Source organism: Melanaphis sacchari, unplaced genomic scaffold (assembly GCF_002803265.2).
Source record: "Melanaphis sacchari strain LSU unplaced genomic scaffold, SCAv2.0 Contig2_pilon_pilon, whole genome shotgun sequence".
Lineage (NCBI taxonomy): Eukaryota > Metazoa > Arthropoda > Insecta > Hemiptera > Aphididae > Melanaphis > Melanaphis sacchari.
The window spans coordinates 8,403,252-8,547,430 of record NW_020271173.1 but is presented as its reverse complement, the minus strand read 5'-3'; the positions used below and the strand labels follow the sequence as shown (position 1 = coordinate 8,547,430).

Below are 144,179 nucleotides of genomic sequence, written 5' to 3'. Positions count from 1 at the left end.
AAAAAAATAAATATTATCACGCTGAGATTAAAAAATAATAATAATTACACAATTTGCATGAAACTGTTAGCAACCCATGGAATTCAAACGTTGAATAAATATTTGGGATATAAACAATTAGTTGACTGCTGTAATCGTATCGTATCGTACACACAATACGCACTTAAACATAATATGAAAATGGATCATACCCATAATCTAATCAAAACAATCTTTTTTCCTTATCGTTTCGTACGCTGTATATACTGCAAAAAGATTAAACTATTTAAGTCGGTGTACAAATGTAAGGACTGCACTAAAATTTGCCATAGAAAATGCTACAAGAAATTTTTCAAATCCGAACAAGCACAAACTTCTAAAGACCCAGAACCGATCGAACCAATTCTACAAATACTTCAAAATGAAATCGTTGCCGATGTTCCTACTGAGTCATTGTATATTTCTACTAGTGTAGTTGTAAAACCACCTTCACCAACACCGCCAACTTGTTCTTTGTCATCACAGCCGTACATTCCTAATTGTAAAATCTTACAGCGTGTTTCGGAAAGGTCTACGAGATTAGTTGGAAAATCGCTTATGCCAACGACACCAAAAGTATCCGATGCGCAATCAAGGCTGTACATGGCAAGGCGTAAGTTTTTACAACACGCTACCGAAAGGTCTACGAGATTGGTCGCGAAACCGCCTACACCAACGATCCCAACAGTAACGGATGTGCAATCAGGGATGTTCATGCCTAGGCGTAAGCTTACGGATACGTCTACGAGATTGATTGCGAAACCGCCTACACCAAAGACGCCAACTTTTGCTGATATGCCATCATGGGTGTTCATGCCCCAGCGTAAGCGTTTTCAGAGTGATGCTAATATTTCCACAAGTGAAGTTATAAAACCACCTTTACCAACGACGCCTATTGTTTCTGATATGCCATCATCTCCCTCCAAGTCTAGTCCATTACAAAGTGATACGAGAACCTCTTCTAGTTTAGTTGTGGAACCACTTTCGCCAACACCTCTCTTTGTTTCAGATGTGCCCAAATGTCCATTAAATTCTGAGCCTTAAAATTTTGTAATTTAAAACTTTATTTTCATTTATAAATATTGAAATATTAAACATTTATTTATTTAATTGAATACAGAGCGTATTTTATTTAAAATTTTTTGGTGCTATTAGACATGGACAATGTGATAAATTTAGCAGATGGTAGACAGTTGACACTGAGGGAAATAACTAGTAATAATTCCGTTGCGGGCTCTCAAAGATACCAGCGTTATCATTACAAGACTAGTTGTAATAATAATAAGCATTGTGCCTACCTTGGGGCTAAAAATGTATGTTATATTAAATGTCATGGGAGTAAAACTTGTAAAAATAAATAAAAATAAATAATGCATTTTTTCTATTTTAAAAAATACCTGGGTACCTACATAATTTTTTAAATTGTAGTATTTGAGATTCATGTGTATATCTGATTTATAACGTTAACAACCGGTGAATAACGTTGATTTCCATTTAACATAATTTACCGTAACATATATCTATACGTTACTGCAAGAATATATAAAATAAGCTTATTTTAAAACCGGTATTTAAGTTAACTAAATTTATATATTATTTACTCCAATTATTGGTTGTCTAAATATAGTATTAAAAATAATTAGATTTCGTTTATATATTACATTGCATCTTCAAAATTTCCATTTTATTACACACTTTTTAAATATAAACACAAACTAATTTAAATTTTATAATTTGTCGTAAATACACAAATTACTAAGTTAATTCATATAAAAACAATAAAAATAGTTAATTTTTTAATCTAAGAATAAAATAGAATTATAACATATAATGTTATAAAGATTGTAATAATCTCTGTAAATAAAATTGTAACATAACATTTATTACATTAACGAGATACTTTAATTTTATCTGAAAATATTTATGTCTATATTTCGCAAAATAAAAAACTATTTGTATTTGTAAAACTCTATAATCATAAAAGCAGTTTTAAACTTAGAAAATAATCTTATTGTTGTCCTAACTTAACGAACATTTAGTATTACTGCGTATATTATTATAATAAGTAAAATCATTTTCTATTAAAACACATAATATACATAACAAACAATGTTTATATTAGAGATAATAAATTAATTAATTTCAATTTATCAGAGAATGCACACCTTCTTTTTCACATTATGACAAACTTATCTTAAATAACATATAATAATTTATAATAACTTTTAGTTTTGTATACTTATAATTTATCATAACATAATTGGTGAACAATTATTGATGTACGAATGTTTTGATTCGCAACAACCACGATTTTTTCATAATATTTAGTCGAAATGAAATAACAATAATTATTATTTTTTTGTATGTTTAAAATTTTTTAAGCTTTTTACTTTTTGAATGACAACATATAGTTTTAATTTCAAATCAAAATATTCTTTAAAATGCTAATTGTTCACATTCTACTAACAAGAGAAAAGTGACAATAATACTGAAGATAGAAAAATCGTAAAGATTTAGATTAATCATGAATCGTGATGCATAAATGTATTAACACGAGATACTTCAAGGCTATTTAATTCGATATTTTAAATAGTATCAACTTTCAGATAACACTTTCTAAACTAACGATAACGGAAATGATCGATTTAGTAAATTAAAAATTGTAATATCACGAGAACTATAGCATAATATTGTAAAATTCAACTTCCATATCCAAGCGATCAGAAATACATATGTGAATCCGTAGGCTGTATATATTATGATATTTATTTAAATTTAACCAATATCAAATTTTGTTTTTTGAATTTTATAAAGAATTTAAACTTTTCTGTTGACGTATAGGATTTGAATAAGTCAACAAAAATACCAAAACTATAATTAATGATTGTTATTAATCATTAAAAAAAAAAAAACTATTTATATATTAAAATATATAGTTTTTCAAAATAATTCAAATATCTACATACGTTTGTAATAACACAAAAAAAGAGAAACAACGTATAAATATAAAAATATTAAATGGTGCGATGAAAGTTATAAGTATGATGCGGCCGTACCGACACAAGGGACACAAGCCTTGTATGTAAGTCCGTTATTAATAAATATTGAGTATACTTGTTCTCGTGTTATTATCTTCCTCCCGTTCTTTGGAGGGTTCTCGAGATCGTGATTCAAGAATGTGATCAAATACACCGTTATACGAATTAGATAATAATAGAAACCGTACTAACAATTAGTATATCAAACATGCGCCTTACCTAATTCGCCGCAGTGAATATTTGTAGTACGTTCCTCGGAGAAAGGTATAAGGTGACATAAGTAACGATACAATTTAAGGAAAACTTATGTTTAAAAAAGAAAAATAACACTGATTTAAATTAGAAAAAGAAAGAAGTCCAGTTGTCGCTCGCAGAGTCTTGTGTGTATGTCGTATGGTGGTTTTGGGATAAAGCTCCTGCTCGCTTGTTTGGTGCGCCTGCACTTGTTATTTTTGTCGGTGCTTATGAACTCGATGGTTTGGCTGGTGCTCATGCACTCGTGGCTTGGCTGGTGCTCGTGCACTGCCGGGAGAAGACGACCTGGTCGAGCCAGCCAGAGTCGCAGGCCATGCCATCATAAAAAGGACTCGGCGTTTTTTCGAAGAAATAGTCTTTCTTCTATACGACAGAGAGCTTCATTGTACCATGGCCCGCCTCCGCTAGCTAACAAAATTGGTTCAAACGCTTTTCGAGATATTGTCACAACTCATGTGTCAATTCCTTTGTGATCATATAATATAAGTCGTTTTCTTTCATTAGTGGCAAAAGGATGTTTGTAGGGTTTAATCTGCGTGCGACAACTTGACCATTAATTTATTTAATTGAATTTTATGTATATGTAATAAACAATGATATGTGAGCATATCATTACACGTTTAATAAATATATCATCTTCTTTTTAAAACAATTTACCATTTCAAAAGATTCAAATTTAATTAAATTTAACAATATATATGAGTTACGTATAGAGTTTTAAGTGTGTAAGAGCAAAAAAAAACACTAAAACTTTTTTATTGTAGCCTTGTTTTAAAAACATTTGATGTTTAAAAGAAATTATAATAAAAGTTATTTTAATTTATATTTTAGTCTATAAATCGAACTTTAAAAATATACCTCAGATTTGAAACTACCAATTCTTCGTCTTCATCATCTGATGATAATAACGAGATGATTCATGATGGTTCCTTTGGCGAATGTGGTTGATTTAATTAATACTTATTTTGTAAAAATACTTCAAAATGTACATTGCCCAATATACCTCGGACATTGTATACAATGCCCGGTCACTGTATACAATGCCCGGGCATTGTATACATTGTCCGAATTTTCCACTTTGACCGTAACATATATATATATATATATAAAATAATGTTTTTATAATTTCATAATATCACCACCATTACCAATAGGTCACTGATTGAAAAAATGCATTACTCAATTACAATGGACCTGTTTACTACACCAATTAAAATATACTAAACTAATGAAGTGTGTCGACACATCTAAGTATAAGACAAATTTTAATTTATTATTAAAATCAAAAAAAAAAAAAGAAGGCATTACATATTTATATGCTAATGATTATTTTACTATTTTTATTGTCTTCAAAAAAATCAAGAATAAATACACATTAATAATTATTTTCAAAAAATAAAAAGTACCTAAAAATGTATATATTTTAAAAACTAACAATTTATTTTGTAAAATATTAGCAATTCTTAAAGCATATATAAATAAGTTATATGCAGTCGTATATATGAAATAATAATAACCTTTTTTAAGGCTTTAAACATAGCAATAATGAATTCTTTCATTATAGAAGAATTTCTAATTTCAAATATAACTCCATTAGTTCGTATTTCAATCCCTTAAATTACTTGACCTGACCACCAAACACGTTCATGTCTATGGCTCGACTGAAGTTATTTTCTAATGTCACGGGTATTTTATTTTAATTTATCCAACTGTTGTGAATGCTATCAAAGCCAAACCATTTGACAAAAATTTGTTTTCAATAGTTCTTCGGAATAAAAGCAACCGGCAATCGGTTTACCGGTATAATCTTGCAATTGAAAAGTAATGGGTTACGTATAGTTTATTTTATCAATTTTAAATATTTCTGTAGACCGGCTCGGTAAATAGCCTTTTATAAACACGCCTTTTTATGTACTAATACGGACGTTATCAACAGCTTTAAATTTAATTTTTCTTTGTTTTATTACCACTGATGATGGATCGCATCAGCTTGCACCGGTGTCATACCTATTGTCCTATGTTTTGAATTATTAAATTATATTCGTTAATCAACGATGGTGAAATAGAAATCCATTCGTGCGAAACTCGTGCTGTAAACTCTCTATACATTTCTTTAAGTGTACGATTAAAACGTTCTGCTATACACGCTTTCATAGTGCTATACATTGAATGGTTTTGTATGCCGTATTTAGATGTTAACGCGTCAAATGTTGAATTGTAAAATTGTTTACCGTTGTAAGGGCCGGGAGCACATAATTGTTTTAATACCCGCGACCTGGTCACCAAATACTTCATACGCTTTATACGGTCACACAACGACCGACCTGTGCATAATTGTGCATATATATATAGCACTCAACAGGAAGTGGACAGGATCGCCGAACAAATCCTGTGAGTGCTAGTGCATGGGTGGTGTGTGTACATGTGTAAACATGTGAGTGTGTAACTTAAAGCTAGGGATAATTAGGTAATTCAATGAAAAAGAAATGGTAACTCTATGTTCCAGTAATAAAATATAATATAAGGTATAATAAAAAATAATAATAATAATAATGATTACGGCCCTTTTTGGCCGTTTAATAAAAATCTATAAAGCTATAAGAACGACCACATAAATATAATAATAATATAGGCTTTTTTCAGGCCCAATAATACAGATATAAAAAATAATAATACAAATGGCCCTTTTGGCCCAATTATACAGATAAAAAAAAATAATAATGTATAACCTAACCGGTGTACGACGCGTTCGTCACGTCCGTCCGGTACGTGTCGCCGACCGTCGGCTTCCACGTCAGCCACGCGTCCAGCAAGCCGCACCGGCTGCAGTTGTTCGCGGAGCACTTCACGGCCGTTGACCGCCGGAACAGCCACTCGGCGGCCGCGTCCGTCCCACCGTCGGCTATCCGGACGTCCGACCAGCGGACCACGTCGTGCACCGCCTTGCCGGTGACCGCTATCCACGCTACCAGCGTGGCCATCTCGTTGACGATGGCCACAGATCCTACGTACGCGACCGGCGTACTGCGACCCGGCTCATCTCGTCCACCGCGTCGGCCATCGCCCGCAGCACCGCTTCCCACCACAAACCACTTCCGGGTCTTGTTCCACGGTCGCGAGGGAGCTTCTCGGACGAGTAACAACTGCTCGCCAGGTTGTCTGCCTCGACAGCCGCCGAATGCGACTGATCCGCGCTCGGATCATCGATACATTCGAATCTCCGGCTTTTCGGCTCCACGGTTACTATAACGGAAACATATATAGAGATGGGCCAGCAACAGGATGTGCGGCTAGCGCACCACTCTTTTTCATATACTACGCGCAAAGCAATAGTCAAACATTGTCGACCTCGAGTTTAAAATCGTTCACGCGTGGATTCGCGGACGGTCGGTCGGTGGCCATGTCTAGCAGCCCGCTGTATACGACGCGTCCGTCGCGTCCGTATGATACGCAAAGGCGGATTTATCTTTTTAACGGCTTTAGGCATCAACAATTTACCGCCCTAATAATAGGTGAACGACTGAACAAGTTACCACAACCGTATACCATGTACGATATAGTAGAAAAATATAAAATAAATACGCACATTATTATTAATTATTTTTAATAAATATAAAGTAATGAATTTTTTTTTTTATATATATAATAAGTTTGATGTTTTTTAATAAAACACTATAAACTTTGCCACCCTAGGCAGCTGCCTACAGTCCCTAATGGGAAATCCACCTCTACAGTGATATATTTGTCACCGGCCATCGGCTTAAACGTCGGCCACGCGTCCAGTGTGCCGCACTGCCAGTTGTCCGCGGATCATTTCACGGCCGCTCAGCCGTAGCCCTAGCGTGTCTTAGTTTCTACAATGTAATCGATCAGAGTTATAAAATGCAAAATTTTTATTTTTATTTATTTTTTTTTTTTTGTTTGTTCTGTTTTAGAATATAAAAAAAAAATGTATCGAGTTAAAATCCCTCGAACGTCTCTCGTGTTAATTCGTCCCTGTACAATTATTATATACGTCTACAATCTAACCGTCGCCAAAATTATAGTCACTTTTCTCCAATATATTATATAGAGTGTTACTGAGATTGTAAATATTTAGGTAGTTAATAGTTTATTAAAGTAGAATGCAACTTATCCACTTATAAAACATACATGCGGTAAAATTAATATTCTTCCGAAAACATTGTTTCTTTTATTATAGAAATTGCATACTGATAAAAACTTAAGAAATATACTAGCAACCTCCGATGTTACAAAATTTTATTTTATTTTTTTATCCTAAAGCTATATTTTAATAAAATATATTAATATATTATTTTGTTCTTTTTTTAACAAATGCAACGTAAATACCGTAAATATCATATGTATCACAATCCCCCGCTTATCCATCCCCACTATTCTTGTTGTGGTGCCGTACAACTAATAATGTAAAAAATATTAATTATAATTATCCAAAAAATGATGCAATAAACAATCTATGTATATGATCTAAATGATACAATTCAATATAAGATCTGTGTAAAAGTCTAACGATTTTAACGTTATTACGATTTACGATTTACATTATACTATTATAGTTTGAATCGTTATACGTTATTTCCTAAATTATTTCTTCTTTCTGTTAGATTATTAAATACAGATACAGTATATTTAAAAAAAGGAAGTGCATAATACAATATTCTATTACTACTATATTAACAAAGTAAAAAGTAGAGTTCGCCCGTTGTCGACGGCGAGTAGTGGACGGTGCTGTGCCGGTCCCCGTACTCGACATTGACCACGTCCGACAGCCTCTGCTTCAGTCCGTCGAGCACAGCGCAGATGCTGTGACAGATCGAGTCGACGGCCGCGGCGATCAGGTGCCCGCGTCCGGTGCTGTCCCGGAAGCCGCACACCACCAGACGCGCGTCCGGCCGGCCATACGGCGCCGACAGCAGGTCGCCAAACGCCGATACCGCGTACGTCCCGTGATCATCGGGCGCGCCGCTCGCGGCGTAGGCGGACATGCAATCGTCCCACGGCTTGACCAGGACCATGTTCTTCAGCCAGCACACGGCCACGCTGGCCCTGGATGCGTGGCCATTGGCCCGTAAACGATTCTCGGACGCTTCCGGTCGGCCGTGTTCGGCTCGCAGTAATTGAATTACTAGATATAATTTATTACGCTACGTAGTTATATTTAAAAATTATAGTTTTGGGTTTAATACATTTTTATTGATTAATAACATGGTACGTATGTATAATTTAAACATAAAATCCTGTTGGATTATTTGATTAAAACTTAATATTACTTGAATACTTGCTATCTGTGTGTCATTAACTCAATATAGTCAATATAGGTTATCATAAAAAAAAAAAAAAATTTAAATATATTATAATATATATCCTAGAAGTATGATTGTAGACTGTAAAGTCTTAGTTACGGCAGGGAAGTAATATAGTGTATGTAATTATGATAAATATAAAACAATATGAATGTAGCATAAAGGGTTATGGAGGGGGGAGAGCCCTACGTTTATATTTCAATCACCTTTAAGCGTATACTCACTAAAAACATTACGACTACATCACTGGTATTATGACAATCGCTAAAGAAAATTTTGTGGTCTCAGTACATTCGCTTCATTACCCTGACCTAAATGTATGTTGACGCTAATACTGATATATATAGTTCTATATGATGAAGTGATAAACAACTTGTTTATATCCGCGTATGACTATAATACGCAAACAATAATCATACATAAACTCTAGTAAAATGCGTAACATAAACAAATAAAATATATTGTATTTTCAATAGTTTTATTGCGATCGACATCAATATAATACATGAATAAATGAAATACACAAACAGTTATAGAAAAGTCATATTTTCCTGGATGAAAGATATGAATCATACATATAGCTTAACAGCTAACAATGTCTATAAAGTATAAATGTGAAGTGATCACGGCGGTGTACAAATTTTTAATGTTTGTGTGCGTACAGCGATAATGTTTTTCTCATTATGATTATACTATTTGACCGGCGTACAGTTGCATGTGCATGTGTGTATTGGCGTTGTGTACGTTCGTCCGGCGTGTTGACGTATTTTTTTTACGTTTAATGATTATTGATATTTGATCATTCGTATAGTTTACAAGTTTAATTGACCAGATCTTGAGCGTATACTTACGCCGTACGTGCGTTTTTCGTTTATTTAATATCCGGCGCCTACCACATTTATTATCTACCTACAAATACTATTCTATTCGGGTGTATATTCTGCAGGATACTAGATAATAACATAACGATGTAACATTACGTCCACTGCTAAAGTTTCGTCATAATTATATGGTCTACATCTCCTTTGCACAAATCTTTTCCAACACCGATAATATTGAATACGTTGTCCGCATGAACTATGAACAGACGTAAAATCATATTGTTACTTTAAATGCATTTATGTTTTATAAACCATAATGTATAATGGTATAATGCGAGGGTTCTCAACCTGGTGTGCCTCAAATAAGTGTGAAAAATCTCAAGGGTGGGGATAAAATGTTGAAAAACACAATAACCAACATTAAAGTACGTTATGACTCTTGGAGTGCCAGGGGATCTGGTTTTGTACCCCCTGCGTACCCCCACCATGAATTTTTAATGTAATGAAGTTCAAATATTTTTACAATATAAACAAAATAGTTCTCATTAAAATGCATATTTTGAATGACTTTTATTTGCTTTCTATGTTTTGGCCCGCTACTAGTATAATATACCTAAACCTTAAACCCCCTAACCCATTCAAAAACTCTGGCTACGCTACTGTCATGACTTATGACATAAACATTATGATTATAAATATGCGAACATCAATCTTATAGTAATGAGTGAGTGGGTGGGACGAGAACTCATACAAGTTTAAAAGAGGGCGTGGAGTTTAAAAGGTTGAAAACCCTTGGTATAATGGATTATAAATTTGTAAATTGGTGACACAATTCAATTTCGCTTCAACGGATTCGTTTACACAATGAACGGTGTTGAATTAATTATAGATTATACACAAACAAAAACGAGTGAGTAATAATTTTATATAATAATGTCGTAAGACTATATTTCTTAAGACATGCTTACAATTGGCACTAAAATAAAAGAAAAGAAAATCGTACATACTTGAGTAAACATTTTGAAATTTACTATTTTATTTGTTGTCACTTGTAGTCTCAGATTTTCGGCGTTATTAATTTGCATGGCATTTAGTAGTAGAGTTTGATGCTGTAAATTGCTTTGCGTCCAATCACTACTATACAAAGCAAAATTTATCGAATCTTTCTAAAAAAAATGTAAACAACGACATAATATGGTTGTAATAAGTCGGTAGATCGATGAGGTACCTATATTATATAAATAAAATAGTTAAATATTAAATCATTTGAGATTTGAAGAACTGCCATCAGACAATATATTTATCCGACTATTTATGTGTAATGTGTAAATATATTAACACATATCGTATATAGGTATCTACATTACACGTTAACAAAAATTTAACTTTTCAATGCTAAAAAATTATATAAAAAGTTATTGATTCTTATAATATGTTATAGGTACATAATAATAATTATTATTATAATTTAGTTTTATTCAATCTTGTAACGTACTTGTAGGTTAACATCGTCAAATAAGTAGCAGATAACATAAACGTGGAATAAAAACGTCGATATCGCTGTAATTAGTCTTAAATTCTTCGCAGACATCAATGATATATTATTAAAATAGTTCTGAATAAAGAAAAAATATCACCCAGTAATTACCTGATTTCGCATATATTATATTTGTTTATAATAATAAGCTAAATAAAATTAATTTTACCATCATTACAACACAGGATGCTAGAATTATAATTAAAAATTCAAAAGCTAGTTGAATGAGTACCACAGGTCGAAATATTCGGTAAATATTTCTCATGTTTCTGAAATCAAATCATTAAATCATTTTTCAAATGATTGAATAGCAAATGTCAAATAGGTAAGTACTTTAATGAAATATTACTCCCCTTGATAATTTTGTAAATTATGTAGATAATGTGATATTCTAATATTCAAATTACATATTATTATTGTATGATTAAATATTCTGCAGAAGATACAAATTTTATTACAAATGATAATTTAACATTTTTATTTTTTTGTACTAAAAATAAATTAAGTTATTCAAAACCATAACTACATTGTAGTTAAATTAACGTAACTAGTATTAGTATTAGAATAATTATCAGAAGCTGCAGAGGTCAATAATGTTGCCAAAAAGCTTTTTCTTTTTGTGATAACACAGCATTTTAGATTGCGAAAACTATCTAGTATTAATATTGCAGAATATCAAACTTAACATCAATTTTCGATTATAGTATAAATTTATAATTTTAACCTTATTGTTCTCCAAATATAAAATTTCATATTGGCTATAAGCTATTGGTACTTGGTACCTATAAATTATTTTAGTCGCAATAATTGCGAAAAATAAGAATGAACACCGACTAGGTCTAACTATCATAGGACGATAATTTAATACGACTGTACTTACTAGATGAACACATGTAATAAATTTTAAATGAAAAAAATCACAATATAGGATAGGTATTAGATACCATAGGCGTACGCACAAACCAGTACACCGGTATGCCTATATAGGACAGTGATGTTTCACGGACCGAAGTAATTGCCAATTGCCCAATTAATATACCTTATTTATTAAAATAAATTTTAGATTATATTTTTTAAATTAATTTAAAAATTTAGGATAATTCTTTGTGTGCATTTTATTTTTAAACTCAGTATACAATTAAACGTGTAATGACTATTAGTTATTATTAAATATTGAAAATTTTTTTTGAGTTAATTGTAATTGTGTACTGATTAATCAATTGTTCAAAGTTTATTACTTGTAATTATCTATTTTTGATAACATTATTAGTTTATTTTTCCTCTTTAATTATATTTTAACTTTAATGTTAATCCGCCTCGATAACTCTTTCGGAAATAATATGTGATAGTGTACAACTTGTATTTTCCTGTTATATGTTAATTCAAAGAATATTAAGTTTTAAAGAGTCTAATCATTTTAATATTAGAACCAATCATATATGAGCATTGGGCGCTATCTATTTTTGGTGTATGCGAACGCTTATGGTGCCAGTATAGGTGCCTATACTAAACTTACTTAATGACACGCTGTTGATCGTAAATAATACTCTTGAAATTAAACATCGATTCTGATTCTTTTTGATGTTTAACAATTTTTGTGCAATCATCTTGATATAAAGGGAATAAAAAAAAAAAAAATGTAACCAACGCATAACTATACATCTTAAACATACTAAAACTAGTAAAACTATACATAATTTTATAACTTACTCTTAACGTCATTATGTGTAATGTTGAATGTACTAAAAGAATTTGCAATAGTTATTAATTGATACTTAAACGTAATATTTGTCGACAGTAATAGTATATCGAAATTCATTGTGCCATGGCCCCATAGTATCAGAACAATAAATTCTATACAGTAATAAATGATGAAATTGTCGTTGAAAAATTGATCGGAGTCAGGAAATATGAAATTTAATATGTTGAAGCGGAAACGGCTAATCTTGTTTTTGATTTTTATTTCCAAAAAAGCGTTTGTGATAAACAAAGGAGAAAATCCCCAAAATATTGTGAGATTTAACCACATAAACATAATTAGTAAAGTATACGATTTGGACTTCAATTGGCCATCTTTAAGTATACGTCTATTATGATACTTATAAGACAAGTCGTCAACAGATGTCATCTGTATACAGTTCCATATTGTATCTGAATTTACGACAGTACTATAAAGTTTTACAATCGAGAGTACACCGGATGGTATTAACATCGAAATCTGCATTATTGAATTGATGTCGCCCAAAAAAAATTTTATAATAGTTACGATAGCCGAAACCAACGATATTGACAGGATCGACATTTGAACTATGGATATGCATTTGAACACGTTGTGACCAAAGATTTTTGGACTCCGCGAATCCAATAAATAGTATAATCCAGTTATTTTCATTATTCGAGTATTGATCATTAAATTATCTTCGTTCTTCGGTATCATTTTTGTCTTGGTAACCATTTTAAATTAACCTAAAATTTAAACAGATTTTTAATCAACATAGTCAATCATCGTATTTGTTTTTAAACCGATTTCTAAGTACTTTTTGTAGGTACAGTTTTTAATATTGTAAATTTATATAAATCATACAATGAATAATTATGTTAAAATTGATTTTCAACAATGACGTATAAAAGTATATTAAGTATTCAATTGGATGTACTTTAAAAGTATATCATATTGTATTGTACGTAATTATTTACTATTATACATTTATATACCATCAGGTGTCATTATAGTATATTATGTCATGGCCCATGCGTAGACAAGGAATCAATTAACTCAAAAAGCTACTTTAATCATTCTTTAGAAACGTAAAGTTGTTTTTCAACTTACCAAAAATAGCCGAATATAAAAAAATTAAATATATATATCGACAAAGGTCTAATAGAAACTGATGAACTACCTCAACCATTCGCTAACTAAATAGTGTCTGTTTCTATATACCTTTAGGACATATATATAATTACATTAATTATACACGAATATCAATCAAATTATTATATATCCCATATCTTATTCACGATTTTTTATAAAACTATTATTTAATATTTATAACAGTGTCTATATGTATTTAATATACATTATTAAATAACTGTATACCACAAGGACTTCTACGGGGATGGCGGTTGGCCTTAAATGGTGACGAAAAAAATATTATACAAGGGAAAATAATACCCAGTGATTTATCTCGCTAACAACTATAATAATGTGACCTGCAAAAGGGATGGGTGACCAAAAATAAATATAATAATATAAATAAATTTGTTTTATACGCCGTCGTGCTACAATATTATATAATAGAAATATTGAGCTAATAGATTAATAATAATAATATGATAAATAGGTTGCCCAAATAATGTGACAAAAATTGGTATACAACAAAACAAATGATAATAAGAACAATAATAATATTTATGGATATCACCAATATCGACGACTCGGGTCTTGACCAACGTGATCGCGTGAAATCTCCGCTGCAGGAACACCGGTATGGATTATGCTGTAGGTACACTGTCAACTCACGAAATCCATGCCCAAATAATAACAGGTGGTTATATATATATATATTAATGTCTGTGCGGCAAGAACGGCACAGACGTTATAAAATAATAAGGGTGCAATGATAGGAACCCCAACGGCACACACGGTTAAGAGTCCACGGCACACACGGCCAAGAGTTTACGGCAACGTCTTGACGATGTCGTACGAGACCAGCGAACGAGTGTTTTCCCTTTTTACAGCGGTGGTCAAAGACGCCGATGCCATATATACAAGAGGGGAGGAGGGTGACGAAAAAAATCGACGAGCTTATCGCACGCAAACAATAATCATATAGTATATTTTGAACAACTTAATGCTAGGATAGATCGGTTGTACAACGATAAGGGAGGGTTAGTGTTATTAAACATTTTAAATAATAAATATTTTGCAATCGCGGAAGAATTGACGATCAATAGGACCGTTAAAAAAACCTACGTTGGCCTGGTATTTGGGTCCTCGTCACAGGATATAGGACTGCGATTAGTGATATAATAATGTAATATAGGTAGGTATAGCTACCTATTATTATTTATTATAATTATATAATGTTATTGTACATGTATTGAGGAATAAAAAATTTTCCGAACTATAATATATACTTCCATGTTATTATAGTTCTTGGCATGGATAATGATGATGTGCTGCTAGACATTTCTTCTAATCGTCTTTGTAAAAACGTTATGTTAATTTGGAATGAATCCTATTTTTAACATCCTGACCATATTAATAATTTAATATATATATATTTTTTTTTATTTAATAGTAAATTTTATTTCTAGTAGAATAAAAATTTCAGGTCTGGCACCGCATCAAAACGCACCACCCTACATCACATTTACCACAATTACGGATGGGTAGTAGACTAATGCCACCCCATTAAACATAACGTAATCCTTTCAGAATAGAAAATTAATACAAACATAAACGTTTTTCCAAAACATTAACAGTACAAGTATGTATGAGACAACAGTGTTATTTATGTGATGGCTATATTATAGTTCTAACGTTTATAACGCGTAATGTTTAAAAAATAAATTAACGAGTATTATATGTAGAAAAAGCTGGGTGTGATACGAATGAGGGATATTTTTGATAAAGATGTTTAAATATGTACAAGGGTTAGCAGTTAGAAATTAATTTTTATTGATAATATCATAATATTTTATTAAGATATCGGAAGAATATGAATTTACGAATCTCAACATTTGTGTAGTTAAATTGCCTATTCAAGACACCATATAATTGTAGACTTTTTTTTTTTGTAGAAAACAGAAACTTCTAGTAGAATATTAAACATACAATATAAATAATTTTAATAGTAGACATGGGTAAAATAGCTCTATCGATTGTAACATTTTTTAAAAATTACATTTAGTTATGGCTCTCGATTACTTTTTTAAAAAGATTTGGTATTAGTTTTTGCAAAATATAAGATGTGTTTGGAATCTTATTACTTATTGATTGTAAAAAATAATTATATTATTTTTAAATAACATAGTTTTTAAAGAAACACAAAAAATTCATTATTTATTTTACTTTAAAACTGATGTGTTTTTACTTTTAAAGTAATGACTTAAAATTGAATACAAATAATTTGAAAAATATTGTTCTACTTCTAATATTTTGGGTTCCAGAACCTTATATTATTTTATCAATGTGAACATGATTACAAAGAAACGGTATTAGTTAAATTCTGTTAAAGAATAATATTTATACTTCATAACAATTTTTAGAAAAATCAAATATAAGATACTTACCTGCAGTGAAGAATGATTTTTTTCATAGAAGTATTGATCAAAATTGTCTATTTTTTTAATTTACTAGAACCAGTTGCAGCATGACTGAGTGTCAAGTAAGTTGAGATTTTTTAAAATCATTTATTCTCAGTAAAATTGCATTTATATCTTAAGATAACTGGAATCTAATAATATAAGCATACCACCATTATAGGTAATAAATCAACATGTATAAGGAAGTAGATACTAGATACTTAATAATTAAACACAGACAGTGGTAAAAACACACTCTTTCCTGAAAATATTTAAAATGTATACTATACTAAGCTTGAATTCCACTTATTAAAATATATATTAACAAAGAAATATATGTTATATAAGTATCAAATTAGTTTTAGTTTGTAAATATATTATTAGTTTAGCTTTTATTTAATAATTATAATATATGTTTAAAAACAATAATAAAAACCTTTGAAGTAGCTTTAGTATATATAGTAGGTGTCAAATGTTCATTGTCATTAAGTTGATCACTGTAATGGATATTTGATGTGTTAAAATTTAATTCAATGAAAAATTAGTATACATGAAAGACGCTTCTAAGCAAAGACATATTGAGTCAACCTACATTTATATTACTAAAAGTAATTTATTACTCTATGATTGACATGGTAGGTTCAATCAATTCTCTCAAAGATAAATTATATACATAATGATAACTATAACATAATTTTATGTTAAAAACATAAGTATAGTCAATATTAATGTATAATAAGACAATTAAAATAAATTTAAGTTATAAATAGCCTAGAATTAATCTGAATATTTTAAATATTTCATAGTAATTTAAAGTCTCAACAAATAACATTTTTCAAATAAAAAATTACTAAAATCGTTATTTTTTGCTAGCTTGAAGTACATACAAAAATGTTATATGTTTAGGTTATTATAAGAAATTTAGTGTTATATTTTCAAGCATCAGTGTTATATTTTCAGCGACTGTTATAATTGAATATTTTAAAACATAAAATAATTTTCAAATTTTTACAAGCTTGTTGTTTTAATTTTGATAAGGGCAACGTTTCAAAAAATCTTGTATTATATTGCTAAAAAATTAATAATCAAAGAATTTTTTCTATCATACAATGAAAAAAAAATAATACACATATACATCGTAAAGTAAAATCAATCTATTCATCTTTTTCTTGATCCAAACTAAGTATAAAGATTAGCTATTCGAAATACATTTTTATTAATACAATTTTGTGGTGGATATTCAATAACATAAAATAAAAACGGTTGTTGTAATAAAATTGTTTTTATTTTTCAAATACGTTCAAATACAGTATAACTGTTAAACGTATGTTAGAGCTTACATTTAAATATATTAAAACTACAATATTATCAATAATGCACTTTGTGAGAACAGAGATAGACAAAATGACAACTTTATGTACATACTGGAGTTGCAATGTCGTTGAAGAATACTAATGACTTATGCAGCATTTTTCTTTTCTCGGGCTTTCTTACCTTCCAATAATCCTCGCCTTTCATCATCTAATAATCTTCTTTTAATTTCAGTAATTACTCCAGTTCCAACTGTAGCACCAGCCACACGTAATGTGAATCGTTGTCCCTTTTCTAGAACCATGGGTCTAATCATCTTCAATTCAACACTGGAAAAATACGTTTGTAATTATTCTACATAATAAAGCTTATCATGATATCACAAATACTATATCTTTCTTTTAAAAACAAACATAACATTAATAATCAATTCTATTTATTAGCATATATAAAAATGTAATCAGGCCTAAATCAAATGTTAATTAGGCATACTAAAATTCTCTTGATCATCATTATTATTTTTACTATTATTATAAATAAATAAAAATTGCGTATGCAGTACTATTAAAAAAAATAGGCAATAGCCAAATGTTCTTATCTCAAATATCTATTTGATTTCAATGTTCTCATTAATATATTTGTTAAATTCATAAAATAAACAATTTTAACAAATTTTTATTCATATTACAATAATTGTATAGCAATATTAATGATTATGCTAATTTAATTTATTGTAATAACTGGTTAATAGTCTTATAAAAATGTTTATACATACGAGCAATCTTCACCAGGCATAACCATATCTTTGCCAACAATGTTTAATTGGCAAGCACAATCCCAAGTCTTTGAATACATCTGCATTTGTTGGAAAGGTACAAGTGGTTTACCGTTTCCACCTTCTTCTTTATTTAACACATACACCTGAGTGGATACAAAGTCTTGCATTTTGACAGTTCCTGGTTTAGCCAACACCATTCCACGTCTCAAATCATCACGTTTTGTACCTTTAATTAAGGCTCCTAGCTGATCTCCTGCTTGAGCCTCTTCAAGGATTTTGTGAAACATTTCAATTCCTAAAAATATGTATTTGGTTATTAGATGATTATTTTACATTAATGGTAACATAAAATTTTATAAGTTCAAATTGCATTTAAACATTATTATTGTAATATATTAAGTTGCATACAGTTATATAACTTATGGATATAAATAAAAATAAAATCTGTTTTAAACAATGTAAAATCTAGTGTATTAATATTGTATATTATATAATAATCAAGTGATAGAATACTGATTAGTAACAGTATTGTACACAGCTAATAAAGTTATATATTAAATAAATTCAGTGCAGGTAAGAAAAGAAATAATTATTATGAAGTAATAATATTTTTAAGGCTCGTAGAGGAATAGTAATCAGTAACCAGCCACAATAGTCATTATAATTTATTATATTGAAAACAAATGTTTGACTAAATTATTATTTAATTTTAACCCATGACATTTATTTATTTGATATTAAAACAGATAATGCACAACAGTTTGAAGGCAATTCATCTTATTATATAAGCTATAATAAATAGGGCTATCTTGTTGTATGCGCTCTACTGGCGACATTACGACTGCAGTATGCGCTCTACCGTTTTTACCACTCTAATTGTAAGTAATAGAAGTAATTATTTTTATTATGTCATATATGCATACAGAGGTGATAGGTACAAGCATTAATTTTATATACAGATAAGTCGAACTATAGGAATATTTAGAAACCGTATTTTTAGATTTATTTTATTCCCACAAACATTGCAGTTTAGATAATTTTGAAGATAATAATATTATCTGGGCCGGCACAGATTACGATTACAATTTATAGATACATTTATCGCATAATATATTTTCTACATTTACTAAAAGATTTTTAAAAATTAAAAAATTAGTAGCTGATTCTTCAATTTGAATTATAGTATAAAATTCTTTTGCAAGCATATTGAAAAGTGAAAATTAAAACCGTGTAAACCCAAGAACTGTCAGCCAATGATTAAATACACGATTAAAAATTATATCATGCAGTAAAAGAGTGATAATCTTTATTAGCATTAAGTCACAATAGTAAAGATAAATTGGGTAATAGAGCGCATACGACAAGTGTGCCGTAATTGCAGGTAGACCACATACGACAAGATAGCCATAAATAGGTATGAGTAATGTACAACATCGATTATTACTTAAAAATTATGGATTGGATTATTAATGCATATTGAGATTAAAAAATAAATCATAAGTATTCATACATTTTTATTTATATTTAGAAAGTATTATTATGATTAAAACATGAAGTAAATAAATATATTACTATGTTCTTATACAGTAATAACCGATATTAATGAATTTTTGTACGTTAGTACCTATCAATCTCTTTTATATCAATGGTGGACTTAATTAATAAACACTAAATATAATTACCAGTAATTGTAGATTTTAAAACTTTGTTATAACCAACAAATTCACATTCATTTCCTTTTTTAATTACACCACGTTCCAATCTGCCAGTTACTACTGTACCACGTCCTGGAATAGAGTAAACATGTTCTACTGGCAACATGAAAGGTTTATCTAAATCTCGAATTGGTTGTGGAACATATTTATCTACTTCATTCAGTAGAGTTTCAATAGCTTTTGCTCCTACACATAAAATGATAAATTACATCTTTAGAAGAAATACAGAAATATAATGTTTTGATTTTATTACCAATTTCAGGTTCTTTTCCTTCAAGGGCACATAGTGCTGAACCTTTAATAATTGGTAAATTATCCCCATCAAAACCCATTTCAGTCAGTAGTTCTCTAATTTCCATTTCAACTAATTCAACCATTTCTGAATCAGCCGCATCTACTTTATTAATGAATACAATAATATGACCGATTCCTATTTGTTTAGCTAATAATAAATGTTCTCTGGTTTGTGGCATAGCACCATCAGTTGCAGCTACTACTAAAATAGCTCCATCCATTTGATTAGTTCCAGTGATCATGTTCTGGTTATAAAAAAATTGAAATAAATAAATTACTTGGTAAGTTAAATAAATATTTCATTGCTTATTTATTTTTGTTACCTTAATGTAATCAGCATGTCCTGGACAATCAGTGTGGCTATAATGTCTAGCTTCAGTTTCGTACTCAACATGAGCAACATTAATGGTGATTCCACGGGCTTTTTCTTCAGGCGCATTATCAATGTCAGCATATTGTTTCATCTTAGCCATTTTTTTTGATGACAAAACTAATAAATAAACGACTTAGTATAAATATTATAGGTACTATATTATATTAATTACTAACTTCCAAAATCAAATCAAAAATATTTCAGTGTTTATTATACCATATCATAAAACAGTATGACGATACTTTGGTACTTCACATATCAAAGGAAAAAATAATTTGCCGCAACATTATATTATAATATATTTTTTATGCTGGCATGTATTTGGCCACTTAATATACCTACACCATGTAAGTAGTTAACCACATAACCACATTCAAATGAGTTTTTTTCCTTATACATTATTTTTGTGTTAATAAAACTAATGATTAATGCTGTTTGAAGTTATATTGATGACAGTAAGCATAACAAGATTTTTATTTATCAATTATATGATGAATAAATTGTCTATTTTACATGTGATTTGCTAATAAATATGTAGTAGTTAAAATGTTAAGAAATTGACTTGAATACAAAAAAAAAAAAAATAATTAATGTACATTTATGTACTATTAATGGATTGAACCGCAATAATAGTTTATTTTAAACCGTCATTTTTATTAATCGTTAAAGTGACATCAAACTATTTGCGTCTATAGGAATCCTATTTTATCCCACATACATTTGAAAATATCATAAAAATAAAGTAGATATGAAAAAAATTTAAGTATTATTGTATTTCAAAATCGATTAAAAATATTTTCTCTAAATATGTTCCGGGATATAATCACTAATAAATATTAAATCTTGAATTCCATTGATAAAAATAGTGTTATAGGTACATTGAAACTTCAGATATGTTAAAATGAAACATTACTTTTGGTGATGGCGGCTGTGAGTGTGGTTTTGCCGTGATCTACATGTCCAATGGTGCCTATGTTGCAATGAGGTTTGACTCTTTGGAAAACTTTCTTTTCAGAAGGTGCCGCATACATTCGAGCACAACCCACAACCGGACCGACGGCATTCTGTCTTTTTAAGACGTCGTTTAAGCATCTCTGCAGGGGAACATTGTATTTCTGCACAAAACCCAATCGGCAATGATAAAAAAAAAAAAAATTTTCACACGGTAGCATATACTTACGTGTAATGTCTGAAAGTATCGGTTCAGATGTGCTGGCGATTTGTTCTTGGGCACTGAAAATAAAAAAGAGAGTAGATAGCTACATAGATACAATAGAAAAGTCATATTCGGGAATAGTGTTTAAAAAAAACTGTAAGACTTACAAGTGTAACAAATTAATTTACTGGTCTTCAACATTGTGGCCATGGTTTCACACGTTTAGTGATGAATAGCCAATTGGACTGAATGTGTCTGCGTATAGTTACGCTAATGGAATATTGTAAAATCGTTAAGTTTTGTCAAACCCTAAAAACGCGTGTGGTTGAGGATTGTAGTTCAGAATATTTTTTATATTATCAAATGTCGGTGTCGGCGAATGAATATATTATTATTATATCGTCTTATTCGCTGTGACTGTCTTGATAATATGGGCGAGCATGTGATTTCGGTATTCATGGAAGAAAGAACGAAAAACAAGAAATGGACGATCAGGATTCGATGACGGCATCGAAATTACGAATGAACAAATGGCGGCAAAACGTCGTTGCGTTTAAATTGTTTTATAATCGCAGTTGAGATTACAATCATAAATGTTTGAATAATAATATATAATAGTACAATACTATTATTATCGTTTTATATTATTAGATTGATTAATTTTATTAGTGTAATAATTAATCGACGACATTATATGCATACGCGGCAATTATTTATGTTCAACTATAATTTTCTAAAATTATTTCAGGCAGATAAAATAACGATTTAAAATACAGAAGAAAATGCTATAAAGACGTGTATATTAGCATAAATGGCTCTTAAACAACGAATGATTTGATGTACATAAATATAATTATTAAATTTGTTTTGATAACGTTTATTAATGTACCTATTATTTAAAACCACAGCTTTGCGGTTCATCTACACATTAACTTGACGTTGTTATTATTAATAATTTTTCAGAGATGCACTGAAAAAAATTCACGATGTTGAAGTCATCAATACTTAATTGTTATGTTGCTAAGTTTTTGAAAACCTGTCGACTTTACCTGCAGAATCGGCTGAATCGATTTTCAACATTGGTAACTGGTAAGTAAGCTGTAGTTTCATATATTAATTAACATAAAAATACATAGGTACATTTAATAAATAATAAAAAAGAATTTGGAAAAATATCATTTACCTACGGTGTTTTATTACACTTATAAAATGTAGTTTTGTGTTGAAGTTATATAGTAACGATCGATTAATCCCGAATTAACATTTTCTAATATTATTGATTATTAATCAGTATAAGATATCAACAAAACTAATCTTTAATTTGAAATAAAATCAAACAAAAATAATTGCACTGGAATATTATATTTTGTTGTATATTACAGTCTAAACATAATAATATTTAATAATAATAGAAGAAACTGTTTGTTGGTTGAAAATGTATTACACATATGAATACCTAAAATAAAGAAAACGAAAATAAACAATACGCGTAAAATAAGTGATATTGAAAATAATAGTAAATAAAAACAGACGTGGGCATTATCACAGAAAATATATAATGGTGTATTAGTTTTATATGATGTACCTACATTTTCAAAACAATAATAAATCATTGACTTCAAAAAACTATATTGAGCGCTACTTGGTTTTTTTTGTGTTTTTTCTTTATAAGAAGTTACAAAAAGTTATTCATAAACATGTTTATTGAATAATCTGTGAACTTGACTAAATATTTTGATTGCTATACTATATATTTTATGTATAGAATGTTCTCTAATGTTCATGGTTACATTGTAGGCATTCAAATGTCAATTAAAATAGGTAACCAATTTTATCGAAATTCGCAATTTATATTTAAAAAGAAATACAGAAAATAACTTTTAAGTTTTTTGAGTTATAGTCAGATGACATTATGGCAATTATGTGTTAGAATTAAATTTTGTAAAACATATTGTTAGTGTCTCCGGATCTCTGGAATAAAATTATATTGTTAAAAACTGAAGTGCACTTCTTATAGCAAGATAAATTATTCTTAAACTTAGGGTATACTATTCGTATGAAATAAATAGTGAATTTCCAAGGAACTAATTAATCTAAATAACCAATCAATAAACAATGGACTAAAACATTTGAAATTTAAATCATTCAGCATTTTTCTAACTTAAAATAGTGGTCATTAAAATCATCATCATCAAAAAAAAAAAAAAAAGCGGCCAAGTGGGTACCGCTCTGCTGTACATTAGGGCGTGGGGTGAACCTCGAACTAGGGTAGGTTAAATTTGAATGCAATGATAGTTATCATTGTATACGAAAAACGATTCTAAAGGAGATGATTTGTCAGTCTAGGATATATTATACTTAAATATTGTCATACATTCTATTTTGAAACAAATATTTTATTTTTCAATTAGGACGCATTTGCAAAAGTCATGGTTAATCAATTAATTATTAATTTTTATGAATTATACCTACAAAATAGTTTTCAAATATTCATGATTTTAACGAATTTTTGTCAATATTTGAACTTCAAATGCTAATAAAAAAAACTTGTGCCTATGTATTCTTAAAATTTTTTGATCGCTATAAGAATAACTTATGTGGAACTTTGGATAAAATTTTCAATTATTTTTATTGGGCCAAAAAAAATTTATCGACACTCCAAAAAAAAAATTGTCATAAAAATCGATAATATCAGTGGTATACAAATAACTCAAAAAGAAACGAAATTTTTTAAAAATTAAACTGGACAAAGATATCACTAACATAAACATTTGGTAAAAATTTCGAATATTTACAACCATATAAAAAAATCGATTTGGTCGAAAACTGGTTTTGCGTAAAAATTCTTGTTCTTCCGTCAACTGTCTACCATCTGCTAATTTTATCACATTGTCCATGTCTAATACTTAATAGCACACAATAATTTTAAATAAAATACGCTCTGTATTCAATTAAATATATAAATGTTTAATATTTCAATATTTATAAATGGAAATAAAGTTTTTAATTACAATATTTTAAGACTCAGACTTGAATGGACATTCGGGCACATCTGAAACAATGAGAGGTGTAGACGAAAGTGGTTCCACAACTAAACTAGAAGAGGTTTCCGTAACACTTGATAATGGACTAGACTTCACAGGAGACAATGGCACAATAGAAACAGTTTGTGGTGTTGGCGAAGGAGGTTTTACAATTGAACTAGCAGAAGTATCCACATCACATTCTGATGAACTAGACTTGGTGGGAGACGATGGTACAATAGAAACAGTTGGTGGTGTTGGCGAAGGAGGTTTTACATCTAAGCTTGAGGAGGTTTTCACAGTAATTGGTAATGGACTAGACTTGGAGGGAGATGATGGCATATTAGAAACAATAGGCGTCGTTGGTAAAGGTGGTTTTATAACTTCACTTGTGGAAATATTAGCATCACTCTGAAAACGCTTACGCTGGGGCATGAACACCCATGATGGCATATCAGCAAAAGTTGGCGTCTTTGGTGTAGGCGGTTTCGCAATCAATCTCGTAGACGTATCCGTAAGCTTACGCCTAGGTATGAACATTCCTGATTGTACATCCGTTACTGTTGGCGTCGTTGGTGTAGGCGGTTTCGCGACCAATCTCGTAGACCTTTCGGTAGCGTGTTGTAAAAACTTACGCCTAGCCATGTACAGCCTTGATTGGGCATCGGATACTTTTGGCGTCGTTGGCATAAGCGATTTTCCAACCAATCTCGTAGACCTTTCCGAAACATGCTGTAAGATTTTACGCTTAGGAATGTACGGCCGTGATGGATCAAAACGAGTTGGTGGTGTTGGTGAAGGCGGTTTTACAACTATATTAGAAGCGATTTCCACAACACATTGTGAAGGGCTTGACTTGACAGGATACGATGACACATTCAAAAGAGTTGATGTTGGTGAAGGGGGTTTTACAATTACACTAGTAGAAGAACACAATGACTCAGTAGGAACATCGGCAACGATTTCATTTTCATGTTTTTGTAGATTTGGTTCGATCAGTTCTGGGTTTTTAGATGTTTGTGCTTGCTCGGATTTAATAAATATCTTGTAGCATTTTCTATGGCAAATTTTAGTGCAGTCCTTACATTTGTACATCGGCTTAAATAGTTTTATCTTTTTGCAATATATACAGCGTACGAAACGATAAGGAAAAAAAATTGTTTTGATGAAATTATGGGTATGATCCATTTTCATATTATGTTTAAGTGCGAATTGTATGTACGATACGATACGATTACAGTAGTCAACTAATTGTTTATATCCCAAATATTTATTCGACGTTTGAATTCCATCGGTTGCTAACAGTTTCATGCAAATAGTGTAATTATTATTATTTTTTAATTTCAGCGTGATAATATTTTTTTTTGTTAAAATTATTATTTACAATAAATACCCTCGTTTTATTATAAGAGTAGATTAATGTTTAGCAATTTTAAAAATAGTTTTAGTTATTTTATAAGTATTGTCCAAACGTTATAAATGCTTAAATGCTTAGATGTAATATAATGCAGTATTATGTATAATAATAGCTTATGTGTATGTTAAATTTTAGAATTTTAATATAAGTTTTGTCGATAGTGTTAGAAAAATAGTCTCTCTTTATGACTTTCCAAATCATGATGGTTGAAAAAAATTATGTGTGATCGGATGTTGATTTATATAATTACACTTGAAACATAGGTTATAAGTTACCATTATCTTGTACTTTCAATACTGATTATACTTAATTAAACTGTATATAGATAACATTAACATAAACATTTGGTGAAAATTTCAAGTATTTACAGTAATTAGTTTTTGAATTACAACCATAAAAAAAAATCAATTTGGTCGAAAACTGGTTTTGCGTAAATATTCCCGTTTTTCCATCATTTTTTTTTTTGTTTTTCTCATATTTTTTGAAAACTGTTGGAAAATGTTTACTTTTTACCTGTATAATGGCCCAAGGATGCACCAAAGATATTCACTTTGCCATCGGAAACCACCCCCGAAGTTTGAAATTGAAGCATTATTTCGACTACTTATTCTGTACCCAGACACACAAAAAAAAAAAAAAAAACACACATCATTGTAAAATCAGTAAATTCATCACTTCGTTCAGAATCTAAAATATTTTCAAACCTCAATATACAAACATTTATTAAAATTTAATAGAATTTTATAATATTGACAACTGAATAAAATATATTGAAAAAAATACATACCTGAAACTGGAATTAAATTTCAGAAAAATTATAGTTTTGTCCTGATAAATTATATATAGGTACTAAACTAAATTAAATTACGTTGAATATTCAGTGGGAAAATTTAATGGTAGGAAACTGCAGTAAGCCACGTTTTACTGATCACATGTGTTATGCACTATTTGTTCATATTATATAAGAGGAATTAATGAAATGGTATAGAATTTAATAATTAAACGAAAATGGCATTTTCTACATTAATTTATGAATCTTAAGTTTAAGAATTTATATTACTTTATATTTGTGAGTATGTAGGGCATGATTGTCAATATCTCTCTATTTGTATAATTAAATTGATGTCACTTACTATTATGCCATTTAATATAAATTTGGAATAAATTATTTTTTAATTATAGTATTATATTTACTATAGATTTTTTCTTACGCTATGTTTCATGATAATTACAATTTAAGCTACAATTTTTGAAATTAAAATATTATTAATATTAATAATTAAAATTAATAATATAAATAATGATTGGAAAGTGAAATAATTTCAAACTTACGTATAGTTTAATTGATCGTACGTTTTAGAATTAAGATCATTTAAAATGTAACTTATTTTTATTTAGAATAATAATGTCTTTGACTACATAGAAGAACGCTTGTTTTAATAATTTAACTAATAAAAAAAAAATAAATAAATAAATAAAATATAACAACAATCTTAATGAATGATATAAGGAAATTGTGTATTAAAACAGAACTTATAATTTGTTAAAAACATTTTGCTACTTGTCTAAATTATTTTAATTTACAATAATATACTTTTTATACTAGTGAGAAATATATATTGAGTAATGAGGCGATGGTAATCATTGAATAACAATTTCTGCAAAAATTGCAGGTAAATTTGATTTTGACTTTCAATCATTACCACGGAACTATTTATTATTTTTAGTTAAATATCTAAACATTTTTTTTTGTTCTTTTTCGTCTGTTAATATTCAATATTGACCGTTGTTATTAATTCCATAATGTTTTTTATCAAAATATTTTTTTAAATGGCTGATATGCAAATTCTTAACCATTAAATCGATAGTTAATTTATTATTAATGTAATAATTTATGTATATAATTGAAGAAATATGAGATAATCTCAAAAAAATGTGGTATTTATCATTTTTTAGTACTTAGATCAATCATAATAAGTAAATATAAAATAATTGCTCAACTTTAAATCGGATTAGTATTTGATATTTATGCATCAACATTTTTAGAAAAAAATATTTCTTATATTTATTTTCATTAAAGATAAAATATGTAAAATTGGATTAAGTATATCATTAAGTTAAAATAATTCTAAAATTAAAATTTTTGAATTTAGTATAATTTTGTTTAAAAAAATAATATTATAAATATTTACATTATTTTAATAATATATTGAAAATCAATGTTTAGATATTAATGTATAGTATAATATTCTTTAGGGATTATTTAAATATTATTTTCTATATGTTATCATTTACTTTAAAAATATAAAGTTAATAAATAAGAAGTAAACAATTTATTCATTAATTAATAGTAAGTTGTATGTTTTGAAATAAATATATATCACCATATTTTAATACATTTCCTTCACAAATGGTTGTGTGGTAGAACATTTGATGTTTATTATGTAACGTTTTGTGAAAATTTTACAAATGTCATATAAGAAAAGAGAGGAGAATTGAAAATCACAAACATAAATAATTCTGTTATGACTTATGAATGCAAAATAATAGTTTGATAAGTACTCAACATTTGACAACAGTACTAGAAAATACTGGTCGGTTAATAAATGCAAATTGGACAGGCTGAAAAAGTGGTGTAAACATAATAACATGGTAAAAGCCATTATAATAACATGCCATAAGTGAAATATTTAATTTGATCTACATAAATTATGTAAATGTCATTATTTAAAAAAAAAAAAAAAATGTATTATTATTAATTTTAAATTTAAATTCTTTAATAAGAATTTTTTATATATTTTAATTTTGGTTGTGTATTAAGTATAGTATAGTAGATAATTGTAGGAAGAATGCTTAATAATATGATCACTTGTAATTTATAATGTTGTGTATAAAATATTTACATGTATTGTCTAATAGCATCATAAGATGATAATCTTTCATACATTTTAAGCGAGTAGTTATAAATTATTTTATATATATATATACGTTTTATATAATAAGATAATGTTTCCAGTGTATACTGTATATTATGTTAAATGAGTAATGTTAACATTACTCTGATAAGGTGTTTAATATTGTTAAAAATTTAAAATTGATGCGATAAAAAGAAAAAGATACATTATTTTATTATATAAATGATACCTACTATAATAATAATTAATAGTTAATAAAAATATGAAGTTAGTAAAAATATTTAGTCAATTCATTGTATATTAAGTGTTTAATATTATAGTTAAACTTTCATTAAACATTTTCTGTTTAATGGAAATATTTTTGAGAACCATAACCAAAATGTTATTAAATCTATGATTCTATTTAACAAATTTTTTTTGATACATTTTTTTTTTTTTTGCTTTTTGAGGCTTTGTAATCAAAAGTTTTACTTAGGTACCTACGTTAATTAATACACGATTGTATTTAATTATTAAAATAGATTTTTATTTTAAATAAGTACAGCATAAAATTAAAATTTTTCATCAATATTTATAAAATTATTTACTCATAATATTGTGTAATTTACCTTTTTTTCATATTTTTTTTTGAAATAATTTAATTTAATGATTATCATAACAATTATTGTTATCGTAAAATTAATGGGTTTTATGTATTTAATTATACAGTATCAATCAATGTACTTCATTTGCCCATGAAATAAAAATATCAGCAGATTGTGATTGTGCGATACAAGTTTTGCGTTCATTTGTTCAGCCATTGTAATGATTGTTACTATACTAAGGCTATTATTAGAACGACAACTACTCGTTATTTCAAAGTTAGACAATGATAAAGTTTATACTGTAATTATTAGTAACTCATGGTTTCCAGTGATCGTTCAACAACAGTTATGTGGTTACTATATTGTTCTTGTCATTACTATAAAATAGTTTCCATTCAGCTTGATATTTATGTCTCGATCAAATCTTACACATATAATGTAAAACGATTTTAAATCTAAAGCGGTGTGTGTAAGTACTGTAAAAATCGATTAATGGAGATCTCGAGGGACCAAGTGTATTGTTTATTTATCATTAGAAACATTATTTATGTATAGATATTATAGAATTATATTAAATTCTTTATTCGCTATCTCTTTGTGTTCTATTGTTACGTGGTCGGGGGAACGATTAGTTAAATAGGTATAATATATCTAGAGAGAGTCGTGGGACCCTGTGGATATAGTTACTGTAGTTAGAGGTTATAATATAGAAATAAAGGATCTAAAATATATTGAAATAACCATAACTCGGTACAGTTATTATTATTATATTGCATAATTGCTCACTAAATACTCATAACAATTAATACTTATAAGTATTTAACTTCAAATTCTTATTATAGTAGGTGCCAGGTGGCTGTATCGTAGTGTTACGGAGTTCGGTAGTCGGTGGTGTGTTGATGCCTAATGTCTAATGTCTTCAATGAACTGTCGTTTTCACACGGTGTGTACTGGCAAAATACTTAACGGCTAATTGTGTGTGAACATGTTCGATCAGAAGTTAGCTAGGTAGCGCCATGTTACATAACTGTTACGCTATTTTTTATTAAATTACTAATTAGTAATTACCTATCAGAATAATAATTATCATGTCCGAAAACTTTGTTTAAAATAAAATTATGAGTTTTTTGATTAATTTATTAGATGATGTTGTATTTGAAGTTAAAAAAAAAAATCTTTCGTTTTCTAATGAAATTTCTTGTCATAATATAATATCTTATTTTAATTTATGACAAATGAGAATAAAAAAACGCATAATATATTACACCTTAAATGTCACGAGTTAAATAAATATATGAATATATGATTATATATCTAACTCTAACACACCAAAGACTATTGGTTACAATGATTTGGTTTGTTATTTTGAAAAGTGTTGAGAATTTTTTTGTTTTTGACCACCAAATTTTCAATAAGATACAATTCGTCACCTCCAAAGTTTAAAATCAAATTATTCTTTTTGCCTAAAATGGCAATAGACAGAAAAAAGCACACACCTTTATAAAATCAATACATTCATTGCTCCGTTTAGAATCTAAAATTATATACTATTACTTGTTAAATACGATTGAACGAGTCATAAAATATCAAGCCATTTTACTTGCTAAACTTCTTATCATTTTTGTATTTTAAAGTGAAATCAATAAATAAATAAATAAATAAATAAATAAATAAATCAATAACACATGGTTAATAAAAAATAAACAATATTATTAATAAATCACAATTTATTATTATTTTTAATTTATACATAAGTAAGTATATATAATATATATTCATTTTTTTAACATATTAGGCGTAACAACCTTACTTTTATGTTAACGTACAGTCAACAAAAATAAATGGTTGATATATAGTAGTAGTACACGATGAAAGACTAAACGAGACTCGAGTATATAATATATATGTATATATATATATATAAAAAAACAAATAAACTAATGTAAATTTATTTTACCTAATTTTTTTTTTTGAGTATTTTTTTTTTTTACAAACAAAAATTATTGTTGATATATAAATTAATATCTCTAGTTAGAACCGCATGTCAACGCGTAACATTAATGGTCAAAGTATAATATTTTGTTAAGTTAGATTTATAATTGTTTAAATTGTTTAACAAAAAATTCTTATTCTAACATATTAATGTAATAATAATTAATATTATATTTATTTAGCATCCTTTGATAGAGTTTTTGTTTTCTTCGATCGAACCTTTGAGTTTCCTGTGGAACAAGAAAAAACCGCGATGTCATATTAACAGAATACATTCTACCGGTTTATTTAGTGGTTTGCTAAAATGTTCCGTATAAAAGTAGTTTACCTACTTAGAATTAAAAGTTCTGGCCGTTATCTTGCACTGGTACCTTCCTTTAGTGTCCTTTTGATCGACGATTTCTAGAATCATTACAAAACGTTATAAACATTTAAAATGAAAGTCAGTCGGTCAGTGACATAATAATGCATTCAAAAAACATTAGCTCTCACGTTTCGCCATTGATTCTGAAGACTTGTTACGGACTTTCATCGGTGCCTGCGTACAACTCGACACGTTTCCGTAATATGTCGGATGGACTTTGTGCTGTACGTTAGTTTTCGTTACGTTCTGTGCGCGACTTTGGATTCTGAAAAGAGAAGGAAAAATTCTTTAATAATAATATATATTTTTTTAAATAAAACCTCTTGTTTATTAATTTTATCAGTTATAGGCTTACAATACCGCATATACAGCGGCGTGGATTTTGTATTATTATACGGGCCTGAATGATAGCAATATAATCAGATATAACGATATCAAATTTACAGATATATTATTATCAAGGGTCAAGTTAACTTGTCAACGTAATAGATAATAGGGTTATAAATCATTAATTATTGTCGCTTGTAGGAGAGTGGCGAGTGTACTGTGTACGATAAATATATCGTAAAAAAGATTTATTCTATCTGTATTCTAATTATTAAATAGAGATACACACTCAGTGATTTTAATAAATATTCAAGATATATTTAAAAATATTACTTACATATTAAATAGATAAAATGATTTGAATAAAATATTAATAATTCGATAATTATTAGATAATTAAATTTAAGACGATTATACATTACACATAACTACATAAGATATGTTATCAATTTTACCACCTGTAATTTTATATATATCTTATAATAATTTAGATTAAATATTAAATTTAGTCTATTATTTTTTATTACTTAAAATATTAACTAGAAAACTATTTAAATGCAATATGACTAGAATATTTTGTAATGTTAAGGGTGAGGTCGGTGGCCTAGTCGAAAATATACTTTAACAAAACATAATATTACTTTTTCGTAAAACTTGCTGTGGTCTTAGTGGCGACACTATTGGTAGTGGACTGTGGCTGGGTCTTAGTTTTCCTTTGCATTTTTGGTTTTACTCTTTGAACTTCATCTGAAGCGTCCTCGTCCGACGAACTGACTTCGTCCAGGTGCAACAACGCTTCCCTGCTGTTGGCCCGCTGTAAAAGTCGAGCAGCTTTCTTTTTGTTTTTGAGTTTCGCCTCCGAGTGGTCGATATTCGTTTTCGGCTTATTATCACCAGCATCGTTCGGGAGTTGTACCTCGTCGTCGGTATATCCGTTGACGGCTTTAAGTATCTCGTCAGCGGCTCGGTTTAGTTCTTCCAATACCGAAACCTCCGAGTCTATCGTCTCCTTTCGGCTGACGCGAGACTTGTAAGTGGTAACCTTGGACTTGTTGAGTTTGGGGCCTAAGTCTTTGGGCATATTAAGCCAGCTGTCCCTGCCGGTGCTAAACAAGTCTTGTGCCTGTTTATTTGAGGTCGGCTTGTCTTTAACCCTAAGACTGTTGGCACGGTACCCGATGTTGCCGTATATCGACTCCTTCTTTTCGGCGGGTTTTTTTTTATTCTCGTTACACTGCACCGGTTTTGGCTGCACTGTCATAGGAACCTGAAACAAGCAACGATAATATCACATAATTAACATATTGTGTTGATGTATCTATAAAATAGATATACAAACATAAAAAACCGGCGTTACATATTATTACAATCAATAGGTATAGGTATGAACTTGGTATTATTCAGTAACAGTAAGTAAGGTATTTAAGATATTTTGCGTTGGTAAGTATTGAGCACTTCATTTTGAGTACATTTTTAAAGTATTGATTTCCAATATATAAATTAAATAAAGCATCATAGAAAATGATCTTAGCATTTATAATTAAAGACGAATCAAAGATTAGTTTTTTCTACATGATTAATGAGTAAGTTACTTACAACTATATATATTTTGAAAACACTCGTTATGCTTCTTTGTAGTATTCAGAATACTGTGAGAATAATATTACTATACAGTGTTCGGAAACATGTTCTCAATACTATTTTTTGTTAGGTAATAGAATTTTTTATTTAAATAATTTTGAAAGGTATTTTATTCCCTTTCGAACAAAATGCCATCATAACATACCAACGTATTTTCGTTTATTTAGCCGTACAATATGTTTACCTGTTTCAAAGAGACGGTGGCACACATTTTGGTAACGGGTGCTTCTGTTTTAGGCTTGCACTTGCGATTGTCTTGTACGATTTTTACCGGCACTCGTTTGCTGGGCTGTTTTTGGAGAGAGTCTTCAAACTGGTGTTTCACAACGTGTGTCACTTGCGAGGTGTGCACGCTCACTGGTTGGAACTGAGAGCGTTCTGGTTCCAACTGTTTCTCGTGATTCAACAAAACCGAAGTGACGTTCGGCACCACCAATGTCGACTCGTACGTTTTTACGTCCATTTTTTTTAGACGATTATCTGAAAAGTCACATCGTCACACGGTCAGTCGTGTTCACAACAATATATTGGGTCGTACCGAGTATATTTCCCTACTCACCCCCTCCCCCCAAACCCTCAATGTTTGTATATATATATATACACCGTCCCTATATAATTTGGTTAAGGCGATTGCACATTCTCTTCTACTCAACACGTGTATACCAGATATACCTATAAATATATATATATAATAAATACTGCATTTGCATTATATACTTTCACTGTAATATACTCCTATACTAACGTATATATAATAACATCGGTACCTTGAGAACATTGCGATTGAGTGATATTTTTTTTTACAGTAGATATGAGTTTTTTGAGATTTTTGCACTCGGGTAGCCGGTCGTCTTCGTTTATGCAGTCGGCGGCCATGTACGACCTCACCTCCTCGTCAGCCTTTAAACTCTCCTCGCTAGTCTCGTCCGTGCTCATGAGATCTTTGGCGTATTCCAGCCGGCCGTGGATTTCGTCGCACGGCTGTCGCACCTTAATCAGCGTCACGTGATGCCGGTCGGCGGAGCGGTCCACGATCTGCGCGTCGATGCTCTTGCTCAGGTCGTCCAAGGCGCCGATCACGTCCGGCATGCCGTTCGCCGCCCTGTCGCGCTTGATGTCCGCGCAGCTCTTCAGCGCGTTATGCTTCCTGGTGGCCGGCGTCGGGTAGGTCTTGTGGCCGTACCGCGGCCACGACGTGCTGACCGCCTTCTGGAACCGGCCCAGCACCTTGGTGTTCATCTCTTCCAGGTAAGTGCTGGGCTGTTCGGCGGTCGTCCGGAACTTGGTGTTCATCACCAGCGACGCGGACGACAGCGGTAGGTGATTGCCCGCCGTCTGGTCGCTGAAGCACCGGGAGAACGCGCACAGGTCGGCGGCGGCGGCAGGTGCGTTGGGTTTCCCGGTCGCGTTGCACACGCCGCCGCCGATTCGCACCAACAGTTTCTCGTGGCACTTCGCCGAAGTATCTGCAACGTGCGCCCGAGACCATTATTATCGTCGAAAGGATGTCGTACGCCGAGGGGGGCATTTGGACGGGCACAGTTTCTAAGAAGTAAGCAGTTTAACCAGAAACCGAAAAAACGTTACGATCCCCGCCAGGGACGTGCGACGTGTTTACGCGAACGCGTAGCGAAAAAATGAATTACTATTTATAGTGCTAACGTATAGTCGGCCCGTTATCTGGAATAATTGTGTGTGAAAACTGTTAAACGGATCTCGTTGAACAATACGATATACATACTATGTATAATATATATATACGAAGTAGAATAACCAAATGATTGTTTTAATTACCGCGGCGGAGCGAAAACTTTATTTCCGGTGTATCGTTTTTATTTTTCCGATGTTCAACTCGTTAAATGACAAATTGTTGACGATTAAAAGAAAAACAAACGAATATATGCGAATGATGGTATTACGATAGTGGTTTAAGAGTTGATTGTTATACACCGTTGATAAAGTTTCTTTAGATTTTAAGACAAAGATTTAATGATTATGCAAGGTGATCGGCCAAGCATGCTCAATCCCATTTTTTCTTTAATAATGCAGTAATTTGAAATAGAATTTTTGGCGTTTTAAAATATAGCCAAAGAGTGTCCTTTAGACATATAGACTTATAATTTTCAAATGACAATTCTATTCTTTTATATTGTAAATTATTTAGTGAATTATTTGGACATTTTTATGTAAAAAACTTTTGAGATATTTAACTCGGTGTACTAGGGATAATAGGTCTATTTTTTTTTTTTTAATATTAATTGAATGTGAATTTTATATTATTCGTACCTAATTTTATTGTACTTAGGTTATTACACAATTATGTATACCTATATATTGTTTTGTAAATGGAGTTTTTCTGTCAATAAAGATAATAATAATGGTAATGGGTTTGAATATTATGGAGGCTATAGTATTTAGAAAATTTTAGTTATTAATATTAAATATTTATAATTTATTAAAATAATTCAAGTATAATAAATAATAGATGCTATTTTTTATTTCCGTAAAACTATTTTAAAGGACCATTATCTTTTAGTATAAACATTTTAATGATTTTAAAAGTACTTACTCATTCAAATTTTGAATCAAGTACGTAAAATCTTTCAAAAAAATTATCGTCAGTAAAAAAAGGGGTTTTTCCTTTGAAAAACAGAAGTTTCTATCTTCATAATATGATACTCATTAAGTAAAACATCGAATCTTATGAATTCAAAAATACGACGTTTAGGAGTATTTAAAAATGTTAGAAATGAGAATTTGAATGATTTAATCATTAAAATGGAAAACGGGGTTGAGTATGCTTGTTGAACCACTATGTATACTAATTTTATTTATTTGTATATATATTGAGCGGTTTGCGTGCGTAGAGTCTTATACTATATAATATGGATCACGAATCATGCACGTACGACATCCTCTTATTTTCTTAAATCTTAATAACGCGATCAATTCTACAACAGCGCGTCACATGCTATTTCTGCAGCTACACACTACCATGCAGTAAAAAAAAAAAAAATTGTATACGTTTCTACTCGTCAACACTACGGCGGATGATAAAAATTCAATTGCCAAAAAGCTGTACAGCCGGCTCGAGGTCTGTATGTTTCAAAATGTCTTCATTTTTGTTTCGTGAAAAGATGCGAGTTTAACAAACCCCGTCAGCCGCACAAAACACATAATTTGTATAGCAAACTACAATACGCTGGCTAGCAGTTGCGTTTAAATATACCACTAATTCAAGCCGGCAAGAGCTAGCGTACAGGTATAACATAAATCAACATACAAAGCGCTAAAAAGTCCGTGATAGTTTTACCAAGTATTCATGCTGCTTTTCAATGTGTAGACCATTATTTTTTTTTTGGTACAATTAAAAACATTGTTTTTCTTAATAAAAATGAAATATAATACCGTAGAAGAAAATGTGCAATTTTCCATAAACGTTTTGACAATATACAATAAATACTATTTAAATATATATATTTATATACGTTATATGCTTTTATATAATAGTTGGAGGTGCCCATTGTAAAAACGTGTTGAAACGATTTAACATCGAATATGTTCAAATTACACGAATAATGTTAGATCGTGCTAGTATATTTTACTATTTTTATCTAAAAAAATAAGTTAACTAATCAAAAAAAAAAAAAAAAATAATAATAAAATAAATATTCAATTTAATATATGTTTATATTTTATAAGTATTATGGCTTGTGAGTTAATTTGGTTACATATTATAGTAAGTGCCGGTGAACAAATAGATTATCTGTGCATATATTATTTTATACTCAACAACTTATGTATTGGAAGTTGGAAGTTGGAATTGTAGAGATAATAAATTACGCTTAGAAATTAAAATAGGTTATACAGTTTTAATTAAAATAAATTAAGTATAAAAAATGAGATACATGTGTTGGGTGGATCACTAGGGTGAGTTCTTAACATTTAAAAGGAATAATAAATCGTTGAAATAAAAAAATAAAAATAAAAAAAGATTGTTAAGTGCACTCAGTTTACTCAAAACTCGAATTTTTTGTTTAGGATTTGTTAACAACTTGCTTATATATTTTCAATGTACTTTTTTTTATATTATGGACATTTTGAAAAAAAAAATACTCGTTTAAATAGGTATGTTATTATTTTAAACGTTATCTGTTGAATTTTCATTGTACATATAAATGTTTATGATTTTTTATAGTCGCAAAATTATATTTTTTGAAATAAAACCGAAATACTCTGAAATACTAATGGCACTACCATTCTGCTCATAAATTAAAATTTGTATAAATAGAAATATTTTAAACAAACATTTCTCTGGCACTCAAACTCACTCTATAATATTATTATTATAATTTTAAATTTTTTTTTCGCAACTCACCCGATTTATAATTTCTATAAATTAATGAAAATATTTATAAAAATTAACTATGATATATTATGTTAAACACATTTAAAGACATTATAATAATAATAAACTTTTAATATTTTTATTTATAAAAGACTTCGTATAAAATACCATTTTCTTTCGTTTCACAAAATAAATCGGTTTGATTACCGAAGTTCGTCAAAATGTATTTAAAATTTATTTTAAATATTATTTTATAATAGCGGGCCTACGTGAAAAGCGTGACGTGTTATATGAACAAGCGAAGCGTCTAAGTGCAAGCTTTATTTGGCTAACTCGACTTACACGACTCAGAGAATAGTGTAAGTCGTCCAAGCTGTGTGAAAATCAAACCATTCCCGGACAGATTTGCAAGTGCAGCTTGTTATAGTGTTTTATGAAGTTAGGTAACGTCGGGTATACCGTACCTGCGGTGACCGACGGATTGTTGCCATTGTTCTGGTACCAAACCGGCGAAGCCGATCCGTTGTACGAGTACCGCTGTTTCCTGGGATCGGCCGGGTCGAAGCCCACAGCTGTCGTCTCGCCCTCGGTGAAGTTTACTCGGGTCGAGAACCCTACGGCTTCTACCTGTTTCACCCTATCGGCCACGGACCAGGACGCTCGTCTACAGTCTACGGGCGTAGATTCCGTCGAGGAGATCCTCACTTCGATGCCGTTGTCAGATGCGACCCCACTGGAATTATCGGCTGCGTTCTGCTGTTGCTGTTGGTGCTGTGACTGTTGCTGATGCTGCGGCTGTTTCTGTTGCTGTAGCTGTTGTCGTTTCAGTATGCTTTTCGGCATACTGTTACTTGTGTCTGTAGTTTCGTCTTCCGTTGTCGGACACTCATTACCGCTGCTTCCGCCGTTTTGGTTTCCAGTTCCGTTGATCTGCAAGACGATATCATTGTGCACGTTGTGCACATCATCCCCGAAACGGTATTCAGGAAGCCCGTGACTGCTTTTTTCGGGTGGACGGTTATACCTAAATCGCAAATTCATGCGAAATATAAGTAATATAATGCAACTTAAATACTTTTAAGCTTTTAAATAATAATAATATTAGTAAAAACATCAATAATAATTAAATTGACCTAAAAGAATATTTAAGAAATTGTATTCGTACAAAGAACAAATTTATTTTATTACCATTTAAATTAATCGTGTTATTATATCGAAAAACATTGATTTACCTCTTTTTTGGTCGATACAGTTGAGCCGGGGCAGGTTTGTCTTCCATATCAACAATGTTTATCTTACCCGGAGTCGCATCAAAATGTACTTCGGTTCTACAAAACTCTACTTTCTTGTTGCCGTTTTTCTTGTCGACGCCGGTATCTCTGTCTGCCACTTCGCTTACTACGGCTATCGAATGACGTTTTGGTACTTCGTCTCTATTTTTATCCAACGTCATATCCATACCAACCGACAGTCGTCTCATGTACACCTGAAAAATACAGTAGCATAAACGACTGATAGATTGTTTTTTTAATACACAAGAATCAATAAATAATTTCAATTTTAACCTGTTCTTTTTCACTCTCTTCGTTTTCCGTGGACTCCGAAATGGTGTCGCTAGGTTTGACGACATCGAAATAAGCACTTGATTTGGACCTTAAGCTATTAATGGCTTCAAGAATCTTTCCTTTGGCGACTACAGTCGTGTTGTAGGCATGCGCCTGAGTGTTGTTGTTGATCTCTTTGTTTGAATACTTTTTGACTAGATCGGCGATAGATTCACGATCGACTGATGACTGCCTGCTTGAGTTTGATAGGCCGTTTTCAGTTGATCGGCAAATACCACTGTCTGTCGACGAATCCATTGCCGATGGATCTGTGGCATACTTTCCGCTGTGGTCCGACGTTACCTTCTCGAATCCGTATGATTTGCGTCTGTTGTACCATTCTTCGGTGCGAGTTAGTGCTGAACCCCTATAGTCTAAACTCTTTGAATCTCCTGCGGGTTTCACGTCTGTCTCTATTCCATCGTCGTCCTTATTCTTGTCTTCGTTTAAGTGTCGTAAATTGTTTTTTGTTTTCTTGAGGCTCTCCACCGTGATGAAAGTAGGTTTCTTCAATGGAGATGCAGGTTTTATCAATGAATACTCGTCCACAATATCCCCGTCCACTGCTTGCAATTTTTTACCTAGAACCTTTTTCAATACATTTTCTAATTCTCCAGCAACTTTGTGATTGGATTCTATATTTTTGGACTGCGCAAATTGTAACGACCTCCGGAATCTGGAAGTTCGGTCTAGTGGCTCATCGGATTCGTTGATGTCACTACGTATTTCATCGTTAGAACAACTTTTTAGCCGGTTTAAATTTGTTGAAACTGATTCTTCAACATTTTCGTTTAAGCTACTAGACGTTTCTATTGTGTCGCTAGAGTCGATACTCTCTAATTTGGGTAATTGCGATGTAACGGCTTGTGGTCTACGAGTAGGTGGTCGTCTAGTGCTAATTGACCCACTACGACCTACGGTTGCTTTACTTTTTTGTGAACTCACATCTAAAGGACTATGTTCCAACTGTAAAATATAATATATATAATTAAATAATTATCGTTATTGTTATTATTATTTTTTTATTTAATGAAATATTAATTAATTCTAATAGACAAAATATTCGATAACTACACATACGTAATATATTATTTTCATCGATTTGTTTCTTATATCGTCATAATTTTTTAATAAATGATTTAGTTAGTTGAAATATATATTACCAGGGGTGGCCAACATGAATAGGTTCGCGGGCTACATAGATAAATACAATGATAACAAGAACCAAAATGTTTATAGACATTTTCATATAATTTCATAATTTTTTACAAGTTAATACCTAAAATATTAAAATTCATGATAATATTAAGTAAATTTTGATTTTGTAAATAATAAGACTCGAGTCACATCTGACAATGACGAGAGCCCATATGTGATTCGCGACCCGCAAGTTGACTACTTATGATATATACAATCATAGCTCTAACTTTTTTTGATTAAAAAAAAAAAAAAAAATAGTAATTAATTAATTAAGTTTAGTAAACAACACGTGTAATTAGTGCGATCAATTCAAATCATAACAATTTATTGACGCAATAAGCCATGATAAAGCACCTACTTTTGAAATTTAAAAGTTTATTGAAGTTTTAAATATTTTAAACTGTAAAACTCATAAATAATAATATAATAATTGTAGGTTTTTCAATTAAAAATGGTAAAAAGTACTATTCGTACATTTTTTTTTTTATCAAATATTTTCTGAAACATTTTATAAGTACATGTTTCTTTTCAATAACGTACTCGTAATTGATCAAACTGATTGTCTTTTTTATCGAATATTGAAGACGGCCATTGGAATGTATTCGAACTAGCCTGTAAGGAAAAAAACGAGATAAATTTCACATAAGAATGCAGGCGAAAAAATAATATGTCGTCATGAGCAAGACGGTCAATAAACAACGAGACGGACACCGTGAGGCCGTAACGCCGAACACGGCGGCGGCCTAGTCGCAGAGTACGTATATTATAATGGCTTACACTAGAATTGTGCCACGAACTGGTGGTACTTGTTTGAGATCTGATTACTTGTACCGAGCATCCGGCAGTGTGAGCTTGAAACACTTCGAGCTGTTTGGTCTGTTGAGTCTCTTCTTTACTGCCGTCAGCGAGATTCCTAGCGCGTCTGTCTACCACCTATAAACGCCAACAATATTATAATAATACTGTACAGGTAAATGTGCGCATTCAAACTTTAATCATTACAACTACAGTTTTACCCTCGTCGATTTCCTTGAAATTGAAATCAAGACGAGAGCTACATTGGTTGTAATAAGCTGTCGATATGTTTTTTCGATTCAATTCAGTCAGTCCTGCGTTTTAATATTATTTTTCTAGTTTTTTTTTTTTTAATACTTTCGTTTATTGAAATAAGAACAACATAATATAATATGTTGTTAACAATTAAAATTTTGAACCAAAATCAAAATAGAATATTATGAGATGGCCATGTTATAAGACGGTTTTTAACTGTAATTCTTAAGATGAAAACAAAAAAAATGGTAAATAGGAATTTTATGTTAATTTTATTTTAATGTGTACGCTATGGTCGCGTATTTCGTTGCTAGAAAGTTTTTCTTTTACAAATGCTAGAGATTTTAAAAGTTCTTTACATCATATACGATTAATTCGCATTTAGTTCGTACATTTGTTGATATGACGTTCAGTACGACAAGCACACATACACACACATACATATATATATATATATTCGTAATATATAGGTGAAATTCGTCGTTAAAGAACGATTGACTCGAGGATCACGGCCGACCGAGTAATTATGTTTGTGTAAAAATAAAGACGGTTCGTGGTTAATAAACCGGAGCGTACGTCAAAATATACCACTAACGAGAATTTTTGACCTTAAAATCTGTGTTGTAGGTTAGGACTGTTTGAAACGTTTGTAGCGTAATATATTCCATTTGAAAGCGTTTGATGTCATTTTAATATAATTTTGTGTAGTCATATACCATAATATACGTACGTACGTATAACACGTGTGCATTTAGTTTATCGAGGTCAGTCGCAAAGTGGTCAGTATATAATACTATCCGCATTTGTTATTCTACATTTATTAGGGAATTTTGTATTTATGCAAAACTCAACGCATACCAATTAAAATACGTTGATAGGTAGGTAGGTATTTAATATTACGAGTATTACGTGTAAAGAACCGTCTCGAAGTGGTAGAATTGTTTTGTAACGTACATAAAATATTATATGTTCTATATACGCGTGTATAAATGTACATTTTGTCGATTAGAAAATACGAGGCATGATCTACAATATTAGGATGGCTACCATGAGTTATTTAAATGAAACTAGATTGATGATTAATTAGATGAAAAAAAACTGCCATATTTTGATCTCGTATGGAAAACTTATTAAAAATGCTAACGATAAAATATTATGTATCTGTTTCTATACGAATTTCCTTTTATGGAATCGACCGGTTAATAAAATCGAAACACCTTTAAACTTAAAACGATATAATGTTATATTATATCATATTATAATATTAATCAATCAAAATATACATTAAACATTATACAATATACATATATATGTAAACGTGTGTGTGTGGATATAATAAATATGCATCAAACGCACATTATATTATTTTTATTACCTTTCCATATTTGTGTTTAGTGTTGGCAGTGTGATTGGTCCATTGGTCCGCTTCGACTCTGGCGTGCTCTAAGATTCCGGTCAACCTATCGAGTCTCGACCATTCTTGGACGTGTCTTTTGATGCCGTTATCGCCTTTGGACGCATCTGAACCGGTGGCTGAACTCCTTATCAGAGGAATAACCTCCATTCTGTAGCGTCGTGGTCACAGTCGTGTGGCATCAATATACGTCAAAATGATGAAACGAGGTCTGAGAACAATATCGAAAACCATTGATTAATATTAAACATACAATTACATAAAATACAGACAGACGCTGATATGGAGTGTGGATTAACAGAAAAGTGGTTCTGCCGAATTAAATTCACGGTCGAGATTTTAAACTCTTGTGGTTGATCATGTTATATATATAAAAAAAAAAAAATTGGAAAAACATCTGTAAAATTGCGATACAACGAACGTAACACTCGAGTATATAAATATATTATTATTGGATAGTACCTATGCGAGTACTTATGATGCACGCAGCTCTAGTTACGGGTGTACGTATCATAACACACACATAATATAGAATAATAATACGAGTTTCAAATTATCGCCACCAATAAGTGTCTGTGCCCGCAATCTTGAAGTACCGTGGGAAGCAACGAATGTTTTATAATTTTAACCCCCTCCCCCAATAAAAGATTTCGTCTCCATACAATATTGCGCTTATTAGTTATTATGTTCACTGTGTCCTCGTTCTCCGCCGGACCGAGACCGTTATTGTTATATTATTATCGCCAGAATCCATCGCGCGCGTCGAATTATTTTCGCCCAAATGTTATTTATTGGTTTCCGTGCAGCGGTATACATAATGATAATATTATTGTTATTATTATTATTATTGGATTGTAATTATTATTGACGAGAGAATTTTCGTTCCATATACTATTCTCGACGAATAATACGCGTGCCTATTTATTTGTGTGCGGTGCATGTTCGTACAACACCACCGAAGCCGAACGTACAGCTGTCGCAGATCGTGCGCAAAACATAAAAAAATAAAAACGAAATGTGAAATGAACCGTTTTGATTGCGGCGGGCGAAAATGATAGTAAATAAAAACATTCCAAAAGCTCGGAGTCACCCACCTATAAGCCGGTCCGTGACTGGAATTGCAATGTGGTAGATTTATATAAATATAATAATAAGATACGTATGCATTGTATTTGTATATTATATACATATAGATTATATTATATATATGCACAGACGACGATTTATTGCCAATGAACATTATTGAAGAAAGAAAAATAAAAAAAAAAAGCTGTCTGTGCCACAGAAATGAACTGCGCGCGCATGCGGTCGACGTAATAAATTTAGATTTGCGTAGGCATATGAATGTACTCAGGATTTTCGCAATGATAACAAAGTACACAATAATATTATGTTTGCGGCGACGACGACGTTATTCTACTGCTGACATACCGGCTGTAGACGCAAAAAAAAAAAATATACGATCTTCTTTTTACCGCCGACTCATAAAATGATTGGTTTAGAAAAATATAAGAACTAAATGTTATAATCTGAAATATAGATACTTACTTACAATAACCAATTTTTTACTTATTGAGTCTTTGTAAAGAGATAAGAATTATAAGATATCCGAAAACCCGCTTTTGATTTCGTTAAAAAGCTAACACGCGTCATTTCTATTTTTGTTCAGTATCTTTAATAGTTGAACTCCTGAATTTGAAATTTCAACATATTTTAAGTACGTGTTATACCAACAAATTAAATACTAGTATGAAAATGTATAAAAGTTGTAGGCATGTAGATAAGACCAACATAGTGCTACTGACGCGATACCACTACCGTGAATTCCTATATAAATACATAATAAAAACCACCTTTCTACTGATTGTCACACACTACGCCATAGTACCTAGTAGCTGGTGTTATTATTTCGTGTATAATAATCTACATCAATATAAACACATGACATAGGTACTTATTGTCCATACTCTAAACCAGCTATTGTGCATCTGTGCCAGACCTAATTAATATAATGTGTTTAATAATGTATATTATTCGCAGTCGTCTATTGAACTGTTTTGTTATAACTGCTATTTTTATTTATTATTATTATTATATGGCTTGCGTGCAAATACTTGAACTGAAAGGCGTTTATCGAACAATGCAATATGATATTATGCGTACAAAAAACTAATAAAAAATAATTATGTGTGTTCTTTTTTTTTTTATCAACAATAATTTATCGAAGTCAAGTCGAATTAGTTGGACTATATCAGGGTCGAATTTACCAGACATAATGATATCAAATACACACGGCGATATAACTTAATTTAAAAATATGAAAATTGTCGAGTCGTTTATAAAAGAGCCGTTGTCGTATCGATTACCGTTTACACACACATACACGAACATAAACACATATATAAAACGACAATACCGAGTTGACGGTAAGAGAGGAATAGAGAGAGATGGGGCAGACGAAGAAGTCATTAAAATGTGTTATTAGGGTTTTTTTCTCTTTCTTCTGACGGGTTTCATCGCGAAATTTGGCTCGAACGACGACAAAGCACACAGGCGTATCCAATTACTCGGACCCAAGCGTGTTATTGTGATATTTGGTTTTTAAGGACTTCCAAATTACGCAACGAGTTCGCTTTTTATCTCGCGTTATTACACAGCCCCACGTCGTTTTTTTTTTTTTTTTTATAACGACTGGTTTACGCGCACCGCCTAGGCTTGCTGCAGCCCACGCGCTTATCGGAGTCCGGACTACTATTACTATAAGGAGGTAAACCATACACGAATATGTCATATTATTATTATTATTATTATTATTATCATATTATATTATACGCCACGAAACAGGACTTACAGTTTGTTAACATCAATGTCGTATGTGTGCGCGAGAGCGTGGTACAACCGAACCGACGTCGTTCCATCGTATTAATATTGTACATAAATTATAAATTATTGCACTTTATGATGTATGTTTTTGGATTGCGCGCGTTCAACTGCTTTGACTCGACTTCAGGTGTACCAAAGGACTCGCGAAAGGCTTGCTTGTTTAATATAATGTATTATGACGTATAATACAATGCTCACTTAGTTGATAAATGACGAGATGGCGTCCGTCTTGAAACCGAGTCCGTATTTATACGTATGGAATCGTTCGAAAACGTCATTAATTAAACGTTAGGCGGCAGTGAATGGTGACAATGATCAGAACACGCGTACATCGGGGCCAGCTACAAATTATTACACTCAAAGAGGCAATTTTGAAAGGCACGTCCAGCCGATAAATTAATAACATTATAATAATAATAGACTTTAGCCTATAATGGTATAACTTATATGTTACATGTTCCGCAAAATGTATTCGATAAGCCATGTACAATTCCAATAATATTATATATATATTATTCTTGCTTTTCGATCCGTGTCGAAAAATGTACATTCCTGACGTGAATAAATAAAATATAATATGCTGACCACGGTGTGTTTAAAATGTTTACATACAATATACAGGATTACCTTTTTAGTTTATACACTAATTTTATAGTTAAATTTGTATGACTAAAAAAAAAAAGAATTATTTTCTATCATAGTGATTTTTGAGGTGTATGACGACTTTTATTTTAAATTTTCTATATTCTAGATATTTTTCAGAACGTCTGTAATGTAAAATATAATTTAAGCAGAACAAAGAACATTAAACATCACTACGATAAAATGAAAAATAATATTTCAAATTGCTGAATCTAAAGTTATCCTAAACAAAAATACAATTATGAGTATCCAATGTATCCTTATGTAAATATGCATGTTATTATCATATAGGTACGGCCGTTGCGTAATATAAAATTTAATCGGACAGTATTGTTATCGATCGCACAATAATAATAATGAAAAAAACAAAAACCATGAGAAAAAAACGAAATCGAACGCTAATTTACAACGTATACAAATCGTTAAAGGACGAAATAATGTCGTAATGATTAGGTATACAAAAGTATAACGTGTTTTGTCGACCAGAACTCATTAATTACCACGAAAATTAATTCTATTTTGGTCTATTTTTAGAGCCGACAGATTTCATCTCATTTTAATTTTATTAAAATTAAAAATTTAACATATATGTTAGTTTTTTGCTTTTATAAAAATATTATTGATTATATATATTTATCTATGTCAGCCCCATCTTTCGTTCCCCATGAGATTATTTATCTCAATTTTTATTCTTTACATGTATTTATGAAATCTCTTAAGTCTTCTTAAATAGTCAATATTTATTATTTGTGGATGATTAAAAATTTATGTTCGTTTTTTCTCTATTGACGATTGTTATATTTTACAAAATTAATTCAATATTTAATTTATTTAATTAGTTTCGAAAATAGAGTATGAGTCTACATATTTATAAATGCTAGATACTCTATTAGGTATATGCATTTTTATAAGTCATGATTATCTACAAAATTCACATATTCTATAAATAATAATCAAACCGAATCAGTATCTTGGTAAAACATTTTTGTAAAACTTTAATGTTAATCAACATATAGAAAGCACTATTAGCAAAGTTTTAAAAGTTTTAGGATTTGTAGAACGCTATTCATCTTAATTTAAAAATGCATAATAATTTATACTATGTACTAAATAACCCATTGTTTAGATCAATCTTGAAGCATGGTTGTATTATATGGTGTCCATTTATTAAATCAGGTATTGACAGTATCTCAAGTATCCAGAATCGTTTTTTGTAGTTTAAATTTATAAATCTAATATATCCATAGAAAACCATAATTACAATCTAGTTAGATCAAATTTAAATATTTTAAAGCTTTAATTATATCGTGAATAATTAAACATAAACAAATTATTAGTTATATTAATTATCTTTTCTTTTTTAAATTCCACCCTTTTTAATGTTCCTTTTTACAATAGTAGCTCAGTTTCTCTTTTTTATAAATTGTTTTATTGTACAAACTATTTCACTAACTCCCCAATTCTAAGAACGTTGTATTTTTTTATCAAGAACACCAATGTTATGCCTTTATTTAAAATTTAGAATTCTTATTGTACACTTTATCTACAGAGTCAATTTACAGCTGTTATTACTAATACATTTTATGTTTATTTTGTTTTTGTTTATATATTTATACTCTCTCTCTATTTATAATATGTTTTAATAAACTTATTTCTATTATATAACTAATCAATATTATTGGGTTTTGGGCCATTTTTATTCATATATATATCTGAATAACATATAATTATTTTTGTTTAAATGCCTTATGTATTATTGCTGGTTACATGATATTTACGACAAGGGCTACAGCAATATTCAAAATATTTATAGAAAGGAGTGTATTTATGTGAATATTGTTAGTATATTTTAATGAAAATCCACCTTTTAAAATTTGATTAAATTTCTGTCGTTAGTGAATATGTGAACATAAATCATAATATTATGCTATATAGATGAGTACGTATCCAATTAGTGGCATTTGTACACTGTCATTGAAGTTGGTATGTTTATTTTGATTTATTTTCTGTTTTCGTCTTCTTTACTGTTATCGAAATACCGTTTTTCCATCACTCTCAGACGTAAGATTACATTTACATTATATATTATTATTTATAATGTTTTTTTGCTTTTATATTTGATTTATATACATGATAATAATGTATAGGTACAAGTGCACGATAGTTGACAGTGTTTGTCTTAAAAAAATAAAAATTGTGAATTCAACTCACGCGCCCGAGATGTCTTCTGCAACGTACAGATTATATACTTTCGGAAATTTAAATTTTTCATTAGTTTTCATTTTTTACAATTATAGGACATAGTGATATTAATTATTTGAAATGTTTTCAACTAAACACGTAATTGTGCATAGATTCAAAATATAATTGTTATAATAAAAATCGAAAGTATGATAAGTTTATTATCCGCACACTAAATATAATATTACAATATTAAAAAAGTGCAAAAATCAATAACTTAAAAAAAAGTATCGATGAGTTAATTACACTTTTTAGGTTTTTAAGAATTACGTAAATATATTTTGTTTGAAACCAAGAAATATAACGAGTTAAGAATTATAATCACTTCAGTTCTATGATACATTAATCATATTTCAAAAACATAAATAAGAAAAAAAGTTATTGATCATAACGAACTTTCTTCCTAATATCTACCATTAAATATAAAAGATACGCCTACCATATGACAGCAGTATAATATTCTAATATTATGGTTAACCTACTTGCTTATATAATAATAATAATAACAATATAGTAACACAATAAGTGGTTTTAGGTATACTATTTTACACAGCAGACGATGGTAAAAAAAAACCTGTCACGTGACAAACGGTGATTACTTTATACTATTGTACTTGAATGTGCGTTTGGTCAAACTCATCGCGACAAGAGCTCTGCAGGTACATAAGAACCGCTCTGGTAATAACCGCTTTTACCTACAAACCACACACCGCGGTTGTTGTCTTGGCATGTGTTATCCGAGTCCTACATCGTCGCGGAGGTAAAGCTCTGTGGGCGCAAACACATCGTCCCACTATGTAGGTATATAATAATATTATATGCACCACTGATGTTGATGTTGCTGATGCTGTCCTCGTAGGCCTCTCTACAAACTTGCGCCCGTAGGCCTTATACAAGTACCTGCCTATCGGTATTTAAATATTCGTATTTATTAATTATGCAAATAATACCGTGTGCACCTATGCTGACATGACGTGTGTATGTGTGCGTGCGTGTGCGTGTGTAATGCAGCGGTGATGGCGATGACGATAATAATAATAATAATAATAATAATAATAATAATGCTTGGCAGTCTATAAAAGGTTGAGATAAAAATTTTGTTTTTCTGTCACAAGTAAATATACTTGTTTATTTGACGTTGATAGTTTACGCTAAAGTTTAGCGGCTAAACGAAAGTATTCGTATTTACTATTTATGCAATATAATTTTGTAACTGCTCAACACACTTGTTGTATTAATATTATATGTACTAATTTGAGACCATAAAAATTTTCTGAGACGTTTTAACACGCAATAAGTTGAAATTGTTGTAATACGCAAGTACCTACGTTTTTGCTTATTTTATTTCAATATATAACATTAAAAAAAAAAAAAAAAAACTATTTGGGGCTAGTTATAATTTTTGTGAGTCAATTACATAGTTGGTTTGCATGGAATTAGCTGCCTCAGAATATTAAAATTTGTTTTTCGACTGCTTATGCAATTTTCAAATTTGAGCAATAAATTCGTAATTATATGAAATTAAAAAATATTGCCATTGATTTGCAGAAAATGGTGGAGCTAACTTTATTATCTACGAATTCAAATCAATTAATTTAATCGTATCGTATAAGAATACCTAAACACAAATTGCATTATAAATCATTATTAAAATGATTATAGAAATATCAAATATTCTATCATAAATGACTCGATGAGCACTGAGCTTATCGCACGGAAGCGAATAGGTAGTCATTTTTCAATATAATCGGATTACATTTTGATCAGAGATCCGGACGATTACATTTCGCAGATGATTAGTGATTGCCGATTGGTATTGTTCGTTATTATAAGTTTTTTTTTTATGTTATTTTGTTCGCATTGATGGCTTTCGCGATATTATTAATTTAATTGATTTGAACCGGTCTGGAATAACGATTTGAATTGTTACCCGTGAACCGGTTTTCGCCAAGTTGTGGTTTCCACCAAGTTTCAATATCTCGTAAACAATGACAATAATAATGCCTGTTTAGAAATTATGGAAAAAATAAAATAAAATAGAAACCTGTAACTTACTGGTTTGATTGCTGGCCTTCTTTATTCCACTCGACCGTTCTCAAATGAACTTGAACCGTATTACAATAAACACGCGTCAACAAAATGTCAGGCGAAATTATATTTTAATGGATTAGCATAAATTAAAAAAATAGAATGTATATATAAATTATGTAAACTACATTTGTATATATATATATATAAATATACACACATATACGAGCAAGTTTACACATTTATTACACAACGCTACGATGTATTGATAGATATTAATGTAACCACGAGTACCTATCTGACCAGAAGTCGAGTAGTCGTTTCGATCCATTTTTGGAAATATAATGATTGAAAAATGGATGTCAGTCGGCGTTTAAGCTTTATATACATAATATAATATATGTATATGCCGTATACAAGATGAATTAGGCTGTAGTCCAAATTTAAAAAAAGAATAAACAATCATGGCAGTATCTACACGGTTCTCATCTATAATTTAGTGGTATACGAGTTTTTACTTGTTCAAACGAGGAAATTAAATAGAACTACCTACGCATCCCAGAATATAATGTTTTTCTGGAAATTTTACACAATGGTGCGCGTCAAATTAACATCGGTCTGGGTGGTACACGTTTCGCTTTTACCGGCTTCGCGTGTAGATGAGCTCCGAAAACACACTATGGCGACACTATATTTATTGTAATGAATTGTGTACGGAATTTTTATTACTATTATCGCGATGTTTTTTGTCAGATTTCTCACGTTGTGTGGCGCAATCTGATTTATTTCATTCACCCGTTCGTGAGTCGTGGACGTACCGGAAGATATTATAGCGCGTACCTATATACTTTCCTAAAGCCACACAGTTAAACATATAACGATAAATATTATTATATTGTACATAAACTAATATAGTGACTCGTAATACAGGGATTGAAATTGTGTTATGATGGGGGAGTTAAAGATTCTTCAAGTGGTTTGGGAAGAATAGGTCGTTTAAACGTAACGAATGAAATAACAATCGTAAGTGTGATTAATGACACGAAAAAAAATAAAAACTTAGAAAAAAAAATCATTCAATACGCAGTTAAAGAAATATTTAACTATACAATGTAATCCGTTAAAATAATATTATTTTGGTATACCGCATTGCGTGTTATGCGCATCGTAACCACGAAATTCGTTTGAAAAACATCTCTATGCGCTTTCCACAAAATATACTATTACATTGCTTTGCGTTAGTGGTAGAATATAAAACCAATAATGTTACCCCAAACATAAGGTTTTTAATGTCTAAAACTGCAGTAACAATGTTTGAAAAATCTAAATGAATTTTAAAAACCAATAACGAAATGTTGAGAAAAATACAATGATAATTTTTCGTGGGAGATGACCACCTTTTCGTTTGTGTATTTATTTAATAGAAAATTAGTTAAATATGGTTGAAGTTTTAGTATACCAAATTGCGTGTGATATTAATATTCTAGATTATGTATTGTGTCTGTGTATATGTGTTATAAAATTATTCGTAGGAAACGAAACATCCGGAGGGCGAGCCGGATGTGCAATGGTAATAGCAGACAATACGACAGTCAGTATATGAGTGTTGGTGAACGCGCTCTTGGAGAGACGATTATGACTTTCCGGTCGTGAAAACGAGACGTAAATGACAGTAATGATAATAATTATAATTATTAATAATAATCAAAAAAAAAAAAATAATAATAATACACACAATATGATTTACTTTTAGTGTCAATACCTATACAAAATGAGATTTTTGTTATTCTGTGACCACTCTGAGAGTTTTGAACAGCTCCTTATGTAAAGGACTTGTCGATTAATTCGAAACGAATAATATAATATGAGAAAAAACTCTAAAAATGACGTTACGCTCGAATATTAATGTGGGAATGATAATATTATCTGTACAGATTTTCACGTGCGGCGCACGTATTTGGACGCAGTAATGCGAGAACGTACGGTAGTCGGAATTATAATAATATATTATAAAATTAAGTGTACCGATTATTATAGTAAATCATAGCTACGGTTGTGGGTGACAAAGCGAAACGGCAATGGATGATATTTGGACGGTGCGACGAATATCGTTTTTCGCGTACGCGTTGCACCTGTCGTCGAAGACGATGAAAAATGACAAATGTCCGTGTCCGTCGGTTTTTGAATTAAACGACGATGGATGGACGGACAAGAGCAAAGGGTGAGGATGAAGGCTTGAAGGATCAGTTTCGCTCGCTTAGTTGATAAATGGCGAGATGACGCCCGTCTTGAAATCGAGTCCGTATTTATACGTATGGAATCGTTCGAAAACGTCATTAATTAAACGTCACACAGCGGTGGATGATGACAATGATCAGAACACGCGTACGTCGGGGCCAGCTACAAATTATTACACTCAAAGAGGCAATTTCGCAAGACACGTCCAGCCGATAATTTAATAACATTATAATAATAATATACTTTAGCCTATAATGGTATAACTTATATGTTATATGTTCCGTAAAATGTATTCGATAAACCATGTACGATTTCAATAATATTATATACCTATATTATTCTTGTTTCTCGATCCGTGTCGAAAAATGTACGTTCCTGACGTGAATAAATAAAACATAATATGCTGACCACGGTGAGTTTAAAATGTTTACATACAATATACAGGATGATCTTTTTAGTTTAGACGCCCATTTTATAGCTAAACTTTTATGACTAAAAAAAAAGAAAAGTTTTACTACTGTTTGATAAAGCTTATGACGCTACGATAGTTCATTATTTTTTATCAACGTGTAGATTTCTGAGATATATGACTTTTATTTTAAATTATTCTATATTAAACAGAGTGTTCATCATGTAAAATGTAATTTAGCAGAGCAAAGAACATTTAAAATCATTACGATAAATAGAAAAATAATATTTCAAATTGCTGTAGTTAAAATTATCCTAAACAAAAATACAATTATGAGTATCCAATTCGCGAATAAAACACACGGATATTACACACCGTTGATTTGCTGTGAAGGAAAAATCAAATCACCCTGTACGCATAAGTTTGCGTCGTAGCACTGCAATGTTACAATCGTTGCGACGTGTCGTGTCATTCGGTAGTCATACAGTATAATATATTATTATCTACGTAGGTATAGAAACACACCAGTTGGGCGCGAAGGCCTTGGACCTGGTCCGACCCTTTTGACACGATTTCGCGAACGCACTGTAAATCACTACGGCGGCGGCTTGGAAAATAATATAAATATACATATTAATATTATAGGTATATCGTGATAGGTGAACACTGAACGCGCTTCCGGAATTTGAATACTCGTTAGAGAACTTTATTCCGTATACGGCGCGTGCTAAGTACTATTATTCCAACAACCATCGTAAAATCCTAATTTGGTAAACGTATTTCTCCTATCCAAATAATATTATGCTATATTTGTACCGACCGAAAATACCGTGTATACACAACGTGATTTTATACAAATGGGATTTCACGTGTATGCAGGAAACGATTATTAAATATTAATATTTCGTTTTCGTATATCCGGGTCGTGCCAGAGATGAAGCAGCGGCGAAAACTCGTACTCGTACCCAAAAATTAAAATTTATTTTGCATTCCCGGGCCCGATCGATGCGATCTGGCCGAAATAAATGAAAACTGCCTTTCGGCACGCCGCACAATTATAATACGAACCGGGGGGCGTATATGAATAGACATTTTTTATTCGTTGTTGCGCATGGGGGTCATTGGGTAAAGGAGTTCTTCGAGTGTTATCGGCTAGACAGCCTATAGACTTGTAAACCATTTGTCAATCACTTAATGTGTCTTGTGTTTATTCAATTTAATATATTGACCGTATATAAGAAACAACTGTATGGTCTATACATTATGGTCATTATTATATACAGTCAATGTAAAAACAAGTACCTACTTGGCTACTTAACCTACAACCTTTAACTAGTTTTTTTTTTCGTAGTCTGTTATTGTGATGACATTGAAATATATTAAATTGGTGTCGCTAAAACAATAGAAAATGTCAGTTTTTCGTGTTTGGTAAATAATGAATAATTTAATGGCTAAGTGTAAAATGTATTTGTATTATTTACACAACACTTTAAAAACCTTTTAAGTAATTTGGAACCTGAAGATTTAACCAGTAGCAACATTGAGTGTTTCAAGTTTGTCACAATAACGTTTTCAAATGTTTGTTTTCTTTGTACAAAAATATCTTGATACTAAATAAGAAATCTTTTAAGTTCGAAAATTTCAAGAAATGGAGATAAATTGATAATTATCCATGACATTTTATGACTATTGAAATGTAAACAAAAATAATTTTAACGTAATAACGTAATCTTTTCTAAATATAATCTTTTTTTATAGGTGTTGTATAAATGAAGAAGACGAGATTAGTCCAAAGTTTGTATAAATTTCTAATACTAAAACTAAAATTTCATTAATTATATTATTAAAGTATTAATAATAATAAAAAAAATTGATTTAATTTTTTTTTAAATGAGTGTATATATTTTAAGAAATGTATACCACATTAAATGTACATCAGCCCTATACTAATTAATTTTTATAATTTTAATTTTATTAATTCTAAATTTATTTTTATTATTTATATTTATATACAATGTGCATTTACATACTTAAAAAAATAAATAAATTATTTTTCAAACTTTGGTAGGGATATCTCTAAGTCCGTTTTATGAACACACTTCTATAGTATTTAATCGTTGACGTAATCGGGACAGCGATTTAGAACGGGGCCATGCGTGGTTTTAATGCATTAGGTATAATAACTTATGTATACCTATAAATATATATTTATTATACCATGTATGTTAACGCCCGCGATAAATACAACTCCTTCGATCGAGATCGACAAGATCGATGTTATAATTATTGTTGTATAAATGGTTTGGCGAGAATGATCGAAATAAGGAAAAAAAAAACAATTAAATACCCCCAAGTATAGATATACAGTATATACACTATACAGTATAAACGTGTACTATATTGTACATTTAGTATGCACGTGAAATAAGTTTGGTTCGCGACTATTTGTGTAACCAAAGTGGTACCTATATAATATACATAAAGTGAGGCGAGTCGTTAAAGTTTTTAAAAGTATTGCGAATTTTATTTATAATAAAAATTGTAGCCTCAATGTTAATGTCAAATTTCACTTGCTACTCGGCCATTGTTGTAAATATTATTTGGGTATGTATCAGAATATGTATGTTGCATTATTAAACTATTATTGGTAAAAAAATCTCAAACATAATCGTGGGATAGGGAAAATAAACCTCCATCGTATACGTTATAAAACCGTTGTGTTTATGTAATTATGTGTAAAACGCAACAATACCGATGATAAAAATGTGTTATAAATTTTACCAATAAATCTAACTATTCACCGTTTATAATTTACTAAAACATACTCGTGTATAAATCTATATGATGTTAATAAGATTTTACAAAACTATGCCTGTACATTAATCTGCAGCTAGGGACGTATAATAATAAACATTGCTGTATAGTGTATAATATATATTATTATATTATATAATATACATATAATATAGGTATAGCTAATATTTTATTCTGTATACGTTTTGTGTATTCAAAATTTGATTGCGGCTGTTAAACTTAATCTATCAGTTTAGATCTCGAGTAAAAAAATAAATTTAAATAATGTGTAAGCTTTAAAAACCTTGACGTTTGAAATTTAATATACGAGTAATTAAACGACACGATAAACCGCGGTTGTATATTATAACCAGGAAATGGACAGCGAGTCTACACAAGTGTATATAATGTAATATATTGTTGTACAGAATAGATACTTTGAGTGCTATTTGACGATCGTCACGATATTATAACGGTTGGTGTTATTCATGTACGCGTATAACGTATAATTTAGACGATGAAATACTGAAATACTAGTACGGATACCTAGCGAGAAGTATTCAAATTAGGAGTGTATAAAATATGTTATAAAGACGATGATAGGACAGTTTTTTTTTTTTAAATATTGCACCTTCGACGATCAAACAATATTAGTGCGTTGAGTGGAGAAAAAAAAATATTGCAGTGATAAGGTCTTTAAACGATCGTTTTAATAAACGACTGGCGTACTCAATTAAGACGATAAAAGAAACGGATTTGTTGTTTTTAAATTTGCAGTATTAGAGTTTAAAGTTTACCGTTAACAGTACGTACATACATAATTTATAATAATATTTTGTATATCCGGTCACGTGTTTATTATTGCGTAAATATCGAGATTTATCGGGCCACGCGACGGGAATGATGAATACAATATATCTTAGGGAGACAAACGCATTTAATAGTACACAGGCAATGTATAATAATAAATCAAAATCGCAAGAGGACAACTCTATGAGATATTGGTAGTTTCTCGGCAAATTCGTGTAGGTAATCTACATTAGGATTCGGGTTGTACGACGTAAATTGAAATACCGAACTCCGGACGAACATTATTATTAAAACTCATGGAAACACGTCATTATTATTATAATTTACAAGACTCAACAAAACGTCGTCGTCGTCATCGTTGTCGTTTTAATTCCAGTAAGGTAGACATGTTTTTTTTTCCTGCGAAAATTATTAGCATTCACTAGTCACTATATATCATAATAATATTGTATACGCGCTACCGCGATGACTATTATCGCGATTTATTTTTTTTTCACATTTGATACGAATAATAATAATATAATACGTGTGTACTTAAACGGCCGACCCGGAGAGTCGTCGTGTACATGCGCGTACATGAGATTATGATAAATATCGGTTGGAAATGCGTACACGAGAAAAATACTAGTTTCCGTATTTGGTATAAGACCAAGCCGGTCATTACCGGACTCTACTGTCGGTTTGTTGTGTATGTATATATATTTTTTTTTATTCGCTCTTTTTTCTCTCCGAGTTTTTGCTCCACGTCTTCTCGCGGTCATCCTGCAGGACGATATACACGCGTATTGCAGGTATTCGTGTTATTATTATCTGCACACTGTTGTTCATTTGTCGTCAAGTTTTCAACGGGCGAGACTGCCAAGACTACATTAATATAATATATATACCTACTTCGCCGCAAAAATCTGACGAGGACTCGCGCGTGATCGATCGGTACTGTAACTCCATCATTTTGCGATGGTACGACGATTGTGTGTCGCGTTCTCTCGAAGTTCTAGATGCAGCGTACAGATCGTTATTATGGATCATTTCCGAAGATTCGCGTAACATTCGATACGTAACTAAATGTATAGCAAATTGAATCACCGAATTCATATCATAATATGTCTGAGAGAAAATTTTATTTGTGTTTAACCTAACGCAAAATGTTATGAAAAAATGTTAAACGTGTACATAGATTGTGTACAATAATAATATTGACATAACCTTTGAATTGCCAGATATATACTCGTGAAACAAAATAATCGGATTATTTATGATGTATAATAATTATTATAGGAAGTGTGATAATTCATTTTTTCATTTAGGCAAAGTAGTAGATTTTTAAATTATTAGTTTTCATAACGTGCATATTATCATTCAGTTTCGAATTAATTATACTTGTAGCCTTGTAGGTCTATACAGATATACAGTATTCAAAACAGTGAGCTACGTCATCGAGTTGTGATAAATCGTTAACACTTACAGTGTTACAGATGTAATTGTATTTTTTTTTTTTAATAACTATATTATGTATTTAAACATATGACGTGTTATGTAGTGTGCAGTACGGTTGAAGAATTAACCGTATAGTTATACTTATAACACTAGTTTTGGAGTTACCTCATAGATAACCATAATTAAAAACTTTCACGGTAAGTAAAATATTACTGTTGAGCAATAATATAATTAATTTTGTGTATTATCTTTAAAGGTATCATTCGTCCGGTGTGTTGTAAACGTAAAATGTGAACTATAGTATATTATGATTCTATAGTTTCGTAACTAAAAAAAAAGAAAAATAATACTTCAAAATTCCGTAATAAAAATTTTGATCACTAAATGATTTAATTAACCACACTAAACAAAATTGTGATAAAATATTATTATTTTTTAAAGAGTGATAAATAATTGAATTTGTGTGTTGTCTTCATTGTATTAGATCCTAAAAAACTTGTACACATAATTTATTTACGTCCATACAGTCCACTTACGGTATGATAGTTCATTATTATAGACGAGTCATTTTTAATGTCTGTCAAAATTCGATGACGTTAAAATTAAAATGGCTTATGATATAAAAATTATTGCAGATTGAAACAATAATTTATTTTTCCTACAACACGAAGGAATATAGTTTTATTTGTTTACAATTGAACGTAAATCCATTTTTGTGAACTATCTAGTATTCCTTTGATAGTGACTTCCTACGATTTATGAAGTTATATAATATTAAATATGTTTATTTAATTACTCAATTTTCGTAAAATGTACTCAATTTGTATATGAATACATCATATTATATTATATTAACTGTTTTAATGAAGTACTAAGCATAGGGTGACGACTGATGATAATGTATAGGTACAAGTTTACGTTTAATAAAAACAGTAATGTAAAAAGTTAAAGACAAAATCATTATTGGAAAGTCGACGATGGAGTATATAATGATCGATGAGTTGTAAATAAATCGGTTTGACTGCTTAAGCACATCGAATTTGAACAAGGATTTTCTCTGCGGATATAAGACCGATATACAGAGAAAAACGTAAATCTTTGGCCCGATTTATTGGTTTAGAATTTATTTACAGGAGCTACAGGAGAATTAATATTATTAGAAAGTCCATGGTAGTATTATAGTAGTGTTCCAAACGTTTCGGCGACGGTGATACAGCGAAACATATCGTAAATTAGATTAGTGTGTATATGTATGTATGAAAGTATTAGTATGTGTGTTTACCTTTTTGCCGTACGTAATGTTAATTCGATTATAGTGTATGTAGGTGTGATCATTTTGACGGGTCCTACTAAAACTAAAATGGATTTAAAGTGCACATCATGATATTTTTTCACGTGGTTTTACCAGATGGTTAGTAAAAATTTACGTTAGTAGCTGTGTGTGTGGTGTATTTTACTGATATTGATTTCTGTATTATAATATTTTAAGATAATATTTGACAAGTTGCAAATTTATCATTAAATTTAAATATCACTTAAAATCATTTTTTAAATATAAACATGCATTATTTATACCTAAAAAAACTAGCTATAATAATTTTAGTGTACCTTAATAGTTTTAAAAAAAATATTTTCATTAGTCAAACCAATGACGACATAGTATATAAATTATATACCTTAAAATATGATTAGTTTTTATAAATGATAAATAAATTATTAACCAATCGATCCTATGTGGATATTTAAAGAGGCTAATATTTAAATAATAATCTGTTGTATCATGGCTAGTTTATCACCAATTAAGTGAATTTCATTTCATTATGTTTTGCAAATTTAAATATTTTAAATACAAAAATATATGAGCTATGTAATATATGTATAGAATTTGAAAAATACTCAAAGATAAACTATAAACAATTGATTATATACATGCAAAAGATATTGAAAGTCAATAACTTTATATCAGGTTAGAAATTTTATACGTGTGATCTATTATTGATATAAAATAAAAGTAATTTAGGAATTTCAACTGTTAGATGGAAAAAAGTCAAGAGGGAGGAGGTGAATACCCAATTCCATTCGCAATATTGCAAAACTAGATGTAGGTATCAGGTGAACGTCGCATTCAAAACGATTAAAGTAGTAATAGAGTTATAACCTATAAAAACGCTTTTGAAATTGGATAATCGAATTTCCTGACATTTATCGACATCGATTGTTTATGTGCGTTTGGGCGACTTCACACGTCTATGTGGACGCTGCTGTGAAAATTGCGAGACCCATTTTGAACTGCATGTTCCCGGCACTACCACTTAGAGTAGGTAATATAATAGGTAGGCACGTGTTTGGTTTAAACGTTACAACTTGCAAGACAAGGTAATTATTATTATAATATAGATATTAAGTGTGCATATTATACCATTATAGGTCACTTGTCGTATTACTTTTTATTATTATACATGGATACACGTCACAATAATTGTCAGACAATACAATGGTATATCAAAGTGTTATTACTTATAATATCGTGCAGTATAATTATTATTGAATTAAGAATAAATTAAACGTCAACCGATAAAAAATGACTATAAATCAGGTATACTGATTTTCATACATACATAACAATATAGCCTTTAGGACAGGTTAAGCGTAAGAATAAAAGTTACCTAATAATTTTTTTAATTAATAGTTTTATTTTGTCGAACGATTAGAGCATGAATGGTAAAAAATACATTGTTTTATGTAATTTTTTTTATTGTAATTATAATTGGAACTTACTTAAAACATTTGAATATTTTTTACGCTTCTACACAATGACTAGACATTAATTTAGAGCAATGCATTTATCAAGACTTTGATTTTTTGAAAATATATATAATAAAATACGATATATTTGATGAAAATAGATGTATTAAATTTTAGGCTCGGTTTTACGTGTTTTGATAAAGCTACATTCTTCTGTTATCTTGAAAAAACGGAAAAACAGACATTCGATGTAGGTAGGCTTAATAATAGATATTATTAGCACAGTCTCGAGTTATTGACTGTCTGGAATAGTATATTATAATTTATTACATACTTTTAAGATTTTTACGGTTAACACATCTAAACATTTTATTCGTGTCGTATCAAAACAATATTATCATAAAATTATAAGAGAAATTTACGAAAAGAGGTGACGAGTTGATGTCGATGGGCCGGTACATTATACGTTTATAATGTCGTCGCTACGAAACTGAAATCTGGTGCAGTAGCGGTGTATGACTCGTCGTGGTTCGTTCGTTTACATCTACTCTTCTTTTGGACGAAAAATCTCACGCACTAACACACACACACACACACACACACATGTTTATAAACACACACACGCACGTGCGATTTTTTCGGTTCACTTGACGCTATGCCGCCCCAGATTACTGAAGAAATTTCGTGGTGTTGATTTTATTATTTCTCTGTACAATTCTTGTCGTCACCACTGTTATCGTTTCGTCAACACAGCGATGACTTGCCATGAAACATTGAAACATCACTTAGTCAAAAAATCGACTTTGAAAAGATTTCATCTTAATCGAAAACGACTAAAACACATGGACGTGGTGTAGGTTTAGTAAAACGTATCTCGTCAAGTGTGCAGACTTTATAAATAATTCTGTACCATACGATTCATATATTATCGGTTGTGTAAATATTATTGTATTCAACAGTTGAAAATTGTCTTATAGTTTATTTTTTTCCTCAGATTTTTTCCTAATGTTCATTGAACGTTTATATGAGTTGTAATCACTGTCGAACTTTGAAATGAACTAGCTGTCTGTTTGCCTCGCGGTAGGTAGAGCTATAGACTCACTGGCGACTGCCGCTTAGACATTGTTCTACCTATTGTACGTTTATAGTATTATATGGTGGACAACGCTTCCATTCTAAACGTGATATAATATCCAATGCATGTGTATAGTCGATTAGTAACACGTATATGATGGTGACGTGGTTTTGACCGCTTACCGATAATCGATACGTTGTTAGAATATTATATCGCTTTGTTATATTGTGTTGTATGTACAGTGATAATGGTATTATAAACTTATCACGCACTTACTATATTATTTAATAGGCAGTTTTTTCCCTGCTACAACACCAACCTCGATGGTTCAATGTTAAGACTTCTATAGCGAACGCAATATATTTGTATATTTGGTTTTGGAAAATTATTTATACACTATTGTTACTTGCGCAGTAAGTAGAGGGTAGTGTGCTGAGTATGATATTTGTTACTTAGGGGAAGATTTCTATTCTTCATGGATAAGATTTCCATAGCTGTTAATGAATGTTTCTATATGAAGTCACTGGTGTTAATGATGTTTATAAAACTAACTGCCATAATAATAATAATGATATTTAATTATTTGGTAAGTGTCCAGTGTGTTTATTTTAATATATTGATCTATTATAAATAGTGTGTACACCGTTAAGAAGCAATATAATATAATATAATATAATATATATATATATTACATACGTATATAGTATTGTGTTGTGTACAGTGATGGTTATAAACTTATAATACACATTTTATTATTACCAACATAGTTTATCTTTTTGCCTACTATAACACCCACCTCGAAGATTCAATGTTACATTTGCTGCAGATCTTAATACAACTGCATATACAACCGGTTACGATATACCGGATCAAAAGTGTTTAGTATTGCTGGTATGGGTACTCGACATAGTATAATAATATGTATTATTAAAGACACGGCGTTCTCAAACACTGCAGTGCATGGTATTTTCCGGGCACGCGTTTAATATACGTCTTTGCTAGAATTCGTTTCGCATCGACTGATTTTTATATTCTTAAAGCGCATAGACATAAGTACCGATCACACTTTTTTAAAAATATATTATCGAGGTTTATGATTGTACGCGTGTGTGTAGATAATTAAAATAATTATATAGTATACAAGACAGTTGTGCGTCGTAGATGAACTATCCTATAGATTATTTACGCGGCTGCTGGTGTAGTTGGTGCGGTCATTGTCCGTTTATTTATGTGAATTATAATATAATTAATTGTAGAGATGTCGACGTATAATTAACAACAATATCAATTATCGTGTATTATTCGAGTCATACGTTGCGTGAACCAAGCGAGCAACAAAGAGACGTTAACCTAACCTATCTAGAAATTTCGCGCTCCAGTGCTAGTTTGTCATTCTATAGGTGTCAATTTGTGACAGAAAAATAAACAGTTGATTATAACACTTAAATAAGGCTCATAAAAAGTAATCAGTAGGTACTTAACTTGGAAAGTTTGGAAATTATTTAATACAAAACATTAAGGGTTCAATATTTTTATGTAGTATAAACTAATTTCTAATGAAGAGAAAGTAAACTAGGATCATAATAAAAGTTAAATAATAGTATTTATAATTTTATTATAGTTATTATAAACTTAAAAAATAACTGTTTAACAATTAACAGTATACAAATATGTTGCTTTTAATTAACTGTTGCCATCGATACAGGATACTCTTTAAATGACATGAAATAAAACCGAAGTGCTTAATGATAACATCAGTATTAAAGGATAAAAGTAGCATGAATATGTATTTGACGAATCTCCTTGTATGTTGGCAGACAAGCATGGACGGGGTGACATAGATTAACTGTATGTAGATTACACTATACGTTTTCCCGTTACGCATTCATGTATAACTGCATATTTTATGTAATGTTTTCCGTTGAAAACCGCGACGTTTAACGTTCGAATGCGGATGACTCGAGGGATGACTATAGGAGTGGGATTTAATCAAATATTACTTGTCAGTAGATAAAAATCAATATAATATAATAATAGAGTATTCAATTAATTAATTTATAAATTTATTTCAACCTATATTTGCGGGGGTCGAATCGCGATTTCAGCGTTCGCGTTGAACGTCCCTACAACTATAGCGGTTCATAGATCCGCGGCGAAATGCCAAAAACGTTTTAAATGCATGCTTACTTTTACAGTTTTACCCATATCGAGCTCCGCATGTGATATATATATATATATATATATATCGCATAATAATATCATTATAGCGTATATAGGGTACCCTAACTTGGCCGCGGAGCAGTGCAACGGATGGCGTGTTCAAGAGCGGATTTCACGACGGGGAAAAAATAGACCAAGTAAAATTATTACGAACAAAATGACACGGCGCAGGTATAAACGGACTTGGCGCCGGTTCAAATACGCGCGCGCTCGATTTCGGCCTTGGTCGTGTTCAGCTCGACCACGTTTTTCGCGCGTAAGTCACGGCCCGGACAGCGTAAGTATATTATTTTTTTTTTCGGGATAATAGATTTCCGCGATCCGTTGGTACGGACGGCATTATAATACGTAAGTGCGACTATGTATAGTATAGATAATATTTATGATGTGTACACGACAACATCACATTATATCACACTATATGCACCGCGGTGATTGCGCTACCATTTACGGTCCGGCCAATGCCAAGGGTACACCGCGATTGCGGAAAGCCAATGTAATGTAATGTGCTGCGGAGACGTATAAATATATAGCTTTACGGTAATGACATATTATATGCATATATAACGCGCGTCGTGGCGATCTCGTACCGCAGCAGTGATATGCAATGTACCTGTAGTAATCGTAATCATTCGTTTTTATTTGTTTATTTTCTTCCATTTCGGTCCAAGGCCCCGAGGGTAACGACGACGGCGCGATGGCGATTGACACGAGGCGCGATTAGTCGCGGAAGGCGTGAAACGCGTGACGACAACATCACCGCCTGCGTTGTAATCGTAGTCGTTTTAATAACATTGCTATTTTTAGAACACGCGAAAATGTACTTACATACTGCGGTCAACACTCGCTTTCCGAAACGCAAACATTAACTTCGGCTAAATGACAGCCCATCCTGTGTCTCTGTATACCTACATCGTGTGTGCGCATATGGTATGTCGACAGTCAACGAGTCGACGTGTAAAAGGCACGCGAGTGGAAATCTTTGGCCGCGTCAAACGTCCTATAACGTACGGGTTGGTTGCGATTTTTGTATTATTTTTTTTTTCTTCGTTTCCGGACGATCTGAAACCGCCATAATGACTCGACGAGTCGACATGCATTTATTGGCGTACTGGTGTTATATACATACATTCTATAATATGGCTGAAGTCTAAATACCATATATATATTATAGTTGGTGCATATCGGGTGCGTGGACCGGAAACGAATTCGTAAACGTCGACAACCGTAAAAGTATTTCTAATTTTCTTTATTACACGTTTCCTTTTCATTTTTTTTTCTTCAATCCTCGTGCCTGTATGTGTGCGTAATGCGTATATATTATATATATATTACATGGCGTAGTAATTGTCATTGTTCTATTGAACTTTCAGACATGTGACGGAATGAAGTCGTCCGAAAAAGTGTGTGTATGCGGTATGCGTGTGTTTATATTATACCTAAACCGTCGAAATGTTCCGTTATAATTTTATACATTAGTATTTTATCATATATTTACGTACAGAGTTTTTTAAGACTATTTCTACGATAATATTGTGCTTTTTACTTCCCTTGTAAGTATCTACGAGGAGTTAAAAAGTTCACAGCTCTCCAAATATATTTTTAAACATTAATATACTGGTATTATAAGAAATAATTCAATGGGGAATATTATCAGGCTATTTGTGTGGGAAGAGGCGAGGACGAAGAATAATATCAACTTTCATAAAAAAAATTTCAATTTATTGTATGAGAACAATTTTTTTTCAGTTATCCTTGAAAATAAAAACAACTTATTTTTTTCTAATAATTATAATTATAATATAATATAATATTTATTACATTAATTTCAATTTAAAATATTCATTTTCATTCAAACTTCAAAAACCAATACGTTAATTTATGAATAATATGTATTATAATACCATAATATTTTATTGGGTAAAATTCTATTATATTAATAAGCACAATTAAACGGCAAATCATGTACACTATAACGAAACCTACAAAACTACTTTCCATACAAGGTATATTATGTACAATATATTCTACTGTATACTAAAAAAATCTATATGATATTATATGATGAGTAATAAACATACGTGTGTTAAGTATAATGCACGCACAATGAACTCAATACTTCAATTAAAGTATGTACCTATCAGAAAATTATTTTAACCCACAATCAGTAATAAGAAGTAAAACCGCCGCTGAAGTAGATGTTATTAGGTACACATTTGCACGGTAATGTGTTTATTATTATTATTATTATTATTATTATTATTATTTCATCATGATGGTTATGATAATGTTGGTGCAGGTGTCGTGTGTTGCACTAATCGTACTAACGTTGGGTTTTCGTGCGAAGGTGAAGAAACGCATAAATTTAATAGATTGATGCGGTAGACTAAGTGAAAACAAAAACAAAATATATGTCTACAAAATCCGTTTAGATCAAATAAGTTTAAGATCGAAATTTATTTCATGATTTATTGTTTTTATTTATTTTTATAGTTTTCAATAACTTGTAAACACCATTAATATGCGTGTACAATGGATTTACTGACTAGTGATTGAAAATTGCTCAATTATTATAATTGGATTGGAACAGGAGCCAGTAGGATAACGCGCGCAATTACTCAAAACGCACAAAAGTATTATAACTGATATAGTATAAATAGTATAATGGTATGGTATGCGTGATATGTCATGTCTAAAAAAGTGAAAATAAAAACAATAAGCTGCTGTGACCAACTGCGTGTAATTGACAACAAAAACTGGTCGGTGCATAGGTCCGGTTCTTTGTTGAACTATTACAATATTATGTTTATTGGAGTTACTATAAAGATATAATAATATAAAAGTCGTAAAGATCGTAGTAAAAGTATATTCACGAAAAAAAAATTGAAAAGACTTCCTAAAATGGTTTTTGAGTTAAAACGTTTATTAACAAATTGTAGAGCTATAAAAGATGACTAGTATTTTTTGGAATAAAACCACGACCGGTTTATAAAATATATGATTGATTACAAAAATTTTACAATGATATAAAAAAACTAAAAAATGTGTTTTTGAATTAATTATATTAAATCTTTACCATTGTTTTAATTTTAATTTTGACGTAACCATTTTTTCAAAAGAAAGTAAAATCAGTTGTCCTTAACGACCTAAACGTCCTAAACATAGCGCATAATAATATAGTAGTGAAAACTGCTTTCTGTATGTTTAAGGATCAGGTATGTAAAGGGACTTATTTTTATTAACACTCATATTAGTGATTTTACAAATGCCTGATGGTATATTATTGTAAACATTTATATTAGGTGATATCAATAAACACACTTCCGATACTCTGTACTCTGTTTACTATATTATACACAATATCGTTGTTGACGCGAAAAATATGAACAATTTTTTTTTTTTTATCACTGTGGTTTTGGTAATTTTTTTTCACCCAACAATAATTGTAGATCCATGCAAATTCAACGTCAAACGCACAATAGACGCCAATTAGTAGAACATCCTGTGCACAAGCCTTTCCGCACTCCCTGCGGAGAATATTATTATAATTATTATTATATTAAACCCGAAATCGTATTGCTCGTATAGACACGCACGCACTCTTATACAATCTTCATTACCTGCGTATATTATTATTATTATTTTTTTTTTTTTTTATTGTTCACGAAGAACCATTGTAATTTTAATCAATTTTTTTCTTTCCGGGAGTCTATTACGCGATTGCACACACAATAATAATAAACAATGTAAAAATAGGACATAATATAGGTACTATAACTATAATATATAATATACGCGACTACGCATATTATTTTAAAATCGTTTTTGGAACTAATACGCGTAAAAATATATTAATAGCAGGTACACCACAAAAAATGATTTATATTTATTTAGGTTATTTTTTTTTTTACAGTCAGAGTGATAAATCTGTACTCATATTATAATAATATATATTATTACCACCGGTGTAAGTGAAGGGAATAGTGATGACGCTATTCAGGTATTAAGTATATGGTATACAAGGTAGGTATTATATTATTATATTATACGGTTTGCTGCGTTCGATTTATATTCAAATTAATTAATACCGCTAATAATCGCGGAATTCAAAAAGTAATATTCACGATGACTCGTAGTTCGAACAGAAAACGATAAATGCAATAGAGACATTATGATATTATGTAATGCGCATTATTGAATATTATTATCATGTATGAAAACATAACATTTATGATATATCTAAGTACCTATATAATTGTGAATAAATTACACTTATTTTGAACGGTTTTTGTATTAATTCATAAAAATAGTTGTAGTCGATCAGGGTCGATCGAAACGGTGGTCCCACATATTATATACTTACAAATTATTTTACAATGTTGATCGTAATGATTTTTCTGATATTTATTAAACTTTACAAAATATTATTTAATACATACATTTTAATTGTATGATTTGTGATTATTATACTTCTACTCATTGGCTGACATTTATTGAAATTTTTTGAGAAGGGCATAGTGTTGTCCAAAATAAAGCGGCCTGCATTTCGATTACCATTTACTATTAACATGGTCCATGAATGTACACTCAATTTTATTTGGAGAGGTTAAGCCCTCGAAACCTCGAAATCCATTGGATATCCGTCTATGGTTGAATTGTATATAGTATTTAGACTTACGTTAATCTAATTTTGACCCTTGAAATAGTTTCGAATAGCACATGACTTTGATCAAATATGACATTGTAATAATGCGTTTGTATAGGTAAACTTATGACAACCATTTTTTAGTAGTACGGAGAAAATTCTAAACGTGTAGTGTTTAATTGATTATAATTTTAGGTGAGTGTTTGTAAAAGCCAAAAGGTCGTAAGGTATTATTACAATTATTATAAAGATCAGATAATCAAATATTATAAACGTAAGTTAAGTATTATAGTAGTATATAATAATCTCTTTAATACGTCATACACACATATTATATTCGTATTGTTTTCATTTTCAACTTCGGTCGTCGAACCGTTTGCTTTCAAGTACGATATACGGGTAACAAGTAGTATAAAGGCACCAACCGAATAAAGTAATTATACTAAATAGAATACACCGGTGGTATTTAAATTATAAGAAGGTTATTATATTATTAAGTACTTGTGTTTATATACATATATAATATATAAGCACTGCTATTAACACATATATAGTATGTGTGTGTATCTGAATACATTTCTAAAAACTTCCATACAATTATCTTCCCATTAAAATTGTCAGTATTTTTCTCTCTATATGTGGCACGTACGTTCCTATGTATATACATAGGTACATTATTATATATTAGTATAACCATCTGGAATCCGTAACAACAATTCATATTATTTGAACAAGTTTTGAAATTTAATATGCATAAATTCACATGTTGTGATGAATGATTACGAATGTTGCACAGCTGTTAGAGAAGTTGAAGATGAAAAATGAAAACAAAATATCGATACGCTTGACGTGTATTATATTATGTACATTTAAATTTACACGTTTAAAGCACGCGTTACATAAGTAAATGTAAAACAATTATTATAGCTGATTATTTTCTTACAAGATAAATAGTAGTTGGGACAGTATACGTATTTTATAGAAATTATTAGACAAACACGATCGCGCATGTATGAAGGTGTGTGTATTCATCTTGACATCTCAAAGCCTTAAAGGTATAGGTTAATAAGTTATAGGTATTATGAAAAACGGGTCGAATAAAAAAGTAAAAATGTGTACAAAGTATATTATTATAATTATCATTTTCGACGGTGGGTCCGCATTGTTTATCAATCGATTATTTATAATGATAGTGTGCGTGTATTTTCAACTATCGAATACGAAAGTTGTGATCTTTCGAGCGATCAGGTAAAATAGTGATTATCATTATGAACTCGTAGTTTTTTGTCGTCCCAGCAGCAGCAATACTAGTAGCAAAACAATGCGTTCAGTATAATTGCTGTATTTTTCCGCTCATATTCAACAATAATAATGTCATGTTGCGTAGCAGTCGTTTGCACGCGTTATTAACCCGAAGTCGTCGCAGTCGTATAATATCGATATAACATTATTATAACTTAAATAGGTCTTAAAAACTGGTCGTCGTCGACTTTCACGAGCGTCCGAATAATAATGATAATAATAATATAATAAAATGGATAAAAGAAATATATCGGCCGTCATTTCAGACGGGCAAAAAATAATAATAAAATAAATAAAATCCAGATAATAATAATATATTTATACGATGTGTGAATGTAAAAACGCATATAATAAAAACACAAATATCATGCGATGCATGCGCATTTACTAGCTTACCTACAGAAAAAAACTACATTATTATACATAGGTATAAAGTATTTTGTATTGGTACACGACTTTCTCTGGCGCGAGACTTAAAGGTCATCTCTTCACATTTTCTTCTTCTTCTACTTTTTCTTTATATTTCTTATTATTACAATAAAAACCCATAATAATATTTATTTTTATACACGACAATGCGCCAAAATTCGCTTTCGTTTGCTCTGTACCTATATAAGAAATAATAATGATAATATATAATACGACTACGTGATTGTTGTACAACGATCCATGGAACTTATGGTGTTTTTGTACGTGAAACCACAAAACGAATTATAAAAGTCGAATGTGTATGCACGCAATACACAGTAATAATAGTGTAATGATAAATATTAAAAAAATACAGAGTACATTTATACAATTTTATAATACCTAGCCATATAGTTATTGTACATATATAAAAATACATATAATATATATATATATATATATGTACGTGTGTGTTTTATACAATATCAAAAGTACTTGTCTAATGTAATAATGTTATGTGATGCGCACTCGATAAGGAATATTATGCATAATAAAGAGGCATAATGAGTGATTACAATGAATATGTAATGTACACCATGTTGATACAAATACAATATATTTTAATACGTAACTGATCACGTCAATTAGGCTCGCATAACTCTGATGAGGAATAATTGTCATTGTCATTTACATGTATATTTGCTATGTGGCTTTGATATATATGGCCTGTGTAACCCAATTATATTATAATAATATCATTAATATCATAATAATATTATATATCTAAGTAGTATTCGTAGGGGAGATATGCGAGATAGCGTTGAGAGCAATATATGAATATAAAATATATATGCCACTGGGTTATTCATCAAACATGCCCAATCCCATTTTTATTTTTTTTATAATGATTTTAATTCGAATACTGTTTTTATTATTTTTAAACGAGTTTATTTATTTTTTATTTAATTAATTTTTTTTTAACTTTACTTTTAAATCATAAGTTTTTTTACCATTTAAGAAGTGTCTTATGTTGGTAAAACTTTTTTTTCAATCTTTACAATCTAAATACTATAATTTAAAATAGTAAATTACTAAAAGTATACGGGATGATCAAGCATACTTGATGGTAATTACTTTGTACTATATAGTATAAAGGTCTAATATAAAAATCTAATGAGTGCGATTTTTTCATATATTTGGTATGTTTATTGATTGTGTAATTCATTTGTGTGTTGTTATTATTAATTGTATTCTATACAAAACAAGAGAAGTGTTTTATAAAATTATATATAAAAAAAAAAACAACAATAACAAATAACGAGGACATTTTAAAAATAAAAAAAAAGATTTATTTCGAGTTATTGCAAAGATACGGGTACACACTATAACAATTAAAATATCCATATTAAATATATCTGTTTATAGTATATAAAGTATAACAATTGAATGGTACAACATATGCACCGCTGAGAGCTCAAATTAAACTAATTACAATATTATTGTTATAGTGCTGTGGAAAATCAGGTTTTCTGTTTTTCCGAGTATACCATCAATTGTTATTACTGTGATCGAGAGAAAACGTCAAAGAAAATGACACACAAAGTAGGCGACTCGCGGGAATAACAAAAAAAAAAAAAAAAAACAACATCGCAATTTTGTCACCTAAATCACGGCCGCCACGTTCTGCAACTACTGAGCTACCCAACGATGTAATAATAATAATAACAATGTATTATAATATAACTATACTATGAGGACGATTATTTTGTGAAATCGTGGAGGACCGTCCACCGTCGACTGACAAAAGAATTGTATCCGACCGAAACGTTTTCCAATAGTGTGTGAGGCACATACTGTCTCGCAGAGAAGTTTTATAGTAAACAATTATTATTATTATTAATGTCTGTGCGTGGTATATGAAAAAACTGCGACAGTAATGCGTTATACTATATATATATATATTATACATACATTGTTCTGGTCGTTTGCGTTCGTGACGGGTGTAGGATGAGGAGAAGATTTCCCCGTCTCCCAGTCGCGACCGACTACAAGGATCCGATACTTTCTATTTTTTGTTTCTCAGAACTAAAGATGAGAACATCGACGAAAATCGGAAAAAATATTAAACATCTACATTTGTAATATTTATGTTCAGATAACAGTGCTAATTACTATGAAATCGTAATACGAATTCATAACAGGTCAATATAACATACTACGGTAATATAGTAATAAAATATCGGGAATTGAATCGACAACGATAATTTATTTACTGAGCAAAGTCACATGTTGTGTAGAAGATGATTGACTACTGTAAAAGTTATGCCTTTAAGCTATACTATATAAAATACACAGTTTATAGTTAGATCTAAACATTTACCGTCGAAAAGAGAATAGTATTAATATGCTATTATAATATTGTATAATACAAAAATCGAACGATGATATTTCGAACCGTCGATTATATAATATGTTGTTATGACGCAAAGAGGGAAAACATCGAAATCCTATCGGAGGAAGATGTCTTAAGGGTTCGGGAACAAATTATACGATCCATATGTAATGGATGTCATAAAACAAATTGCCCGTAGAAAAACGTGCGCGTGGCTCGCATTTACATATCATAATACGTTACAATAATCACCCTATAAGTAGGTATACGTGTACAATTATTTGCGAAAGTACGACTATACAAATACACATTAAAACACTGGTCGTGCTACTTAACCGTTTCATTGGTTTATGCACCGGTCTTATAGACGTATTGTCGGGGACGTATTTTTATGCCGGAGTACGTTTAATAATAATAGTAAAAAGTCGAATGTCCCGCGGGCGTAAAAGCTTTCTCGATCACGACGTACTGGGGCAGTCGTCGGTTATTATTCTAATTAAATTCCGACATTGAAATGGATTGATCGATCAGACCGCGCGTGTTATTTTCAAATGCATGACCGCCCGAGCAAAGCGAAATATCAATAAATCAGACGATAGATGATATGCCGTCGGAATATTGGACAAGTTAGAAATACGACTGTTGATCTAATTTACAAAACAAACAATAATAATAATAAAAGAAAAACTAAAGTATATTTTAAAATCCGTCTACCTACAGCTAACACCAATAATAGTATACTATCCTTGAAACAGACTAACTGTACAGATAAACTCGATCATTCTTTGTGTATTGGATTTTTAACCACGACGGAAATTCTGTAATTTATCACAGTTTATGTTATTATCATTGTTAAAATCTTGTGGTTTTGTTCGCAAAAAGTATCTATTATAATACGACGAAAACTATCATAATACACTATTACACACTTCTACTTTGTAAACGCAATATATGACGTGATATAATTTATCAACGTGAACTCTTATCTGATAGGACAACTTTTGTTTAAAATTAAAAAAAAAAAAAAAAAGAAAAAAAATGTAAAATTCCATTTTATTATTCACGTATAATATATTATAATATGTATACATAATAATAATACCATAATAAACACATGGCAACTCCTGCAGTTGACTCAGTCCAGAATGATATTATAATATATATATATATACCTATAATATATGCATATTATATTATTGTTTGAGTATTTGAAACGTTCGTATTCATATAATACACATAGGTTTTATGGCAACGGCGGTCGACCAACGCAAGTACGATCCCGATTCGATGTCATCCATCAACGGACTTATATTATTATAATATAATCCGTCCACTGGCGTGGGCCTCGCTTTTGTGCGCGCGCAGTGTAAACCTTCGTTATTAACTCATATTTTGTCTGTATATACATTTATACAATATATGTGTAAACACAGAGCATACACGTATGTTATAACTTATATTATTGTATAAATACGGAGCGAGTATTTCAATACTAGTATATCATAACTATTTTATACCTAGGTATACTATACACTGATGGTTAGGCTATGTTATGCTTTGGGTTAGGTACTGTATGCGGTGACGGCGAGCAGCAATGCGTGCAATCAATTTATTATTACGTTTAAATAATTATTGTAATATATTTTTTGATCATCATTATTATTATTATTAAAGAAGTTTAGTTCTTTTGGAAAATATTTTTATTTTTTTTTACAGGTACCGTCTATAACTATGATATAACTTCTCCGAGTTCAGATGTATATTATTATGTCTTTTGATGTAAACACGTTTTATTTTACACGAGTATCTGTATAAAATTATATAGAGATGTCTGAAATAAAAATTAATTATAATATATATAATTTAGTATTTAACACGTGATGACTTAAATTACTCCGCAGGCATTAGTTTTATTTAGAACGGACGGCTTAGTATCAAATAGCGTACGTATATTATTTAAAGCACCCCAAAGCTATAATTTCAACAAAACTTATAAAATGTTTATGAACGCGATAAACATATATATATATATATATATATATATATATATTACAATATTGTGTATATTATTGCGTATAATAAACATACATGTACTGGCTTACCGCCTTCTATCCTATTCAACAACCATGCTTTTAAACAACTTTTGGTTTGGATTTGTATTCTAAAATGTACCTATTTTAGTGAAAATTGATACGAAATAAACATTGGGTTTTTAGTCCAATTTCAAAACGTCTAAAATAGGCGTATCGTTTTTAAATATTTCAACAACATTTTATCCGATCCGAACCAGAACCATAATAATATGTTAAATACCGTTCAATTAGAAACTAATGGCTAAATATACCAATTCGGTCAGAGCCCAATATATCATATTTTACTACCTTCATTTAGATTAGACGTTGCCACTGGCCAAATAGATTTTTTTTTATATAATTTGTTTATAATATATCATTGTCTTTAATATTCGTTTAACGATCGACGTTCACGTCAAGCCTTATACATATGTATAAAATATATCATTATAATAGGTTAATCAGACACGAACACCGGGCGTAGATCAGTCCATTCCAAAACGGATTGTGCGGGTTTTACTCCGACCAAAGTAGCGAAGTCTTTAAACACAATATTATAACCGCTCATTAGTAATAATAACTGACTATGCATAATATGTTATGTTTAATTACTAATAATATAACGTATTCAACAGTTTCGATCAAATATTGTATATCGGTCACTAAACACGATGTTATTGACAGTAAAACAGTTATATATCTCATAAATAGTTCATAATATAATATTTAAAATATAAAAATTGACTAATTGCTTGTCATGGCTATGCTTTTGATGTCGATATCACACAAAGTTTCTTATACACATGATCTTACAATCATATCTTTAGTCGTTGTAGATTATTAATTAATATTCCGAAATAACTAACTATACGTATAGATAAATTATTCAATAATTTTATTTATTTTTTTTTTATTTCATTATTTTTTTTATATATATATAATATCAATATACAGTAGGACGAAGCTTATACAATTGGAAACTTCTGAACCAATTGTTATCGAATTGAAAATCAAGGACTATTTATAGCTTCGTTTTTAACTCCTGTATAGGGTGGCTCGTATATGGTTTTATTTTTAACTCACAAATATCAAATAATTTTTATTATATACTGTAGCAGTTTTTATAATTTATAAGTTTAAAAATTATTTGACCAATTTACATGAACATTTCAGAAATTGTACATAGAAAATAGTAGTGTAAAACGTAAGTTATATTTTATTTATTCATAATTTTTTTTCTATTTTAAATAAGTATAAATTTCTTTTAAAATGTATGTTTCTTCTTAAATACTTCTCATTTCCATCACAAGCATTGCTTAAATGAGATAAGTAAACACATAACACGTTGTTATCAGTGTTGTTTTTGTTTGCAAGTAAATACATAAATAAAGTTATATCTTTTAAGTTTATAGTAAAGCTTAAACCACGTTTGAAGATATAACTAATGTTATACCTGATCTGACACAAGTAGATTGTTAATCTCAATTGAATTAGTTCACAAAAACGTGTAGTATATTAACGTAAATTTGCTTGTGAACTGAGGTACACTAAAATCACGATATATCAATACAGTGTAAATATTTAATATTTGTTAATTTTTTTCAAGTGGTGTTTTGTTTTAAAAATAATTATAAATAAAAAATTATTATTATGGGGAAGTTAACTAAACTACCAACGTGACAATATCGATTAGATTAAATGTTTAAAAAGTTTAGTTTATTTTTTTTTTTATCGTGAAATTATACGATGTTGAAATAATGGACAAATGAAAAATAAAATCTACGATTTCGCATTACAAAACAAAAAAACACTCATAACTTTTAAGGATGTGTATGATTTTAAAATTTTATTACTAAATAAATAATGTATAAAACCATATAGATTTTGAGGATAATATCAAATTTTATCTCGATAAAAATTATATTTATTCCCACGAGTATAAAGTCAAGTTTTGATATTCAGCCAACGAATAGATAATATTATAATAATGGCACATGCAATCAATTAATGTTATGAAAAAATTCACTCGTGGGTATAAGCTTTATTAGTTTTCTATTATTGTTTTGAAATGTGATTTAATATATATTTATACATTGCAATATTCCTATTAGAATAATAAAACTCAAAAATCTAAATTAGTTAATACAAAAAAAAAAAAAAAAAATGATATAATTACACTAAAATACTTACTGCAGTTTTAAACAAAACTAAGTTATTTAATTTGTTATTCATTTATTTTAATTTTATTTTATTATCAATGTGGTACTTAAAATATAAGATTAAATTATGTTCTATATTGAAATACTTTCATGTAAATTTCATGAGTTTATACATAATATATATATACATAAAAACTTGTTGATGGAAAGTAAAAAATCGTAATATAAGATACAAAATACAAAATTAACATTTATTTTATAGATTGAGATAAATATTGCATTACTTCAGTAACTTAATAAAGTTATTAAAACTCGAATAATAATGTCTTTTATTGTAACATTATTATTTATTATCATAGTTTTTATTTTTTAATTCGTCGTTTGTTTTAAATACTCGCTTAAAAAATCATAACTTTTCAATTATTTGCGTGAAAAATTCAATTTAAAATGTAAATGTTCCTGTTATATAAATTATTGAAATGAAAATACGATTTCTATTGGTACGATAAAAATTAATAATTTATTAATGTTTAAACATTTTACGCTTGTCGGTTTGTTAATTGATTACCTCATTTACGTTTGTTTTGTTTTTTTTTTGTATTTCTTAACTAGGTCGTATTTTTATTTTTAAAAAATTTAAACCAAGTTAATTATTATATTAGATTTTTTATTGTTTTCTTTGTGGATTTTTCACAGTCATTATTTATACGTTAAATTGACGAAAAAAAAAACTAATTAAAAATACGGATGTCACAGAACCCATAACATTATTGTTGGTTTAAAAAATTACAAGTACACGTACATTGCAGTGCCTGATTTAAAAATGTTTGCCCCAGTAAACAGTATAAATAGGAGACTTTTGATTTGCAGTATAAGTGCTAAGATTCTTTCACTCTTGTATAAAAAAAATTATGTATTTAAATACAACTCTTTAAAATGTCTTTAATAATAATATACTATGTTATGCGATTATGTATTTTTTAAAAATCTTAGTACCAATGAAGGAGATAGTTAACAACTATATTAACTCGTTTGGCGTTTTTAAATTATTCTTGATTTATTCCTGAAAGTTATCAAAAATTCAGTAAAAAGTATTATTATTATTATTTAAAATAATTTTTAGCGTAATAATAGCCATTTTCACATATTTTATTTATTTATATAAATATGGATTCGTTAAAATGATGGGCACATGGTGAATATCATTATAAAAAATTTAGTTTGGTTCGATTTTGTTACGTATACTTAGGGTGAAACCTTGCTCAAATCAAGCCCTTTAGCGTATATTATGATTATATTATACGCTACACTGATCTACTTCCTAAAATAGTCGTAAAGTCATAATATCAATAATATAACAATGTTATTGTTGAAAAGGCAACCAGAAAAAGTGAAATATTTTTTTCACGTTTTATAGAATTTCAATAGTAAAAATGTAAACAATCGCAATATTTACTAGATATAGAAATAATACACAAAGTCTTGTGTATAAATGTGTTATATATTATTCTAGGGTACAAAATATACAATTTAATATATATATATAGTGCGTTGACCTATGTCTGACATGGTAGTCAGATCGAATCGTCAACATAACTGCACCGTGCTCCGAGGAGGTTTCCGGTCGCTAAAAAATTCCATTGTGTTGGTTTATGTACAATAATATGATGTAAGTAGTACGTACCTACACAATTTTGGCATTATTATTATTGTTATAGAGTGCGGTACACGACCAAGAAGAGTGGATTTTATTTATTTTTTGTAATAATTTGACGAATATTTACATGACCGTCGACCGTTGTTATTGTGTGTCGTACACGTCAATTCGTATACTTTATAATAATAATATATACACATTCTCTTCGCTGTGCGTACAAAGTCGTAAAAATAAATTGACATTTTGATTGAAAAAATTACAATCAAACGATAATATATACGACCGGTATAAAAACGCAAATAAATACAAAAAAAGAGAGGAGGGTGGAAACAAAAAATCTGACCTTCGACCGTGGAGAGTGCGCGGAGCTACTTTATGGAGGCGAATATTGTTTTGGACATTTTATAGCAAAATCGTTAAAAAATAAAATAAAATATATATAAAACGCAAAACGACCGATTACGCGCGTGGAACGTGCGTTAAGCGTGGTACCGAATTAGAGTGTTTGAACATTTGTTTTTGTCATAAATGTATAATAATATATTGGGACGTGTCGTTTGCGTAGGTTTAAATCTGAAAATATATTGTCAATAACTCTGTATGCTATGTGAATTTTAACGCCATAAGACCATTTACTCGCAAGGATTGGAATCGAATGACTTTGACTATAATAACGTATGCACGATAACTAAAACTTGAATCTATTATATCTTTTTGATGCTACTATATAGCACAACAGTTTATAAGTATTTAAAGTTTTAGTGAGCAGAGTGGAGAGATAGAGTGATACCCTGAAAAATGTTGGTTTACTACTCTGTTTACCTAAACTTTAAATACTTAAAACATTAATAATTTATAACTCATTAACTAATCGTTTGAATTTCGATTTTTATGTATCATAAATCATAATAATCCATAAAATACTCTGCTTTAGAATATTTAATTAAAAATGCGTGTTGTTATTCAAAAAAGTAAAAACTTAAAAATATCGATAAAAAATATTACAAATTGTAATTAAAAAAAAGTTTTATTTTGACTGGAAAATAAACAAAAAATATATTTAAAAAACATTAATATATTTTAAAATAATGAGTGTTTTTTTTTATAAAAGAATTGCTCTATATACTTATATTTATTATATGATTATATGGTATAGTAAATTTACAAAAATATCAATTAAATTGCCTCAGGTTTTATTGTCTGACATCTCTAACTGTTAAGTTTGCTATCTCGCTATTTTGACGTAAAATCCATTCTACATCTCACGTGTCCTTTAATCCCATTAACAAATTGAATATAATCTCACGACAAAAACTTTATGTGAAATTGGCAAGTGCATTTTGCAATAACACGTTTCACCGGAGAGGAAAAAAAATGGTAAACGTATGTCTACAGTTTTTGAACGCGTTTAAATTATTAGTGTATCTACGGTATGTTTTATTAAGGTTAATCGAAATGAATTTGACACGTATATAGTAACTTATTTACAATTCTACTATAAACGTGTCTTGCAAAGGAACTACATCTTACGACTGCGTAGTGTTTATATAACAATATAAAATTTAATTTAATACAGAAAAAGACGCTCTGCGATTGTAAATTGATATAATTAAGATGATATAATATTATTAAGCACAAGTTTATTTAATTCCGTTTGTGAGAGATTTTGCGCGTACACTAAATGCTAATACCTAAATCGTATTCATTTCGAAATTAAAAACGCGTGAGGTCAATTAATAATAGCGTTCAGGGGCGTTTCTGCTGTAGCTACAGGTGATAATATTATGGCATATTTTGTTTTAGCACCTGAAGCCCGAACATTCTGCAGAGAATTGACAACATTATTATTATTTTGTTTGGAATTGGCGACGTAGTTGAGATTTATTTTGGTATATTATATTCTATTATTTTTTAATTATAAACAACAGACGCTCGATTTGATATTAAAAACTGTGGGCGGGGACGTCGCATGGATTTTTTTTATTACTGTGACTACTGTACAGCACGTGCTTGGGATGCTGTTGGACTGCGGGACGAGACGCGAATCAAATCCGAGTAAACAATTTATTATTTACCTTAGCATTTAATATACATCCACTTAAATAGAAAACGACACGATTAATGAAATCCATAAATCTACGGTGCATGACACATATAAACGAGATTTGATATAATATCATAATGAATAAATTAATCGTCCTCGTGTGGCGAAAGCGTTGACAAACGAATACCACTAGTTGATTTTTTTTTTAATTATTATAAACCATATATTATAATATTCATGATTTTATTATTAAAATAGTTTCTTCGTGACGCGTATAGAGAGGAAGAGAAAGAGAGCGAGAGAGATACGAATATACGATTGATCAGTGTGGTGACGAACGAACAAACGGTGCACAGATGACAATCCTCAACCAATTACTTTGACGTAATATTTTATATTCTTTCATCAACTCTTGGCTTTACTACTGTTCAAATAATATAATTTACAAATTAAGTATAATTTCAGTCATATTTATGGAATAAACCGATTTACCTAAATACGGTGTTAAAATTTATTAATTTCTTTGTTTTGCGGTTATTATTTATCTCACATTATTAATACTTGAATAGACTTTTGACTACGTTCCAGTGAACATTTTCGATATTCTGGCATTATATCAATCTATCTGTCCAACCATTGTACCCCATTTGCTTTAGAAACTTAAATCATACGCTGCAGTAGTATGCACCCCACATATAGCCTTTTATCCTAATTTTTATCCTATTTAACCTAACCTTTTATCGTTAATAGGTGTATTTATGATTTAATAATGCATTTAATATAATATAATCGTATCAAGATTACGGTCTTACTATAAATATTATACATAATGTATAAAGTGTAAATTTGATAAACGTTCTTGTAAATTATATTTTTATTATATCTAATAAACTTCATCCGGAAATTTTAAATAATATTATACAGATATGGTAATAAGGAGTATGTTAGTGATTATGGTACAATAGATTATTATACATAAGTAGTTATTAATTACTATAAAGGAGATACATATGATGGTAGAGATATAATGGTTGTTTAGTCGAAGGATTAATTATTATTTGCAGTTTTGACTATTAAGCATACCTACGATGTAGAACATGATATGTCTATATTCAGTTTTGTGATTAGGAACAGAAAGAACATACAATTAGGATTGATTTTAACTGTGCTTAATTTAACAAAAATGTAAGAATTGAGTAAAGAATAATTAGGTGTATTATATTTAAAATATAAACGTAAATTTAATAAAGGGTGAGATAAAGCATTTTTTAGTTAATCCACAACCAACAAAACTTAAGAATACCATGTATTAAAAAAGGTTGTGAATAGTATTGTCCTTTTATTCGAATATATTTAAATAAAAACTTTCGCTGCATGCAGCTAATAAACCACAATCATTATAATAATTAATCATACTATACTAGTATAAAAAAACAATTTTGTGAGCTATCTAATATATCATTAACCGCTTTAAATAAGTAAGTACGAATTTTACGACTTTAGTTATTAGATTATAAATAATATATTCGTAATACAAGAAACTAGTAACTAATTATAGTTTTTAATCATCCCGGATGCGACCTGTGCCAATATTTTCTTATATTTATATTATATAGCTATTTAATATTATTTTTATCGTTTACATACAATATAGATAAGTCATAGTCTACTTTGGTGATCGACGGATTGACGGAAACTTATAAGCAAGACATTTATATAGTATACACTATACACTATAATATAGTTGAATGTGACTTGGTGCATCAATGTTTTTCACAATACTAATCATAGTGTTTAATACGAATAAAGATGACATAAATGAAATTCTTGATGATGTTATACGTGTGGTAAATCTAGAAACCTGTTTTTACATATTAAAATATTTTTAATAAAGTCTTTTTTTTTTTTTTAAACTTATTACCATTGTAAGAGCGAAAGCTAAATTATTGTACAATTAAAATAATAATAATAAACACCTTTAAGACACTTATTATATTCTGATTATTAACATTAAAATATTTACCACGCGCATGTACGGAATATCTTGATAAAGTTAGTATTCTATTGGAAAATAAATTACATAGTAAATTATAATTTTAATGAGTATTGAGTATTTAAATACGATTACAAAATAAAAACATATCATCGCACATAAATAAAACGTAGGTATCTGTTAGATTTTGAATAACTATGCATGACAATAAAATTATGAAATAACTAATTATAATTGTTTTTGTATACACGCATTTGTGGGCTTTTTCAGAAAATAATTTATTATTTTGTAATCATTGCTTAAAATACATCAGATCAAAAGGCGTTTTTATTTGATGTTATAACTTGGTACTTGCCTATGTATGTTAATTTTTTTTTTATTATTGTGTCAATGTATATTTTTTGAATCTTATTATTCGAGTTAAATTAATTAAGTATGTTATTTGTTGTGACTAGATTTAGTAATAGATTTATTATAATATACACACCCGTAAATAATACACGTTTAAGCTATATAATAACCACTAAGTTCATATAACCACATAGGTAATCTCGATACAAAATTATTAATTGCTGCAGGTATATACCATAAAATATATCTCACACTGTTATTCACTATTTATATATATCAAGTGAATAAAACTAATGTAGTCTACAGTTAATATGGTGATAAAACAACGAATAAAATGTATTATTTAGGTTTAAAACAATTAATAATAATTATAATAACGTCATCATTTGAGCATGAAGCAATGCGGAACCCTTGAACGAGTTGTAATCATGATAATAATATCATTAAGTGTATAGTAAAAATATAAAATAATATTTAAAACGATAATAATAATAATAACAATAGTAATAATACTATTAATTTTTGACTATTTCCAGGTACAGTATAATATAACTATTAGTATGCAAATCTGACACATAGGTACGCCTACGAGTAGTAGATTTTTTTTGCGCTTACTAATAGAAAAATTACCGGTTAAAAGATTCAGTATACATTATAAAGGCATGATTACTACGTATTAGCTTGTCGTTTTCCGATAAACTGGCCGAATATTGTTATCAGAATGCACGGTGATCGTAAAGAACAATAATATTATTATTAATATATGCGGCGCATAATAATATATCAAATCGACAAGTGCCTACTTATATACCATTATAATAATGTTTAAACATTTAATATAACATACAGGTATATTAATACAGCGTCTTCGCATGCGACAATGATGTAACGCGCTTGGCCATTAAAAACAAAAATTCTAAATAGGTACCATATTATACACATGTTCATATTTTATTAAAATATATAGGTAGATAATACCTACGTATTTTAATAACCTCGATTTCGTTCATGACCGCGTATATTTTATTGTGTTAATACGACGAACGTGACTCAAAAATATTAACGATATTACGATGCAAAGTCGATTTTTTTTTTTTTTTGTTGGAGGTATGTATAATATCATTATCATTTACGTGTCGCCGTGATGAATGTAAATAGGTATGGCTGGTGTATAATATTAAAGGGTCTAGAGATTTGTAGAATATGCAATTGCATAATATATAATACATGGACTTATTCCCGTCCGCATAGTCATATGGACTTTTGTTAACAATCTTAACGAACCATATTATATACAAGTTAGAATCCATTAAGAACACTTACTTCATTTCGCGGTTTCGACAACGATTGCGTATCTATGAGTAAAACTAATTGTATAAAACCGTATAACATATTCAAAATTAGAAAATAATATTATTTTTTTAAATGAAAATCGACCTTATTTAAATTTATGCGTTGTAAATGCTAAATTCTTATGTACAATTTGAATATTATCGGTCACATGCGATCATGGCAATAACATTAATTTTATCATACCTTGAATATAAGCAAGTTAAAGTAAAATCTGATATACCTACTAACTGTGCTACTATACTACAGGTATATCGTCGAAAAATCGCGAATTAAAAATATAAAATTATAAAAATTAGGGATAGATATGTACGTAAACAAATTGCTTATTTAAATAACATTTATTTATTACCGATGAATATAAAATATTTAAATAATCCAAATGATATAAAAATTGATAAAAATTAAATACCAGTAATATCACTTTATATAGATTTAAATCGTAGAATTTTTTTTTTTTTTAATGTGTAAACAAATAATATAATATAAAATTATATTATAGAATATAAATACATAAAATGAAATACTTTTAATTGTCGTATAGATTGCACAGTGTACATATAAATCCTTGATTTAAATTATTACAAATAACAATACAATAAAATAAATCCGATATAATATTTATTGATTGAATGTATAGACAAGATGGGTTTGATGATTAATGTTCAATTGGGGGTGATTTAAGTTTGCTATCTAAAAACACATTATTACTATTATATATAATTATAAACCCCCAGAAAAAATAACCGTAAACGGTGTACACGGTTTTTAAAACTTTTTTGTTCATTTTTTTGTTTTTAATTATCGCTATGTCATCGAGTACAGAATTTTCTAGTATATAATTACTATTAAATTAAGTATTAGATAAATACGTAACTGCTGGCCATAAAAATTATATCAACGGTCGAATAAATCATCGTATTACTAAATTGTTGGAGTTGAAAGGAAACCTATAACCTGAACAGCTGACCAAGTCATCGCGGATTGTGTCATCGTATACCAATAGATGTATTATAATATTTAAAATACTCTACACGCGCAAATACACTGTTACACTGGTCGTAAATATTCTGACGATGAATGACATTCGTGTGGAATGAGTAAATAACGTTCGAAAGTGATTTTCAAGGTGCCTCTATGCGTCGCTTGTCGTCATCGTCCGCCAATTTCGTAACATTTCGTTTTCATCGAAACATTTCGGGGGCGTCAAAACTTTCAAAATACAGGCGACGAAGAATCGCATCAAGTCCCCCGCGATTATTACGTCCGGTTGTCGAAATAATCGCAACTATATTTTTTCCGTAGCTCAAGTGTACATATTATAATATTGTATACGAAACATGTATCCAAGGTCCAATAAATCTTTCTTACAGATGTTTTAAATTAATCGTTAATATTTCTGACCATGGCGTGCGTATATTATTATAGTATTGTCTAAAGATCAAATTTTTAATACCTACCGTTGCTTTTTTAAGCATGTTCGAAAACTAGATTCATGTGTAATTCTTGTCAATAGTGTTTTCAGTTTTTCAATTAACGATGGTGGTTTGGCAACACTATTGAAAACAAATGCATATAACTTGAAATGGTATTGTGAAAAATAAATTCTTAAATTTTCGATTTACCAGCAATTATATGCAATACATTTTGTTTGACCATATGATAGACGAGATAATACAATATTACATTTGCTTGAATGTCGGATACTTTAACTGTTGGTAGTGCACTACATAAATACTCGCAAGCTATAGAGTACTTTGTAAGACCGACGAACACGTGTTATTTGCACAAGTTTACCGTGGCGACCGTGGTTGTTTCGTCGCAATCGGTCATTTTGTTTCGTGACCCGCACGTGTGACCAACGACGACGACAAACAACTGTGCTCTGTGTACATCGTAGCTCATAGGTCGTTAGAGACAACTCGGCTAGTGATGAAATCGGTAGATTACAGTATAAATACCTGTATATATATATTTATACGTTGTCGTCTTTCTTAATATAATATTTACTATGCACACGAGACAATACGTTTCCGTCGATAATACATCTTACGAACGGGCGCGGTGCGGCAGTGCAGCTCTCCGGCAAGGTCATATGTTATATTTTCACGTGTTTTATGATCATAATAATAATGATAATAACAACAAAAACACCAACGGTAGGTAAGTACGTAGGACAATAATTATAGGTGCAATATTATTATAGAGCTTCAGCCGCTTCAGGTCATGCTGGTTTATAGTCGCTCCGAATCGATCTTTACTATTTGAGTCGTTATTATATAACGCAAGTTACGATTTATCACGGTATCTATGTGGATGTATGTGCGCGTGTATGTGAGAGAGAAAGAGAAATACAGTATGTGTGTGTGTGTGAGAGAGTGAGAGAGTGATTGGGGTGTAGGTGTCACTTTATTTAGTCCAACGTACTTCAGGGCATCCCGCCCGCAACAGACCAAACGATTAATCCGGCTGTTAATTATTATTTTTTCTCTCTCTTTCTAAGTCTACTCATATAGTCGTCTTTCGTCCACCATACCCTTAAAATAAATTATTATAGATGCGAATTGAATCTACAATGATTTACACGACTATGACGTCCAATCGACGTTATTATTATTATTATAATACAAAAATAGGGTACTTATAATTTACCATAGTGTTCATACTCGATACAACCGTCAAGATTTGTTGGATTAATTTTACGGTTTATGGTTTTTTTTTTTTTTTAACGGGTTCTACGCGTCAAACAGAGCTATTATAGTATTATCACATACATAATAGTAGAATCTGTCAAACTGACGTGCAGTGTCATTAAAAATGCGTTTTAGATTTTTTTTATGTAAGTTTCATGATATTGAATCGTTATAGTCCAGAGAACAATACTTAATTTAATTCTGTGCACTATTATTCTACGTGTGAGTTACAGGGAACTCGTTATTATGGTAGGATTTTAAGATTTATCGCGTATAAGAATATTTTATTAAATTGTATATAGTGTGGTACTATATTTAGATTTCAGACAGGTAGCTGGATCGCGTATCTATTTCGTAGTGCAAAAGGGGATACGCATATTATTATGAAAATTAATTTCGTCGTCGAAACGGTCCACCGACCGTTGGCATCGTGATAAGTGATAAACTAAAATACTTACAGAGCCACAGCGTCCATCTATGTACTTATAACATTATGTTAAAACACCGTGATAATTAATCAGCAGTCGCGTTTATTCCACTGCGTGTTCGCTTAGTCCGGTCCTCGTGCGTGTCTCGTCCGATCAGATTCGCATTGAACGGTTTGATGATAATATAAATAAAACGGTACATTAAGTCCGCTACAATATTACGCGCATCTTATATTATGTATACCCTTCAATTATGTGCACAAACACCCTATTGTGCAATGCATTCGAGAAATAATACATAATATACTATATATACACGGGTACCGTTAAAGTGTTTTATACCGCAATCAACGTACCTACCTATATCTTTATAGACGCCGCGCGAACAGTTCCACAACTGAATAATATTCGATTTACGATGCAGCTCATAGCCGTAGGCGGTTCTTCGTCGTCAAGTATTTAAAAAAAAAAAAATAATAATATTATTCTTTTAACCGATGACATTTGATTGCGGTTTTTTTTTTATTTTCCTGCGAAGTGTATTCAATTGCTGAGTTAACCTACCGTATTCCGCATAAATGCATAAAATAATAATATATTGTATATCATTAATCATAAACGCTATTTGTGTATATTTATTATCAATGATTGTACAATATACTTCATATTAGATACTCGTATACATTCACACGCATTAGAATACAATCCTACACTCAGAAAAGACGTTCGTGTAAAAAGCTTAAGTATTAAGTAAATAAATAATTTGCATGACCAGCTTAATGTAAAGTTTAATATGATTGAACGTTGGTTGATAATCTACCTACACGTAATATACTACAACACTTTCGGATTTGAGAGTTAACTACGATTATTTTGCGAATTCGCGGTATAGCTTTATGATGAATAATACAATATTTTATACATTATCTTAATTAAACTTTGCTAAAAGAATTGGGCGATGATAATCGTTTTATTATTGAAATATATTTGACAAAAATGTTGTTTTTGAGTTTAGACGAAGCCGTTTGTTTTAAAAAATTAATGATGTGCTATAATAATCTTGGTATATACGAGTATGCGGCATAAGACACGTAAATTTAAATATAAAATTGTCCTAATTAATTTTTCAAATATGAATATTACTAACCCGCGAGTGGTAATCAAAATAGTCTTATTTATTCATCTCCTGTTTTGTGTTTAAATCTTTTATTTATTTATTTTTGTTACTTTTCACGACCTCTTGCATGTTCTGACGTGTCAGTTTATTAGCGAAATGAAAAGTGAAAGAATACACGAAAAAAAGAAAAAAAGCATTGTACATATTATGATTTTGAAATCTTTATGGTGCCTAGTGCCTACTATATTATTGACGTGATCAATGGCTTAGTGTTTATTATAATATATTATGCACTCTGTTATTCGTTCGCGCGTATATGTGTTATATACAGTTGCAAAATCTGGTGGTCTCGTTTATATTAAAATCGAATAATAAATTAAAAGTTTTCACAGCTGCACGACGGTTAAAAATTATACAGTAATCACTACTAACACTACGATGCAATTTTTCTGCAACAGTCGGTAAGAGAAAGAGGTGAAGGAAGAAGAGGTAAGTACTTTGCGTAGGTGAAGGCTTGTCGTCTGCATAACGACGGTTGTACCATTAATCACACATTTTTTGTTTTTGCTTTACACGAAAAACGTCTTAAGACATTGGACCACTATAATAATATAATAAGGTCGAGGTATTTAGGAATGAACATTTTATAAGATCGAATGGTGGCAATAATTCTTGTTCGTACGTATGTAGCAATATTATATAACCCTCCAATTCGATCAATAATGAACAAATTAAATTTTAGATTTTATATTAATCATGTCACACGCGATTTGATAAAACAATTTTAAAGTGATCAAATGTCGTTGAATATAAGGGAAAGGAGGAGTGTCAAAAACAACAAATCGAGGCATACTTTTATTTGTACATTAGACACTGCAGTCGCGTGAAACAAGATCAATATAAAAACAATATACTTATAATAATAAAATCATGTATAAGTATAACTTTAATTTAAATCAAATTAATATATCTATTTATGATATATGATATGTCATTACTCATTACAGTTTGAGTGTACTGTGCTTTGTCGTTCTAAAATAATTGGAGAATGTATATTACATATACATGTAATATAGAACCGAAATACTACTACTATACTATTACTACAAATAATAATAATAATAATAATAATAATAATGTATTCGACAGTATACCAGTATACTGACATTGAGTGCAAACAATACGAGCGGGCGGACAAAAATTTGTTGAGGGTACGAAATTAATTTTCAAAAATCTATTTAGTTTTCAAGGGCGCGTAAAATGTATGTGTACATATATTATTATTATATTATATTATGATATAAAATATAATAAAAGAAAAGCCCGCGGTATATATCATAGATTTCCAAGCGCGTCTCAATGGTGCGAAAACATCGAATAAAATGCTAGGTACCAGAATATTATTATTATTATTATTGTCCAGACAATACGTGGTATTACAATATGTAGTAATATATATATATATACCTGTACACCTCGACCGACAAGAAATCAGTTTCGAAATTCACGGAGAGTCGCGCGTTCTTGCCGGGGGCTTGAACCAATACTTCTCTGGAATCCTTGTTTAATTATTTTGAGAGCTGAAACCGAATACGAAAACTTTACACGATTTCAATCTAAATAATTGATAATACATTTCAGACGTAGGCACCACCATATTATGTTATTTATTCAAGTCGTACGACCATATAACATGAATGTATTCAATCGTATAATATTTAGAAATAGTATGATATTTAAATCAAAAATGTATTTAGTGTTTTTTTTTTTTTTTTTAGTCTCGAGTTGTGAATATAATCGACCGTACAACGGCAGAAACCATAATTCTCTTTTTATTTCGGCGACCAAAAACTACATAACTATGACATCAAGTTTTCATCCCGTGCAGGTTAGGCCGTACACGCTCGTACGCTCGACAACGGTGTGAAGTACACGCACCATAGTCAATGACGTTCGTCTCGCAGACAAGCACCGAAAACGTTTTTATTTATACTCATATCATTCCTATCTCACCTCAGGCGGAATACATAACATTAACACCGAGCGCGATCCGCATGCGTCGTGTATACGCGCATTAAATTAATAATATCACGTCTCGGCCTATATTATACACACACACGCCCGCGCGGAGAGTTCGTGGCTGGCGATAGTTCGACGTTTCACCCGCGGCGTTTGATTTGCCCCCTCCGACCACCCAAAGCACGTGCGCGTTTGGCTTATGATACGAAACAGACGGCCGACACGTATTATACGGCATACACATAACGCACTGTATACAGATCACAGGTATAATGCGCCTGTGCGCAAGTCGTTAAAATTTTTTATAATATAAACGTTCATCTGTCAGCGACCGTGCACACCCGTTCGGGTGGGATACGGAATTTTGTCGGCAGCCGAAGAAAGTTCGTGTAATAGGATAAAAAAAAAAAAAAAAAAAAAATGTAAAATACACAAAAAATAATGTGCGCGCCGCCACAGAGGCACCCCGAGACGTGAATCTACGCGGGTTTTCGTCCGTCAACAACAGATTTTACTGATCGCGACGATATACGTACTACTCGACGATAACGTAATATTATTATTGATGGACTTATGGTAGGTAGGTATACACAAAATACTATTATTATACCTTTATACTGATATCCGTCATGATGCGTACCGTATTATATTATTATTATTATTAAACCGATGTCGAATAATGACGACAATATTATTTCAGCGGCAACGCGACGTGATAATATTATTACTATATAGGTACATCGATAGTATAATAATTTTATGTTTTGCGGGGACGACGGAGACTCGGTCGTGTCGTAGGGCGTATCGGTTTTATTATTATTATTATTATTATTATTGCGAATTACGATTATTATGTTATTATCATTTGGGTATGAAATGCGCGCGAAATAAACACAACGACGGGCCGTATACACGACATAAACGAGCGGCAGCAGTAGACACACTGACCTAGTTTTTAAGGTCTTGCCGGCGAGATATTGTCGCGTTCGCCCGCACAATATCGATATAGTTTTCGACGCGTGTGTATGTTACTATAATATGTTAATACAATTTAATATTGTACTACGTATATTAAATAGCGAGTCGCGTCTTGCGTTTGATTACCATCACATTATGATATAAAATATTTGCTTACACTCTATTTAAGGACAAATGACGCAATTGGGGAGAGGGGGGAGGATTGGGTATCATTTTATTACCTACCTACATTGTATCAAGTATAATATGTACTAAGCCTATAATACACGAATAAAAAATACCTAAATTCTATTAGAGCAAATACTATGGAAACTTTGATGTAATATTTTGAATTTCCTAATTTACATTGAAAGCTCGTATAATGTGTCAATATGTACTAACAGTATTAATACGATTTTACCTGAAAGTGCTAATAAATGTTTTAAAAATGGAAAAACAATGAATAATGCGGATAAAAGTTTCCCCTTTGAAGTGTCTGTTCTCTGTTATATAAAATAAATTATGTATATGGAAAGCATTGTCCCAGAGCATCCTCTCCCCCTCCCTAAAAATACATTTTTAATTAAAATTCGGGCCGTAGATAATCACAATATACGCGTTGATCATTGTTCTTATATTTTACCATTTACAAGCGTCAAACGTTGAGTATTGTACTTGGGATCTATATATTTACATAATAATATTATCCTCGTAAATTGGCTTATAGTTAATTTATTATGATATCGTGTAATATGTTACTGCACAGTCGTCTGATGTTATAACTTATAGTAATAAAATGTGTCCTTTTCGCATATCCTATTGTTCTCTGGTGAATTGTCCCCGAGTAAAATTATATAGCTGTAATTTGATTAAAGTAGAAACATTTATGGTGATATTACAATCGAAATAATGAATAACGAGAATCGTTTTTAACTATACAAATAAATATTCAAATTAAGACTTTTTCATTAATGATTTAGCATATTTATGTTTTAATAATACATTATAAAAATGACAAAAATATGAAACCGTAGTGATATTCAAAATACTTTATTTTAATTTAAAAAATATCAAAACTTTCTATCATTTTATTTTCTTTTAATTCAAACTATCAGTGATAACAATTATACTAAATTAACTTTTAGAAAAGTTACAAGATAATGTGTTTGTCTCCGTATACTGTGATTTCATCTCAACAATACACAACAGCGCCTAAAACTTATTACTTTATAACCGACTAATATATTATATTATTTAACTTATCTGATAATATTATATTTATTGTTTACACATGGTCTTTTTTAATTGGTGATTGACATCTATCATAATAAATCTAAAATAGGGGGGGGGGGCAACAATTATTTTAGTTCATATTAGATATAAGTAGTGGCGGTGCGTGAAAAATGTAATAATTGGGTAAACAAGTAAGAAAAGAATGTTAAAAAAGCGTATCATTAAAATAAATGAATATAGTAATACATCTATATTTATATAATTTAACTCAATTCGCCAATTTCGTTTTGTTTTAAATACATCTAAACACTGTTAATATACAAAATAGATAATTCGCTAAATAATTTTTTTTTTATATCTAAACTCTAGACAAAGATGAAAATCTATCGTTTGTTATTGAATTTTTTGAAAAAAAATATGACACCTCTTATTTTTTTAAAGTACTTATCAACCATACATTAACCGTTTTACAAAGTTATTAAACATTTTACACATTAACCGTGCACAATGGTCAGAATGCTAATAAATTAATAAAATATCACATCGAACTATGTCTCTTTCTTACATTTAGTTTTAATAATACACCTTGATATTTCCCAGTTTACACTATTAGACAACTGTCATTAATTATAAAATACATTTCAATATGTCTAAGCTGATTCAACGACGATTACGTAATTACGGTATACAAGTAGATAAGACATAAATAAAATATTATATATAAGCATTATATCATCAGTCATCACATAGACACTATTGGGTTGAATCAGTTGAAATAACATTTTATTTATAAAGTTATGAAAATGCAAAATACTATTATAGTATTTACTTATTTGTTTGAAAATGATGATTATTAGATAACTTTGGGTCTTATTGTCTACCTTAAGGCGCTACTATTGGATATAAGATTAAAATCATCATGACAGATTCAAGAATAACAAAAATTGTTCAAAAGAGAGGACTTTAGTCCCTTTGGGTATGCGTCAAGTAGCATTCTGTGTATAAGACTTGGACACGTCTATGACTATTACTAATTTTAACGAGACATATCAATAAAATTAAATATAACACTCATATTGAAACTTGATTTAGTTTTTTACATCTATACTGCAGTTATGATATAATTTTGTCAAAAACATAAATACTGATTTTAATATTCCTTTACAATATTATAAGATTTAATTTATCCTTTAACATATCATTATGCCCGAGGTCTATCCTAGAGAATTTGTAGGAATGCATATCATTTGATGAGTGATGGTTGCAAAACTGATTACTAACATGTTGGGAAATATGAAATTTTAAACATAAAAAATACGCGAATCGTGCAGAATTGCTAATAACGTTATAATTTAGGTTTGTTGGTGGTAATTCGGATATAGAAAACATAGTATTATAGTTATTTGAGCGGTAAAATAAACGTTTCGGCTGGAGTGCTTGGTTTGAAATCTTGAAGATAATGGTAATAATAATCAAATTCATTGATGAAATTACATTGCAATATATAAAATAATAATGACAATAGTAGATAATAATGTCAATAATAATAACATACGTGTATAAAAGTCTATTACAAGAATCGTAAAAAAAATAAGTAATAACAATAAAAATAAATAACAAACAACAAAAACGGAGCAAATTTACATTTATACGTTGAACTTATACTCGTAGAGGTCATTAACGGCGATGACGTGCCGCAAACGCACATACACACATAATATACACACACGCTACACATACAAACCACACACCCGCCGTGTTATAGACATGACTCACGGTCCACAGAAACAGCTCAAAGAAGATCGTATTGTCCGCAATGGTTCTCAGAATACAACGCAATTAATATAATGCCACGGGTGCCTAGGAGACTTTTTTTTTCTAGACTTTACAACGGAAGGCAGAGACAAAATTTAATACTACATTTTTCCATTTTGTGGAGACGTGGATCGATTCTTAAGCCAACAGTTGACTAATTAATTAAGTTTTACTATTTATTAGATGATATTATTATTTAAGACAATATGTAAGTACGGTTTAAACTTGATTTTCGAATAACGTCTGTACACAATATTAGCGTCTTTTATTTACAATTAAACATGAATTTAATGAATTTATTAACGTGTATTGTATAAACATACCATTATAGCAAGTTTTTACCAATGTATATGGTTAGGAATATGACTTATAATTACTGGAAGTTCATATTTTAAAGTCACACACCGCTATAAGGTATATCATATTATTTTTTATTATTGTATACGGTATTATTATATTATTGTCGTACGTGATCGCGTTCAATCGGGAAACACTTTTTACGTTCAAACACTATTAACTATGTATACGCAACACCAAAATAATAAATAGTAAAAATATACAACCGCAATGACGATCGCAGTTGCATATACCAATACGCATTCCGAATGGCTCGTGCAAATCCTAAGGCCGTGGTCCGTTAGAGATGACAATCTCATACACGTATTATGTATGCGCATATGTCAGCTGCAACCACGGTGAAGGGGTGACGCGTGGGTAGAAAAATATCGCGGCTGTTTGGCGGATGTTGCTGGACTAGTGTGCGGGCGAAACGTCCGCAGCGGGGAAAGCGTCGCGAAGTATTCTTGCCCGTTACGTTGTAAAATATAGGTACGGAGATGACGATCATAATAATAATAATAATAATAATAATAACCGTCGTCTCCGTCACCGTCATCGTATATCGTATTACCTGTACGCGTTTGCGCCTATAGTTTAGCCGGACACAATAATACGTTAAATATTATTATATATAATATTTTATATTGCTGCACGCATTCGTTTGGCGCAGGTGATGATGGTAAAATCCTAAAGAAACGTTTTCGTGACGCTTTTCGACTTCCCGGTTCCCCTGAATCGCAAATTATGCATCAATGTTCTTTCTCGTGTCTTTAATATCTACACATTTTCTTTAATTTATTTATATATATATATATATGTGAATGATCTGTTGGTGTTTTTATTGTATGAACTCGCGATTTTACGCTAGAGACGGTTATAATAGTATAATACATGTAATAATACTTTAATAATCTCCTCTCAATGCTTGCTGACTATTCATACCTGAAGCGCAAAATTCACAGTTAAGTTACATACATAACAACGCCCTCCGCAAACCTTGTCAGCCCGGAGGCTCGAAATAATCAAAATAATAAAAGCCAGTCTACAGCTCATCAGCTCATCGCGATACACATTTACTTACTTAATTTTGACTTCCATATTACAGTTATGATTTATTAGAAATGACGCATTAAAAAATAAATTTGCACCAGTGCAGAATAATAGGCCTAGAGTAAAGTCTTAGATTCTTGTATGTCCTTGGAAAATAATAATACTTATTGCGATTCCGCACACTTTTCTTGAGGCGAGACAATTGAGATAAAAATTGATAGAAAATAGAGTCAAATATTTATTAGACTGTTCAGGGTTATAGGAGGGAATGTCCTTCGCGAAATTCGTCATTTATATTTTTGCGACGTCTTGCAAACTGAGTTCACAAAACGACACGTAATAATATTTTTAACGCTTTCTAGTTAATAGTAAACAAATTAAAAAACTAAACCGTAACAACCGTATAAAATAAAAAAAAACGAATAGTGTAGGTACGACTCAGAGAGTTTGCAATAGCGCGGGGACTGAGTTATGTAAAATTACTTAGTTCATTGTGCTATTATATAGAAGAACAAATTTTATTGTCCAACTGACTGTGTTAAAAACGTGGGTACTTGCTACAAAACACAATTGAACAATTTTTTTTTATTTATATTTAAAAAAATACATTGTTAACTTTAAATAAGCGTACAATTAACAATAATGATTTTCAAATGGGTTTTAAGCAGAACGTTAAACGTCTTAGACAAATTATTCGAATCAATATCAGAGAAAAATACATAAAATATAATAATATCTAATACATAAATAGAGAGATGACTGATGATATGAATACTCGGTATGCTATTTAGAGGTTGACAGTATCTTGTCATGTAATCCAGTTTTTGAAACGTTATTTTTTATATTTGTAATCAGTTTAGTATTTTGTTAAAATCAAATTCATGAACCACTGTATAATATAATATTGTATGTTAAATATTACAATACGTGACATAGCTCGTTGAAATCATAATTCATCTTTTCAGTTACAGTCATCACTCCATCTGTAGTACCCACTACTGGGCTTTTCCATGTGCGTGTGTAAAAAATTACTTATCGGTTTTTCTGGTTACTCAGCTTGTGTTGATGTATTGTCCGTCCCGCGCGTTTGGCGTCAAGAACAAAAACCAAACGGATCCGAGATACACACAACAGACGGGAGAGCAAAAGTCGCCGAAAAATAATAATCATAAGCATAAGAAAAAAACGATGACAGAGGAAGATTAAAAATAAAGTGTGTGTTACGCAAGTTTTTGTATGAACATCAACCTACACCCGTACCGGGATACTCATGTGAGCGATGGAAATATCACTTCCGAAATGTGTGTGGCGTGGGTATAGTACCACATCGACAATGGATGCTGTACAAAATTATCGAAACAATAATAACATACTAAACAATTAGAAGAAAGACTGTTTTTTTTTCTGTATGTTTAACCATATGGCCGTGTTGATATAGGTTTTCTGTAGTTAATATTATTAGGTCGATGACACCAACTCACAAATGAATATAAAATATAATAATTATAACTAGTTTAAATCGTAACCGATAAGTTGTTGATAATTAAACCAGTAAACCATTAAACGATTTTAAACAGTTCACATGTTTTTGATATTATTGCATTTAATCTAAATTAACTTCCGAAATATTATGTCTCAGTAACATTAATTATAATAATAATATCTTATTTTACTACGAAATTCATCAGGGCCATACAACATATTATTATACCATAGTATTATGTTGTTGTTCGCGTTGTTCGAAAACCCACGTGCTGTTTTTTAAAATTCACTAAAGATACCACGATGATTTTTTTCATGTGACGTACCTAATACCTATGCTGTTTGGTATACTATAAAAACCGAATACCAGATAATGTATTTGTGGATTGGTATTATGATGAGTAGATAAAAAAAGTCAACTCCCCATTTTATTTTTTATGTTTATATTATTTAGAACAAGAAATATCTACTCGATGTTTGTAAATCCAAAAATACAATATCAATATTGAATGACTGATAGGCCATACGATTTGATATAAAGATATTTTTAAAGGTGACGGTAAAATTCGTTATGTTTTGAAATTTTTGGTGGGTCAGGTATTAAAATATATTTTTATGATGGTCGTTTTGTGTTTACTACCTGTCCTTAAGACAAAAATGGAATTATGAAAGAATATTTCAATGAAAATTGGCTGTTATTATACGATTTTATGACTTATTTTAGATAAATAAATTTGTATTTATATATATTATCGTAAATTATAATTAAATTCGTTTAGAATAATAAAAACTATGGATTTGTTTATTATACGAGTATCTATATAAATATAATTATTAGGTATATAGTAATAGGATGTTGATAGATAGAAGTTCTAAATGCAAATTTACAATTATATCAACACCAAGATATGATCGCAAAAGAAAAAATTAATGTTTTATACAATTTTAGTATTAATACAGTAAACACTCATCATTATGTCAAATTTTAAGAAGAACAGAAAGAAGTTTGAAATACTTATCAAAAAGAATTTACTAAATATATATAAATGTTAAAATAATAATTTACAAAAAAAATCAAATCAAGTATTTGAACTTAAAATATATAAAGATTATTTCTATAATCTAAGTAGAAGTCATGATTCTCGTGTTTGAAATGTACATCAAATGTCATTAATAGAGTTTTTTTATAAATGACCGGAACCAAAGTAAACACATATAGATAGATACACATATACTGTTTGGAATATATTACGAGTATAGTTATACTTCGTGATTAGTTGAAGTCTTTTTTTTAATGTAAATCGATGCATTCAAATAAACAAGAATGTTAAGACTGTCGGTTTTTTTTTTTAAAGTATACTCGTTATTGTCTGTAGCGATAGCGTAACCGATATATTGAATATAAACTACTTCCAAACTTGGATCGTCGCGTTGGACTAACGCGAATGTCTGGTGCAGCCGACGGTCGCCGTCATCTAGCGTGCTTCAGGTCCGTTGACCGAAGGTATAAGGTACGTATAATAGTAATAATAACAATAATTAAAAAATACTTATAATAAAGACTGTTAACGTTGCGTTAGGTTAGGTACGTGTCTACTCTTTATCACACAATAATATTCATAAAGTCGTAACAATGTTATAACATTACACGGTACAATCATTACGAGAGTGTATCGCAGAATTCACGATAATATCCGTGCAGTCAAAATAACGAATTGTTATTCGATTGTATTCGACCGTTATAAGAATACAACATAGATAAATTGGTCAACGCAAAATGATGTGTGCGTAGACGCGATGTATAACGATCATAATAATAATATGGGTGTTATACCTATATTACACACGTATAATATGAAATATAATAATACGTATTTTACATACCCAATCTCGTTTAAGCTCGTCGTCGCAAGTTTGACTGAATTAGCGATATTAATATACCGTTCGATGCTCAGGACGCAGTGTACGTATATTATATTATAACTACGATGATTCGACTACCGGCGGACTGACGGATTTCGTAAATCGGCGTTAAAAAAAAAAAAAATTGTTTTTAAATCGCACTGGAACAAAATCGGTCAAAATTTTCGCGCGGCGGGAAAAACACGCGATGGCGGCGAAAAAAAAACGAAAGCGTCGCGTCGATTCCTGACGACGGTTATGAAAATCTATACTTATATAATTTATATCATATACGTATATATTTACTACGAGAACGTAACCGAATTATTATTATAATATTTGTGATCCGTTTACTGTCTATTACTCCGTACGGACGTAACGACAACAACAGCAATAATAATAACAATAATAATAATAATAATAATAATAATTGTAATAATAATTTTATTGTAATATCAATACGATATAATATTATTATTATTTCATGGTCCTCGTCGTGTGTAGGCTCGAAGTCGTCGCACGTGTCGTGGAAATTTTCGCGTCGTCCGCCACCGCCGACCGGGTCGAACGTGTTTCGCGTACTGCGGCCCGAGAACCGTCTCGCGTGCCGGCTCGGCGCGCGACACTCACCGGCGGCGAGAGTTCACCGTCCCCACCGAAGAAGCGATCGCGCCGACCATATACTATTATTATTACTATTACTATTATTATTATTATTGTATACCTATGACGACGGCGGCGACGACGACGACGATAGTAATAGTAATAATAGTAATAATAATAATAATAATAATAATAATAATAATATACGCGTACGTTTGTGTTGGCGCACTCGTTCGGTTCGATTCGCGTGCGTGCGCAAGTGCACATGCACGTAACACATACAGAGCGACGCGGAAACCGGTGTGGAGACCATTTTTCCTCGCGTTTCTTACACTCTCTCACCTCACCGCCCGCCACGTACCGCCGCCAGACGCCCACTTGGCACTGAATGCATGCCAGGCGTCTGTGTGTGTGTGTGTACGCTCGCCGTGTCCGCCGCGGGTCTCTCCTAAAATGGTCAACACCACGCGAGCGCGAGCGACCGCGAGCATTACACGCGATACAATAGGCGCGCTGTCGGCCGGCTGACGACAGACCGGCGACGATCCCAAGTCTAGTCGATGTGCACAATGATCGTCGTTGTTAACAGCAGATCGAGGTAGACGTACGGGCGGGCGTACGCGCGCACATTTCTCGCGAAATCCGCGACACTGCTGCTGTCTCGGAGGAGGACGGCGGTAAGTTTGGACGTGTTTTCCGTCGGATTTCTCACGACGACGGTTCGCCGAGCCCGAAGCGTCGTCAAATCTCCCCCCGGCGTGCGCTGGACGCGATGTCGCGGTTATGACGGCGTGACGTTTACCGAGGGTTCGGGACGTGGCCGTCTGCAGGAGTACGGGAAACTCGCGCGAGCTTTCCGTCCGAAGCTTTCCCGGAGAAGAGGATACGACGTCTCGTCGTTGTTTTTGCACACTAAAAAAACGCGTATAATACGCGCCATACACCGCGATCGAGATGATTTAGATTCTCGGCCGGTCTGTCGTCGTCGAGTCGGGCAGACGTAGGACATGGACGTCAGCACGAGTAGACTTTTTTAATTTTCCGATTCTACCCGCGAGAACTATTATTTCCTCGCGGACGGAGATTTATCGTGCACCTGTGTTCACCGTTAGCCGACCGCTTCAATGTATAATATTAAAACACACGCATAATGGCGAAAAGTGCGAATAGGTCGTGCGCGCGTCAGAGAGCCATTTGCACGGTTGCAAGTGCACTCGACAATAATAATAATAATACCAGTTATTGAGTTGTGTACCTATTTAATAATAATAACGATAATAAAATTATTATTACACAGATAGGTGACCAATTTCGTTGTAAATACATCAACAGAAAACGAAACTTCATATTATAGCTAGTATAGTTATACTCGTATACATAGTTATTTGTACGAATTTTAAAAACGAGTCCAACGCGTAGTTTAATATTCTATTTTTGCGTTCTCACGTTCTCGTTAATATTAAATTTTTTCAGAACTTGGATAATATATACTTACTAATAATGTTAAAGTATTTATAATATTTAACTTTTCGTCTTTAAACCGATCGTCTTGTTGAAGTACGTAATTACTCGTAATTATAGGAAATTATTTTACAATTTATTGAAATACTCGTTGTACATTATAATATACGACGAAATTACGAGTAAATGCGTGCGAATGAAATATGTGGAATAACTCTCATGTTATAGATACGTCATAAATTTATGAGCTACCAGTTTATACTTGTAGTTTGACAGTATGTTTGATTTTTGATATAGTATTTCAACTACTCCACAATATACCTTGAGATATGTTTTCCAGGGACTTAGATAATCGCAAATTAAGAGGATTAACCTTGTCTTCAAATATGAGTTAATTTTTTATCTCTTAGTTTTTTTCTGTAGCCTTCCGGTGTTAAACTAAATCGACCTCCATTAAGGAAATATTTTATACAGATAAAGCAACTTATCACCGAATTAAATGGGTTTATTATTCCGAGAGTACCACTCGTCTTTTTCTTTTATTTTTACTATTAATAACTATTATTATTTCGTATCATAAACATATTTTAAAGGACACACATTTATATACTACATAAATATGACTTAAAATAAATAAAAAAACTCTTCCGTTAATAACGAATGTAAATAAGACTAAATCGTTAGTTACCAAAAATGGATTTCAAACCATTTTATAAAATAATAAAATATGCTTCTTTTATAATAAATTAGTAACAACATTAAGTATGTTATTATGGTTATATGGCGACTTAATATTCGTATAAAAATAAAAATAAAATGGAAATTACAAAGTTATTTTTTAAACAATATTATTCAATAAAAAGTTAAAAGCACCACTTTAAGCCATAAGGCATAAAAAATAATTTTATGCATTAGAATTTTTATTGATTATAAAAATTGGTTTCCACTTGTCTGTTATTAGTGTATATTATTATTATTTTTTTTAATTTGAACAATAGTTGTAATAACTGAGCAACATTTTGTTCTCGCATCAAAGTCTAACGAATTAGGAAAATCATTGAAATCCGGATTGACCTACGTCTGCGATTGTTTACGAAATTCCGGGAAATCATCCAACCATGTTCGTCAATACAATTATCCCGGGAGATACGGTCGCAAAACAAAACCCATCCACTCATAATAATTGGAATTCAACATTTAACGTTGGACGCATTAAAATTATATACATGGTCGACGTTTAATTCGGATTATTATGAGAAGAAAAAAGCTTAATGCACATACCATATATATTAATAATAATAATATGTGTATGAAAATAATCGTACACACACACTCACATAACTGTAAGGTTTGCGGCCTGTGTAAGCATATAATAATATCATGTGTATGTAGTCAAACGAGCGCACCTACGATTTGTCTGCGGTGGCGGCGACGATTGTAGTGTGCTCGGCCAAATGTGAATGGGACAAAAAACGTTCTTAAACGCAACAGTTTAAATGTATTTTAATAAAAGTCTGTATAATAAGTACATACCGGTAACTGGTCGGTCGTCGTACTAAGTTCATACGTATTATTATTATATCATTGCATTATGCGTCTAAGGTGTACACAATATACAATACACAATATTATATGATTTTAATACTATGACAATAATGATAATACACTCACAGCACAAACGATTTGTTTGGTGTCAATTTACAGTATGTGTATATTATATAGAATGTATAATATTGTGTTGTAAATACAAATACAATAACCCGGACGATCGAATAAAAAAAGTCTTTCAGACTTTTTTATGTTCTTTGCGTAGTAAATAATATTTCCCAGGCTTGCATTTGACGGTAATAATGATGGTCATGGGGACATCATCAATTTTCTTGGAGACTTTAACGAATCGTCCACAATTCAACACAATATTATAATAATATAAAAATTGTCTCCACACACACACACACACACACATATATATATATATATTTATTTATATTCAATATGATGTCGTAAAATGATTGTATTTAACAGAATTTTTTGAATCGTCCATGTTCCGGAAACTTAAGTGTGACATCGACAATATTTATTTCATGTTTATGATAAAATTTTATAACGGCGATCGGTTAATAATGATAGTAATAATAATAATGATATGGTGTGAGTTCGATAATAATTGTATTCGTTAGATCTCAAGACGAACTACGAGCGTCTTCTTCAATAGATATAACGCGTTGTAACGGTATACTTAGAGCACTATATATTTGACAATAGCTGCTCGTTGTCAACGGTTTAGCAACAGTGGCACGTACTCAAGAGGTATATGTATAAATATAACATTCTTGACTTCTATATGCATAATATAAATGCAATACATACAGGGTGTTTCTAGAACAAATGTCACACAAACATGATCTGTGAAATGATCTTAACTGAAAACTTGAAAATTCTTCTTATCTTAAAATTAAGATATTCAATTTTTTTCTAAGATAGCGACCAAAATTTAAGTTTCCGAAATATTCTATGTAAATTCCACACGTAAAATCATGTTATATCACATGATTTTTCCCTAATTTTGTATAATAATTATAGATGATATTTGTTATCGTCCTAATTAAAAAAAAAAATATCTGGTCCAAAGCTTTATTGTTTGTAAGACACTAATATTAGAAAATATCGCCAGTTAACAACAAGGAAAATAGGTAACGACATATTATGTCAGCAGATATTGACAGCTCGAATAATTAATGACAAAAATATGATAAAGAAATTTAAATGTAAGTACCTACCTACAATAATTACATGTTCTTGAACCACTTTACTGAGTTTATTTATTTTTATGATGACTTTTGTAATAGAAACACCCTGAGTATTTTAATGCTTCTGATAGTTATTTACCACGGGACCTTTATTGTTACTGATATAATAATTAATAATCGATTACTCACTCGCGAGGCGCAGTAAATGGACAGAAAGTACGTCACTGCTCTTCTGAAATGGATTCCCCGAATTGTTCCCCATAATTTTGTGTCGTGTTATCCCTACAATTATATATATATATATATATATATATAATACTAAATCAGTATTTGTATGTACCTACGACCTACCTCTGTATTCTGTTCACCGGACGTAAACACGTTCGGGCAAACAAAAAAAGAACTAGAATTTAAACACGATCCATTATTGTTATAGGACAGCAAGTAAATAAACCATACACAATATACCCCGTGCATCAAAACATTAGTACATTAAAAATATTTTTAAGACAAACCAAATATTATATTATGTTCGTTCAAATTTTAAATACTGTTACTAAATTATATAGTATTATATTATTATCGTAATATCATGCGGCGATATTTGATTTATTTCTTATAGACTAAATTAGATGATAATAATATATTATTATATTAATAACTAAATTTATATTTAAATAATTTATTTAAAATCTTCGAACATAAAAATGGATGGTAAATAATTTAAAAATCATCAACTGTTGTACTCAAACTTTGAGCGATGATCTCATTATTCGATAACTTTTTCGTTTTGAAAATCGTAATTCACCAATATATCTATCATCTTAATGATTGTTGTTTGTTACAGGCCATCATGGATAGTAAGCTACACGAAAATTATTATTATATAAATTATTATCTATAGTGGTATTATAGTTAAGTGCTGTAGGAATACTTTGTAATACAATAATAAAATATTTTTAATTTACAATAAATATATATTATTTGAAATATATTTAATTTATAATAATATATATTAAGGTTTATTTAAACTAAAAAAAAAAAAAAAAAACAAACTGCTGTTATAAGTATATTATTATTGTTTGATGGCCATATTCTGTCGTGTTGATATTGGATATGGAACAAATAAAAATTTTAAACGCAACAGGTTTTTTAAAATTGGGTTTTTTTAGTGTTCCATCGGCCCTTTTAAACTTTTTTTTTTAACAAAAAATAATATATATTATGATATATGAGTAGTTGTTTTAATTTGAGTACAAGAAAAGTTAGTTGTATACGAGTATAATATTTTAAATTTCTTTGGAAAATTCATGTTGTCCATGTCCAATTTGCGGCGTTAGCGATTTCAAACGAATAATGCAATCCGTCATTATGAACATAAATCAACAACAATATATAATCATATATCGTAATATTAAACAATCCATAGTTCCAAGAACATGCAATACAAGATATCTCACAGTGTTTATTTTAGCGAATAATATTGTGTTCATTACATAATATGAAATACGCCTATATTTACCTTAAACATTGATTGTTTAAATGGAATGTCATTCGAATTTTAATATATTTACTATTAATTATAATAATGTTAAGTTTTTGAACATAATTTTAATATTAAGTTTTGGTAGATATATCAAAAAATAATACTTAAAATTACGAACAACAAACGTGTGACTATATTCAACATAATGATTATAATCACTACTTATTTAAAAATTATAAATCAAAATTAATTCATTAATAGGTAAAAAAAAAAATCCATCATTAGGACAAAGACAGCAAGACACACTATATACGTAATAGTAATATATTATATTAACAGCAGTCATTAACATATTGAGGTAATAATTATTTCTTTGTGATTATGAAGTAGGAGTTACTATGCAGATTGAAATTGCGTTCTTACAATATATTTTACTAACCAAGAAAAAGGGATGTAAATTAGAATGATACTCACCAGTGAATATACAATTTTTTAACCTACACATAACTGTTCAGTAGTAAATTGTACAATGTAAAGTAATAATTTTACTGCAACTGCAAGATCTGTTAAATGTCAATAATGCGTTGAATTTTTAAAGAGACTAAGGACAATATAATATAAATTTATAATATATTTCAGTAGCTATAAAAAATTTTCTATGATATATTTTGTTTTATAATTTGAATTTGTGTTCCAAATACAAAATATAAATAATAATAGCTATTATAATAAGAATACGTGGAAATCACCCACTTAATAGTTTATATCGCATCAACATTGGGCGAAATCTCCATAAAATCTTTTAACTTCCTAATGTTATATTTCTAAAAAGACCGGAAGTAATCTTTAAAACCTTGCGCACTCGAATTTTAAAACTTACTATTCATAACCATTTATTATTATTGTTATTATTTAAATATTTAATTATTTACGCTTAATTATTTTGTTTTGTTTCAATATTATCAATGTATTATTGAACAATACCTGAAGATAATTATGTAATATACTTAAAAATTTAAAATGTATGTTTAAGTGTTACGTCTTCTAGAAATGTATTTAATTGAAGCAAACACACTTATTTATTGTATCATGGTTTTAAATAGGCAAATAAAAATATTTTCATTGTTTGCAAATTTATGCGTTCATCTTCAATCTATACTAATAGATTTTATTTTATATCGTGTGTATGAGTAATCATTAATCACCGTATTTATTTTCATACGTAAGAGTCTGTCAAGATAATTTGTATACAAACAACAAGTTTTCCTCATCTTTCAAATTATGACAACTATAATAAATATTAACAATAATCATATTTTAATAATTGTATTATATTTTATATAATGATTTACGGCTAACATAACTGTTTAGAATAATGAAAGTTATTTAAAAATACAAATTAAGCTGTTGAACGATATAATAAAAGTGTTTAAGTATAATATAAATGTATGTTCAATGTGCACATCTATTCGGGGCATAGTTCGATTTTTTAATATTTTAGTGTACCTACCCAATGATTTTTGACCCGGTCATCTGGACCACACTCACTGTATATATATATATAGATTCTCCGTTGATCTGACGTCATCGTATACGAACACACCGTGTCACATCATCGTATAGATATTATGTACTATAATAGTCTCCTTATATTATATTTGTCGATAACCCGTACCCATGTCATTGAAATCGTTATGAACAGATGCTGGTGGGCGTCTGTTTTATATAACAAACATGACCTAGTAATGGACGGCATTTGTGAAGGTTTGTATGAATAGTGAATTTATTTTCGACGGCGCTTTGAGATAATCGTCTTGCAATATTATGAAGGTATATTGCAGGCGTTCGGTTAAAAGGCACTATATATTAATTGAATAATCAGTTTGACAGTTATTACTTTTTTACAGTCAAAAAACAAAATTTAATTTTACGGGTTTGCTCATATAGGCGTAATAACTACGGTTGGTACGAGTATAACTTTTATTTTAATGATGTAACGTGATTAGAAATTCTACCTTCTATAAAAAGTACTTTGAGCAAATGTTGTCTTGTAGAAAAAAAAATGTCATCACTTAGTGATTTTTGTTTTAATTGATTATCCGAATGTCAGTAATAATAATTGCTATAATTTAAACACAAAGATTATATTATATATTATTATATAGCATTACTTCAATATTATAACAAGTTAATTCTATATTAATATAATAGGTTTTAATGTGCTATATTTTTAAATTTGGTTCTTTTTATGTTTAACTAATTAAAACTGGAAAATGAACTAAAGGCGCGAATGAAAACATAATATTTTACATAATAGGTATAATTTTGAGATTTATTATATTGTTTTTTAAATTATCTGACTGTTATCTAAGTTACCTTGAAAACACTCATTATGTACGAATGACACGTATATTCCTACGTATAAATGTCAATATTATTATGACGACTTAATAAGCTCTAATAATTTCCTTTATAACATACAGACACGTCGATTTATAAAATACTAATGACTTTTGGATTACGATGGTGACATCAGTGCATTAAATATTTTCCCATCGATAAATCATGTGTCACAACAAATGCATGTTTACGAAACATTCGTAATAGATTTTTTTTTCATTCTTAATGTATATTCTAATTCAATGTATTATATTTAAATAAAATTTGCTGGTATTATAACATACAAGCGATAATTCAGTTTTACACAAAAGAAGTAACTGACCAAACACAACTATTCACTTCCTTTAATCCACCTATGTGGTATATAGGTACACATACATTATACAAGGTGACTCTTTTAAAAAAACACTTGTGACAGTAATACAGCATATTATACACTTTAGATTTAATATTCTATTTTGCTAAATAAAATTCAGAATGTACACTGATGTTCAAAAAAAAAAAAGAAAACTTAGATCTAAAAAAATACAACGTCAAACATAGTAAAAATAGAATTTTTTTTTTTTAAATGTGGCTTGTAATGACATCAAGACATAAAAAAAATCCAAAAATTCTAGTATATTAAAAAAAATAAAGTTAATCGTCAAAAGAATTACTCAGCAATAATAAAGGTTTATACTTATTTATTACCAATAAAATAAAACAATAAATGTCTTATTACCGTCCATAACTGTTGTATACATGTTAATATGAACTCTCACAACTAGCGTGATAAAAATGAAATAAATCAATTTAACAAGATCCGATCAAGTTGTAATTTGCGTGGAGGATTACGCGACATTCGACTTATTGATCATCGAATGTTGCACAATGATGATGATGATGATGACTTGAAACGATATGACGCGTATCAAAATCATAGAACGTAAAATGCTACAGACATATCTGCAGGGCTGGCGCCGAAGCCCACTTCCGGACCGAGGTGATAATATAATGCCCATATACCTTATTATAATTTTATTATTTATACATTGTGTTAGACGGTGCAAAGCACTGCAGCCGCAGGTGTTCGAAAATTATTATATTATTTCGTACATCAGTTGTGATCGGAAGCCGAATTGATGTACTGCCGCCTGGCACAATGCACCCGACGACGGTGTTATTTATTATTTCGTATGCGGTTTTCATTATCCTCGGTCGTGGTCAAAAATCAAAGCCGACCTTCAAGGCCAATGTATTATTTTTTTTTATTTTTTAACATTCCTTATTACGTCTCCCTCTCTCTCGCTCCCCGGATACGACAAAAATAAAACATAGTATATTTTACGGTAGTTCGTACCGTTGTCGTTACCTACGTCGTTAATAAATCCTAATACGACATAACATTTATTTTTTTTTCCATTCTATAGCAGCACGAGCACTGCCGACAAGATGGAATAATGTCGTCTATTATTATTAGGTATTATTGTATTATTGTTCGTAACACGCGATCGCTCGGCTACCATAATACTATACGTAGACATGGCCAACGTGCTCACGGTGCAACGTTTTATGGTTATTTTCGATGTTTCATTTTGTTTTTTATACGACGATATTTTGAATTCTCAAGCAAAAACACGTATTATTTTACGAGATTATGTGTGTAGGTATATGCGTCGCGAACGCTGTGGCGAATAAAACAATATTTTACCCGGTCGACGTACGTACGTATAATATAAACGCGGTATACCTACGTTTCTTTACCTGTGTCATTTTCCGCGCGTGTGTTGTAAACGGGTATTTACCTAATTGTGTGTTGACGTCCAGATATCACAGTCATTCACCACACCAACGACTAGTAACACGTTTTTACTAATTATTTTTGAATTATAATTGTGTAACTGAACACTAAATTTATTCGATTTACCAAACGCGATACGAAAATAATTTCTTTTATCTTCGAATACCGTAATACCTCTGTATATCTGCAGCGTTTGAAAAATTCTTATAAAAAATGTTATGCATGCTTATTTCTATTTCTGAGGTGAAAAAAGTAATGCGTTCCCATTCACCACGACTCTTTATTTTCACAGAAAGTGCATTCACATACACAATCGTGGAAAATTGGAATGCATTCCAAGTGCAATAAAAAATAAAAATAAAATATTATTGCATTTTTCTGAAAAAGGAACGAAATTCAATGAACGCATATGGCTGAGAATATTTGGAAATCTTGCATGCGTGACGTGAAGTGCTAATCTACTCTATACCAGAATGTAGTTCAATCTTATACAAAATGAGGGAATAAACGAATGTCGACGAGCTTTTTTTTATTCTTAGCTTAGTAGTATACTTTTTGCTGATATATATATATATATATATATATATATATATGTTGTAATATACTGCTGAATCTATTAACAATTAATTCTCATACCGACAGTAAATTTATAATGTAGAACGAGTGTCTATTAGTGTACAGATGCATACAGCTGTACCTACCGTTTAATGTGCTAGTTCTATTGACGTTACTTTGGATTACCAAGAACTAAAGAAATACACAACAATCAAAGATTTATTTCATTATTTGATCTTAAGAATATGCGTATTATTAATAAATAATAATAATGATATATATATATATATATATATATATATTGTTATCATTATAAAAGTAAAATAATATAATATTGCAATTTTAAATACAAGCACGTAATTTGATTGGCGCCGATGTTTAACATTCTGTACAGACGATTGAGTACAGAATCTCTGTAATGTCAACATCCAACTACATGTAAATATTATAATACTCAATACACGTATGTTTTAATCGAATAGCAATACATTTTTAATTGCATTAGAAGCTTCTTAAAGAACATAATATGAACAAATTGCTGTTTTGTTGTTTGTTCTTTTATACAAGAAAACTCTGTCTATACTTTTTATATTTTTATTTTGGTTTCGTGAACATTTTATTATTTAAAACAATAAACTTTGAAAACTAATACATCATATTTTATTTACTTAAAAATATGAATGTCGCATTTGAGCATAGCGTGACACGAAAGAGATCTATAGTAAAGCTAAAAAATAAAGCTTGACTTTGTTTATAATTTAGATACTTTTTAACTTTCTTAAAGGTACTTTGTTATTTCACGAAAACGTATGATTTATTAAAAAAAACAAAAACAAAAATAAACATAATATGATGAATATTTCAGTTACAAATCATATTTACGTTATTATTTTGTTCGAAATGTTAAAAAGTCTGACACACTCGTATATAATTAAATATTAAAAAGAAAACACACATATTTATTACGACGAGGATGTTAGAGCTTGTAAAATTGATTTCAAACGAAGTTATTCAAATGGTTTCTCGAAATATAAATATTATATTATGTTGCTCGGAATACGAAAAGACCACAATGGAGGTGGTGTACGAAAAAATGAGTGTATTTCAGAAGTCTGTGAAGTTTCCCCTATCCCACATGGCTCCACAGACTTCAAATTAGTATCAAAATTTTGCAATTTTTATGCAATTAATTGTATATCTCACCAAAAAAATTACATTTTTTTATGAAGCCAGTAAACTTGCCCCCTATCCTAATAATATTTTGGTTTTACAGGCTCTACGATGAATCGAAAAATTGTTTCACGAGTTATGCAATAAGTTAAATAACAATTATTATAAGATTTTGAAACCAATTTAAAGTTTGTAGAACCATATAAGTGAGGGGGCTTCACAAACTTGTCCCTTCTCCCAACAGTTCTTTGGTTTTTATGGTCTCCACAAAGAATCTCAAATTTATTCGTGAGACATAAAATCAGTTGCATAAAAATTGCAAAATAATATTAGTTTGAAGTCTGTGGAATCTTGCGAGATGGGAGGCAACTTTACGGATACGTCTTAAAGAGTTTGCATCAGGAAGTCATTGATAAATGGTCAATCGTAGGTATACAATCTGAGATTTAGGCGGCTACGAATCATTTTTTTAAATCTACGTTCAGTACCGAATCACGTATTACACGCCGACCCGAATTTCAATTGCATTTACGAGTTTTTGGTTTGAATCAAACTAGCCTGTGCATAATAGTTTTGATTAATCATTTTGTTATTATATGCAGTAGTGCAGTACTGATAAAATCCTCAAAAGAAATAGAGAGTCGATTAATTGCGGTTCTTACAATAATATTTACCTTGATAATGAAAGTTTTATGTTAAAAAAATAATCATTGGGGCATTCTGAAATAATACAATAATATCGTATATGGAGCTTATACTTTTAAATGAATATGAACTCGAAATTCAGCCAAAGGTGAATGTTTAGCTTGTACTACTGTAAAATCATTAAAACATTATGACTTTGTGCGTGGCCAACGGCTCGTAATGGTATTGTTCAATCCTTATGGGTACGATTTGTTTCGTCGCATACACATTAACAGAGACATGTGATGCGATGGTTGTACCCGATGGACAATATAATGTGCAATACCTATATACAACGATATATACGGTTGTATAGGAAGTATAATGTAGGTAAACTGCAAGATGTTAACACGGTTGTCTCAATGATCTGAAATTGAAATTGTATTTTAGTTCAATTTAGTAGCTTGTAAGATGTAGATTTGCAAAGACTGAACATTACAGACCTTCCTTGTCCAATATCGATTTACATTTTACAACCTAGCCTGTTAAAGTGTACATGTGTTATGACAAGACATAAACAAATTTAAACGTTACACCGTATTATTAAACGGAAGGACAAATTAAAATAATTTAACAATAGCTATTTTGAAGAAAAAAAAATATGGTTGTAACTTGTAAATAACAAACTTAACAAAAAGTAATATGAAAATAATTTGACATAAATATAAGTATTTATATTCAATTAACTACTTGGTCATACATTGTATCACTTTTATTTATAATAAAATACCAATAATAATAGTATAATAATTATAATTATTATTATTTTAAGACTTAAAAAATAACAATTAAAAATAATATCTTAGTTTAAAATACTTCAAAAATACATTAAAAAAACTTGTCTTATTGTTTTCATGTTATTGTATATGTTAAAATCTAAATAAAAATTATAAAATAAAATAAAAAAAGTATCTAATATGTATCATGTAAAAATATATTATTATTTCTTGTATTTCTTGTTATTATGGTAAAGAAAAACGATATTAAAAACTTAAATATTAATAAGTATTATATTGATATAAACGCAATATTTTTATTTCAATGAAAAAATAAAAAAATAGTAATTTTTTAAGACTACAGACTTAAATAAAAATATACGATAATAGTTATTGTCATCTACGATATTATAATTATACGCATTTTGTATGCAGTAATAAAATCTTATAAGGAAACGACCATCAAAAATATTCTGCGGTATATAGTTGCGGAAATAGACAGTTAATATTAGTTCTTTGTTTGGTTACACATTTAAAAACTTTTTTAAAGCTAACACTGAATTATTCAATAATTGAAATTACTTAAATAAATAAAACAAGAGTTACACAAATGTTGTTTAATTAATTTGTCTACGGCTGTTAAGATTATTTTGATAAATTAATTCTCTTTGTATTTTTGTTATTAAAAGTACTTTTTTGTTTGTATGTACAACTACAACGACAATTTCAAAAACGATATGATAAAATATTTAAATCCCATTATTCATTAAATCAACAAAAACCAACATCAAAATATAATACAAATAATACAGGAATGTATATATATATCGTTATCTATAAATACTTTTCAAAAAATACAATTATTTTATGAATTTTAATTAATTTTCAACTTTATTAAATAATATTATTCGTAGTAGTAAAAGTGAGAATGACGTTTTTGCACAATTTCTAAACGCCTTTTATATATGTGCTCTCAGGATAAGAGTAGACAATTAATCTTCGTCGTGAAAAAACTTATACGTTACATTCACGTCTCCAGACAAAGTGATTTCAACTTCAGTTAAGTACGATGTTTGAGTTTTCACTACAGTTGCAATTTTCATCAAAAGCTATCTGGTCAGGTCAGCTAACGCATCCACTTCGACCGATCTGTCGTCGAAAGAAACAATAAATATCATCACTGAAGTCAATGGCGTCACTGTAATTAGTGGCTGCAGCCTATAAGGTACTAAGTATTTTTTCTTGTAACTTGGAACTAAATTAAATTTTCACACAATTATTTACTTAATAATTTTTTTCTCCATTTCAATTGTTAGTCATCATAAATTCATTTCTAAAATAATAATAGCACACATTAATCTATACATCTATTTAATATTTGTCTTTTTGGTTTTTTAATCACAAGTTAATTTATGTTAAGTAACTTTAACTACTTACTTTTTTACGTAATATTATACTTAGAATTTCAAAAGAACTATAATATTCTAACGAGGGTTTTTAATTAACACTAGAACACGGTTTGTATATTTCGTTTGATAACAGATTATATTTTACAACTATATTCCTCATAAATTGATTCAAGTATTAAATTTAGATATATATATATATATCTAAAATTAAGCTTTCACATTATATATTATTATAAAACTTCAATATTCTTTGAAACTTTTTAATTTGTTTGCAAAGTTTTAAACTTAAGATTTAATATCCATAATATGTTTGACTTTTTTTTTCTCTTTCATATAAAATTTATAGTCTTACCTTTGCGGTGTTATAATTAATTGTTTAAATATAACATAATCATGATATTTAAAATGCAATTATATTTTTTACGAAATATGTAAATAAAGTGTAAAAAATAATTTCCGCGGTATAATTAAAAATGTTCAAAAGTTAAAAACAGGAAGTTATTTATGCAAAACATCGTTTAAGTTTGATAAAGACTAGATAAGTGTTAGCATTTAAATTATGTAGATGATAGTAAAATAATATATTATTATTATCATTATTTTAATGAAACTATTCGAATTTTATCAAAAATGAGCAATAGAATTCTTAAATATTATATTAAATAAAATTATATGCGTTCATAATTTTTTAGATGATGTATTATTAATAAAATGACTATCAGTAAATATTGTATTTTAAATTGTTTCGACATCTAAATTAAAAACTAGTATGTGTGAAGTAAAAAAAAAAAAAATAAATATCATAAAACTAAATTATGAACTTAATATTATGTGCTAAAATAAAAATATATAATTATTTTGTAAGTATAATAAACTCTCAATGATTCACATTGTGCGTTTAATTTAGGTCATCCATTATTGAATATTATATAGAAAAATGACTAGGTATATGTATTGTTAAGATATATATTATATCGATATACATACACAAAGATAGTGTAACATACTTGAAAAGGAATTGAAAACTGATCAACGATAGTATCTACGAGTTAATCATATAAAATATAATTTCAAATCGATAGGAAAAGAAAAAAAATGAACAATAGATTCTTCGAACCGTTAATACGATATTATTATTTATCCATTCAATTATTATACTATACCTGTAATCAGTGTATAATAATATTATACATTAAATAATATATATTATGATAGATACATACAATATAATATGTTGCGGTTGCAGAAAATGAAAACAATGACTCTTGGTATGGGAAAACCAATCGTGATTGTTCAATAAATCTTCTATTCGGCATAAACGGTACCATCAATAATGCAATTAATTGTGTAGGTACTACAGAGTCAATATGTATATAAATAAACGTTCTTAAAGAATTTTAAATCATATAACTATACTAATATAATAGTGATGGGCAATATATATTATTTTTTTTTGTTACTTAGAAATAACATTGTATTTCAATAGATATGCATTCATTTAATATATTATTATTTGGATAATTAAAAAAACGACGGTTTCTTTTATAATGAATGATTATTTTAACAGAGAACACTCATTATCTTGAAAAATGGTATCGTTTTTACATAGTTTTAATTCGTTAAAAAAGAAGCATTTTTGAAAAAAATAAATTTTTACCTTTTTTTTTCAGTTTTATTTGTTAATGAGTTGAATTCTTGAAAAGTTTTTTCACGGTAACTCAAATGTTTAATTGTACACATCAAAAAAGAATATTTTTTTTTAGAATTTCGATATAATATACCTAAAGCATGAAATTTCAAATGAATTTCTGTAGTTTAATAATTAGGCATATAATTATTTAATGTTTCGACTAGTACTGACTAAAGAAAGACATCTTCATTCTTGATGTATCTTTACTGCTCCGCACATTAATTGCTATGTTAAGGTTAAACTTTTCAGTTATAAAAATATGTTGTCATTTAAAAAAGTAGAAACAAAAAAATAAAAAATATGTTTTTTTTCAGATAACTTATTGGGTAAGTGTATAATAAATAATTTTTAAGCTTTTTAATTAAGATAATTATTACCTACTGTTGAAAAAATCACTTGCTATTATATTGTATGTGATTTAATAAAAAATGTTTAAAAAATATGTTAATCAATAATATCCATCAGTAGATGATGTACCTAATGGAAGACAGATTTGTCAATAACAAAAATTATGATTTTTTATTTAATTCTGTTAAGTTAAAATTAAAATATATGTTTTAAAAATTTTTAATGTTAAAAGTAATAACTTTTAGAGCTTTAAAAAACCTTTTTAACTATTAAAAATAAAAAAAAAAAAAAAAAAAATGAAGATTTAACGATGCTACTGTTTATTATGTTACTATATTAAACATAACATTTGCATATTTCATAGGTTCTTTTCTTCGACACATACTTTTTTTGTCAACGTTCATCGGATAGCTTACACACGATAACGTACAAAACATTCTTTGGAGTGCAGCTGCAACACGCGTGATCGTTTTCGACCATATTTCGCGGCATTGAATCTTCTGATGATAATTATTACGATAACATTGATGCAGCGTTGACGACAAATCGTGTTCAGGTAGTCTACGGAAAACGAGCACGTCACGAATTTACAATAAACGTACCTGGGCAACGACTAACGCGTACACAATATTTTGCGTACGTGCCACTAATAAGAATTTATAATTTATTCTCATTAAAATGTTGCAGGTGTGTTGCGGCGGCGGCGGAGTCAGTCATTTCGCTCTCACAGTGACAAATCAAACGAAACGATTGCAATCCGACTGATGGTCAATAGTGGGAATAATAACGATGATAATAATATTATATTGTCTGTTTCGTTGCTGTGTTCGGGGCTGTCGCTGTAATATGTAAAACAAACTCATAAATCATAATATTTTAGGCACATTTAATACGCGTGCCTTTCCAATTATTGGTGCTCGTCAGAAACAAATGCTGTTGATAAATATATTGGGTATACAAATGGTAGTTGAAAGTTTCTTTGTGATGCAGGCCGCGAATAATGAATGTCTGAACTCTCAAGTGATTCCATCGACCACCGCAGGATTTCTGGAAACTAATAAACAACAGTGAAGTGTTTACGGATCGTGGTGATCGACGATCTCGCCAGGAAACGCAAACGGAGAAAAAAAATAATGAGTTTTGACTAAAAACCGTATCCTAAGTGGTTATTTTAAGTTTCACCACTAAATTACTTCTGTGTACCTATATTTTATTTATCTATTCTATTTATTCAGCTAATTTGATCATTTGGTTTTACATTACAACCATAATTAATACAAAACTAAAAATACAAAAATATTATTTTACGTATTATGTGGTGCAGCTAAGTCTCAAATAACTTTAATGTGTACTATCATTAGTCAAGAATAGTATTAGTGATTCGGCGCTGAATTTCGGTTAATAAGGATTTGGACGGAATATTGGAAATCGTTAGTTTCCCGCCTTTCATCACTATAGATGTGGAATTAATTGAAATATACATATTTGAATATAAGGATATACCGGGACTGATACAAATGAGAAGTTATTCTCTTTTCATAAAGTAGATCATTGATGTTATATATTTTAATGTCGTGATTATAATATGATATATTTGCTAATTAAACAAAAGCCAAGTCATTGCAATTGTTTGCAATAGAGTGGGGATTTTGGAAATTACAAACGATTTTGTCTTAACGCTGATCAAAAGGTAAAATACAATACTATAATATTATATTATAATATAGTATCTACGTTTTAGCAGTACCTATATTAATGCTTGCTAAAACAAATAAACAACAATGTTGTTTGAAACAACTTAACCCACGAAAGCGGTTTACATCACTCACCAAATACATATTAATTGCTTGCGGTTTGTTTGAGCTTAAAATTTTATGTCGTTTAAGTTTTCCAAACATGATTCGAAAAAATCTAAGGCGTATATGCCAACTACATGTTATTCTATTCCGATTTTTACGATGTTTATTGCAATGAAATAATATATTTCCGTGATCCATGTTCCGCATAAAGAATTTTAGTTTTTACGATTTGGTAGCATTTTTTTTTTTTTTTAAATAAAAATGAAAATTATGCTAAAGATTGCCTACGTCAATTTTTATGACAAAAAAAAAAAAAAAAATACATATAAAAACGAATACACGAAGCACATGAATATGCAATAATTATAGACAATTATTGACGAATTCTTTGTAAAAGATACTAAGGTTATCAATATATTATAAGTGATATTTCTTTGTTTATATTATCAACACACCTATTGGCTATTTGTTTATTAAACTTTATTTTATATAGTATATTATAGTCATGAAAATTTAGCTTTTAAATATGATATGTATATATAAATATATTGTATATGTATGATACGTATCATTTTAGGTAATAACAACAACTACTTAACGTTTAAGACAAGACAAAAGTGTGATTCTGGTAAAACAATTTTTATAAAATATTACCGGTTAACGAGCTATTGCCGGAAATTTTAATCGTATAGGTATATATATATATATACATATTATTGTATGCGCATCTATACAGATAATCCCACACATCGGTAAATAATGGAAAATTATTGTAGGATTTGACATTTTTTGCAATTGGTGTCTATTGTTGTTTTTTAAATACTAATTTTATGGCTATAGCGTAATTCTCAACATTTGAGTCCTGTGAAAAATATTACATACAATGCAGAATTGCAGAACTAATGAAATATCTTATTCGAAATGATTTATTGAAAATATATGTTAATGAAATTTCTCCATTTTCATGCAGATATTTTCTATGCAACATAAAACGTAATATATGATAAGAATAAAATAACTACATTTAAATAACAAATATTTACCATATAAATCACATGTTGTACCTACAGGGAATGTGCACTCTGTAAGTTTAATAATAATTATTATTCATATTTTATATTTAGCGTTTTTATTATTATTTTGATGAACATCTTTCAATAATAATTATTGTATAAAATATAAATACAATATCATTAATTAAGTATTTTCTATTTTCTTATACTTAATATCATTGGTTAAATTCAATTCGTACACACGAATGAGCGAGTATATCATATAATTTTGATGTACATAAGATTATTTTAATATGGCGTGTTTTAAATCAGAATTTTCCGAAAATAGCTACAATTTTTCTAAATTTGGTATTCAAATAAATTTTAATACATCAGAAATATAGACCATACAGTGTATTGAGTTTATTAGATTTATGTATAATATTATATGAAATATAAATGTTTAAATTTAATTTTTAATATATTACATTTTTAGAAATTAAGAAATTTCAAATTCTGAAATAGGATATCATTTAAACCTCAATAATTTTTTACTGAACCATAAACAATATAAATTATCTATTATTTTTTATTTCCAATAGGTTTTTAAAAATAATATACAATTCTGATTGACATAAACTATGCTGTAAACCACTTCGAGTACTCAATTGAATTATTACACCATAATCATATATATTATATTCACATAAATTCTCATATATCCTATTCAACACATAGTCAAATAGACAAATTGTTTATATTTAATTTATTTCTTAATACCTAACTTAATCTACAACTTACCAACACAATTAGGTACATAATATTTCATAATGCGCAGATACTGAACGAACAATTGGTTAATATTTCTTTTTCTATTTGCGATTTGAAAATAAATCTTGAAAACTGCACGAACATGGCATATATATAATTAATAAAACCAATAACTATAATTCAATTACAACGCTTTTCTGTGAAATTCTTTAACTATTTTTCTCAAACTGTAAATAGTTGTTAGAAACTAAATTATCGGTTTTATAGAAGTAGGTACGTAATGTTGATGTAGTTGGTCACCTCATGCCTCAATTTTTATAATCTCGTGGTTTTAAATGGCGTTTAAAATTTATGAATTGCGTCCTACGTGATTTCATTTTTTTAAGACATGACCTAAACTTTAGTTTTAAGTTGTAGTTGTTATCGATGCATCCATGTTATTGTGAATATTTTTCGAGGGAAAAGAGAAGAGTTAAAGGGATCAATCATCAATCGCATCAGCTAGTATATATAATGTGTTGCGCATTAGATCAGTAATATTTGAAAACGATTTTTTTGTTTAGAAAAAAATTGGCGTAAGGGTATTAAAATAAATATTAAATCTGCACCGATGTAAAATAAAGTTGTTCTCTACATTTAACATAATAGTGTAGTCACGTGGATAAGCATATAACTTGGTCTGTTATTTCTATAACGAGACGGAAATACAGCATTAAAGCTTATAACTGAACAGTGGACACTACAGTGTGTTTCGGAATCGTAGAACCTAATTCTTTGCGCACTATTTATCGATTCACACAATATTTTACTTATCGTTCTTGGTATGTGTATAATTTTATATTTATGTGATTTTATACGTGATTATATATTTATGTGATTTTATACGTGATTGTACCGCCAGATAAAACTCGATTCGTTGTATTTAGTGTTTTTTCCCTAGCGAAAACACGACACGACGTTATTATTATTATTATGATAATAAAACGAATTATCACGTATAGTGCGCAATAATACAATTATATATGTTATATCTACACTATAGAGCTGCAGCAGCAGCGTTCGTGCGTTCGTGATCGAACGGAGACGGTGAGATAGGCACCAATGCTTAAACCGCGTCTACAACACCTAAAATAGATTTATTTTTTATCATCGTCTTGACGCGTGTTTGTCGAATACGCTAACGAATGCCTAATACAGCCGAGAGAAAAGTGCGATTAACACGTTTGCTCGATCGATATAAAAATAATAATGTACGCATCGTCGCTATGTATATATATAAAAAATAAAATAAAAACGAGCCTGCGTAATAATGATAATAACACGTCTATATTGTATATATTATACGGACGTAGGTGCATGTGTACAGTCGTATAATATGTACTACACATATTACAGATATATATTATTATATGTACGTGTGTACTGTACATAAGTACTGGATAAATCTGATAGACAATTCGCTAATAGGCCGCCGTACGTATATAATTACTGTCCTTCACCCTGAGATGACTTGCCGTTCCGACGGATAAAAATCAATCAATCGGTTTGGCGGCAGCGGTGGACTATAGGTTACACACATCGTCGCCGTAGTGCTCGTAAACATTGTTGAAATCTCTCGTGTGTCGGTCAGCGCGCGGCTTCCCGTTTTGCCTAATACGATCTGCCGGTAAATCATTTATATATTATTACATTATAGTAATAACGATAATAATAATATACATCATTATGCGCGTGTACACCTATTACGGTTCGAGTTCATTTATTATCGAACGTGCGTAAGAATACTATGAATCATCTGTCCGTCGTCGGACAATAATAAAAATAAAAATAGTAATAATTATACGAATAAATAATGTGTTGCGTGCGTGTATAGGTACATATTATAATATTATTGTACATTTAATATACTAAATATGTATAAAAAAAAAAATATGACGATATTAGCCACCGCAGTTCCCGAACACGTTCGATTACACATCGTGATGGGTACCTATATGAATCCTTCGGTTGCTCGCACAGTGTGTGTGTATGTGTGTTTAGGTATACATAGTAATATTAATATTATGATGAATTGGAAACGTCACGAATTACGAAAAAATAAAATACAAAAAATTAATCACCATCTACCGTTTTATATGATTAATTCTTAGACGTTGGTATTTTTTTCAAACTCGGAATAATCCACTTAATACTATTTATTTATTGATACACGAAACTACTTAAGTATACGCGTTGTCCGCATTGTCGTACCTTATAGGGTACAAATCTATTAACTTTTTTCTTATTAATCTATTATTCTAATACATTTATTTGTGAATAATTTTAAATACTTATTATTTTGTTGAACATTGACTTTTATAAATCGTTTTGGTTGAAATGTTAATAATTCAATTTTATTCGATTTTTAGACAGGTCTCACTTATATAAATGTATATGTAAGTGTTATACTTTATAATTTAAATCAAGATATTTTTATCGAAATTTGGTATAAGTCAAGCCATTTCCGCTAAAAAAAAAAATGTGTACAGAACAATGTTTTTAGAGTTGCGAGTAGAGCTTAAGCTTACAATTATAATGACCAATATATTTTATTACAAGACAATTTCAAAAATTCTAGTAAGTTAAACTGTTTTTTTTTTTTTAAATTACAAGTTTTTAAATTGTTAAAATAATTTTTTTGGATCATTATCATTTGTATAATTGTAATGTTGATAATATATAGTATTGCTGAAAAATCGTCACGTTAATTTTCTTAAAAATAAAACACGTGTTATATGGCATATAAAATGGCTTACAAAAAGATCATACGCATTTTATTTCTACAAGGGCCCGTTGCTTCAAAATTCACCCTTTAATTCGTATACTAACACTTAAAAATTCAAATAAACATTTATTAATAATATATTTTGACGGTAAACACTCCAAGCAAATATTTACTACTCAGTACTTCCTATTATTACAAACATTTGTTACATTTAAATAATTGAATCAGCATTATTACACACTGTTTCAAATTAACGAATTCTCGTATGAGACCTATTCTGAGAAACAATTTTAACAATAATGCAACCATTGAGGTATTATTAGGTACTTCAACAATTCAATTTCTAATATTTTGTAGTAAAATTAAATTATACTTGAAAAACACGTTTCAATAATAACAACACTCTATGCATAAAATAATAAAATTGTATAATCAATAAAATTATTTACATAAATTAATTAACTAGTGATAAAAATTAATAACAACCCTTAAATTTCAAACGAATCTTAAATTAGATTTAAGTCTATTATCATAATAAAATATTATAAAACATTAATGTGTTGTAATGTAGGTAGTTGACTTGATATTATATTAAAATGTTTACTGAGAATACGCTTTTGAATTGCAGTATAGAATAAAATATAGTGTATAGGATGGAATTTAATTTAATTCAAGAATTTGGATTTCGAAATAAAATTCGATAAAATAATGTACATAATATATATAGGTATTCGAATGATAAAAAAAAAAATAAAATAATTTCATGAACTCTTTCAAAACTAGATATTTTTGATATTTCGATGTTTTATGTTAAAAATTTAAAATATTAATATTTTTGGTAAACAAAATTATTATTCTTTGAAAGTTTAAACCGAATTACCTAGCAAGCTTGATGAATTAACGCTCTAAGATTACTATTTACTTTTTGAAATTAATTATTATACAACGATATTATTTATAAAAATGTGAATCCAACTAAGTTGAATATATTTTCTTTTTGTATGATATTCGGATGACTGTATTTTCCAGAAAATTATGTTGGTCGATATTAGTATACAACTATAATGCTTGTTAAGTGGTCTGTAGTTAATTGATTTACTTTCTTCTGCTTATAGCAGGTAATCGAATAAAATCATATATTATGGTCAGAAAGTGTAAGTGATAATGATGTAATGATATTAAACTAAAACATTTTTTTATAGTTTATGAAGGATAATTTAAAATGAGCGCGGATGAACCCGTGAGTAATAATTCACAATCTCGCTTAAACAAATTTTCGTTCCGATTATTTTTTTAATTTTTATTTTTCATCTACTATCTATTAGGATATTATATTTGTGACCTAATAAAACATCTATAAAAATTAAAGGCTACGTGCGTGTTATATGTGTAATTGTGGTTTAAAGGCTCTAAAACCACTCTATTTATTTTGAACGAAAATTCAGAAATTGCTTTTAGAAATACGATGAAGGTTAGGTTAGGTTATTTTAAAATTGTTCATTTTTACTGGCGGGGGTACTCCTAAACCGATTACCTTATGAAGTTATTATACTTAAACCGAAATAAACCCAACCGTTGTATCTAATCTGCTGCAGGCAGTTGTTGGTCGGATTTATGTACGTAGCAAGATACACTGACACCAAAATAAGGGATGCTCTTGAACTGAGGTGATCTAAAACAAAAATACATCAAATCCCATATTTTAATACATATAAAAACTGGTATACTGGATATAATTTATAAATAATGGTAAAAGTCTAAACCGGACTCATTTCTTGACTCAAAAATTCTCTCAAAAGAGTTGTTTTAGCCATAACTAGTTCGGTAGGTTTTGATATGAAAAGTGGCCCATGATCTAGAGTTATACTGTGGTATATAGAAAAAAAATAAGTACTAATAGTGGATAATATTATATTGAGCAATTTATTATCTTTGAAAAAAGGGAAATATTTGCATTATTCCTACGAATATACAAAGTTTTGAGATTGAAACTATTTTGAATATTATTTGATAAATTAAGGTTGTTGTTATTTGATATATTATTTTTATAGCCAATATAGCTTAAAAACCTTCTTTCTTTTAGCTTTAAATTTGAAATATAAAAAATGGGGAACACACAATTGATACATATTTTAATAGAGGTGAACTAGAATACAGTATAGAATTTTTAAACTACGGAAGATAAAGTTGGTCTAATTAAAAAGCCTTATATTTTTATAGTTTTTAAATTAATTTGATTAATATGGGATGAAAAAAAAAAAATATTTGATTGAAAGGTAATACCAAGGTTGTTTAACGTCTCAACTTTAGGTAAGGGGAAATTATCAATTTTATAAATAAAGTTTATTTTATTTTTCGTTTGACAATATAACTTTTTAAGTCATTTAGACTTATATTATTATATTAACACCATTTAATTAAAATATTTAAATTATTTTGGTGAGTAAGGTAATCCATTGTGTTAGAAATTATGTGGTAGAGTTTAAGATCATTAGTTAAAATTTTAAAATTGTAGGATTTTAAACAAGAATCAATATTCATTAAAAATATGAAAAATAAAAAAAAGAATTAAATGTCCACTTTATGGGACTCCAAACGGTACCGGTAACTTGGATGATAAATGACCATTAATTTTAACTTTTTGAAAACGGTCTGTTAAACAGGACTTCAACTAACTTAATGTATTTCAAGAAATATCAATCTTTTCTAATTTGACTATAAGGATTTCAAGGTTTAACTGAATCAAATGCTGCGCGGAAGTCAGTATAAATAACATCTTCAATATCTGAAGACCTTATTCAATAGTTACTAATATATCTGTGTACAAATAAAACAAATTCGTTTTATTAGAATATCCTGATATAAAACTGTATTATAATATAATAATAGATATTTAAAAGGTTGTAATTTAGTTGGTTAGTGTAATTTTTCAAAAAGTTTAGGAAAAGAAGAGATTTAAAAAAAGTTTACATTTTCCAGGGTTCCTAAGTTTTGAATACCTATTATTAAATTCCATGTCAGATGGAATATTATTGTATTTATTATTTTATTATATATGCATAAAATTTCAAAATGACTTGATGTTTTTAAAAATTGGGATTGAAAATAATTAATAAATGCATTATATGATATACGTTTACATACGTTTAATTTAGACTTTATTTTGTAACCTTATATTATATAAAGAAAAAATTCGTAAACTAATTCAAAATTGATGCATGAGTCACAATATTAAATCTACAGAAGTTGAAATAATAAACTATTAATAACGTTAACATTAAAAAAAGTCATTCTGTTTATTGTGAATACTGAATAGTCGTGTATATGAATTTGACCCAAACGTCAAACTAGCGGTGAAAAGATATTTACTTTTCTTTTCCAACCGAATATATACACTTAAAATATAATAATAATAATAAATAATATATTATGAGAATATGACGTGTTTACTCGTTGAAATGCAGTTATCCGTCCAGTTCAATGATACGCCCTTCCAGTTTTATAGCTCCAGACAACGTGAAACTATTATATTTTCACATTAAGTTTACGATTGTTGGCAAGAAATCCCCGTACAACCACCTCATAATAATAGCATAATATTTTCTGTTGTATACATTTTATGCAAAAAAAAAAAAATATCGTTGTTGCATCGTGCGTGGGCACCAGATAGTAAAAATCTCTGCAGGATCAACCGATATGACCATTATTATACTAGGTAATAGTAATTGTTCTCTGACATTTGTCAGACGAATGAAGTTATGTTCATAAAAACCTGGAGGTCAGCTGGAACGAATTACATACGTATTTTATTATTTATAATAATGTATAACAATTTTAAGTATGTATGCGTATAGTATGGTATATAATATTATGATACTAGCGTGGGATGAAGGTATCCCGCTAGTGATGACGACTCGTGGAGTATAAAACAAACAAATTTAATTTCATTTTATGACTATGGTGAATATTGTAAGATAAAGTTTTTGAACGTAAGGCAAAATCGTCAATAAAGCTCGAAATGTGGTTTTCTTCGTACATTCTATATTCGTCAATTGAATTAATTATGTTTTGATTGCTATTATTCCACAACAGATATAAAGAGCGATTTCAATAAGGTCGATAAAACTATTTTGTACTCTAACAATACAAATATTTAAATTCTGGTTTTTGGAACTTTTAAGTGTAGATGTCTGAAGACAATGTAATCAAATACTTAGTTTCTTGGTTTTGTTTTACCATTCAATGGAGTATAATGTAGATGATGATGATTCAAACCTATAGTTTCATTTTAAATAAAAGCTACCTTTTTTATTGTGGATTGTGAATCAAACTTTTTTTTAATGCATCTAAATAGAAATTTAAATATTAGTTACCGAATTATTAAACTTTAGATACTTAGGATAGTTATTGTCCTTAATATTAGCATTAAAAATAATTAATAAAATTGAAAATAGATTTAATATTTAGTCTATACTTATATCCCATATTAAATATCTGTCGACTATTTTTAAAAATTAATGTATTTTAATGAAGTAATATTCATTATTTCAATTTTTAAACTATGATTTTCATATTATATATTATTATTGACTATGAGGCCTTACTTGGAATAAAAATAATAGTGGTACTATGGTGGAATAAAAAATTGAGTTCCAAGCTAATTAATATACATTGAATTATTATAGTGACTTGCTTTCTCATATTTTCTTTATTAGTTATTATCTATCACACTCTCAAAGTATTAACACATGGTAATAGCCAATTTTCAATTTATTATAATTACCTTCAAGTTTCAACCACAAGCATGCAAAAGTGGACAATTTTTGCAGGCAATTCAAGTTTTTTAATGGTTCAATTATTTTTTTAATACCTACTAATGCTTGGATTTATAAGTACTAAAAGATCTTTAAATATTTTACTACAAATATCTGTTTATGCGTCAAATATTCGATAAAATATAATTTAAAATAATATTTTTTTAAAAATGTATGAACTATGAATATGGTTGAAAAAATAGTATGAAACAATGTATACAAATATTTATTTAATTAACTTATAATAATTGTGCACTTATTATTTCTAAAAAAATAATAAAAATAAAGTTAAATATGCAATAAAAAAAATAAAATTTATGTAGGTATATACAATTAGATTTTATATTAAAGTCCTAATAAAAGTAAAATGCTAAATATGTACTCAATAACAATAAGGTGTAATCTGTGTATACATATAAACGAGACAGTCTTTAGTGATTGATTCATAATCAACGGTAAGCCAAACCTATTAGAGCTATTGATTTGAAATTTTAAGGGTAAATTAATATTATAATTTTATCGTGTATTAATAAAATAAACATTTTGTAATTTTAAACATTGATTGTGTTATTTAAATATATTAATAGTAAAATATTTAAGTATTTAGTATTAATGTTGTAATTAACATTGAATTAAAGTTTAAAAACAAAAATTATTAATATAAAGTTAGGATAACATTTTTTTTGAATGTTTAAAAATTAAATACTTAAAAATCAATATTTTAACTAAATCTTGTACTTAATTTCTATTTTAAAGTTTTACATTAAACAGTAAATATAATATTTATAAGTTAATGTTAAAATAATCATTATTATTTTGTTCATGTGCCAATGTTTAGTTACTTTAAATACTAAATATTATATTTTCTTAAGAAAGGATTTTTCAAAATATTGATTTTAAGCGGTTGAAATTGACAAAAAATAAAGTTTTACGTTTAAGTTGTATAACTACATACCAACCTCAATGAGTAAGAATTTATTAGTCATAAGCCTTCAGTTCACATTTTTAGGCTCTTTTTGACGCGGTCAATTTTATGTGGTATGCTCCAGAGTCAGTACGCCCATAAGCTTAGCAATTTTGACATCAAATGTAGTTTATAGAGCAGTTTAATAATAACATTTTTGTCATAAATTATTATTTTTTATTATATACCTATTAAAATTTCGCGGGCAAAGCCACGACGGGCCACCCGCTAGTATAACAGAAAACAAATATACTTATAGATTTAAATGTTAAAAATCCTACGTAGTGTGGAGCGCTTAATAATATCTTTACCTTAAAATTGTATTTTACTTTTTACTAAATATAACAGAGAAAATGGATTACATTTAATATTAAATTTTGATTTGTTGAGCATTCCTAAAATGGGGATAGCACATATTATTATAACATATAATTAATAAGCTTTAGTAACTCCAACTTAATGTTTTCATGGTTTTATTCTTTAAAATGTCAGTTTGTAATAATATATCATTTGCATGCAGTGGCGTGGCTAACGATAATTTTAGAGGCAACTGCCTATGAAATTTTTTTTAAATAGTGGGTAGGTTGGTAATCTGTTAATTTTCTAATTGTAAATAAAATATGATACTCGACTCAATAGGTAATCAATACTGATCTGAAATATAATTAGTTGTACTATATTATTATGCATCAATTTTTCTTTGCCACAAAAAAATATTCAATTTGCCATGCCACTGATTGTATGCAGTTAAACTCATGTTATTGGATTGTTGGGGATTTAAGGAAAGGGAAGTTTTTAATTATGTTAAATAAATTCTTGAAAGAATATATCGATAATTAAACGGTTATTTTTAAATAGTTCAAAAAATTGGCTAAATCAAAACTAATAAATTATTGTAATAAATGAATAAATAATAATAATCTTGATTATATAATCATATTATATCTCTTGATTACCACAGTGGATAAAATCATGCCAATGTGCCATAACACATCATATCGTCGCGTTAATAGCTTCGCTTATACGAATAATAAAATGGATGTGCCATGGTTGTTATTTTATTTGCGGTGATCCAAAGAATAGACTCCTACATGTGTTGCGCTTGTGTGTGTAGTCAACACGATGGCCAAGGAAAACTAGTCATTTATAGTTTTAATCAAATTAGAGACATTTTTTTTGTTAGCCGTAACTACGAATGTCCTGAAGGCCAAATAATGGCGTAGTATATTCGATTTAACTTATTTGATTTTGAATTAAATTACGATTTTTAAATTTACTCATCAGAATATTATAGTTATACACTATATCTATTATTGTTATTATTGTACTTACGTTGTTTTATTTATCACACTTGAATGGGATATTATCGTTAAAATATATAAAATTAGTATATCTTTATACATAGTAAAGTATTTCGAATTATTTTTATGAAACTACAAACGATAAATATGCTTAAATTCATTATAATATGCAAATATGAAATAAAATAGTTTTTTGTTAGAAATAAAAATACATTTAAGATTGGAGTATGCAGATGTTATAATAGTATAATATATACAATATATACTAAAATATAAAATCTCCTTTATTATATTTTTCGTATCTGCTTTATTATGTTAATAGTTTAAAAATATAATGTTCAATTCAATATATTATAACATGGAAAGTTGCAGTCTTTCAAAATGTTCGTTATGTTTTGGTGAATGTTATTCTCAATAAGTTATAATATACTTAATATCATTTTGTCTGTATATAAATTTAAAATATCGAATGAAACGATCATAATTTATAATCGTTTAATTATTATTAATTATTATAGATTTTAAATGTTGATTAAAACTTATTTTGCTCTCTAAATTAATTTTTTTCAATTATTATATTATGTTGTTGACGATAAGCATAATTTATTAATAACTGCACATATAATTATATTACAAATCTTCTATTTTTAAACCTATATCCCTGTAAAATTTTTAGTGAATAAACATGTTACGTATATGGAACTTTTACCATAAAAAGTACGAGTATAATAATGGCACTCACTAGGGTTAATATAACCCAAAAAGTACTTTTTCAAATTTAGATAAGGGCAATATAATTTATTATCGTCCGTTTAATAACACCTAATGAGTTGTGGAACATAATAACAAAATAGAATTAAATTATATTTTATACTTCAAATTACATTAAATAGTAAATTTAATGCCTCAACGTCAATTGAAAGTCTTGTTTAATTAGTATTTTTCGTACTGTATATCTGACCAAAAACTGAGCAGAATAGCTTTAATTTTCTACTCCGCGGTCTGTTTTGCGAATATGATTATCTACTAAATTTCGATTTATTACATAAAGTAATCTCTTCAGTGCTATAAAATAAAGATCATCTATACCGATTATACCTATAGTTATTATTGTTCTTTTCTATAATGGGATTTTCTGTGAAAAATTGCCGGTTGTAGTTTACGCGGGAGTTAAGTGATACTTCACCCTGAATGTCCATAATGATATAATAACACGTATGAAACAAAATATTTGTTCGAGAAAATCGTTCGTACACTGTGATATGGTTTCTGTATATTAAATTATTTCATACGATATATTGTACGATAATTTATATTATGTTTGTCTTGTTCGTCTGATTTAGTTTAAATTGCGAAGCAATAATATCTAATACAGGGCCGTAAGAATTAAAAGTGTTTGATTTCAATACTTAAACTAATGTTATATAGTACTTAAAATAAAAGCGTAACTTGTCGCGTTTTCATGAAAATTCTTATACTGTAGTTTATGTTATGTCAAATTCGTGTAAAAAAAATATTGACGACTATAAGTTGGAATGAAATAATTGCATAAAATCGGTGATAGAAAGCTAGTTAGGGAATAGACAGTAGGAATATTATACTGCGTGATAAATTTTTCGTCGCCTTTAAAGTGACAATTTTTTAGCGATTTTAAAATGATTAATTCTTGTTCCACGTAATTTGTTTTTTATTCACGTACGAGCATATGTACGTATTTTTCACAAAGTTAATATTATATTAATATAATATTATAGCACGCGGATTGACGTGGTAAATAATCGGCCGAGTACTGAAATTGTTTTAATATCGATTGCGAGAAACAGCTAAGAAAAATACGACTTGATAACAATATTATAAATTAGTAGCGTATTCAACGATCAACTGACGTTTTAAAATCGTTTTTGGCATTGCGGTCTCTTTCCGCGTTATCATTGTACAACGAAACGGTTTAGCGCCGGCACTGTTTTTTCATGTTACGAAATTAATTCCGCCTTCGATTAGCGTTTAAGTTATACACGGAACATCGCCGGTGCTCTATTATGTGAGACGTAAAACACCGTACCAAATCTCTGTACAGGACGTAATCTTAGTAAACGCGTATTACAATATAAATTATAATGTATAATAGCTGCTTATATGTTTTCAATTGAGTGTTGCGCCACCGCAAATTTTTTGCATTTGGTTTTTCTTCTGCATTTTCTCGATTTAATATTTCGTTTCGTTTTGTCTGAACGCGTCTTTGCTCTAGATGTAATTACGATTTTGGCCAAGAAATGTAGTCGTCAGTTGTCGATAAGTACTAGTTTTCGAGAACCCACATTCTCACTATCGCTCATTAGGTTTGTTAATGATAATGTCATGTTCAAACCACTTGATATATTGTATACCTTTACAATGAAAATATTAATAATATTCGTTGTTGTATACAGAGTAATTCACTAAGTATGTTTACCTTTTATTTTACTTCAATAATGCAGATATTAAAAAATTTACATATTTTAATATCATAATATTTTATAATATTTAATTTTCAAACATACTTTATGTCCACAAATTAATTTTCTTTGAGAATTTTCGTAGGATACTTAAAAAAAAGTCTTGTGGAGATACAAACTTCTTTGTTTAAAATAAATTCCCCATTTATCTACTTTAAACTGTTTAATTGTTTAATATGTATTTTTTTTGAAAATGATGACGTAGGTACCAAAATATTAATTTGTCAATAGTTATAGTTTGTAAAAATAGTCCAAGTATAATAAATTCTAGATCTAATTATACATATCTTTATACATTAGTAATGCCTTTAAAAAAAATATATATATGTTGTTTTTAGTTTAAATGTTTTAAATAAATGAGAAATTACTCAATTGGAGAGAAAATTACTCAATTACATATTAGAAACATTAAAAAAAATAAATAAATAAATAAATAAAAATATTAATTTAATAATTAGTAAAAAAAATCTCAATAATTTGAAAATATAGTCTTCAAGTATATTTAATAATTCAAAAACTCAGAACTTGAATAAATGAATCATTAAACAAAATATGGATTTTGGCATCTATTAAGAAATCATTCTGTATAATACTGCTACGTTATTTCATTTAAGACTTTCTGCGACGCTGCAAATCGATTTCATCTGCACTTCTATACGTGAATATAATATCTCGCGGCAGAACTTTGACTCCGAACATTTATTCCAGCCATTTAGGTTTATATTGCTCTATTATTTCTTTCCCATTCCCTTCAACCGTGTTTCGAATTTGTTTGAAAATGGTATGACAGTTTCCATTGTCGTATTGTAGCGTACAACTATCATGCGACTAAACGTTTATTCTTTATTTTTATTCTCAACGGCAGAAATGAAAACTATTATAATCTACAAAAGTTCTATAACTAGTTATCATGTCAATATAAAGTAGTTTTTGTTCAATGCTTGCTTCTTCACAACTTTCAAGTGTGGTTTAGATCCTCGAAATAATTTATTGAGAGAACTAGTAAAGTTGCCAAAAATAGGTTGAATCCAATTTTAATTTTTGGAGCTAGCGTACAATTGATACAAGTGATACAATCTAAATACTAGATCTGTATGTGAAATATTACTGATTCGTCACGACAAAAAATACATTATCCATTATTTCCGTGACTTAGTAATAGCAACACTGACACCGTTAAAAAGTAAATATATAGCTGATAGTTTTAGATTTAAGGATTTTTATACAGAGATTAGAGAGAAATTAATGAATGTTTAATCTTTAAGAAAAAAATTATATTAACAAATAGAAGTAACGATCGGTAAATGATATTAACTGCAAGGAACAATAATATACAATATTAACATGATCTATATTAAATTTGATAATAATGTATTAACAATAATTTAAATTCGCAAGGTATATAATGTAATTTCAATTTCTAACTTAAAACGTTCAATATTTTTTTTTTTATTATAAACAACATAAACTTAGGATATTTTATTTTATTTTGACTGTGATCATATTGAAAGTAAATATGTATTTATTTTTTGTTTCAATTGTTATAAAGAAATTATTGTAGTATATTTTAAAATTGACATTTATATGTATACTGAATGATATTTTTAATATATCACTGCAGTAAAATTATAAAGCCATAAGAAAGTTTTTCTCAAGCTTACCAAATAGGCTCAATCCGTCCTTGTCATTAAGCGACTGTAAACTTTCATAAGAGTGGTGCACCTGGACCAATACAAATATATATATACAATTTTTATATAAATATTTATTTTTATACAATAACTATACATTTTACAAGTACCTAAATCATTGTTTTAAAATGTTAGTTTATTGTTGAGTTTATAACTTTATACTCTTAGAAAACACTTGAATTCTTGAATTTTAATGTTTAACGTATTATTTGTAATCTACTTACCCATATTGGTATATGATTACAAATCAAACAGCGTAGAATCATAATAATCGTATGTCAAACAAGTTCTAGTAACAATATTACGGCTTTTTACTTGAATAATAATATTATAATTGACAAAAATAAATAACATATTTTAAAAATTTAAGCTCTAAGAATAATTTATATTTACATTTATTGGTTTGATTTAATAAGACGACCTAATGTGTATTTATTACTCAGAAACTCGTAAATTTTGTATAATACAAATAAATTAAATTTTTCTTAGTTTGTAATAATAAGAATAAAAATAAAAAAAATACTTCAGTAGGATTATAAGATATTGAGTGATCATAAACGTTCAAAATTATTGTTATTGTGGATTAATCATGTCATAGTTTATATAATGGTATATAACCGTTATAGTGGAAATATTTATTATGTTCAAAGCCTCCATTTTGCTATTTGACTATGTGTTTATGTAAAATATGTAGTGATTGTCATTTGATTTATACTGTATAAAATAAATATAATGAAAAATGTCGGCTATGGATGTAAAACGTTAAAACAATTTTTTTTTGTTTTATACCTACTAGAACGATCCGTTATTGGTAGTTAGGGCTGGCGCAGTTTTTGATATACCGTTATTGTCATAACATTTTTAGCATACCAATTTATGACATGCTGAAGTATTGGTAATCCAAAAAATGTTAGTAATTTTAAACTGAAAAATAAAATAAAAACACTATATATATATATATACACTGAAAAATGTCATTGATACTAACTTTAAGATACTTACAGTGTTATAATAAAGGAAAACTAAAGAGCGTCTAATATATTACTTAAAAGTGTAAAAAATTTTATCATATAACTTACTTTTAAGAATTCCAACATGGTATTAATATAAGTTTAGCTATTACTTTAAAATTGTTTTTAATAAATTCTAGGTTTTAGAACTTGTCACGTATTTAATACTAATACCAGATGTGGTTTAAAAAACTAATTCCATTCTACAATAAAATATACTTTAATAAAGTAAAATATTTGATATAAAATTCTGTATAAAATAAATTGAGTTCGGTGTAAGAGTGTGTACATTAAATTAGTGTATAACAGAATTGAACCTAAATATTCATTAAAAATTAATTTTATTACAAGTATTTATTTTATAAATAATGTAATAAAATCAAATGCGTTATGATTTATGGTGTTTTAGTTACTATATAAAAATGTCTTATGTATTTTTTTTATAATAATTAAGATTATGGAAATCTTGACTTTTATGTTGATGTCTACATACAATAAACATTTTATCATTGTTGATTATTAATACAAACATGGTATTATACGTGGTAGAGATAATTGATATAAGAATAAAAAAAAAAAAAATGATAACTTTTTCTAGTGATTTATTTGAAGAGTCAATATAAATCATTAAGAATACGCTCAATGATCTGGAAATATATCTAAAAGAATTAACCAAAAATACAATTTGATTTTGCTAAGATTTTATATTATTTTCTTATTAGTTGTTTACTAAATACTAGTGTTTATTAGGAGATAATCGGATAAAAAGTGTGGGTTACTTGAACTTGACCCCTAAATGAAAAATCATTGATAATTTCCACAACCTTGTTTAACTAGCTTCTATAATATAGTTGTTAATATTTACAAGCTATTATAGTATTGGTTTGGAGTCAATCACATAAAGTAAATAGGTTAATCTGGCGGACATTGATTTGTCTCCATTTCATAAACCTAAATAAAACATAACATATTTGCGTTTTGTTTTGTTTTATTATTTTTTATTTTTTATTTTTTTTAGGTGTGATATAAGAGTGAGTTTGACTTAATGAAATTTAAAGGTGAGAACATTATCAGTGTTGTTTACATCGATTTTTACAACATATTAATTTTCAAGTTAATTATGAGTACCTGCACAACATATTGTTAAAGAATTTAACATACAAACTCAGATTAAGCTTATTAGTAGCTTTAAGTTTGATAAAATGTGTAATTGCATTCTAATTAAATATTTTATTTAACAACACAATGTTATTTTTTTTTTTGAACATTACATTTGTTGTGTTATATGTTTATAAGACAGAGACAACTTTCGTGGATGTGGCGTCTTTAACACACATCTGTGAAAATAAGTAGTTATCTACCCTACATATATGTGTATTTTCATAGGTGTGTACCGATTAAATTCATTTATAGCAGGATAAGACATAAAATCATGAAAAGAAATACATTTTGATAGGTTGGGTTATAAAAATAAGTAGGTACGCGTATGGTCACCATAATTATTATCATTATCTACACGAGCATGGATATTTTAAACAAATTTATTTATATAATCCGTTTGATTTTTGTACCGTAACTTATTGACGAAAAGAGAATATACGCCCATATACGCATATCGTATACTTCATGTATAATATTATGTTATTATGCATTATTTTATTTGTCTTCGAAAACGCGTTGCTCCCGAGAAAGACTTTGAGACATTTACTCCGCGTGAAGTGCGTACGCCGATTTTCTATAATACCTCTATGTTATATTTTTTTATTTTACCGATCTTCTTTGAGTATTCCATAAAAAAGTATTGGTGTAGGTGTGACATATTAAATACACTGCACATTATTATAATAATAATACATGTATGTATTATGATTTAAAATAAAATACAAAAAATTATAATTCAGTATAATTGGCGAGCGTTGATATTATATACATTATATTTTGTCATGGCACATATGTAATATAGGTTTTATCTAAAAAAAAAAAAAAAAAATACAATATAATCATTCCAAGAAAATCGTATTGTTTTTTCTTGTAAAAATAATGTAGACATAATATTATAATGTAGAGTGTAGACAATCTACGCTCTTATTTAATAGCGGTTTTTAATCTTTTACCGCTATTCAATTACACTCGCAAAACAATAAACGTTATTAAAGCATAATAAATTTAATATTATAAATTTATCACGTTACTTAGTTATTAATAATCATCACTTGGTTCGTTTTCTTACGAGATATCTTTGTTATTTCATCATCACGATTTTGCTCTCGATATTTAGCACTCCAGAAATCAGGAAAAACAATAAAATTACAAACTAAATGAAATACGACGAATTATTAATTAAATGAAAAAACATGAAACTCGCTGTACCATATAAAAGATGTCAAGTATACGTTGTCATTAATTGTGTCACTATAATAGATTTGTTAAATATGAATTCAATTACATAAGAAAAACGATTCTGAGCAGAGATGGTTCGTTAGTCTTTTTTCTAAGGATATTTTATAATAAATTTATAATGCCATTAGTAATAAAGTAAATTGACCTAATTTTTTTCAAAAACAGATAAACAGATCATATACGTATATATATATATATATTATAAAATAATAGTAGTGTAATGCACCATTCTTGATGCACTTACGTTTATGATTTGCTTAAAAATATTGCTTCTGATTAATTTTATACAGATTAAGCTCTCAAAAATTAATTACCACAGAAGACCATAAAAATAAAATTAAGCAAAAATGTAAAAATCACGAAATAAAATAATCATAAGAATGTTTTATAAATCACTTTAGAATTTTATTTTAATTAAATTGAATAATTGATTGTAAAAATAATCCAAATTTTTTTAGAAATTATTTTACATGGCCAGATTATGGAGAGGACTTAATTTTATATATTTTAGTAAAAAACACAGTTTTTTTTAAATTTTATTTTAAATTAATTTTTTGAAATGATTTACAAAAGTATTTATATCTTTATTTATTTTAAAACGCTTTCAAGCTAATGTAACAAATTATTTTCCAAAATAAATCTTTTATCATCATAAACACTTAAAACGTTTTTTATTTTAATCTAATAAAAAAATATTACATTAAATATTACGTTTCTATAAATTTTGTTTAATATATACTGTATCTTAGTTAATAAATAATTAAAAAAAAAAAATTAAAATATAGATTACTCTTAACTAATTTTTTTTTTCAATATCTATGATTCAATGTGAATATAATTTCAATCTTAATTTTATAAACTCTGTTATTATCTTACCATTTAACTCATCTTTAAGCTCAGATTAAATTTTTACTTAATCTGTGCTTCAAGTCTACTAAAATTTTTTTAGCTTATAGTGATCCATATTTTTTTTTTTTTTTAGACAACTAGAAGTGTTAAAACAATCTACTATAATTTTTATATCTTAGTAGAAATCATTAATTTTTATTTCTATTATTAACGAATCTGTATATCATTATATAATGATAACTATATTATTATATTTTTTTCTTTATCATTTTATTTTTTTCTTAGTTAAATTACAATAAAAATCTTACAACATCATTTTAAATAAATGTAAGACACATCCTTTTATAAACTAGTTGTTTAAGTTGTATTTATATTTTATTTCATATGGATTTTTGCTAATTTTTCATTGTTAACTAATTTAAAATAATCTATCAAGGTATTGGTAGTATTATTTTAGCAACTTTATTATTACTACAATAAATTTAATATTCTGTTAACTTATCGTGTGTAGAAAAACTATTTTAATACATTTAACTTATATAAATTGAGTACCCTTTTTTTGTAAGTCGTTTATTTACAAGTTTCCATGCATTTTTAATCCAAAAATTATGTGTTTTATTCTTCTCTTTTTAGATACAGTAAATCTATACGTTGAGTTCATTCAATTTTAGTTATTTCGAAAAGTATAATGATACTGTCTTTCTAACAATAAATGTTAATAGAAATATTATCTGTTCTTTTCAAAATGTTTACTTTACCTATTGTTTTTACTAGAATTTCAATACTTTTTAATTTTTGATATTTTGTTACTTTTTCTCAATTTATATCAACAGGATGTAAAGCAGAAAATATTTACCAAAGAATACATTTATTATCTTTATTTTTAACATTTATAATAGCTTTTTTATTTGTAATTTATTTTGGTAATGGAATAAATGACCTTCCTTTTAAAAGTATTTATTTATTTATATTTAATTAAATTTTTTTTTTAATTGGATTATGTCTCTATCCAGAACTTTTAATTTGAAAATTTTTATTTTGTTTAAAATAATATTTTTCACATTTTTATAAAAATAATTTAGTTAAAATCATTTGTTAAATTTTTATTTTTGATTTTAAAATTAATTTCTTTATATTCCATATTTTTTTCATCAACATCTTTCTTATATTCAGCAAATAGCATAAAATTTACTTTTAAATTTCTATTTGTTAACTCTTGTTTAATTATTCATATTATTAAAACATCTAAAATATTTAAAAATATAAGTATATCTTTAAATCCTTTATTATTTTCAATAATTTAGGTGATTAACTTAGATTTAAAATGCTTTTTTTTAATTGTTAATAGAGATCGAAGTGCTAATACTCCGTTATTTGCTGCTGTAGTATTTCAAACAGGTAAATTAAACATTCAAAACCATGATCTTCAAACTATGAATTTGATCACTGTAATGTGAAAAGTTTTTGGATTAAATTTAACAAAAGATTTTATCTAAAAATATCAAAATCTGAATTTTAAAATTGAAAAATATTGTAAAGCTTATGAGAATTTGATGGAGTATAAAAAAATCTTATTATAAAACAAATTAAGAATTTTCATTGATATATATTAATTCAACAAACTTTAAAAGTTTTGAATCAATATTTTTTTAAAGTAAACAACCAACAAATATTTCTGTATTTAGTAAAAAGATTTTTTTACATGTTGAATTTTATGAAGATTTACTTACTAATACATATGTTATTCGCTTATTTTCTAATGCATAATTTAAATTTAATTTTGAATAAATGTTCAATTGGAGGATATATTATTGATTAAAAATTATGGGTTTTTTTTTTTTTTTTTTTTAATTAGATTAAGATAGACAAAATCTTCGACAATATCACCTTATAGTCGTAAATATTTATTTATAATTTGAATTTTATTTAAATTTAATGGTCTATATGTAATTTTAAAGTTTTTACTAAAAAATTTAATAAATCATTCCTTGTTAATATGAATATTTAGTGATAATTTCAAATCTTTAACGTTATTTATTTTTGAATTATATATATATATATAACAAAATGTATATGGTCATGAACTTGTTTGGAGTAAACATTTTATTTTTTATTTTAATTTCGGGTTAGCTTGAAAAATACTAGGAGTATTTTACATTTAACCCCTTATCCCCTTTTTCTTTTTCATTAACTTGCTTCAAAAATCATTTACAATTTTAAAATATCGAAGCATTTTTGTTGCTCCTAAAATTGACACAGTCACGCAAAAAATTAAAAAAAATTAAAAAAAAAAAAAAACTGAAATCAATGTAAAATCATAACATTCATTGCTTTAGTCAATCTAAAAGTGATGACGTAAACTTTAAATGACAGAAACCTTTTTCAGTAGATACATTTTTGTGCCATACATTTGGGAGTGTCTGGAAATGTTATTTGATAAATATCTGAATAGTATAAACGGACTTTGACCGTGTATGGAGTTCAATTCGATGATGATAGACTGGTATAATTACCGGAAAAAAAGTTAGTTACCAGTGAGTGGTTTTTGTACTTGAAGTGTATAACATTATAAATGACTGTTGCATCATGATGGTAATAATAATTATATATCTATCATTCGTTCTGTAGTTAATTCACATTGTGTATTTATCATACATTATAAATTATTATTATTTAACACGCGGGCATACCTATGTGTCTTGCCGTCATCGCATTGCAATAAGTAACTATATTTCCGTTTTCTGTTGCCGCCGTTTGATTTGTGATTTCCTCTGTACTATAAGGTTCAAGATTTGGAATTTATTACACTACAGGCGTAACAAATACGATAAAATATAATATATAATATGTGTGCCAGGGTCGTTCACACGAGAAGGAGTTCACGATTTGACATTTTGTCAACCCACAAGTATTTTTGTGCTTCAAATGTTTAATTGTTTTCCGGACGCGTTAAACTCGAAAACTGCTCAAAGAGACCTCTTGAGAAGCAGCCCTTTATAAAGAGAAAAAAAAAAGCAAGAAAAGTTTAAGCACGTATCAAATGCGTTTTTCGTGTCGTCATCGCAATACATATACAGTTTCCGGATTATAAAAAGGTCAGTATTATCGAAAATGATTTAGACTATAACACAACTGTGGCGATTTCGTGATTTTGAGTTCCAAAAAGTTCTTAGCAAGATACGTGTTCCGGTATAAATTTGACTTTTTCTTCTCTCAAAATGTATTTATTTATGTTCTCGTGACGTGTTTAATATAGACAGTCCTAACGCTATCGAATAATATATATATATATATATTCCCGTTTAGAAAAATGAACCCTGTTGCGATCGCGTTTCTCTTGCTCTAATCCGACTCAGTACAGAGGAAGTATAGACATGTAATATGTAAATTAAAATCATTAGTTACTGTAGGCACGTATCCAATTAGCCTCAGGTAACTGGAACACTTACACGACTGGCAAAAAAAAAAAAATTATCATTTTAGTACCAAAGCACTGTTTTTGTACACATAATCGAGAGTTTTTCTATACATAGTGGTATAATGTATGTATGTATATATTGTACATACCGCGTATAAAAAAATTCAGCGTATTACGCGTTCCACCAGAATAAAACTATTAATTTGATCGCATAGTATATTATTATAATTATTCGATAATAATAATTTAATTAACGTTTGTAATTAAGTTTTAAAAAATGTAGAAACTGATGTGGATTTGAATCACAATATGCTATCGTTGAAAATTGCCTTTGACGATGGAAATGATTTTTTAATCGATTAAATACAAATGTTGCTACGTAAAATAGGTAGTATTTTAATTTGAGTTAAGTCTTAAATTAAAGCTATTCTACAATTTGCATGTCGGTAAAAAAATAATAAAAATATGTACTGTCTATTATCACTATTAGAGGTTATTTGCATTCACAAGAATGATTAAATGCCCAGGCAGAATTAGAACAATAGAGATAGAGTGATTGAAAAACTCATAAATGTAAAAGAGAACATAATATACCATGTTTAAAGATACATGGTTTATAAATAGTTTATTATTATTATCTCGTATTATGCATATAATAATATATTTTTTATAATTTCTACTTTGTATGGTCAAAGTCATATTATTTTGACAAATTTTAGTCGACACACTACGTAGATATGTATGGAAGATAAATAAATGTATAATATACATTATTCACTTTGTGTTGTACATGTATTATTAATATATTTTATTGTGGCGTGAGTTAAACGTGAATACCCATTGCATACGCTATAATAACGAAATAAATCTTTCGAGCTTACGTTTCGAGTGATGGATAATAATTCGGAATAAAAATTCGCGATCCCTAAAGAAAAAAGAAAATCTCAGCCCGTCTTATACGAAATTTCTTGGTTGCCATTGCGCGTGTTTATTAATTTATATATACGACATAGTGTAATGCTATTAATTATTTACCCTTTCGTAGATAAGGAAATTAATTTTACTCCGTTCAAAACCAATTAACAAAACATTTTCTTCGATATTAAGCATAATAGTTAGACGTT

General features: G+C 29.2%; 3 protein-coding genes across 7 annotated transcripts; all 3 read right to left on the bottom strand.

The window, feature by feature from the left end:
* Positions 1 to 9,623: 9,623 nt before the first annotated feature.
* On the bottom strand, positions 9,624 to 13,448 carry LOC112596034. Its single transcript, XM_025341480.1, has 6 exons — positions 12,704 to 13,448; positions 12,510 to 12,600; positions 11,163 to 11,262; positions 10,952 to 11,071; positions 10,464 to 10,622; positions 9,624 to 9,712 (listed from the first exon to the last, which is right to left on the bottom strand). The coding sequence occupies exons 1-6, from the start codon at positions 13,446 to 13,448 to the stop codon at positions 9,650 to 9,652; spliced, it is 1,278 nt and encodes a 425-aa protein (XP_025197265.1). The 3' UTR covers positions 9,624 to 9,649.
* A 4,115-nt stretch (positions 13,449 to 17,563) lies between these two features.
* LOC112595809 (elongation factor Tu, mitochondrial-like) lies at positions 17,564 to 22,310 on the bottom strand. Its single transcript, XM_025341159.1, has 8 exons — positions 22,095 to 22,310; positions 21,952 to 22,004; positions 21,685 to 21,886; positions 20,722 to 20,888; positions 20,358 to 20,643; positions 20,072 to 20,290; positions 18,387 to 18,684; positions 17,564 to 17,940 (listed from the first exon to the last, which is right to left on the bottom strand). Exons 1-8 carry the CDS (start codon positions 22,135 to 22,137, stop codon positions 17,760 to 17,762), a joined length of 1,449 nt encoding a protein of 482 aa, XP_025196944.1. The 5' UTR covers positions 22,138 to 22,310; the 3' UTR covers positions 17,564 to 17,759.
* A 9,546-nt stretch (positions 22,311 to 31,856) lies between these two features.
* On the bottom strand, positions 31,857 to 101,325 carry LOC112595777. 5 transcript variants are annotated; one of them, XM_025341097.1, is made up of 14 exons: positions 100,718 to 101,325; positions 91,406 to 91,518; positions 43,768 to 44,017; positions 42,120 to 42,275; positions 41,883 to 41,954; positions 40,104 to 41,108; positions 39,771 to 40,024; positions 39,003 to 39,562; positions 34,958 to 35,656; positions 34,375 to 34,670; positions 33,191 to 33,816; positions 32,351 to 32,487; positions 32,191 to 32,260; positions 31,857 to 32,088 (listed from the first exon to the last, which is right to left on the bottom strand). In XM_025341097.1, the coding sequence occupies exons 3-14, from the start codon at positions 43,954 to 43,956 to the stop codon at positions 32,037 to 32,039; spliced, it is 4,116 nt and encodes a 1,371-aa protein (XP_025196882.1). In that variant the 5' UTR covers positions 43,957 to 44,017; positions 91,406 to 91,518; positions 100,718 to 101,325; the 3' UTR covers positions 31,857 to 32,036. The 5 variants fall into 5 exon arrangements, with proteins under 5 accessions (XP_025196882.1, XP_025196883.1, XP_025196884.1 ...); XM_025341100.1 differs by having other exon boundaries at positions 32,003 to 32,088; positions 32,187 to 32,260; XM_025341098.1 differs by lacking the exon at positions 91,406 to 91,518.
* Between the last annotated feature and the right edge of the window lie 42,854 nt (positions 101,326 to 144,179).

Excerpts from the sequence above, each read along its gene's own strand:
- LOC112595809 (XM_025341159.1), bottom strand. The coding sequence starts at position 22,137 with ATGGCCACAATGTTGAAGACCAGTAAATTAATTTGTTACACTT. Across the intron at positions 22,005-22,094 it reads TAAATTAATTTGTTACACTT|TGCCCAAGAACAAATCGCCA; the intron begins GTAAGTCTTACA and ends TTTTATTTTCAG. Across the intron at positions 17,941-18,386 it reads ATGCCTGGTGAAGATTGCTC|TGTTGAATTGAAGATGATTA; the intron begins GTATGTATAAAC and ends GTATTTTTCCAG.
- LOC112596034 (XM_025341480.1), bottom strand. The coding sequence starts at position 13,448 with ATGGTTACCAAGACAAAAATGATACCGAAGAACGAAGATAATTTAATG. Across the intron at positions 11,263-12,509 it reads GATCAACAGCGTGTCATTAA|AAACATGAGAAATATTTACC; the intron begins GTAAGTTTAGTA and ends ATTTGATTTCAG. Across the intron at positions 11,072-11,162 it reads CATCCTGTGTTGTAATGATG|AACTATTTTAATAATATATC; the intron begins GTAAAATTAATT and ends TTCTTTATTCAG.
- LOC112595777 (XM_025341097.1), bottom strand. The coding sequence starts at position 43,956 with ATGGAGGTTATTCCTCTGATAAGGAGTTCAGCCACCGGTTCAGATGCG. Across the intron at positions 39,563-39,770 it reads CTGTATCGACCAAAAAAGAG|GTATAACCGTCCACCCGAAA; the intron begins GTAAATCAATGT and ends TTTGCGATTTAG. Across the intron at positions 32,089-32,190 it reads GCCAGAACTTTTAATTCTAA|GAAACTCAAAGGTTCGATCG; the intron begins GTAGGTAAACTA and ends CTTGTTCCACAG.